Here is a 120,782-nt window from a genome sequence, read left to right on the forward strand (position 1 = left end):
TCACAAATGCAACCAATATTGCTAGATGTGATTTCTAGGTAAAATAAGAGAAAAACAAAACTTCTGGAAGCTACTGAGGTGAGATACATGTAATTTTTGTTACAATGGAGAAAGCTGTAAGCTTAATGGGAATTTTCACCCTTGCTTGGACATGAGAAGAAGCTTGTGCAGCAGGGCTCAACTTTAGACATGTACCAGTGACCTACACCTGAACATCATATGCACAATCCCCAACATCCCTAACTAATAGGTGCCTGTGGATCACAATTCGGCTGACCTCAGAAACTGTTTTAGGATGAGACAAAATGAATTCTTTCTTCTGTCCACTGACCACAAATGAGCCCCAGTGACTAGCTCCAACGTGGATGTTACGCCATTGTTTTTCATATTCAGTAAGAATGCTTGCCATGGCATTAATTTTAAGATTAGGTAATGCTTTTGTTTACAGACAATCAGTGCTATGTACAATTCACTAAACACTGTACTGCTGTAAGAACTGTGGATGGTGGCAGTCCTAAACTTTACTGCCACAAGAAGAAAGTCTACACTGCTGTCAGTAGTACCCCTGTTTCACAAGATGGCAGGTTTTGGTGTAATCATTCAAACTTATTGTTAATCACGAAGTACTCTTTTGAAACACTTACAGTCCTATTACCCAGAATCTCAAAGAGCCACTGTCTCCCACAGAGAGGGAGCTGCAGCAGGAGCTTTCAATAAGTTTAGGATAGGAGAAGATTCCTCTGGACACTAAATGTTAATAAAAATCACTACATGTGGCTTTTTTAATATGTAAGTCTACTTGGTCTACAGTTACTCTGCCCCAAGACATAGTCAGCTCTTTCATTTATGTGTGATTATTGAAGTCAATGAACTTGTACCTACATAGCACTGCTATTAATTAGGAAAGAATCAGCTCCAGTATTATTCAGTCTGCTGGTTATGCAAGAGGAAGCATCAAAATTATTATAGCAAAAATATTTCCCTCTGAAGCATTTACTATGCAAATACAATGCAGTGTTTGCATTAAACGTCTGTTTCTGTCCTCTCTGTAAAGCAATGATTTGGCTTAACCACCTACCAAGAGAAATCTCATAACAAAAAAAGAGGCTGTTTATTTTTTTTCCTAGAGTTAGTCATATCATAGTGTCATTATTAAAATGAAAACCCAGATGAAAATGATTATCCACTACACAAATAGCTGCTACAGCATGCCCTCTAGATTGTTTTATTCTTAGATACATAAATCAGATAGATCTGCAAGTCTGGTTTTTGTCCCTTACATACAGCATCACAGCAGAAACTTCTCCCTTCAGTAAGATTTTTCTCAGTCTGCATCAGTGGGGTGGTAGAGACCACCCCAGGGACCACCAGCCTCCAGCTCTCCAAACCAACACGGGGGAAGAGAGTAATCAACAGATCCTGCTGGAACAACAAAGGCAGCCCAGTGCTGGCATTCATTCTTCCTGGAGCAATGAATGACAATACATAGAGCTGGGATGAAATGTTCCTCAAGCAGCACTAGCAAGCCCCTAGCTGCCACACAAACAAGAAAACCCTGTCTGATAGTTCTGCCCATTGCCAGCATGCTGTAGGGAAAGGAAAGGTGTCCGTGAGCCAGATGGATTTGTCTTGAAATTGTGTGTTATTGCTGATTTCTAATTAACTAATCTTTCTTTATGTTGAATATGCATAGGACATAAAGGTGAGCCTTCGAATGGCAGTGAAGAATTCAAAGTGATCCAGAAAATCCTGCAATTGCACACTTAAAAGATAACTACTACCTTACACAACATCAAAGAAAACATTGCTCCCCCTGTACTAGAAAGTGTAGCTATAAATGGCGGAACTGGGCAAAATGATCATTTCCATTCCTGATCATGTGTGCAACTATAATACTGGGTTATAGGGATGTTTTCCCAAAACCTTTAGGTTAAGACACGATACTAAATGCTAGAGAAATGCAGTTTTATGCTTCAATCCCCCTGGCATCCAAGACAGCTGAGCTGCTGGTAAAGAACAAAGCTGTTTAGAGGTATGCCTTGTTATTCCTGTTTTGATTTTTACATAACAGTAGGGTGCACATCTCAAATCAGTGGATACTAAATTACCACCAAGAGTTCCAGGAGGTTTCAGCCCTTTTCCCCTCAAAATTTCCAGGCAGACACTTATCACTGTGCTGCTATTTTACTCTTGAATTTCAGCCTGTACTAAATTACAAGGAGACTCACTGGTTTGCCTGAAGTTAGCATGTTCATAATCATGGTCAAATTGGCAAGCAACTAATAGTGCAAAGCAAATTCTCTGCGTTCTTGTCTCTAAACTACTGTCATCTGCATGAATCTGGAAGACACCATCCGTAAGTCTGCTCTCAGTTATCAGACCTTGGATTTGCATAGTTTAAAACAAATACTACCAATAGCTCCTGTGAGTCCCACTGGCCCTTGTGAATACCATCCCAGGCTCAGGATCATGGATTTTCTGTCCACATTCTTATTATTCACTCCGAATCAGCAGCACGATGAGGGCAAGCCCGGATGCTGACTAGCAGTTTGGGTTTAAGACAATCCCCACTACCTGACGGCTGCTGCTTTCAGTCCTCCCGAGCCCTCCAGTTACAAGGTAACTGGTTACAAGTTCTCCATTCTCTTTCTCAAAAATCTGTCTCCTCCAGTTTTCTCAGACCTCACGCCACCAGACTTCATCCAGACTCCTTTGTTTGCAGACACCAGAACTATGTTTACTAGCTTTGCCTGCACAGCTACTTCAAATTTAACTGTGGTTAATGGTACTTTCAGACAGCTGAGCTGCTCTGGATAACACATGCTCTCCTCACACATGGTCAAGAAGCTGCAGAAAAATGAAGGGTGTAATTTTGTGTCATAACCAAGTTTTAGCCTTAAAAGTAACTTGCTTGTCAGTGTAATCAACTCCATGTAACAGAATTACATGCTGCACTGGCACCATGGATATATAAAAACCTGGATAACTGCAGGAAGAACCCGTACTAGCCTCTGTTTGAACTGAGATTTCGTATCTTTTGTATTTTTGTAAGTATTGCCTTAGTAAAAAAAATCAGTGCAAACTTTAGAAGAATAGACTAAACAGAGGACACGTAGTGCCTTGGATTGAGAGGCTGAACGATGCCCCCCTGTGTAGAGGCGTAGCAAAGCGCCCCTGCAGGAAAACATTGCCGGGTGTTATCTCGGATTACAACAGAAACACAGCAGCGAGTATGCAGCAGAAAGGGAAAATCCAGCACGTTTACAGCCCTTCGAGACAGCCCAGGAGGAGACACTGCCAGGGAATTCCTGGCTGGGAGCAGGGCTGCGGCCCCGCTCTCCCTCTGCGAAACCACCCTGACGGGAGCGCGCAACAAGGAAGCTCGCCCGCGCAGGCGGCTGCTACGCGGTCCAAGCTCCCTGAGACGCGCTTCCCCTGGGACAGCGGGGGGTACGCGATGCCTGCGGCCACGCCTGCCGCCGGGAACGACTTTACGGCCTGGGGCGCTGCCGGCGTCCGCCCTGCACCCCACAGGTCCCACTCCCCAGCTCTGCCCCCCCTTACCTCGGCCCGGCCCGGCCCGGCCCGGCCCTGCCCCGGCTCGGCACCGCCGCAGCGCCCTCCCGGGCAGCGGCGCCGCAGTGTTTTTTTTTCCCAGGGAAGGCGATTCGGGATCTCCTTCGGGATAAGAGGGGGCCTTTCCCATAGAGACACACCGGGGAGAACAGGGATCCGTTACTTCCTCGTTACCACCGCACCGACCTGTGCTTAGCGGAAAAATGGATTTAAACGGCGTTTGGCTTTGATTTGGAGATGAATGGCTTTTCCCAGCTGTCATTCCCCATGGCTGCCTCTCCCCGGTGTGAAACACTTTCCAGCCACTCCAGCCTCCCCGTTTTTGGTGAGGAGGGGGATCAGGCTAAGAAGAACCTTTTTCAGACCACAGGGCCAAAGCAAGGGCATAGAAAGAAATATCCCACAGAGTGTCCTGGCTGCTGTCTCTGGGTGTGATGAGCCCCATGCCCTCACAACAGGAGGGAAAAAAATATAAATAAGAAAAAAACCCAAGCCAAACCAGGGTCTTTATATGCCAGATACAGCTTACATTAAACATCACTGAATACTGAAGACAGCCTTTACAGGCAAGATCTAGAGGGAATATGGCCAGATGGAGTCTATGTTGTTGCACAGAACATCCGTGTTGTTTCAGATGGAGCAGCCATCTGAGTTATGGTGCAGATTTGGATCAGCACTATTGTGGCCAGCAGGACAGGGCAGTTCTCAGCACTGGAGAGGCCACATCTTGAACCCTGTGTTCAGTTCTGGGCCCCTCACTACAAGACATTGAGGTGCTGGAGTGGGTCCAGAGAATGGCAATGGAGCTGGTGAAGGGCCTGGAGCAGAAGTGTGATGAAGAACGGCTGAGGGAACTGTGGGGGGTTAGTGCAGAGAAGAGATGGCTCGGGAGGACCTTATAACTCTCTACAGCTACCTGAAAGGAGGATGGAGTGAGGTGGGGATTAGTCTCCTGAATAACAAGGGATAGGAAAAGAGGAAATAATCTCAAACTGCACCAAGAGAGATTTACATTGGAGATTATGAAAACTTGCTTCACCAAAGCACTAGCATAGGCTGCCCAGGGAAGTGGTAGAGTCACCATCCCTGGAGGTATTTAAAACCCATGTAGATGTGACACTTAGGGATGTGGTTTAGTGGTGGACCTGGCAGTGTTAGGTTAAGAATTAGACTCGATGACCTTAAAGGTCTTCTCTAACCTAATCTCTGTGATTCAGTGAGATGAATTTACTGTCAGAGAAATCTTCTGAGCAATAAGCTTCAGGCAGAGAAGCTTCCTGGGAATAAATCTAAAACCAGCATACCCCTGTTATTTAGTACCTGTTACCTGCTGGTTGGCAAATATGTTAGTGCAGCATGTTTCTCATGGTTGAAGGGAGGGAGGTTCTAACAGACGCGTGGTTTGTGTATTTGAAGGCAATGGTGGAATGTAGCATGTTAAAGTTTTTGGCTGGAGCAGGCCATCTTGGTGTTCAAGTTTTCAGCTTCTACTGGACTGGACTCCCCATCTTCTTCAGTACACATAAGCTGATGGCATGACATAGAAAAGAAGATCTGAATTAAAAAGAACAAGGGAACCCTTTGTCTTTCTCCTGATGGCAAACTTTTTCCCAGCTATGCAAGAGGCGTCTGCTCCACTGGACACTCTGTGGCCATTCTGTTGTCTGCAAGAGCATCCAGAGAAATCCTGGTGCCTCAGTATAACCAATAAAGTGGAAACCTTCAGCATAAATGTTGCCTAAGCAGCACTTTTCACAGACAGTAAAGCCTTCACAAAGATAAAAAGTTGGCTAGTCGAATGGAAACAAATACATGCAGAAATACATACAGAAGTGAAAACATTCGATGAGTGTTCAGAGACTGTCTAAGCATTTTGGCAGTGAAAAAGGTCTAAGACTGAGTCTGCAACTTATAGGAAATGAAATATTTTTGTTGGTAGTTATCATTCAACATCTTCAATAAAAAGCAATCTTCATGTGCCAAAGCAGTGCTGTAATGCATGGAGCTGGATGCTCTACTTTCTTTTAAGGAAGCAGTGGTAGGAATTAGTTGCTTTCAAATTAGATCCCAAATCCATTTTCTACCTTTCACATTCTTGCCTTGTTTTTTTTCCATACGCTCTATAGAACAGACACATTCTTAATTGTCATGGCTGTCTTCCTGTTTATTTTTTTTATTTTGCAGTCTTCCTGTTAATTTCAGAGAATCATAGAACAGTTAGGGTTCAAAAGGACCTTAAGATCATCTAGTTACAACCCCCTCGCCATGGGCAGGGACACCTCACACTAGACCATGTAACCCAAGGCTCTGTCCAACCTGGCCTTGAACACTGCCAGGGATGGAACATTTGCAACTTCCTTGGGCAAACCATTCCAGTGCCTCACCAGCCTCACAGTAAAGAACTTCTTCCTTATATCCAATCTAAACTTCCCATGCTTAAGTTTGAACCCATTACCCCTTGTCCTATCACTACAGTCCCTAATGAAGAGTCCCTCCCCAGCATTCTTGTAGGCCCCCTTCAGATACTGGAAGGCTGCTAGGAGGTCTCCACGCAGCCTTCTCTTCTCCAGGCTGAACAGCCACAACTTTCTCAGCCTATCTTCATAAGGGAGGTGCTCCAGTCCCCTGATCATCCTCATGGCCCTTCTCTGGACTTGTTCCAACAGTTCCATGTCCTTTTTATCTTGAGGACACCAGAACTGCACACAATACTCCAGGTGAGGTCTCACAAGAGCAGAGTAGAGGGGCAGGATCACCTCCTTCGACCCGCTGGTCACACTCCTTTTGATGCAGCCCAGGATACGGTTGGCTTTCTGGGCTGTAAGTGCACACTGAAGCTGGCTCATGTTCATTTTCTCATCAACCAACACCCCCAAGTCAGGGCTGCTCTGAATCTCTTCTCTGCCCAACCTGTAGCTGTGCCTGGGATTGCTCCGACCCAGGTGTAGGACCTTGCACTTGGCATGGTCAAACTTCATAAGGTTGGCATCAGCCCACCTCACAAGTGTGTCAAGGTCCCTCTGGATGGCATTCCTTCCCTCCAGGGTATCAACTGAACCACACAGCTTGATGTCATCAGCAATCTTTCTGAGGGTGCACTCAATCCCACTGTCCAGGTCAGCAACAAAGATGTTAAACAAGACCAGTCCCAACACCGATCCCTGAGGGACACCACTCGTTACTGGCCTCCAGCTGGACATTGAGCCATTGACCACAACTCTCTGTGTGCGGCCATCCAGCCAGTTCTTTATCCACTGAGTGGTCCATCCATCAAATTGATGTCTCTCCAATTTAGAGACAAGGATGTTGTGTGGGACAGCGTCGAACTCTTTGCACAAGTCCAGGTAGATGACATCAACAGCTCTACTCCTCTCCATCAGGTCTGTAGCCCCATCATAGAAGGCCAATAAGGCCTAAAGAAATCATTTGTTTGGTTTCTTTAAATAACTAATATATATCACCCCCTCCATACAAATACATTATTTGAAATGAGGAGCTTGAACATTCTAAATTATATTCAAGGTGTGATAGATTGGATGTCTGGCAGACAAATTAACTTCATATATATTGTTTAGGAAATATATGCTGTTTACAAATTGCTTTATTTACTTATTCCATAGTTTTAGTTACTCTCTGTTAAAGAAAAAGGAAAAAGGAATTTTAAAGGAGTACAAACGTTAGTCCTTGTGTCAATCAGTAATCTGCAAGTAGTAGCTCATAGGAAAGGGCTGTGCTGAATGTAGATTGTTGCTTGAGCAGCCATGGTTTTTAGTTTCCTGACTCTTACGCTGTTGGCTTTGCAACCTGTTACGTAAAAGCTAGGTTTCTCAAGTATTTTTGCTTTTTTGTTTTCTTTTAGAACCAGTGCACGTTAATATGTGCACGTAATTATGCTATTAGTTGCATATTGGCTGAAAGAAAATATTTATATTACATACATTTATAATTCACTTATTTTTGCTAATTAAAGGGAAAATCAAGAGAATCAATTTGTTTCAAGTACAGAGAAATCACATTGTGTCTAAATATATTTAGGGGTTATTGATGAGTGAAATCTGTTATTAACATGAATTAGGTATATAAGCATGCTTACAATTCCCCATCAAACTATAAAAAAGAAACAGAAACAATTTTGTTTAGACCTTAGGAAAGGAAGCTGTACATATATAGGACAAGGAGTAATGACCTTAAACTAGAAGAGGGTAGATTTAGATGAGATCTTAGGAAGAAGTTCTTCCCTGTGAGAATGATGAGGTGCTAGCACAGATTGCCCAGAGAAGCTGTGTCTGCCCCATCCCTGGCAGTGTTCAAGGCCAGATTGGATGGGGCATGGAGCAGCCTGGTCTAGTGGAAGGTGTCCCTGCCTGTGGCAGGGGATTGAAGTGATTTTTAAGGTCCTTTCCAACCCAAACCATTCCATGACTCTATATACCAACAATGGAGAATTTTTCCAAGCCAAAAGGGGAGCATTTTGAAGTATTATAACAAGAATAAGGAGGGCGTGAAAACTGAAATGGTCACAAATCTCATTTGGTAACAGCAGCACTCTGAAGACTGGGTCTCTATTTTTATAAGGAGCATTACATAACACACAAATGGAAAAGTATCCTGTCCAAGTGGAAATAAAAACAAACTGCCTTCAAGATGACGTAACTCAGCTAAACATGAACCATTAGTGTTGTGCTTGTATTTGCAGCATATCTATAAAAGAAAGAATTTTAAGAGAGGTATGCCAGAAGTGCTATATAATGAAAATCTGGACCTTATTGATTTTACAGTATATTTACATGCCTTTTTGCTGCCACAACATCATTTTGCTGGGTCCTGTAGCACAAGATTTATTTGTTGATATCGTTTGGGCTTTACTCTGATTCTATCATTCATATGGGGTGTTATGTGGGGGGTTATGCAGTGGGTTTCCATGTGAATACTGGTCTATACAGTAATAAAAGTCAAGGTTGGCAGCAATTAGTAGGTAAAAGGCATTGTAAAATTTAAAGTCACAGGCTAAAATGCAAAGAGCATAAGAAGCAGAACATTATTAGGAAGAACTCTAATGTTTGTCCAATAGATTTGTTATCCTGACATTACAGTAAAAGGCTATGAACTAGAGAATATTCTCAGTGCAGTCAGACATACCAACGGCAATGATGTTTTCCTGGCCCTTTGAGTGTCAGCTCTGCATGCCTGCTGAGGAGGCATAAGCAGCTACATTTAGCAAGCTCAAGATGCCTTTGTGGCAGGACAGACTGAAATATAGCTTAGAAATGTAGAGAAATTAATATTAAATTCAGTAAGTCTATGTAAGTAAATAAATACCATGCAGCCTGCAGACAGTTTTGGAACCAGAAACAATGGAAAAGGATTAGGATAGGTGTTATAAATCAATATATAGGTAGCACAGGGGGATGCCTGACTTTCTGAAAACCCTAATTGCCACAGAAATAGAAATGTTGCAAATAAGTTTCTAAGGTAAAGGGGCACAGGGTGAACTTCAGTTCATTTTGATGTACGTGGTCAGATTTATTCATCTGCACTAGTATTAGGAAAAATACTTGAGCGTGCTTTCCCTCTTGTTCATTCACTCTGTTTTTCCTAGGGTTACTCTTCTGAAATGAGAGGATATGCAAGATACTAGTGAAAATGAGAAACCTAACAGCATCCTGACTCGTGCTGACCTGTTTATGAACTAGCTTGTGTTTTATTGTGTTTCTGTTAGAATCCAGAGTTAATAAGTAGAAAGAAAGAAAAACTTTGTAAGAAAGCATCAAAACTTGGAAATAATTTGCAAGACATTTGACATAGGCACTCATATTACTCTGAATTTTCATGCAAATCTCAGTTAGATCACATGGAATTAGACAGAAATTAATATCCATTAAAAAAGGACAAAGCCCGCTATTAAGAAAAGTTGATTGCTCTTGATTAACCAAAGAGCTGTCAACACAGAAAGTGTATGGGAAATAATTCTTTATCATTACCCAGGTAATGGCATAAGAAGATCTTAGATAAATTTAAGTGAAAAAGCAGAGAACCTAAGGCCTACTGAATTAATTGTCTCAGACCTAGCACTAAGCTGAAAATCTTGGTCACATTATTTTTGAGAAGAGGTAATAAATAGACAGAATAAAAAACATCTTGCAGTTTGGACAGCCTGTCCATAGTAAAGTCTCTGTTATTTGCATGAAACCTAATTTATGTTGGTAACTCTTGTTGCAGTAGAAATGTTTGCAGTGTGGAGAAAGTATGGAAAATACAGGGCAAGTACATTGCTTTTTTTGGTCATCATGCACTTTCCAATACCTAGCACTGGATAATGAATCTCTCCCTAAGCCAACCTTCTCCAAGGGCTTTCTTCCCCCCTCGCAAAGAAAGTTCAGACACAAACACTTACTACTACATAGGCAGTTTCTAAGTACTTCAGACAGTTATACGTACAGCCTGATGAAGGTTGTCATCTGAGAAAATATAATACACCTGGCATTGTGTTTTCTTATGAAAGAATGTTAATGGCATGTTGGAGACCATCAGAAATACCTCCCTAAGGTAAGGCAGGTTTCAAGGACGAACAACTACAAGCCATGAATGACTCTGTCCAAGCCACATCATTAAGAAGGTAATGATTATGGAGACCATATGTTTTTCTTGTTACAGAATTAGTCATTAAATTCTGTCTTTTCCAGTTGTAAACTGATCCTGTAGGCAGGATGACAACTTTATGAAGAAAATAAAATAAGCACAGCTATAGTCTTTTTATATGTATATATTCTAATAAAAGCTTTATAAAAAAAGCTTTTTATTGGGGTATTTTTGCCAGTTTCACATACTTCAGGAATGAAATATGGACCCACAAGTTGGTCAATTTTTGCTAACGGCTTGCCAAAAAAATTAAAGTAACAGAAAATAAATTCCCCCATGGGCTGTAAGTAAAAAAACTTTTTAAAAGACAGAAAAAAACCCAGATACTGAATTTACAGGTTTACTTCAGGAATAATGGCCATCAAATACATTTGACTCAACAGCACTTCAGTGTTAGCTGAAAAATTCTTTACCAATTACAAAAGTGATACATGAGCAAGAAGCTGGTAAAGTAACATGAAGCCCATCTAAATAAACTGCTGCACCAGCAGCAACAGAAGCACCCCATAAAATTTCCCCCCAAAATTCACATTTTCTAGATAAGATTATAACCATAGTAATTATAACCAGAGAAAGCTTATGCTTTCTCTGTAGTTCACCAGATTGTTTCTATTGAATAGCACAAGTGCATTTCTTGCTTCTGAGGTATACTTCTTGGCAACCTGCATGTAAGCACATGACAACTTACAAGAGCAACAAATTCAGATAATTCATACACCCAGCTTGAGGCACACAGGGTTTTTGGAAGGCTTACCATGTTTTTGAAAGATTCCCTTGACTTCTCTGTTTCTCGGTGTGGTTCTGGTTAGGTCAACCTGAGACACTTTGGAAGCTGCAATTTAGAATGCCACAATTTACCACCACCATCATGAACTCCTAGCCATTGACTTCTCACAAGGCCAGCACTTGCCTTCCCCAAGCTTTTATTTGCTCTGTATTCATACTCGAACCCTCTTCTTCTCCATGTGTGTATCAGTAGATGTGAGAACATGCACAGCAGAGCACTGCCTTCAAAAGTAAGCTACCTGGAGAGGAGTGGAGATGTGTCTCTTTAATGCCTTGCTTTGACTCTTGATGAATTAAATTGCAGGCTGAGTTGCAAAGAAAACTTAAGTATTAAGTAAGCTTTCTCTGACTCTTCCAGCTGCATTACTTATTCTTTTCTTTTTCTTTTTCCAGAAAACACTGTCATCTCCTCTTCAGTATCATCAACTCTTTAATAAATTCAGATGTGTGTTTTGAAAATTTCCATAACACCACAAAAAAAGAAAAAAGACCATGTCAGCTGAATCTTAGTTTTAACTTTGATGCAATATTTAAATACAACAGGAGGAGCTATTGGGTCAGAATAGCTGCTACATTCACCCTTTTAAAGCTCTCTGGTTAAAAAAACCTTACTGAGTTTTTGACAATAAGAAAGCCTTTACTGTTTGAAATAGGCTGTATAAAACTAGAGGTTCTTCATCTTTTCTAATTAAATAAGTTTTATCAGCTAAAAAATTACAAGATTGCAGAGAGGATTGCAATGTAGTTTTAAAAGAACTATTTTGAATTTCAAACTTTAAACTGCTGGATATCACTAAACAGCCAGTTCTTGCAAATTTATAAAGGCCATTTAGCTTATCAGCTCTGACTCAACATCAATCCATTTAATGCATTCATTTGCTTTGGCCAGCCAAAATGGTGCAAATCCAATTCTGGTAGATTTAAGTGTCCTAAAAGAGTTTTGTATTGGCTTCCAAATTCACACAAGATGGTCCTTTTTTACTGACCAGGTGAACTTACACATAGACCATGCTCAGACGTATGCATATTCTTTTAAAAGAGAACATTTAAAGCCTCTTGTAGCCATTACGGAGCAGAATTATGATTTTGTTTCAATTCCAAAGATAAACAATGTTTATATTTTGCTGAAACCTAAATCAACAGAGTTATTTATCAATTTTTTAAAATAATCACATTTTATGTATGAAACATTAGTGTGGATTTTAAAGAACCATGGTTTTGTTTCATTAGATGACCAACTTAAATACAGCGGTATTGAGCAGAATGAATTACACTATATATCTCCATGGGTCATGTAATCTCCTGCTTTGGAAAGTAAGCCCTCTGCAAATATGTACTCTTTCGGTATGCCATGTATGTTGGGATAGTTTGAGCTTGACTGAAATTAGACTAGCCAAGCTGCTTAAAGTCGTGTTTCACACTACTACTGCCATTTTTCCATTAGGATTATGAATATTGCTGTCATGGCTAAAAACCCTTGCACCTCCTGATATTTTAGTTTCTTTACTGATGTTTACAATTCATGTTATAACCAATGTCTCTGAAAGTGAGCAGAGTCTAAAACGCCTTTTAAGAAGCATCTGGGCACAAATGGCATGACATCTTTGGCACCTACTTCTAAGCAGGCAAGACTCAGAGAGAAAGTTGAAACTGGATGCCAGTGAAACCCGCAGGTACTTCTAGAGCTTGGTCCATCCCAGAAATCCTGTATGGTCTGCTGTGATAGCAGACAGATAGGACTTGGTGACTCAGCTGGCCCCGTTTGGTAGTGTTGTTACAGCTAACCCTAGCGAGAAAGAAAGAATCACAAAGTAATGTTATTTTTTAAGAGCTAGAACCTTATATACCTTCTAACTTGGCAAGAGACTTGAACGTAACATTGAGTAATTACATCAAAGACAGTCAATAAAATGTTTCATTTTCTTTTTTCCAGGTAGATCTTTACAGACATTCGGGGTCTTAAGGTGCAAATTGACGCCTAAGGTATCCTGCTAGGAGCTACACCTCCCAGCTTCTGGTGAAAGCAAGCTGCCTGGATTGTCCAGCAGTTCTGTAAGCACATACCTTCACCAGACACTTCACAGTGCTTCAGCACTCTGGTCCCAGATGACTTATGTTGACCCAGTACACTGCGGAGTAACTTACCAACTGGATGGTTTGCAGACCAAAGTATCACTGAACTCAAAGAGGGTTAAGAAGATCAAACCTAAATTATGCATCATGCAGCCTTTCTTCCAGTGCCATGAGGTGGCTAAGTTTCTGAAAAAGGCTTACAAACTCAAATAAATCTTCCCTACAACTTTTTTTGTAACACTGCTTTTAATGAAACTTGCTTACCTCTTGTGTCTACACATTTTTATTTGTTCTTACTAAAAAGCAAATTATTTCATTTGGCAGGATCTACACACTCATAATTTTTTTTTTGCTGAAAAGACATATTACAACAGCATGGTTTAAATCAAGAGCATCCCAAGCAGAACAATAAAAGAAAAAAAATGTGGCCTTTAACATGGTTTTTAAATATTTATTAAAACAACATATGAACTTTTTTTCACCCAGTGATTCCCCCTGCAGTATCTGTAACCTAGTAGCCATATTACCCCAAATTGACAATTAAATAGCAAATTAAAAACCCAAACAGCCTTCCCCCTCCTACCCACTAGGCACTTTTGCTATTGTCTAGGAACAGAAATAATGTTATTAATAGCTTAGCTAGCAAAAGTACAAAGGCACCAACAAGATATGCCACTGTGCTAGTACAGACAAAACCTTTTTGTCTGCTTTAGAAACATGCTCTAAGAAACCTGGCTCTCATATTTGGGATCTGAAACTACAATCACTGTTAGGGCTCCTTCTTACTACAAAGACATGCATCAGCATTCTTGGGATCTGACATCAGCCTTTTTGGCTGGCTTTTGGGGTTGTGATAGCTTAAAGTCACAGATAAGCAAGCCTGGAAGAGTACAAATCCTGTCAGAATAGTTTCCATCTTTCAGAACACAAATAGAAATCACAGCTTTAAGTTATGTAAGAGAACAACGTTTAACGTGTGTAGGGTACATACCATTACAACAGATTAAGAAAATTAATAGCCAGAGGTTTCACCGCTAAGGAGAGTACAAAAACAAGTTAAGCATCATTAACGTGAGTTTGGGAGCGGCAGGCAAGCACCTCGCCTTATCCACATTTGCAGCAGGTGAGCTGCAGTAGAACAGGCGATACATAAACCAACGGCGGGGAATTGGAGACGAAAAAGCTCACTTTGCTTTGTAACCAAAGATGAAGGACATAACACAAGGCGATATTTTTAAATACGGGATATTAACTTAAACATACCTCTACCCTCCTGGCTTATAGGAAAGCGAGATTTGTTTAGGGAGTCAAACATAATAAATAAGTTCTTTTTCCGGGCCCGGCGGTGCTCCTGCCGGGCAGAGCCCGGTGCGGGAGGCTGGAGGCCGGCTGGGCGTCCGCCTCAGGCGCGGAGATAGTCGTTCTTGAGGCGGCTGAGGCGTGCGCCGTGGCTGCGGACGGTGAGGGCGAGGAGGTCGTGCTTGTCCCGCAGCCCGCTGGAGATGTGTCGGGTCTCCCGGAGCAGGGCGCGGGCGTGCAGCAGCAGCCCCAGGAAGCTGTCGCCCAGGCGAGCCTCCTCCCGAGCCCCCTGCTCCTGGCCCTGACGGAACTTGCCCTCCAGCTCGCTCAGCGACCGGTCTGAGCTAGAGTAGGCGTCGCTGATCTGAGCGGATTCTCGGCGCAGGTAGGTGCTGTAGCTCTCCTCACCGTCCAGGTCGTAGGAGATGCTCTTGCCGATGCCCTCCAGCACCCGGCCCGCGTCCTCCACCTGCCGGCCCAGCACCGTCAGCTCCTCCCGCAGGCTGAGCCCGCCGCCAGCCGCCGCCGCTGTGCCACACCGCCGCTGCTCGCTCACCCTGAACAGCAACTGGCACCGCTCGGGGTCGTCGTTCTCCTCGTAGTCCCCATCGGGGACGAAGTAGTGGTGCAGGGTCCCATTGGACATCTCGGGGTACAGCGGACCCTCAAAGTACCCGCGGCAGAAACTGCACAGGCACCACAGGAGCAGCAGGCGCAGCGCTGCCGGCATGCTGCGGCCGGCGCCGGGCAGCCTACGGCAGTGCCCCGCCACGCTGTCTCCGACTGACACCCATGGGGAGGTCCCCAGGCACAGCCGCTACCGCCCCGTGGGCACGGGGGCTCCGCGGCAGCCGAACTGGGTTGGGCCGGGTTGGAGTGGCCGCCGGACGGACCGCAGCTCAGAAGCCCGGCGGCGCTCTAAGGCCGGGAGCGGGCGCACCGCCTTTAAAAGCCGGGCAGCCGGCGCGAAAAGGAAACGGCCCCAGGGCCGGGCGGCTTCCACCCCCAGCCCGCCCCGGGCACCGGCTGCCGGCCCCGGTGGGCACCGCCCCTCGTCATCTCCCCCTCGGGGCTGTCCAGCGCTGGGGGCTGCTGGAAGACACGTACACCTTTATCCCCTTAATAAACAAAACCTCCAAACCTGGAACGGCTCGGCTTTCCTCACTTTCTTGCTAGAAACCACTAGTGCGCTCATTGCCTCATTTTCACCGCAGCTTCCCAGCAAACGCATGGGGACGCGGCAAAGCTGCAAACATGCTTAGTCCCTCACCGGTCAAAAAGGTGAGAAGGGAAAAGGTGTGGGTTCACAGAATCACAGAATGGTTTGGGTTGGAAAGGACCTTAAGATCATTCAGTTCCAATTCCCCTGCCATGGGCAGGGACACCTCCCACTAGACCAGGTTCAAGTATAAATTGCAATGCGACACACCTTGATACAGAAATGAAATATAAAATCTGATCTTCTAATGTCAGATATGATTGGGGAAAGTCTAAACACAGTTTGCCCTACAGGGCTGACCGTATAAAATTTTGAGCATTTCATGAAACATCATTCTGCATCAGTCTAGTAGCTGGATTATGTCAGAGATGAACCTTGCATGTAGCTCATATGAATCTATCTTTGCTATATTTTGAGTTGTTAAATCAAAGTGAGATAGCAAAAAGGAGGTCTGTAAAGTTACCAGCTCCTTTCACATTGTCATCTTCCCTCTTTCATGGATAATATCACCAGTGAGCAGAGATTATACCAGATCCTGTAGTCATCCAAAGTTAAAACTCCCACTGCTGTTGGTGAAGGCTTTGCATGCATGCATATTTATATTCCCTCCTTAATGTAAGTAACTATCATCCTGATACTTTCTGCATGTTGTAAATAATTACGATGCTTATGGTTACCTTTCTTGGAAAACAGGCCAGACACTTCTGTTGTACCTCTGCTTTTTTCATGCTGGGCACTGCAGACAAGATCTTCATGTGGCCTAGGAGACTTTGGCTCTACCATTTCTTACACTGCCATGACTCTGAACATCTAAGTTTTAAACAGTCTCAAGCCCCTTCCTTCACGGCATCTTCATTCTTTATAATCACAAGCCTATCCTGTCTCTGGGTGCATGTGTGAAGCTGTAGACTAGCTTCTCAAGTGTGCTGAGCTCCACAAGCTCCTCCTTTCCTTGCTTGCAGTTCCTCGAGAGGCTCGAGCGAGGTCCCTCTCTCGATGTAACCAGCTCTGGTGGCTGGCTTCTGACTCTGTTGCCCGGTGTCCCACTATCAATGGGTAAGTCAGGAGGTTCCTGGGAGCGCAGTGATGGGCTAACTACATGGCCATGCCCTTTAAGGTATGACACAGCAGCACTGAATGCAAGCTCTCACCTCAGTGTGGCCTTTAACACTTCACAACAAACTGTGATAATCAGCATTCCTGAGTATTGACTTTAGAGCCTACTGAAAAGCTTTACATAAGTGCTGAAGGTCAGAAAACTAACAAACACCAAGAAAAAAGAGCAAAAATTAGACCAGCCAGTCAGCCAACCAACAAAAACCTAACCCAGAGACAGCAAGGGTAGTAGCTGAACCCTTTACTTAATGAATCACTTTAAAGTAGTCTCCCCAGAATCAGTTAAGATCATGCATACGCACACCTCAGGATGAGCAACGTTTGCCGAGTTCAGACAACTTCTTGCACGCTGCTGAGAAGCCAGAACAGGCTAGCTATGCAAACAGAAACACTCCACACGTTTGGAAACATTTTTAATTCGTAATTAAGTTCAGCAAGCACTCATATAAATAGGTTGGACTAGGCTAAACTTTTGTGCTTCAGCTTTCTATAAAAGGCTTAAAGCTTATACAACTGAGCCTGCTTGGCATTTGTCCTCTGTCTGTGTTTGACAACAGGGGCTCTTTCAATCAGTTTTATTCCCAGGATGCTCTTGTTTCACCTAATATTTTAGTTGGTTCACAATTCTTTGCCAGCCATGGTACTTTATCTACAGAAGTTTCCACCCAGGTGGGCATTACTGCCAGTTGATGGTTTGGCTAATACTTGGGTTGTGATGGACTCCACTTCTGAGGTCTCTTCATGGAAATACCACACTGTAAATCACTCAACTCTAGCTTTGTCATAGAATCATAGAATCATAGAATAATTAGGGTTGGAAAGGACTTTAAGATCATCTAGTTCCACCCCCCCTGCCATGGGCAGGGACACCTCACGCTAAATCATATAACCCAAGGGCTCATCCAACCTGGTCTTGAATACTGCCAGGGATGGAGCATTCACAACCTCCCTGGGCAACATATTCCAGTGCCTCACCACCCTACCAGGAAAGAATTTCCTTCTTGTATCCAATCTAAACTTCCCATGCTTAAGTTTGAACCCATTACCCCTTGTCCTATCACTACAGTCCCTAACAAAGAGTCCCTCTCCAGCATCCTATAGGCCCCCTTCAGATACTGGAAGGCTGCTATGAGGTCTCCACGCAGCCTTCTCTTCTCCAGGCTGAACAGCCCCAACTTCCTCAGCCTGTCTTCACACAGGAGGTGCTCCAGTCCCCTGATCATCCTCGTGGCCCTTCTCTGGACTTGTTCCAACAGTTCCATGTTCTTTTTATCTTGAGGACACCAGAACTGCACCCAATACTCCAGGTGAGGTCTCACAAGAGCAGAGTAGAGGGGCAGGATCACCTCCTTCGACCTGCTGGTCACACTCCTTTTGATGCAGCCCAGGATACGGTTGGCTTTCTGGGCTGCAAGTGCACACTGAAGCCGGCTCATGTTCATTTTCTCATCAACCAACACCCCCAAGTCCTTCTCTGCAGGGCTGCTCTGAATCTCTTCTCTGCCCAACCTGTAGCTGTGCCTGGGATTGCTCCGATCCAGGTGTAGGACTTTGCACTTGGCATGGTTCAACTTCATGAGGTTGGCATCAGCCCACCTCACAAGCATGTCAAGGTCCCTCTGGATGGCATTCCTTCCCTCCAGCGTATCAACCAAACCACACAGCTTGGTGTCATCAGCAATCTTTCTGAGGGCGCACTCGATCCCACTGTCCATGTCACCAACAAAGATGTTGAACAAGACCAGTCCCAAGACCGAACCCTGAGGGACACCACTCGTACTGGTCTCCAACCAGACATTGAGCCATTGACCGCAAAGAGTTGTGGTTGAGTTGTCAGAATGGTTATGCTTTCACCAGTGCCACAGGTAAAAATTTCAGGTGCAGTAAATACTTTTTCTCCCTGTCTTCATACGTTAAGAGATTAAGAGGTGTCTGTTGCTCCCTGCTGCAGCCACCAGCTCCCCTCCACTACTGTTTTTAATCCAATGTGCATTATCCAAGTTTTATTTAAATTTCGCTTCAAAATAGCCTCTTCCCAAGTAACCCACTTGGAATGTCTGCTTCTGAAGGAAGTCTGCAATAAGGGATCTGCAGCCTTGGCGTCTCAATGAACAAAGCTTTGGTAAAAGCTGGGACTTACTGAAAGATACACAACAGCCTGATCCAAGAAAATACCTATTAATGGTTCAGGATTACGACACAACAGATTCCTAAGTTTTAACTGAAAAGCATCAAACAATGGAAAAGATGGTTGCTCACATTGACAGAACAATAATGTGCATGAGTAGTCATTATTCTTTCCAAAATCACATCTAAGGAGACAAAAGTCTTAAGACTGCAGTGAGATAACCTCACATGGATACACTTAAACTGCTTATAAAACCACGTGGCTTCAAGCGTCGGACATTTTCATCACAGTTCATTGGAGGAGGAACATCAGAGCAATGGCTGAAATAACATTATAAATATCAGTGCCGGCCTAGAGTTCTCAAAGTAATTTCTGGCATTATGTGGAAGGCAGAAAGGGCAATCAAACTGAAAGAGGACAGAAGGGAATTTCTCAGGAATACCAGAAATGTGGGGTGGAGACAACCAGGGAAGAGAGCAAGGTGTTTTCTGATGAACATTCTGCTGGGAACCCATAGGGGTATATGTGTATGAGATCAGATATCTGGGGAGCTTTTGGGATGCATCCAAGAAATAGCTGCTTCTTGTGACATGCTCCCATGAAGGTTGTAATTGAAATCCTGCTATTGTCAAAATACCCCCTGATTTCAGGATGACAGTCTTTTACCTTCCATGCCTGCCCAAGAATAAAACATGGAAAAAGTCCTGGAAATGAAAAGAAAGCAGCATTCTGATACTGTTGTTTTACAAATACTTGGCATGATACACTGTTCTGTGGTGAAGCCATTGTTTTTCCACTGAACAGCATTAGGTTTATAGTACTATAAAGAACTGCAGAATTTACTCTGCATAACCACTTATCTGACAGCACCAAAGTCAGCCTCCAGCCCAGAAACTGCCTATAAACAGATGGCAAATATGCAGCTCAGCACTGGATTTCAGGTGACGTTTGCTTCATCTTTCATTCTTGGCTCACATGTGCTTGCTATTTCTGTGGCAGATCACCGTAAACTCTGCAGCATCAGAATGTTTTAGATATATAAGGCCATTAATTTGGAGTATATGCTATATGGTCCTAAAGGCCCCACAGGCTTTAGGGTTTAAATGTTGTTTTCTGGCTATTGGCTTCTGTTTTCCAGCTGTGAACTGTTCTCTGGCTTTACATAAAGATACCTTGTTTAAACATGAGACTAACAAACACGTGTGTGTAATTTCTAATTGTAGGGTGTAGCACTAAATGTTCAAATGGCAGCGAGGTGGGCATAAAATAGCCCATGAAAGAATAATGCCAGGGTTTAGGGTTTTCTGGTAGGAAAATTGACATAAAAATCTACCAGAAATTCTGCAGAATAAAGAAGGACTTGTAGAATGAAACTTGTATAACACATTTCATATTCATTAAGTATAATTTTCAAATGCAACAGAACTTTGGAATGAATATGCTGAAGCATGAACTGTGCTGAACGTTTCAGGACCAGCATGCTTATCTGTTGTTGTACTGAAATTTTTAATTTTTCAGAAAATGTGTTTAATTCAGAATTCAAACAGCTGAACAAGAGATTTCTCAAATACACATTTGTAGAGAAACCACCTTCACTGCTACGTGAAGTTTAAGGCTGACAGAATCTGATAAAACCCTTTTCTTCTTCAGAGACTTGAGCCTGAAACCATAGCTGGTTCTGGGCATAGAATCCTCTGAGCCCTTTAGCACTGGCCATTCCTGGATAAGCACTACAGAAAACTGAATTCAAAACCCACAAGTAGTTTTAGGAAGCAATGGGTATGAGGTTGAACGTGAATACAACTAATAGAAAGGGTATGTCAAGCTGGTTGTCTCAGAAGAATATGCAATTAGTATTGAATCTACTCCAACTTTAGCCAACACCAAAATGAGCTCAAAGTTGGCAGAAAACCCAGAAGTTTTACCACAGCCTGTCTTTGTAGTAGGTGCTGGTTTACTTTATGTAAACATATTCTTCAAGCAGAAAATTGAGGATGTGCTCAGGTTATTTTTGAAAAGAGAAGTGATGCATCTGGATGCCTCCTAAGAAGGGAAGAGGCTAAAGGACAGATGAAGCAAGCTGAGTATTTACTGGCGTTCTACTAGTGCAGTTTCTGCCTGTTGGTGAAAACCTTGAACCCCAAAAGGGATATCACTAGTATTTCTTCAGCAAGCTTCCTGATGTGAAAATAATAACACTTCCTCGGTGGAAATAAAAGCACTTAAAAAAGCATCATTGGCCAGCGCATGGGGAAATTCTCCCAGTACTGTAAATGTGGTTTGTTACAGAGACAGTGGATTGTGCTGTTAAAATGTTGATTTGATTTTCAGTCCTTTCTACGTTATTTTTGATGCTCTATGTGAATGTGAAAAGGATGCACGTGAAAATATACTTTGCAGTTGTTACAGATACATAGTTCAATAATTAGTTGTGATAATGCATTCTCCTTGCCTGTAACCTGTTAGGATTAAAATAGGATTTATTTTAGGATTTAATCTGCCCCCCCGCCCCCCAATTTTTCTCCTCTCTCTTTCATACAAAATAGAAGCAGCTTGCAATCTTGACATGTTCTGCTCAGCTGGGACTGGAAAAGAATTTGCATAAAAGCCTTGGAAGAAATCTAAGAGAGTCTGGTGGTGAAATACTGGTGTCATTTCCAATGGGATTAATGCACTGATACAATTGCTCAGGATTTGCAGCCCTGTGATTTTAGGTACTCATTTGAGACAGGATCTTAAAAACATCTACATTTTCTGAAAGCTGAATCTCACCAGGCCTATTCTCTAGGTCAGTCCACAGTATCACAGTATCACAGTATGCTAGAGATTGGAAGAGACCTCGAAAGATCATCTAGTCCAATCCCCCTGCCGGAGCAGGAACACCTAGATAATTCCCCAACAACTGAAGTAGATTTACACTGTATAATTTCCAGTTTTTGCACCTTTGTAAAGGTGGCATTTTCTGATTTACACACATAATCTTATGTATTAGGATTGGGGATGGATTCCTGACTAAACGTTAGATCCTGACACTTTTTACACTGGTTAGTCATCAAATTTCCTCTTCTCAACAATGCTTTAAAATCCCTGCTCATGAATTTAGAGTGGGAGCCTACCTGTTCAGGCTAAGCAACTGCACACAGTTTTATTAAACATGTCTCCACAACGGTTTATCCCTTCTATTCTCTGCTTCAGATAAACCTGAAGTATTTATAAAGTATCCTTTGTGCATACAAAGGTGAGAAAGAAGACAGAAAATGACCAAAAAAAAATTAAATCCTAGGAGTTAACTGGTTTAATCTCCTCTCACCCATACCTTTCCTAATGTAGCAAATAAGGAATAAACCAAAACATGCTTCTGTAGTAAAATTCACTTGTATTCCCAGATCTGGTTTTAAGGAGTTGGAAACATCCTTTTTGTATCCTAATACTTTCACTCAGATTTTTATTTAAGTGCTTTAACAGTGTATTAAATTTAAAACTAGGCTGACTATGTATTTAAGCAGCAGAAGTCCAAACATATGGTTTCAATTGAAATATACCAAAATCTCTCTGTTAAAAAAAAAAAAAAATCATTCCCTTTAACAAATATTCTTATAAAATTCTACTTGAAGAAGCAGGTGAAGGGGTACTATTTACCTTCAGCTCTATTTATTTTCGTGCAGTCGTGGTTGACTGTTCCACAGGTTTTTAATGACTCGGTGCACACAGAGCACTCATTCAGCAGTTCTAACACTGCGTTATTCTCCCATGCCTGAGGTTGGTGCAGAATATCGATTGGGAATTTATACCTCCTGCTACAATTTACGACTGTTATTCAGAATGGCACAGCTTAGGAACCAGCATTTGAGATGACTGGCTTGTGGCTCTGCAGGCCTTTAGAACCAAAGTGCATGGGGTGCTCTGCAGAGCTGCAGGAACACTACCTGCCTGTTTTCACATTTACAGTCAAGAAGCAAAGATATATGATCAGCTTTAATGGAAAGAAGCTGGACTGAATAAAGTTTGCAGGATAATTTAGGTTTAGGAAATATTACAGCTCTTCCAGGTTGGTTGCCTTGGATGAGAAAGCCCCAACCTTGCTGCTGGCATTCAGGGCCTCTGAACACCATGTTTGTTCTCACAAATCAGTCCATTATGGTACATTAATCCCACTGGATTTTATGCTCCCAGAGCCTGTGCCAGTTAATCAACCTGATTTTCCCTACAGACTTTCTTGCTGGGGCACTGGAAAACCTGAGACAACAGTACTGCAGTGACTTGGCAGACCTGGAAGGGTTTCCTCCAGGGTTAGACAGGGGATGTACGAGCATCAACTTGCTGAAGGGTTTCAGTGCCCAAACCTACGGAAGCACAAAGAAGAGCATCTTCCCTCTTGTAGCAGAATAAATGCTTCCATTTCACAGTGAGAAGTTTTGGGGGCATTTAGAGTACTTTAATATTCAGATCCCTAAGGAGGTTCAATCAAACCAAAGCAAAGCTGTGTCAACTCTTTGACATGAAAATTAAGAGGGCACATTCAAGTCTTGAAGGCAGGGTAGGACAACCCATCCTCTATACAAGAGTAACCCACAGTCAGGACAACTCCCCGTGGGTTAAATGGCTGCAACGTACACTGCTTATTCAGTGCCAGCAGCCTTCGGAGCGGAGGGAGCCTGTCCACAACTACAGGGTTGCCTCTGCATCCTCTCCCAGTCTTCTCCCAAGGAAGGTCCTATGCAATTAAGTTTCCAGTGTTAAATCTGTAGGTGGCAGCAACAATGAACTAGAAAGGAATAGTGGGAGTGTGTGGCCTCTTTCACCCCATTTACCAAATAGCTTAAGGCAGGCACATTCAGAGCCACAAATATTGCTGTGAAACAAACAAACAAAAGGCAGTGAATATTCCCCTTTTTGTCTCCCCTGTTGCACAGTGTGATGGCCTAGCAATAACCTCTGGATAAAAGGTGGCCCCTGGCACCGTGCCGCACATTTGGTAGGAGGTGGGATTTCACCTTTGGTTTCAAACCTGTTAAGTCACTGCTTATTCTGTCATTTTACCATATATTTTGCAGGTTATGCTCCTGGAGTGGTATGGTACTGGACTTTAAAATCACTAATTTTTTATACATCTGCACATAGGATGATGGCAAGAGGTGGCATATCCTGTGTTTTGTTAACCTCTTATTGCACTGGAGTCATTTGAATGCAAATTTGATGAAGGAGTAGTTTACCAGAGATGAAAATGCTTGGAATAGCAGCAAAGATTTCTTTGAGAATTGAACCACACAGGTTCTTTCATTTTCTACTTAACCTTCACACTTGCCTCCCAAAGCACCTTGTGCAGAGTGTGATTTTGAGGTGTACTTGACCTTTGCTGCCCCAGGAAACTGCACTTTCAGAAGGGCTATGGGGTTGGGCTGCCATCCAGGATTTGTCAACCACACTGCAAGTAAGCGACATTGCCATTGCAATTACTGACATATTTTTATGTATTTATCTTCAAAGAAACATGTTTTGCTCATCTTCTCCTACTACTGACACATTTGAACCAATCCACCCTGCAAAGCATCAGGTCAAGCTCTATAACATTAATTTCTGACAAACAAAACCCAAACCCCCACCATAGACAGAAGCGTGTAATCTTTTGATTAACTTGTAACACTGAAGAATTTGAACTAACAAGGAGGTCTGGTTGCTGAGAAGGATGCACTTATCAAAACACACTTAGACATCTCTTAAAAATCACCTACCTTTCTTTCAAAGTAATCCAGCTGGGATCGTGGATAAATGAGCTGCAAACTCAAGCTTGTTTTATGGTGGTTTCTTGCGTTCCTGAAAATGTATGCATAGGCTTTTCAGAAGGGTTAAATTGAGCAATGAGCATTATACTACAGTATTTGAGAAGGCTTACAAGTTATATATCATAGCTAGGACCACTAGTTCTGGGGCAGTTATTTAAATAACATTATTTGCACATTATAAAATCTTTTGCTTGTCTTATTACATTTATCAGTATTCTTTCCCCTCTTTTTTTCTACAAAGGATCACTTGAGTCTTAATTCACTGCCTAGAATGTGAGCACACCTCTGAGAATGGTATCTGCATGTTTGCTGCTGTTGCTTCTGCTGCAGTGACAAAAGAGATCAGGAGACCAAAGCAGCTCAGTGTAAATGGAGAAAATAACTACCTTAGTAACTAAGATACTCAGACAATGAGGACTCCAAACAAGGTTTCTTTAACTCGTGTTGAAAGTGTTGGGAACTTTACCCGTGCCTTCGACAGTGCAAAGTCAAAGATGAACCTTGAAGACACTTTGCTCTATCACAATATCACAGTATCACAGTATGCTAGAGATTGGAAGGGACCTCGAAAGATCATCTAGTCCAATCCCCCTGCCGGAGCAGGAACACCTAGATAATCTTACACAGGAATGTACACATGTTACACATGTCCAGGTGGGTTTTGAATGTCTCCAGGGAAGGAGACTCCACAACCTCCCTGGGCAGCCTGTTCCAGTGTTCCGTCACCCTCACTGAGAAGAAGTTTCTTCTCAAGTTTAAGTGGAACCTCTTGTGTTCCAGTTTGTACCCATTACCCCTTGTCCTATCATTGTTTGCCACTGAGTAGAGCCTGGCTCCATCCTCGTGACACTCCCCCTTTATATATTTATAGACACTAATAAGGTCACCCCTCAGTCTCCTCCAAACTATAGAGACCCAGCTTCCTCAGTCTTTCCTCATAAGGGAGATGCTCCACTCCCTTAATCATCTTAGTTGCCCTGCGCTGGACTCTCTCCTGCAGCTCCCTGTCCTTCTTGAACTGAGGGGCCCAGAACTGGACACAATATTCCAGATGGGGTCTCACCAGGGCAGAGTAGAGGGGAAGGAGGACCTCTCTCGACGTACTAACCACCCCTCTTCTAATACACCCCAGGATGCCATTGGCCTTCTTAGCCACAAGGGCACATTGTTGGCTCATGGTCATCCTGTCGTCCACTAGGACCCCCAGGTCCCTCTCCCCTACACTGCTCTCTAACAGGTCGTTCCCCAACCTATACTGGAAGCTGGGGTTGTTCCTGCCCAGATGCAGGACTCTACACTTTCCCTTGTTATATTTCATCAAGTTATTCCCTGCCCAACTCTCCAGCCTGTCCAGGTCTCGCTGGATGGCAGCACAGCCTTCTGGCGTGTCAGCCACTCCTCCCAGCTTAGTGTCATCAGCAAACTTGCTGATAGTACACTCAATTCCCTCATCTAAATCGTTAATGAATAAATTAAATTAAATAATATTCTATATTGTAACTGGCTTGCTCACACTTGGCTTACTTGCAAATTACTTGCAGACAATAGCATTTTCTCTTCTCTATTTTTTTTTTAGTTTTTTGGGGGCTGCAAGTAGTCTGGGAACCAGCACAATGAATAATACAGGAACCATTAGCTGTTTCTGGAAACATAAGTTTCCACAAATGCTAGGCATTTCCAGATATGAGTTGCAATTCCTAAATTGTTCATTGTGTTAATTCCAGATGAATTACAAAAAAAGAATTTGCTATTGTTAATCAAATTAATACATTCTAACAGTTCTCATTGACCACCAGCTATTTGATATCATTATTGATATGTGATGGCTAGCCTGGGGACAAAGTTGTTGCATGAGAAAAAGCATCATGGCAAAGAATACTTCTGGTACAAATTTTCAGCAGTGTTATTTCTGCTGAGGTGCACAAAAGTGTTGGCTTTTACAAATGGTTTTGGTTATCGCACCTTTTCAGACAAATAGCTGTAGGATTTGATTAGGAACAGCTGAGTGATTAAAACTTTTCCTTGACTAATGCAAACAAAACAATCCATTGCCAGACATGATTAAAAAAATAAATCATATCCAATTTAGAGAATTTCTGTACTGTTGTTTTCCTACTTAAAATTCTATTTTAATCTTTTCATCAAATATATAAACCGTTTTGAACTCTAACTAACTGGATACATAGTCACACTGTGAGGGACTAACACAGTAACACAATAGCAATCCCCTGCAGACATCATAACTTTATTAAGTTGCTTCATCAGTTACCAAACATCTTTTTCTGTCCAACTGTTACAACAGTAAATATAGTGGAAGTGGAATGTATTAGCAAATAAAAATGTGTCTAATCTTCTCTGGAATGGCATGGAATATTCTCTTTCATCATATTGTCAATGTCTATTAGAAACAGAAGGGTTTGTAGGTGATGTAAGACTGTATGAAGAAAACCATATCCTGCTTGTTGAAGCTAATACATAACAGGTAATAAACAGCATATACCAATGCCCAGGTTGGACAAAGCCTTGGGTGATATAGTCTAGTGTGTTGTATCCCTGCCTGTGGCAGGGAGGTTGGAACTAGATGATCTTAGAGTCTTTTCCAACCCCAACCATTCTATGAGTCTATGATAATGTCTTGAATGTGGATATTATTTCTGACATCATAAGCAGACAGGACTTTAAGTGCTCAAAGTAATGCCTCCAAAAGCAGCAAAATTTTACCAGTCCTCAGTGGTTTGCACAAATTCACACTTCTGGGCACTACTACCATCAGCATTAACAACTGTAGGATCTGTGAGATCCTACAGGCACAGGCAGCATACCCTTCCAGTCATATCTCCATTCCCCTCTTGGAGCAGGTGTTGACAGGAGGCTCCAACATTGATGTCCAGGACTGTGGATCTTGAAGGTGACTCTTTGGAGAGAATTGGTTGGTTGGATATTTGAAAGCAGGCAGCCTTAGCCACCAGATCCTTTGAGAGCAGCCACTACATGTTTCTGTGATATTGTAACAAATATAAATGTTCCTCAGTACTTATCACCTGTAAATTGACCGTTGCAATGAAAACCAGCAAAAGACAGCTGGATGTCTAAAAATAAGAGTGTGGCAGAGACAAACCTGACAGGCAAGACAAGGGTGGAACTGTACCTTCTGAGTTTTTTGTTTTGTTTTTTTTTTCTGTACAAGAATAAGCAATGTCTATCCAAAGTACTAGAAATATTAAAGGTTAAACCTTGGCTGTGTGGACTCCAAAGCAGAAGCTTGAACTGACTTTGGAAAGGACAGTATTGTACCTATGCAGATTGCCTTGTAAAAAGACTCTTTCAGTGACCTCTTGGTGGCTCCTGCACTGACACGGACAAGCCCCAAGGGGCTCTTCTAAAGCTGTCATACTACCTTCCATTTGTTCTTTATGTATTTTATGTGCCTAATTAAAATTAAGTTGATCCCCACATACCATGAGGTGATGGAACATGCTCTGATGTAATTCCTGTAGATTCAAAAGAAGAAAAAAAATGGACTTGCTTCTCATAGAATCATTTAGGCTACAAAAGACCTTAAAGATCATCATGTTCAACCCTTAACCTGCCACTGCCCCAAGCCCACCACTAAACCATTCCTCTAAGTGTCACATCTACATGTCTTAAATAACCCCAGTAATGGTGATTCCACCACTGCCCTGGGAAGCCTGTGCCAATGCTTGGCAACCAGTTTGGTGAAGAATTTTTTCCTAATCTTTAATCTAAACCTTACCTGGCACAACTCGAGGCCATTTCTATTTGTGCTTTTGGAAATATTGAGGCTGAAGGCCACATTCCTCTCTGTATTTAACTGTGCTTATGTACACAGTCCTCAAACTGTACCAAATTCAGCAGGGTTAGTTATATTCAGAAAGAGAAGCATGTGCTGAGTCCTCGCAAGACTAAGGGTCTAAGGAAACGGTCATTTTCTGTATGGTCATCCTCACCAGCGGGTCATGCAGGTGAGCTGACAAGTTTCAAACACCGTAGGAGGAGGTCTGGAAAATGGCTTGACGACATCTCCCTTTCAGGAATCTCAGCACTTTCTCCTTTTCCCACTAATTGCTTTATGCTTCTAAACCTCTACGAGTCAGTTTAAGGGTAACCCACAAAATAATCATAGAAATTTTGTTTTACCACCATGTATTTTCAGTTTAAACTACATGTAATATGAGAAGCTGACCATATCAGAACAAAACATAAACAAGTATGAGCCAAAAAAAACTTTAAAGCAACATTTTCTCACAATGACTATGAGTAGAGACAGAGGTGCTTGCAAATCAGTAAAAATCAAAGAGAATATATGATAGAATCATAGCATAGTTTGTGTTGGAAGGGACTTTCAAAGGTCATCTCATCCAATCCCCCTGCAGTGAGCAGGGACATCCTGAAGACATCCAGCCTGGCCTTGAATGTCTCCAGGGATGGCAGGAAAGTGTATTTTTTCATTGATTTAATGGTATTAACTAAATATTTTCTTTAAGGAAAAAAAAAATCCATGTGAAAGATCAGCAGTTCAAATTGCTGAACAACATCAGAGGCTGACAGCTATTTAATATAATCAAAACATTGTTTTTCAGTAATGTAATTTACTAAAAGCCGAATATCCAGGGTTGCTGCTACTTGCATCCCTCAGACATAAAAAAGAAACTGTCAAATCTTTTCTGGAAACTTTGCTGGATCCCGAGGCATGCTTGGATACAAGCTTGGATGCTCCCACACTGTCATAGGTCTGAAATGCCAAGGCTTTGTTCAGCTGCTTGCCTGATTTGTTCTTGCTGAACTTGGGCCAACCATAATAACCTCATAAAAGCCTGTATAAGCATGCAGAGTTAAAAGTAGGTGTAGGTAGGAATAGTAACATCTCTTTTCTCTCTCTCCACACTTCTCATCACTGCTGCTGTGTCAGATCCCAGGCAGTGCTAGCCCTGAGGTAAGGAAAGAATGCAGGTTCTGCTCAGCACCCAGAGAGGTGGGGGGAAGGGCAAGCCTTGGCAGCCTGTGTCACTGGAGGGCATTTGAGCACTTGCTCTGGGTTTAAATCCAGGTTTTAAACAGTTTCTTTGATCAGACCAAGAGTGATTTCTACAATCTATTACACTCTGGAATCATCTTTCATTTGGCTCAATACCCAGACCTGTTGTGGTATGCTTTTGGGGATATTTAGCATAGAAATTTGGTTTGCCCTTAGTGAGTATGAGGCTAGTTACCTCCTTAAGAAAATATCACGACATCCAAGGAAGCACTGAAAGTAGCAGTTCATAGATCTGGGACTTTAAGATTAGCTTACAAGTAATCACTGATGCATTCCATCTTTTTAGGCTCATCCCCTTGTAGAACACAGATAACAGTACGTGTTTTACCTTCCTGGATTTTGCAAGGATTAGTTAGTGGGTCTTTTTACGTGTACACTTTGACTTCTGTGGACCATATTTAGCAATGTGATTGTGGCGCCGTAATTCCTTGTAACCACAGGGGAAGTAGGACTTTTGCACCAGTGGTGCATGGGTATATATGCTGCGTATTACAGCTCTGAAAGACAGACAGCTGTTCCCTGCAGCACACCACTTAGCAGCATAGCAGTAGCTGTACAGCTGAAATATTTTTTTACCCTTTCCATTAAGATTAAACCAGAAAAAAAAAAAAAAGGGACTTAACTTCCTGCCTTCACATCACTATGGAATATTTAAACATACATGACTCTCACTTTAAAGTCAAAGTCAACTTTCCCCTGATGTTTGAATGCAATCCCTTTTATTTTGCTAAACTATCTGAGGACAGGCAAATAAATGTTCAGACGGCAGTTGCTACTAATCTGTTCCTTGCAATTATTTTTAGCCATGTACACAGCTAGAAACACTCTACAGCAGAATCTCTTCTGTATATATAGGTGTGCGTATATACATTTTTCTACGCTTACAGTGCCAGGTAAGAGGCTGTCAACATGAGTGCCTTGTAGCTCAGTGGGTAGCTGTCCCAGACTTCCAGTTCACCAGACTTTCATATTTTAACCACATCTTTTTTTTTCCCCACCAGCAGACTCCCGTGCCCCTGTGCCAGCCTGGATGCTGCTCCTTATGAGCCTTGGGGCTGGCAGTGCTGCCTGGGTGCTCCTATGCTTGCCCTAAACCACCACTCCCACTGTGTGACCGCTGGGCTGGCACAGGAGGAAGCCTTCAGCAGTTCCATTGGCATTTGCAGCCCAAGCAGCTGTTCCTTGTCTCCTCCAGAAGGGCAGTGGGTCAGATCTGCCTGTGGTCAAGGCAGCTGACCTAAACCTCAAATCCCTTCATAGACCAGCCAAATTCTTAGCAGCCACATCCTGCTCTTAAACAGGACACAGAGGATGGGGAATGGTTGGAAACCTTTCGAGTTACTCTGTGGTTGATGTGTTTCAGCAGGGTGGGAGCTCAGAGGGCCTTTAAAGGTACACAGCACAGAGAGGAGCAGATTTGTTCTTATTGATACAAATTACAGTTGGCTTGTTCATTGCTTTGTTGAAGAAATTGAGGCCTGTATGAATAATCTTAGAGAGTGAGTTCCAGAGGTACTAAGAGTCCATTTTACAAAGAATGTAAACAAAACTAAACCTCAGCAGTAGTATGAATACTGTCACAGCAATAATCTGTGGCAAGGCGTGGAATGTGGCAAGGTCTGTAAAACTTAAATCATAATCAAAATATTCATTTTCCCAGATCTCCATCCATCTGCATAGAGGAGCCATTGAAGCACTCCACACGTAGCTCTGGGACCTCTCTAGGGGAAGGTCTGGGAGGGCAGAGAAATCCCCCCAAGCAGCACCTGCTGTGCAGACCCCAGGTACTAGTTGCATGCCTCAGCACGCAGAGTAACAGGTCAGGTGGGAAACCTACCTGTCCCAGCAGCTGCCCTGAGCCCTTCTGCCTGCAGAACTGACCAAACTGCGCACAGAGAATGACCGGTGTTCAGCAGAAACTGTTCCAACACATGGTTCACATAGGACAGTCTTTTGTACATAGCTGATAGTTAGGAGGTGCTTAGTCCACAGTTTAAGGTGACAGAAATAGAGCATGTGCTTGCCAGAGTAGTCCCATGAGACCTCAACCCAGCTGTATGTATGTGTGCAGGAGAACAATAGCCTGGAGAGTCTCACCTGATCCAGCTGAAGATGCTATTGCAAGGGCCATTGCAGTGGAGGCTCCCACCACCATTTGCGGAACAGCCGGCCATCCTGTTGGAGAGGTTTATTTTCCCACACCAGTGTCATCTGTGAAAGAGATCCCAATGAGTCAGGAGGTTTTTGTTCCAGCAAATGCTCTTTCTACAAGTACCAGAAATCTAGGGCTGAGAGTTCAGGCTGAGAACTGAGAGTCCAAAGTTTCAGAACAGAGCGTTAGGCACTCAAATGCAGCCTAGAAAGCACTTTCCTTCAAGTCTGTTCCATGGCAGGTGGAGTTCAGGGCTGCAATCCTTCTCAGCACTGCTACAGGCTATGAAGAAATAAGCTTAACAGTTTTTCTTTCCCCTTTCACTTTTGCATTTATCTAGGTAAAAACCTCACAGGGGCTTCCAGTCAAGAGTCAGATGAGATTCATTATTTTTACCATCTAATATTTTCTCCTCTGAATTGCTAGGTCCTTTTCTGCCTGTACTACATTTAGCACGCCTTAGTTTGCTGGATTTCCTCATTATTTAGGTGCAGCTCATTTCCTCATTATGTGCAGCTGTGTGCTGCGCATCAACCATGTGGGTCTTCTAAGATACAAGCTAACAAAGATCAAACTGCACTATTCTTGCTGTGTTTTTCTTGGACACTGGTTCTTCCTAAGCAGCAGTGAGAAGCTGTCTTGGAATTGCTTATATATCTGTAAATATGGTAAATTTCTCTAAGTGCTGCCTGAAATGAAACATGCAGTGAATTTTAAAACGATGGACACAGTGGAATAAATGCAGTGATTTCTGAGAACCTGAAGGGAGTCAGGGAAGAAATACATCAGTTTAAAGAAAAAAAAACCCACTGCTGTCAGAAGTTCAGCTAGCCATGCCCTTCTAATTTCATGATGAAGGTATAAATTCTAGTCCTCAGGAGAGTTATCAGAATGATAACCTTGGAGACCAAAAGCCATTAGTTGGTGAGTCAGAGGTATGGGCTGCTTGCTGGGGAAGTCTGTGGGATTACTGTCATCTTTCCCAGCAGTCATAACATACTGGGTTGCCATGTACAGGTGCGGCATTTAGACTTGTGTTATCTTGAGTACTGATAACAGCTGTTTGTGGCCAGATCAATGTGCAGATATTTACCTGACTTCACTCATGTCACTGCAGAATGCAGTGAGTTCTGGTCCACAGAGGTTATACTGCTAGCAAACAGTTACCAAGCTGGCTGGTTCACAGCTAGATCCTGCAGCTGCACCAGCTACCACAGCAATATTTATATTAATACATCTAGAGACACCTTTTCAAACTTAAAGCAAAGTTCTGTCCCGATATGGGGCAAGAAGTGTAAAGCTAGCCTGAAATTGGTGAAAGCATTCTCCCTGGAAGTACCCTGTGGGGATGATAACAAGGGCAAGGTTAAGCATTTTGTCTTCCATCTGTTACTATCTTTTTAATGACAGACGCTATGGAAGAAAAAAGATCTGAACAATTTGAATCACAACAGCACTGGTGGGGCAGAAGGACTTCAGTTTACATGGCGATTTCCTTCATTCAGCTGTTATCAGTGAACCAGGAGCAATGATGAGGTGATAAAATCCTAAGGCAGCCTTTATGGAGAGCACTGAGGAACCAGGTAGACTGAAGAAACCAGCTTGCCAAGTTTAAACTATAGGTGGTTTCCAAGGAACCCAGAAGAAAATTAAATCCCCACATAATTCACTGATCACGCTACTGAAAACCTGAAATCTCCCCCAAAACCTTTTTCAGTCAAACCCCCAGTTCTTTTGGCTTTTATGGTCTTTGAAACAAAATACCCAAGAGGAACAAGGCAATTGTTAATAACTCTAGCAGGTAACAACTGAAAAAAATTTCTCCCTGCTTCAAACCAGCTGAGACAGCTTCTAAAAAGAGGCATGTGTGCTTTTTCCAGTACAGAGAAGGCTGAACAGCACTATTCCTCTGATACTTTCCACTTGTAGATGTGTAGGGAAAATGAGAAAAGAATCATTAAGCGTTATATATGCAGTAGTTTAAGAGGTCTTCACTTTAGTGTAACCCTGTGTGTTGGAATAAGGTGACTCATTTACAGATTTGCTGGATTTGGAAAGAATAGTGTCCAGGAAACCCATAAATATAACTCACTAGGATTTATTTCTAGCAGGAAAAAGGCATTTCTGCTTTACCTATCCTGCTTGTCTTTTCCACCAAGCTTCTGATATTGCAGTCATCTACTAACTGGGTGTGCAATCCCCTCTCATCATGTGTATCGTGTTGGCATAACCATTGCCTTACCATCACCCAGCCCCAAAGAGAGCATGAAGTCCAAACACGTTTAAGCCATGTGTGCACTGAAGTGCTGGGAATGTGAAATGTGAGAAAACAGATGTACCGTTGGGCTGTTGCTTACAATTCTTACTATCTCCTTATGCCGTTTCTTATTTATTTGTCACCATCAAGCTCTGCTTATGAGTAATAACCTGCAGAAATAAGCTCTGGACAAACACCAAAATGACAATCTCTTCCCAAAAGAATGTATACACCAAATACTAAACAATAAAAGAACATTTTTTAACTAATGTGCTTGGTTTAATTAATTAATTAATTTATTTTGGGAAGCTACCACTTTCTCTAGCTTGTTTAACAGTTTAGTCTAAAACGTATTTCCTCAAGCAAGTCTTTCTTACATTTCTTGTCTCTAACCAATGTTTTGAATTTCTGCCCTGTGGCTTCAAGCTCATGTGACCAGGAAATAAAGCTGTAGAGCTCTGGCTGCAGAATATACTTCACTATAGGTTCACAAGCTTACTGCAAAAGTAGCATTTTCCTGCTACAGCCTAGTCTCCAACCTTTCTTGCAGTTACAGCCATACCTATATTTATCCAGCTCTGGGTAGCTGCTGGTAGTTTCACAGTTCCAGTGCTCCTGAGATAGGAAGTAGGGATAAACTGCAGGAATAAAGACTACACTATTTGCTGTACACTTCATAGCAGGGAGAAAAAACCTCTAGGCAACACAATCCTGTTGTAATTATAATTACAAAAATGGCATTAAAGCAAGATATTCTGGTCAACCAAGCATGAGGTCTGGTAGCTTTGTATTTAAAGCATCAGCTGGGAAGGACAGAGCTTCAGTAAACATCCAGCACAAAAAAAAAAAAAGAATGAAAAATATTAGGTTGAGTTCATATCGTTCTTCCCATAGCAATAAGTAATGCTCATGTTCAGTTTCCCCAGCACATTTTTCTGACTCAGTTGTGGCAGCTTTGATTAGTCAGGGATTGCAAAGCATTTCAGCTTTAAAGGTCAGCTGTTTCAGGGGCCTGAACTCAGTTTACCCTGAATTTTGGTATGCATTGTGTGGTATGCTGGGGGTAGGGCGAGTCTGTCCAACATCAGACATTTGGCTGAGAGAGCCTTCAAAGATATATATCCCCAAAGTCTTATTTTTTCTTAAGCTTGACAAATTATAGCAATTATGGTGTGTGCAGGCTCAGTGATCTTGTTCAGGCCACCAAAGAGCATCCCCACCTCCTGCAGAGCTCCTGCTCTCTGGGCAGGGCAGCACCGCTGCAACTGATAGCCACAAAAGGGCTTTGTAGATGTGAGTCTCAGAGCAAAACCTAGCATTATATGGTGTAACTGGGGAGAAAGGAGTCAAAAACCATTCTACTTCATCAATTCACTCCAGAATACTTGTCATCTTTATACAGCAAAGCATAAAATGGCTGCAGGCAAACACCAGGAACTCTGCATCTCAGCACAATTTTTATGCTTTGACATGTGCAGACGTACTATAAAATATGTCTTTTCATCAACAAGATGAACCCTGCTATTGTTACTTTGTACTCACTGCCCTATTTTGCAGGAAACTTTTGGTCTGTTTACATCTGTTTATGGAAAGAGAACAAGGGAAAGAGAAAAAAGAGCACCAAACTAGGAAAATGCTTTCTCTGTCAGCGCTACAATATTAATAGTGCTTGCCGTTTCATTCAGCAATAAATAACGAGCCATTCCCCTCTTAAAAAAAGGCAGCAAGAACACACCCTCAGCCAAAACTATCCCAAGCAGAAAGGCCAAGTTTCCATAAGTCAAGACTACATTCATTATATGTCTAAACAGTGCACAGGGTTTGCAGAAAGCAACTCATCTCTTCTAGAGCCACTACTGAATTGCATTTTCGGTGCTTGGCAGAGGTGACCAGGAGAACAATCACTGTTTCTAAGCAGGCCACTTTTTGTGGGGCTGAGAATTCTGAAGCATGGGGAGCAGGGCAGGTCCCAAGCACCCAGCTGTGGGGCAACCAAGGCAGGAGCTCAAGTTCATCGTCCTCTTAAATACAACAATTCTGCCTCTGCACTAATTCATAGAAAGAAGTTACATCATTTCTTGCTAGCTCATAGCTGTCAAATACTACTGTTCAAGCTTCCCATGGCTTCAGTTTCTTTTAAAATCCATATACAGTTACAGAATGCCTGTCTAGCAAACTTGCTGATCTAGCCTAGCTCTTTCCTTTGGAAAGTCTGACATGAAGTAGCTCTGCAAGAAGTTAAAGAGGCAGTATCAAATGTGTTTGCAAAAATGTATTTTTTTAGTATTTGTATTTACCTTCCAGCGGAATAGAATTTCAGGAGCCTGTAAATGATCTCTTCCTTTACAGATCTGGCCCATCCTTCAGGAAGTCAGTTACCTGAGGGCTTAAGCCTAAGGAAGTGCTCTAAGTTATGCACAAATGTCTTTATATTATGAAATGAAGAGCATTGCCATTATTTTTCATGTTTGATTGGTTTGGGTTGATTTTTTTTTTTTTGGATACTGCACTAGTATATAAATGTCTTTTGCAAAATAAGAAAATATTTTTTAATTTTGAATTTTTCTACTAAAGTGTAAGAAAAATTACCATGTGAGAATAATACCTGCTCGTGCAATCATGTCTGTGATGAAGATCATAACCTTTATTATACTCTTCATACAGGGCATAAGATTTGCTCTTGTTTGCCTCTGCCAGAAGGTAGTGATTACTCCCTTTTCAGACTGGAGCAATTAATCAGGGTAAGCAGCTTCTTCTGAAGTGAATTAAGTTTAATCACATGGTCCAAACTTAATTGCATTCATTGTATTTCTAACATGCCATGACTAACCTTTTTGCTTGATGAAAAAATCAGACAGAAAGAAAATACTGTCTTGAAGATGGCAATGGCTTTTAATAAGAGATTTTTGTGGCAGCTCTTCAAGTTGCAAAAGCACTGTCTGTGTCCCACTAGCCTTAGGCAGATGCGATCCAGAACACTTTTTACATCAACAAAAAGCCCAACAGCAGTTGATGGGATTTTATCAAAATATTATGCTAACTGCCATTAAAAACTGAAGTTACAGCGGCATTTTTATCTTTGCATTCACTGCTGCAGTGAATTGATATTGAAAGGGAAATAAAGCAGAGGTGGTATGGTTAAATCAAAATATGATATATCAATCATAATAAGATATGATAAGTCAAGACAAGATATATCACTATGAATGTGGTGAGGCGCTGGCACAGGTTGCCCAGAGAAGCTGTGGCTGCCCCATCCCTGGCAGTGTTCAAGGACAGGTTGGATGGGGCTTGGAGCAACCTGGTCTAGTGGAAGGTGTCCCTGCCCGTGGCAGGAGGTTGGAACTGGATGAGCTTTAAGGTCCCTTCATCCCAAACCAGTCTGGGATTCTATGTCCCTTCTCTAAACCTAGCAGATTCTGCAAACTGTTAACAGCAGTCCAAGACAGGTAAGAGGAGTGAGAAGTGAGCAAGGTACAATGTAACAGATGCAGTTTTTCTACTCAGGCTTTTTTTGGCAGTGTTGTTTTTAAATTAGTCCTAGATTAGATTACAGTGAAATATTACCCCAGATTAGAGCCATGTGCATCACTTTTCCCCCCTAGTTGCAAACAGATAACTTCTTCCTTATTTTAAGAATGAAAATCTTGCATTCACGCAGCTCTCTGTGACAGTGCACTGCCACCAATACCTACTGGTTTTGGTGCTGAAAGACTGCTCTTTTTCCCAGACTACCAAAATGTGCTGCATGGACAATCAGATGTTTATCTTCCTTGATACTTATATTAACTCATAATTTACTGAGTGGCTGTCTCCTTCGCTCAACTTTGCAAGAGGTTTGCAGATGGAGAACTTTGAGAGCCGGCTCTGCGTCATCAGGGCAAGTGGTGGAGACAGCATAAGATAGGAATCCTTCACTTTTCCTTAGCCTGACATCTTCCTGGCTCTGCCACTGATTTGCTCTATACCTGTGCACAAACCACTTAATTTTTTTTGTCCTATTTATATTTTGAGAGCTCATGGGTACTCCTTAGCACCTTATAGAACAAGTCTTTGAAGGAACAGAGCTTATCTCATACTCTTTGAATTCACAATCTAATATGAAAATTTAGGTTATAAGTGTCAAGGTATGAGGAGACTATGTGGGTCGAAATACATCTTGAGCCAATACTACAGGGATCTCACCTTATGGAGTCCAGTTTCTGGAACAGATACATTCTCCAGTGTTGTCTTATCTCAAGGACATAGTTGATTCTTCTGGATGCAACTGGAATACCCTATACTCGCCATAGGGTAATTCAGATGGAAATTCAAGCACAGATGTGAACATAGGGACAGAATCAGACAAAAATAAAAGACTGGGCCTGAAATGTTTGTTGGAGTGTCTCAGTTTCAGCACAGTTTGTGTGGCTCCCCAAAAGAGTGGTTTCCCAATCCTTCAGCAGTTAATTCCCAGCTGAGATGAAGACATTACAAACATTCCTCATCAGCAGCAAAACAGTATAAGAATGACTACTCCAGTGAGCAGCTGGAAGAGCTGCTCTGCTGAGAAAAGAATTGGATTTATTTTGATTTAGATCAAGCTAAACTTTGAGGAAAACGTAATTTCCTGCAGGCTTGAAACCTGGCTTCTCAGAATGCTCTAGAAGGGCATTTCGAATCCCTGAGGCTGGCTCCTGGCTGCTGGGGAGGCCAAGCCATGTGGTCCTTTCCATGACCTGACTGCATGACTTCTCTTTTGCAGCTGTCAAAGACTGACACCTTAATATGTCTTCTGAAGAATTTTACAGGAGATCAGATTTCATTGCATCATAATTCATATTAGGAAACCCATCTAAGCCTACCAAAAGACCACCCTTCAAAGGCAGCCCGTTTTTTTGTCAGTTCCCAGAATTCAAGGGACTCACATGCTGACTCTGCTCCTGCTGCCCAGGCCTCTCCCTGGGTACCCAAGGACTGAGCACAAATTACATGTCCATTTCAAAGACCAAAATGGCACTTGAGGTTTACCTAATGCTTCTGCTGGTCTTCTTTGCAAGGCAAAATTCATCCTAAGAATCCAACAGTCATAAAAAGAAATTGTTTCTTGAATATCATATTACACCCTACATATTAGTAAAAGCCTTTGAATTAGAGGCAATGGTATCTTAAGCTAACACAGTGTTAAGATTTGAGAAAGAACTAAATCTACATGCATCTCAGGTGCATTACTTTTTGATTTCTAATATTTCTAACTTGTGGAGAACTAGGCCTTGTTTAGGGTTTTTGTGATATTAGTTAAATCACAGAATAGCTTGGGTTGGAAGGGACCTTAAAGCTGATCCAATTCCAACCCTGTGCCACAGCCAGGGACACTTTGCCCTAGACAAGGTTGCTCCAAACCCTATCCCACCTGGCCTTGAACGCTGCCAGGGATGGAAAATTCCGCCTATGAAATTCTGATGGTTCCAATTGGGCCATTTTGCTCGTTAATTTTCTTCATATGTAAGAAAAAAAAAATAAATTGTGAGACAGCCCATCATCTTGCAAACAAGCAAAAATCTGAGCCAGATCAATTTACTCAACTACCAAGTGTTTTTACAACTCTGTGATGATTAGACTGCTACACTATATTTCATTCTTTGATTACAGCTGTTCTAACCATCACCTAGAACACTAAAAATGAGCTATAGAAATGATAACACAGAGATCTTGTGGCTGACAAATGTATCTTTTGGTGCCAATAATAATTTTTCCACAATCCCAAATGTGTTACAGTAATGGTTGCCGGTTTCATTCAATGCAACATACAGAAATCAGAAAACACTAGCTTGTATAGACATCTTTGAACTTCCACAGCACTTCCACATGCAAATTTTCAGCTAGTAGTAACTTGCCAGAAAACAAAATCTTAACCAAGATTTAAATGATGAATTGGAATGAAAAAGATTGCCAATGAGAGCTCAGCTTTTAGAAACAGACAGAATATGTAGCTCACATATTACTGTGTTCTTTGAAGGTAAAAGTATTATTTCAGATTTGAGCTGAGTCTTTATTGACCCATTTAGCTAGGCTGACACATTTTTAATACTTTAAAGTAAATTAATGATTTTCTGATAAAAAATGAACAACCTCATATTTTTTCTTGATTTATTCTTTGTCTATCAGGATAAAACGTCACTGATGTGCTTCATCCACTAAAAAGGCAGCCTACTCCTCCTCTCTTGTTAGATGATCCAGATCAGTTTGCTGTGACTACTTCATTTCAGTAAAAGGTAGAATGACTGCTAACTTATTAAATGTGTTAAGAGGACTTGTGTCAAAACTCTTCCCTTTTACTGTGCATTTTAGTGGACAACGAAAAGGGGAAAGGAGAAAATCCCATTTCCATTGGCAGGCAAGCAGCTGAAATTCTAATGTCTTCATTCTCCTTAAACTTTAAGCTAAATTGAAAGTTTTGATTGACCTGAAAACTGAGATTCCAACCAAATGAAATTACAGGAAGATTATCATTTTTCATGATCTGTGACAAACCTCTTACATGCACTAAACAGAGTTGGAAAACTGTAAAAGTTCTGATATTTGCCATGAAAAGTTTAAGTATTGCAGGCTCTAAAGAAACTTATGAGGATGGCAGATTTCAACTACAGCTAGCATTCTTGTTGATGACTGATGTTCCTTTTGGTTTGTTTATGTCTCCAGCATAGTCACCCTGTCTCAAATCTCTCAAAACCCCCACATTATATTGTTGGATTTTATAATTTTTTATTTTAAGGAAATGCTTATTTATTTTTTTAGTGTTAAAATCTTAACTCTAAAGTCATCAGCAACCCTTATATAACTCAAGGTAAGCCTCTCTTTCCAGAAATGCTTAAGTATTGCTAAGGCACAGTAGCAGGTACCTAAGTGCTTGTATTGTAATAAAATAAGAATATCTGACTTGAACAACATAAATTACCAAGTTCTTACAGAACTTTTCTTGGAACTAATATATTTAATATTTTCATTAGTGACTTTGGCACAAACCCCTAGAAAATATTAACAAAATATGATGGTGCCCTAAATCTGGGAGGCATAATCAATATGAGGAGGATAAAGAAAACCTTATAACTTGCACATAGAAATAGGATGTAGTTTGGCAAAAACATGTACTCTGGAACTGAAAGCAATAATTTATGCCTTGAGCTTGGAACTCTTCAAATTAAATAGCAGAAAAAGAGAAAAAGTTTTGGATATTAGTTGATCACAGGATAACTAAACCACTTATTAGTTGGATTGTATCTTGAAGTGAGTTAACAGAAATTTCCTATTAAAGCAAGATTATTTTAAATTAAAAAAATAAGCATAAGAACAGAAAAATCCACCTTATGACAGAGACTGGAAGACACTAGCTGCATTAAGCCTGCTAAAATGAAGCCTGAGAAGCAATATACTGCTTTCTGTAAATATATGATGATCTAAACATTAGGAACACATAAGAACTATTTAAGCTAGATGACCATATAAACACACATACATACTGCAGGTAGACATAAAGTGGATGGAAGTGAGCCATGAAGAAGAAAAGTTCTTGAACATCCTCCCAGTAAAAAAGCATGGGCCAAGGACTGAAACCATTCAGAAACTAAGGTTGAGCAACTCATTAAAAGAATTATATGCCATGGTTATCCTTTGTTATATGGAGCTGGTTTCTGTGAGCTGATGGAAAATGTGGACCAGGTTCTTACTGAGCTGACTCAGCTAATTTTGATGAGTGGAGGGAAAGCTCAGGAACTGACCAGCACAATGCAAAAATTCTGGGTGGCTCATGGTGGGTGATCTTCAGACTAACAATTGCATCCAGGGCACAAGATGAAACCAGCGTGGCACAGGATGAATGGCAACGGTGAATACTGCTGAATACCCTAATACTGCTGTGGGGAAGAGGGTCACACTGACTGGCACCTGCAGGGGGGACAGGAAGAAGATGGAAGGGGAAGTCAGTCACAGCTAGCCAGAAAACCATCTGGAAAATAACATCTGTCATTTCTTATGTACGCTTCTGATTTTCCACCTACGTGACTTGAAAGCCTCGACTTCATCTTGAAAATATATGCACATAAAAAAGCCCCAGATCTAAGTTTTCTCACACTGAGCACTTCAAGATCTTCCATAAGTTGGGTTCTTCATACTTCAACTGAGTAAGACTTAATACTCAGTAAATACTCAGTAAGCACTCAGTGTCTTTTACGAGAAACCCTCTCGGAAATGCTTTATTTCCAGTTGAACAAACATTTCATTTAAGGATGCATTAACAACCCAAACACTAAAGCTTCACAACATTTGAAATATTTTTCCAGTAAAACAGTTCCTGTACCCTTAAGTATATTTTTTCCTAGGCTGACTTCGCAGGAAACTATACTGAGCCTCAGCATCCATTATCACAGCTGAAGTATCTATACCACAAATATACAATGTCTAATTTAACTGATGGTAGTGATGGTTTGTTACTCTTACTGTTATGGTCATTATTGTGAGATAAGTCACTGTTTTTCAGAAAAACTGCATCTATTATTATTATTAAATTATTATTAATACTGTTTTCTATTATTATTATTATTAATAATAATATATAAAAATACTGGAGGAGTCTGTTTCTCTGCCACCATCTGAAAGACCATGTCATCCCTTGTATATACATACCTCCTTCACTCTTCTGCTTTCTTTCCTCCTATGTTCATTTGCCACCCAAGACAGGCATTACTGTAGTTCTCTTCCAGACATTAGGTCAAAATTTGCTACATGTGCTATGACGGCTATAATACCTCTCAATTAAAAATGTAGCTTTAGTCTAGACATGTAAACAATTTCGTATTTATATTTGTGGAGGCCAGATTAGCCAGAAACTGGCCAAAAAGAGCTTGTCAAAAGCCATATTTTAAGCTGAAAGAAATTATTTTTCAGGTAGCATGGTGTTTTTAGAAAGCTGAACGTGTACCTGAGGAAGATTTTGTGTTTGAGGAGCAACAGGAGCCAACTCCAGGGCTAGGCAGAGTCTGCGTCAACTTGATTCAAGCCAGATCCATTGTCTCAGATTCGGTGTGCACTATGAACTGCCAGCACCAGGAGGATGTTGCTGAAAGGCAAAAGGAGCATGAATACAAAGAGTTTATATCATATAAATGATATGATATATATGATTACATATGATTACAAAGATATTATATCCTATAGCATAAGAAACCTAAAGCACAACATCATTAACTGTTAAAATATTTTGAAGACTTGCTATCAATACTTTCTTCTGATCTGAACTGAACAGCAGTCTTTAGAAAGCTGATGAAGAGAGTAAACAAAGGCCAATCCCTGCCCCACTCAACAGGAGCCACACACAGCAGTCAGAGCAAGGGGGTTAGGGGGGTTGCAACCAGTAAAACAGATAAAGATGATGTTAGCCTGGCAGGCATAAGAAAACTACTTACAAGTATGCTACTAAGGTAACTACTTATTATTATTAATCCCAGCCCCCCAGGTTTAGAAGATGTTGTAGGTAAGCAGGTGAGTGTTGTCCCCCTTGCCGGATGCTGGGTCCTTAAGGAGGAGGGACTGGCAGAGGTGGCTCGAAGGGGCTCCACCAGGAAGGGCAGAAGAGACACAGCCGAAATGTGCTGCCTGGAAAGGAATGAAGCGACCAGGGAAGCTTTGAGGAGATATGGCAGTGGCTAACATCACTGTTGGTGGCAAGAGCTGAGACCATGAAGGAAGGCATGAGTGTAAACACATGAATTCTTCAATGTACCTGCTGTGCTTAGCATGCTGTAGCATAAACATGGGGAGATGTCTTGACCCAGAAGGAAGCAAAGAGATGGTACTGGGAAAAGTTGTTATAATCTTCCTAAATAGCTGCCTTGTGCTGGCTAATGCTGGCACAGCTCCCATCTGCATCATGCTGGCCACTGTCCAAGACATTTCAGCCTTGCTGTTCCATACGTGGTTCTTTGACAATGTCCAAATACAAGGCAGTTTCTGGCTGTCCATGTGAGTCTTTTCCTAAGCAGGCACAGAGCACAGAATTTTTGAGCAGATTTGGGAGTCCTCACTGTCCTCCCTATACTCTGTGCGCTGTTTGAACAGCTTTTTCCCTTGGGAATGTCTTTAGACCCCTTGATTTCTCCACTTAGGACTGAGCTCCAAAATAGCACTTATGAGCTGACTCTCTGTAGTGGGCATGGACATTGCACAACCTCGCAGACTCTATCCACAACCACCAAAAGGAGCACAGCTAAGAAAGTTTAACTCCAAATAACATATCAAGGATTTATATGTAACATAGAATATATAAACCCCATCTTACTATCAGATCTCCAGTTTTTCCTGCCTTCCACAAATGACTTTAGCTCCATACACAGTTCCCTATAGTTTCCAAGAATGACAGAACAATCCTGCATTACTCCTTTCCCACCCTAACTTTGTCTTTCCAGCAAAAAAAGCCTGTGTTCTGGCCTAAAACTATTAAATAAATTATTTTCATTTGGCCTTGTATAATAAATAAGAATTTGGATTCTTGTTTGATTAAGCTTGTTTGCAGCTATGAAAATGTAAGACTAAAAATTTATACTTGATTGCAAGCTCATTTCTGTAATAAAATGCAGACTGGTTTTGTCTGTCTGGTTGGCTTAATCCACTGGTTACTCAACAAGCTGTACCTATAACTGCAATTACATATAAGCTTTACCAATTGAGCCAGCTGGCTAAAATCCTTTGATTGTTCCCTGTTTGAACATCTACTTAACATAACTGGTTACAAAATTCTCAATGGGTACTTGTGCAGATGTGGGTTTAGGCAATTTCTAGATTGCATGATTGCATGAAGTAAATCTATGATGTCTAGACTTTCTTTCCCACATGACTCCAGTATAGAAGGTTTTGACCAGCACTGTCACAACCTGTGTAATTTATACATAGGTAGTGTATTTTCACTGTACACAGGCCAAGTTCCTGTGTACACTGATCTCTGCCAAAGAACTTTTCCAGTTGCTCTTTTTTTGATCAGCCAAGCCATGATTCTAACACCAATTCCCTTATTATTACAAAACAACGAGAACCAAACACCAATTTGCTGAACAATGTTTTGTTCATTGAAAGTATAACAAAATCATCTGGTATTTCTTTCCATTGTTCTTGTTTCTGCAAAGGAAAAGTTTTTAATTGCTTTATAAATTTGCAATGACATGTAATTTAATTGTCAAGCTATTTCTCAGTGCTAGGAGAACAGATCTTTTTCATTTCTTGGTAGTTCTTTACTTCCTTTAGATTTCTGATGAAGAGATTCCTGGCTGTTGAGATAATGTAATTACCCCTAAATATATGAAACATAAGCTGAATCTTTCATTCAGGCATTTCTGCACAGACAGTCTTAAAAGTACTCTCCAGAGTTACCAGGCTTAAAAAGAACTTACAAATACTATTTAAAAATAGTGATGATAATGACAGTCTAATTTTTAATGTCATCTCACCTGTGATTTTGCCCTCATTTGAAGAAAAAACAAACAATCAAACAAACCAACAAAACCTATGAAAATGTTTTATTCAGTATTAAACTGATTGGTATTGTGAAAAGGAACAGTAATACATAAATAAAATAGTATCTATAAATAAATATATATAAATATATATATTTAAAATAAATAGATATACATAAAGTAATATATAAATAAAATACAACTACCCCAGATTTGCTTTAGTTTGCAACTTCGTGTGCTTTGATTTCACCTTAGTTACTTTGGTTTCCTGGGTCTGCTTAAGCAGTGCAAGGAGGGGACAATACTTTAGGACCAAAATATAGAAAGGATTTTTTGCAAAAATCTAGCTGAAAAAGACAGCAAATTACTTTAGTCCTAAGGCTTGGTCTGAACATGCTTCTTAGCAGTTTGCTCAGATGGACATATTGATTTAATTGGCTGCGTTGAAAACTGTGAAAACAGGATATAACTCCTGTTGGTGTCTGTATTTATTTAGGATCCTCCTGTAGCTAGGACTCTTTGGAAAACAATGGTTCACACTGAAGTTCATTAGTGTGGGTTGTAACACATGTTATTGGAATAATCTGAACAACTAACCTGTTACTTGTGACTGCATGTTTCACCAGCAAGAAAAGAAAGGCAACTAACCCTCAAGATACTCACAATTTCCAGTACAGTTTTTGCAGACTCAGGAGGTCTGGGTCCCACTAGCTCGTTTTCGCTAACCTGAAAAAAGGACTGTGCCCTACCAACCTTCCAGCTCCCAAGGCAGCCCTCCTGCAGCACGTAAGACTCCATTCTGCTTACAGATATATATTTCCTACTTCATGATCCTCCTGACACCAATGCTGGCAGTGCCAAGTGCTCCTGGAATGGGCTTTTCCAGGAAAAACAGGATTGGTTTTGTTAGAAACCCTCTGGGCTTGTTTCGGTTTCAGAGTGACAGAATCCATGAAATCATATCTGTCACTAAGAAAGCTACTGAATCGTTGCTCTGGTTGTGGTTTAGACAACCTGATTCTTATGAATGTGTTTTTACTAACTGATTGTACAGCTGGTGTATTTTTCCAACCTCACAAAGCCTTCGTACCAGTCATCTCCTCCTCAAATCTGCTTGCCTTCAGGATATACATCCTGCTCTTGGGATTCAGAAAGAGCCACCTGCATCCTGCTGTTTGAGAATACTACATACAGATGTACACATATAAACGTATACATACACACACATTTATATATATAAAATAAAAAACACAATCTTTTTATTACCCCCTACCCAGAAAATATGCTAACAGTTTCCATTTTCTTTATTTTTTAAAACTAAAAACTGATGTAATTAAGTAGTTCATGTTTATAATCACAAAAATCTTGCTTCACAGCACAGTTACAAGCCACGTTATTCATGATATAATACACAAAGTATGAGCCATATGTCTGCAAAAAGAGGCACACAAGTCATTATGTAGAAGCTGTATCTTTAATTTCAAACATAATTCGCAAGAACTTTTGGTTACTTAATCATTTCTACCTCTTTCCTATTTGGAAGCAAAACACACTGGGGTCAGATTCAGTTACAGCCCAAGATAATGTAACTCAGATTAGCTCACTGTGATTACATTGGTGTGAATGCTTTTCAAAATCTCAAGAGAAAAGCTTCTACTACAGATTGTTTCAACTCAATCCCTCCATTTGGCACGCAGGAACACTTTGCTCTTCCTCCACCACTGCAGCCACCCACCCTCCAGCATCTTTTCCCTCCCTAGAGACATCTATGGCAGTTTCCCTTAGGATGAAAGCTTATCCCTCCAGGCTAGACATAAAACCTTCGCCCCCTGAGGTAGCAAAGGTAGTTCGAAACAAAGGAATCCTTTATTTTCCTTAGTCTCAGTGACAACGTATTCCTTTGGTACAAGGAAGCAGCTTCCCCATGGCCCCTCTAGCACGCAGCTCATCCCTCCGTCTGCACACAGCAACAAAAGGAGATGTCTCCCCTCTAGCTGGAGCCCCAGCAAAACACAAGGGCTATGCCATTAGCAAAATTCTGTTTTCCACGGTTCATCTCTTAAGTCCTCCCTGGGGTCTTATCTAGAACTGGAGTTACCTTTTTTTTTTGTAGAAAAGATAAAAATTACATGCATAAAATTAACTGATGTGCATACAAACACAGACTTACAGATATCTTAGACTGTAAGAGAAACTGGAGTTCCTTCCTTTCTTGGACTGCCTTCAAACTTGAAGACAGTTTCCAGGAATAAGAAAGTTTCTGTTTATTCTACTAACTTGTAAGACACAGCCACCTAAGTAAAAAAAACCCAAATTCTCTTACAGAAAATACAATTTTGGGTGCTCTAGTTAAAGTTGCCAAGGATACTCTTTATTGTTAATTTATTTTGTCACCCTTTGGGAGCTTTTTATGGTGTCTATAAGGAACACTGAACTTGTTTTCACAGATCCCACTCACTTTGTCATATTTATTGCTCTCCTGAAATTAGTTAGAAGCTAGAATTTGGTGCAGTGTTTCCTCTCTGGTGTTCCTGTTTAGCTATGGTAATATGCTGGATAGTCTTTGCTTTATGTTCATGTAAAAAAAAACAACCCACAAAACCAACCCAAAATCCAAGCATCAGCACTATCTGCAATTTAAAGTTATCAGCCTTTATCAAAGAATAGTTAGAAAGCTAAACTTCTCTATATTGACATTTCTAAGTGGTGTCAGTTGTGATAGTTAGATGCAGAGGTAGGAGTGCAATATCAACTTGCTGGAGGTATTCTTTATGCAATTGTCATTTAATATTATATGCAAATTCAAATTCTTACCTAAAATAATGTATCTCAACCTAGAAGAGCTTTAGAAGATGACCATGGCTGGCAGTGAGAGCTATGACAGTTTCCATACTTTATAACAAACTGTGAAGGTTTTTATTTTTTGGTTTTGTTCCTCCGCATCAAGCTTCAATCTTAAGGGTTTGTTTCCTTCTGCTGCACAACTCTGCAATACTTGGAGATGATCAAGTACCCGGTATGAGGCGTGAATTGGGTAAAGCTACAGTCCAATTTAATACTTTGCTAAAAGTTTACTTGGACCTGGATCCTCAATTCCTTATAAATTAATCAAAATAATAGCATGTAGATATAGCATGATAAGGTTACAAAATCTTACCTTAGAAACACAATTGCAGACATATGCCTTGCTTTATACATGCAGTTACAGATTGAGAGCTGCATGTACAAAGCTCTGACAATTTGCCTTGGTTCCATAGCTTTTGGTATGAGGTTGATGAGTATTTGCTTTCCATTACAGCCAAACACAAGGGCAATTTAAAAACTGGTTCTAGTGTTTCTCTCCATTTTGAATACCGAAAGAAATATGCCAACAGGGCCCCAAGTTCACTGTTAGACCTTAGAGATTGTCTAATGGAACAACCTGGATGCACAGAAGTCTTAACTCCTGTTGCAAGTTTACCTTCCATCAAAATCAGCTTCACTTGTCACTTCTTGTTCTGAAGCAAGTTAATTACACTGGAAATGTTCAAAGTCACGACTCAAAGTAAAATGTAAGTGTTGAGTACCAAAATGCTTGTTCACCTTTCTAAATTACACTCAGAGTGACAGTGATCCAGTCTAGCAATCAGCCAGAAGCAGAGAAATGAGGCTTTATTCCTGGTTTCAGCCCACTGCTCTTCCCTGGACACATCAGTGCCAGGAAAGGAGCATCTGGCAGCCAAAGAGAAAATTGCCAGTGGGCTGACATGCAAACAATGTCAGCCCTGGACTCTAGGAAAGGGCTACCCCCTCTCCAGCTGTTTCCAGGGGAGGTGGAGAATCAGTCGTCCTTAAATCTGTCCCTTCCTTCTCTCAAGAAAGAAGGATACCAGAAGCAAGAAACATTGGCATGTTTCCACTGCAAACCTGCAATATACGATAACGTAGGAGAGAAGCCACTTGAGGTTACAAAACTAGTAGGTGTTTACAGAAATAGCTTCGCAAGCTTCTAGGAGTGCTTAGAGCTAAAATGTGTGCTCAGACCCAAATTCTGTCTCCTGGAAAAGTAATGGAGAGTGAAACCTGTTGCTTTCACAAGTGACAGGACTCACAAAAGAGGGCATACATAAATGACAGTAGTAACAGAAGAAGCCACGTCCTGTTAATTCTCAGTCGCAAACTGCTAGCCATCCATTGGGATGGTAAAGGTGCAGAACAGATCGAAGCATATTAGTGATTTAAGCGTCAGGGTTGTGATAGCCTGACTGCAGTCTGAAATCCCAGGAGCGTCAACTCTCCCTTCTGGAAAGAGAAAAGGAGTATCATGCAGTTGGTCTTGCAGGCTTATTTCAGACAAGGTAGAGCTTTAAAAAAAAAAAAAGGGCATGATTATGTGTCTGATTCAAAAATATTTTCTTTAAAAGGGAGTGAGATTGCTTTTATTCTCTTTCCTCCTTGTTCTTCAAAATAATCCTAACAAGCAATTGAGAAATATGTAGTGATCCCCCAAATCATATATATGTATATGTATATACACATACATGTGCACACATATTATTGCATTAACACCCCATGAGAATAATGTATAATTCCTAATATTACATAGAATATATTGTGGTTTTAATACCCTTGCAGATTAGACAGTAATTAGCAATTAGTACTAACTTGGGGTTAGTTCTAATGGAAGGCATTGCAGGTATTGCATGTACCATGTTGCAATTCTGCGCAGGAGCTGGATCAAGCAGACACCTGGGTATTGCATGCTTCTCCCTGGGTACCAGCTGCACCCTCCATATTCCATTTGTCATCAATGAGTCCTTCAACAAGGTCCCAGACACAGCTCTTAGCTAAGCACAGGCTGAAGTGGGAGACGTCAGAAAGTCTGAGCTCAGTTTGGAGGGGCTTATCCATTTGGCAAACAGCCTCACTCCAGTGGTACGTCATCTTACACTTGGCCAGCAACCTCAAGGGCCAGATGCCAAAGAGTAGAGGATATTTCTCCAGCAGCAGCTAAGCTGATGACTGTACATCAACCTTATTTTGCCAGCATTTAAGTTGTTTCATGTCTAGTGAGAAGAGCTCCCACAGCTGCCTTGTCCTCCTAGATGCTAGATGCTTTTGACTGACAGTCCCTAATACTGCAAGAGAATTTACTACAGTTACCCAGTATGGAGTTGCTGCTGTTCAGCTCTTTAAATTGAAACACATCCTTATGTGCCATCTTTTCTTTTTATTTTATCTTTCAAGACAAAGTTGTACTGCCTGATGAGCCCTAAAGATCCTTTTCTTCTGAATGTACCCTTAAGATCTTACACAAGCAGCACTTCAACAAAGTCATTTAAGCTCTGTAAGATACAGCACTGTAAAGTTACTGACCTAACTGCTAGCTCCCCAGGAACATACAAAACATTATTGTACCACATAAGCAAAGGAGTTTTTAGTCTGCTGTTTATTCTCCTGCTTGCATATGAAAACTCACTTTTTCAGGGTTGCAAGGCAGAATTCAAAGGGCTGAAATTAATATCAGACCACTGTTTCTCCTTGATACTGTGATTATGTGTTATCCATAATGCATTGAACAGGTAGTGACATGAAATTTAATATCACTACAGGGCTTCTGTACATTATTCGTTGAAAGCTGAAGGTCCTGAATATAAGCATGTGCACTGCTTTCACCTTTCCTACTGTAACCATCCCCCCTGAAGCAAGCAAGGCAACTTCAAAGGGGTGAAATTTCATATATATCTGCAGTATCAGCTCCTAATTAATTGTACAGATTTCTAAGTTCATTAAAAACAGAGGATGGGAACTCCCAATGACATTTGGTAGACCATGGAGTGTGGTCAAGAGCTGTTGGTGTTATTTGGCTGTATTCATCCCAGATCTACTGCTGTGAAAGAGCCCTGGGTAGAGCAGATCTGCATAACTATCTTCGCCAAAGCTCTGCTGGGTCCTTTGCATGATAGGTCACATAGCTGCTGGCAGAATTTGCATTGTGTAGCCAGCCTACAACATCAGAGCTTTTATGGGGCAAATCAAACCTTTCATCTAATATCAGCAACTTCCCATCACCCCCTGCAAAAGTTGCCATGGACACTTGTGTTAAAGTAAATGACTGCTGAACCATGCCTTTGCTCTCTACATGATTTGGATGAGTTTGTTACACATGAAGGCATACTAAACAGTAAATATGGTGATAGTAATTAATTTTTGTGGTCTATTATCTTCTTTGAATATCACAGAATAATAATAATAATTAAAACAAAAATACAGTCACCTAAAAATACTAAAAAAAGACTTCCTACAAAAGCTTTCCATCTGTCAGTCTCTGTTATTAACAGCTGTTGTGACTGCCTGGGATGTTTCATAAAAGGCTATGCCCTAAAGCATCTCTCACTTGGCAGTAAACGCATTAATTAAAGATATTAAACCATGAAAATTTCACAGAAAATAGCCACCCTGGTACTCATGCGAGATTGTTTCAACATCAGATTGTGAGTAGCAAATAATTGAAAAAATGTGCTATCATCGCTAAACCAGTTCACCAACACTAATCTATTTAAACTCTCAAGCATAAACACATAGTGTTGATTGATGCGATTCCTGGAACAAATTCAGAAAACAATCACAAATGTGTCAGGCATGTACAAATGGTCCCATTCAACAGCAGGGAGACTGTTTGACTTTGTTTCCAGTTTCCAGAGCAACAAGTAAATCAAGATCTTCTACAGATCAGAGACACTATTCCCAGCAAAATGCACACAAATATGCATTCAAGGATTTTCACAGACTTGTAGAATCAACTAGGTTGGAAAAGACTTAAGATCATCAAGTTCACCACTAAACCATATCACTGAGGGCCTCACCTACATGGTTTTTGAGCATTTCCAGGGATGGTGACTCCATCACTGCCCTGGGCAGCCTGTTCCAATGCCTCAACACCATCTCTGTGAAGAAATTGTTCCTAATATCCAATTTTAGAGACATTTACAGCAACATGATGAGATGCAACAACAGTTCCCATGATGATCTTCAGTTGTACACACAGTTTGTTAATCTTACTATTTATGGTTGCCACTGCAGTAGTCAGTCAGACCCAAACAATATGGACAGTGGTCAAAAGGAGGCAGGCTCTGTCAAAGATGTCCCGTGGCCCAGAATGTCATGCTCCCAGCAAATCAGATGTGACAAAGACTATACAGAGGCAGGAGCTCAGCTGCTATTCTGCAAGGGAAAAACTAAAGATACAAGGGACTGTCTCAAAGCTCAGGGCAGACTCTGGAATTTTCTCCTTCTGCCTTGGACTTCAGCTTCAGGATTATGCTTTCAGTAATGATAGAATGAAGTCTGACAGGCTAAATCAGAATAATCCTGGCCCTGAGAATCACTTTCATAATTGAAAACAATTGAGAGTACAGCAGAGTGGCCTTTTTTTTTTTTTTTTTGCTTTTATTTACATTTTTTCCCAAATGACTTATTGCGTGCTTAAATAAAACATTGGCCCTACTCCAGCAGAAGGAAGCACATGGATGAGTTGCTGCCATTACATCTTGTCTAGGCAGCTGAGATGCTTTGGGAAAACACCTGTGATGCAAGTACACATCGTGGTAGTGAACTTTGCCAAAGTAAACCTTTAATCCATGCGAACACTGCACTGCTAAGTCCTTTCTTCTTTCCCCTCTTTTATTATGAGATCACTTCTCTGGTAATTATAGCATAAAAAGCAAAGATGCAGTTAACCTCAGTGCAGCCCCACAGGCAGGACTTGCTCACTCAGGAAAAGTAAATTAATAAAAAAGAGGAATAAACATCCTCATTTTTTTTTTTGACATTCAGCACAAATGTAAAGAGCCTGAGCACAGGCTGATGGCCAAGTGCCAGGACTGTGATATTCTGCAACTGGAAACACACACTTCTCAGTTTCTGACCTTGATGTCTCGTTAATGCTGTGTGGTGGCAACTCACTGGGCAACTCTTGGGCTTTTCAGAGCACACTGCTCTGGTTTGTCTGAGGCTGCTCCTGGGCAAAAAAATGCTTAAAAGTGAAGGCTCCAAAAGAAGACAAAGAGGTATCCTTACTCTCCCATGAAAGATGTTAAGGACTGTAAATTAAACATAGGAAGACTAGAGCACATTTTTTGTCCAGGAGACCATAGTACCACTTTGCACAAGGCATGCTGAGCAGGTGGCAATGCCTGATCCTGGTCTGTCTCTTTGGCACTGCAGTTGAAGCTCTTCTGGGTGTCAAGCGAACTCTTGGACCCAAAGCTAACTACTATGGTCCCAAAGACAGGGAATGCAAGGGGTAGGCTAGAGCCATGTGTGTCATGCTTACTGTAATGGCATAGGTGAGAAACCTACCAATGGTCTTGAGGACAAGAAATCAGTTGTTGGAAAATTATGAGTTTAAATTTGCATTTTTTTAAAGAGGAAATGTGATTTTGAGAGCATACATGAAGAAGTGGAGAGTAGCAGAGGTTTTTAGTCATTCCAGAATACATCTGGTTTCACCTGCTGTTATCTCTGTTCCAGCTAAATGACCCCTGGGAGTGAAATGCTGAATAAATATTCTGGGGACATATCTCCCATCATAATCAATACTTTTTCTTATTAGTTTCCTGTTAGACCCATGACATACTAAACATTTCTACCCTGAATGAAATTTAATTCCAGCCTCAAGATATTCAGTTTGCTTGTAAGCAATAGAAAATAAAAATAAATCATAGAAATTTAATTGGCCCCTTTCATTCGTGAAGAGTGCTGAATCAAGTAAAAAAGGGAGACAGAGTGCTTCTGCAATAAAAACCTTTTAATCTGTTTCTAAAGGGGATCCAATTAAACATCTTTCATGGTTTTATTTTCATTAGCATTTTAACTAGGAGAACAATGCAGGCCTTGACACATAAATTGCTGATGCTGTGGGTCTAAGGGCCTTTGCACTGACCACCTCACTCTGCTCATCTGTTGCACAGTATCACTTGCTAACACAGACATAGAGTATTTTATATAAACTTCACAGGTACATGCACTGAAGTGTAGTTTTAGAACAAATAATATAAATATCTGAAAAATCATCAAATTCCAAACCAGGTTACAGACTGGTTTGGGGTCTGGTGTTTTGCCTGCAAAATGAACTGCTTTTTTGTTACCAGAGTGAGCATTTCAAAGGATCTGCTCCTAATTTGCATTACCATTGCCACAGAACCTAATTCAAAGCTTTTTAAACTCACTAAAGGAATTCATTGGACTTCAGCCTCTTTCCTTTCAATTCATACTAATTTATACATTTGTATGGGAGGGAAGACAGGGGAGATTTAACCAACACTAATTCTTTAGTTCAGGAGGACAAAATCAAGTTCTGATGTAAATGAGCCAATGAATATCTGCTCCCCTCTCTGACACCAGCTAGATTTCTTTCAAATGACGCACGAAGTCATGAAAAATCAGGTTTTGGTTCCATATAGGCCCATTCCTATAAAACTCTGATCCCCCTGAATGCCCTTGGTACAAGTAGGAAGACTTACTTATGCTAATGTATGATGAAATCTTACCCTTTTCATTTAATTAAAAACACCCTGTGCTACATGTGGTGACATAATCTCATGAAAAAGGAATAGAGTATATTTTACCAAAGGAAAATAAAATGGATTTTTATATATTTTTGATTATCATTCACAAGCTTTGTAACAGTATGGCAAAATCCTCAGCTTGTAAAGCCATTTCAGTGTGAAAGAGCATGTGGAGTTTTATGCCTGAGGAATGGCTTATAACTGTGACCAATTTTCACATGTATAAGCAAATCTACAGGTGCAAGTATCCTCCTTCAGTTACACAATGTAATTTTTCTAATGACACAAAAAGGCTCACAGTCTTGGCAAAACATGATCCTGAGCTTTTCATGAGGAGTTTAAGACATTACCTTTGATTTTCAGTGTATTTCCTGAATGCACAGTATATTTATCATCCTACTCACTACAAAAAAGGCCTAAGCATGCAAAATGCCAACAAAAACTTAAATAAATGTCAAGTGGAAACTGAGCATTAAAAAAGTGGGTTTAAGTCATGGAAATGTACATGATTTGTTTTGCTTATGATGATGATAAAATTGAAATTTAAGAGGCTACTTTTGCAAATAATAACAATGACAAATGAATTGAGTACCAAGCATAAGTGTCAAAGAAAAAAGAGTAATATTCAAAAGAGGCAAATGCTTTAGGAAGAAAGGCAGCTGCTTGAAAGTATTGTGGGGTGTAGTGGCTGTAGAATGCATTTCAGTGAGCAAAGTCTTTCTGCCTACCTTTTCAGCTATACCTCTCTCCAAAAACACAACTGCATTTTAAGCACCTCACAAAGTCAGATGCATGTTTAATTTTACATAGGAGAGCACTCCCTCTGACACCCTGCTGACTAGGAATGAGCTTTTTTTCCTCCTTCCTCGTGCTGTGAATGTAAAAATAAGTGTTCAGTATTTCCTAAAGTGTGGAGCACTCCCTTTTGGAGAGGGATAGTCAGGGCAAAATGGATGCAAGACTGTGAGACTCTGTGGTGACGGATTATGCTTATTGCATAAGGAATAGATGGGGTCCAAGTGAAACAGTGGTTGAAATGGTTTTGGAAATAGGCATTGACATGTGCTAAAATACTTTGCTGAATTTGTGACTATAGCACTTGCAGGAAGTTGAGCCCAAAATCAACAAAACAGTTTTTCCTTAAAAAAAAACAAAACCCAACCTCAAAACCTAATAGTTCAAGTAAGTTCTAGAAAAAGGCTAGGGAATGTAATAAAAAACACCTCCTCCTGATGTCATCCAAGAGACTCCCAGAGTACAAAGACTTTCTATAGAAATGGCTTTAAAGTACCTATAGAAGGGATCCCATTGTCTCTCAAAACTCAGAGTTTTCGGAATATATATAAGCACACACACATCTATACACACACACATAATAGTATATATATAGATTAAATAATATGCCCCCATTTATTTCTCTAACAGGGTAATCAAGGATTACTGTTGGATCAAGTCCAGAGGATGGCCACAAGGATGATAAAGGGGGATGGAGCACCTCTCGTATGATGACAGGCTGAGAAAGTTGGGGCTGTTGAGCCTGGAGAAGAGAAGGCTGCGTGGAGACCTCCTAGCAGCCTTACAGTATCTGAAGGGGGCCTACAAGGACACGGGAGAGGGATTCTTCATCAGGGACTGTAGTGATAGGACAAGGGGTAATGGGTTTAAACTTAAACAGGGTAAATTCAGGTTGGATATGTGGAAGAAGTTCTTCCCTGTGAGGGTGGTGAGGCACTGCCCAGAGAAGCTGTGGCTGCCCCATCCCTGGCAGTGTTCAAGACCAGGTTGGACAGGGTTTGGAGCAGCCTGGTCTAGTGGAAGGTGTCCCTGACCATGGCAGGGGCTTGGGACTGGATGAGCTTCAGGGTCTCTTCCAACCCAAACCATTCCAGGATTATATGTATCCGCTATACAAGCACTCCAAGACAAGCAGTTTGCTGTGATGAGATGAATTTATACACCTGTATCAGTGAATGCTAAGCACCAGAAAAATGTAAGAAGACTTTATTCAGGGTAAAGTATCTGACCCATTTCCCCCTTTCCTGAGGATGAAGAAAGATAACTGCACAAGCAGATATTGGCTTATACAAATGAACGATACATAAAACAGAACTTGAACTCGTTGGATCAAATTCAAATGATCATGCATACCATTTCTGTATAGAAACTACAGATACTTCAGCATGTGCAAAAAAGATAAAAGCCTCAGAAAAGGGGATTAGTGTGTATGGGGAAAAGAACTTCAAAGTCTAGATGAAAAAGATGGTAGATTAACAACAGTATAACAGGGAACCCTCTTGCATACCCCAGCTGAGGAAGTATTTGGGGCTACAAAGGAATCTATTTCATTTAGAGCAGTGTATGTGAAAGCAAGCAGCGTCTCCATTTTCAGGCTGCATTTCCAGGGAAACTGAGGGCAATGAAGCTTGAACTTGTGCTCTGACCTCACACTTCACACTGATACGTCAACATTTTGATATAAAGCATAGTGACAGCTTCCTCCCTTCCTCCCCCTGATTCCCTCTCATTGTACTTAGGAGCAAGGGATGCAGTGAATGCATCTAGATCTTGTCTGCCTCTATTCTGGCTGCCACTGTTGTCCTTTCACTGCAGGCATAATCCAAAGCTGCTAACTTCATTTTCCTTCAAAAACACATGGCAGGCACCAAGATTTGAATCATCTCAGTCCCAAAACATCTCAGAGCAAACATAAATTTGGAAGGTATCAGCAAAAAACCCAAATAACAAACCTCCCAAACCCAAACCAAATTTTGTGTTCTTTCAAGTGGATTTTTTTTCCCCCAAACTGGAACTATTTTTAAATCTTTTTCTCAGTCTTAAAAATATAACTTGCCTAAAACATGGGAAAAAAAGAACAACTCATGGAAAAAAAAAGAATACCTCTCCTTCATGTCTAAAAATTAAAGTTGCTTCCTCTTTATTTGCACAGGACACTAAACCATTCCTAAGTTCTTTGTGTTGCAAAAGGTACAGCTCACACAAGAACAGTTATATCTGGATTACATCAAGTAATATTCACTCCAGTTCACAGACAGCAATTTCCTTGCCAAGTCTTATATTATTAATCCCTTGGTAAGCTGAAAGGAAAAATATCTGGTTCTAAACTCTTCATAAAATGAAGACGGGAAATCCATTCCTGGGGAAGGGGGCTGAAAATCTAACCCATGGAGTTTTAACCATATTTATGAATGTTATTTAAAGTAAAAGAAGAGAAAAAGCTCGAGTAAATTTCAGCTACTTATAAATACAACTAATCACTATATTGACTATAAGATTGATGTTTAGGACATTAAGATTACTCCAGTTTCACTTCAGTGTGTCTTAAAAAAAAAAATAATTTGTTCCAGATATTTTAGGTATTACCTTTCACCTACATATTGTAAAATTCATTACCTAAACTTCTCTGGCTGAATAAATGTAAAACTGAAATGAATGTATGTGGAAACAATTTGCCTTAGGTGAAGACGTTCCAGTACCGGCATGGAAAATCTTCTGAATGTTCACACTTACAATTTATGACAGAAGGTAACACTTGGCATGTCATTTAATTTGTATCTCTAATATAAAATGTGTTCATTTTTTTCCTTCTGGAAAACAAATGTAATCTTTAATTAGTACAGCCCACTGGGATAAATTGACTACTATCCAAAGGTCATTCCTCCTTAGCAATAGCATCTGTAAGGCTTTTTGGCTGGTGGGATTCTCAGGTGGAAACTGTGCCTAGGCATACACATGGGTATGCATGCAGTGCAGTGGGAGGCCAGGAGAACAACATCATACATGGCAGGAACAGTGTCAGTTATTGATTATCAAGATAGAACTGAGAAGATGAAAATATTTAGTTATTTCAGGTTAGAAAGTAATAAAAAGTTAAGAAGAAAGGCTATAATCTTTCAGGAGGCCCTGCAGCTGTCTCCCACCCACCAGTTGTGCTCAACCCAAGCAACCACGTGCCTGTTCTGGTGGATTTGGGAACAGCCAGACTAATCCCAGCTGCAGAATGCTGCGCAGGATGATGCAAGCCCAGAAGTGCTGCAACAAGTTAAAGTATCACCGAAGACCTCAAATCTATGGATATTTGCTATTGCTCCAGTTGGACCCTCTACCTCACTTCAGCTGCCTGGGGTAAGAGGATTTTGGGAACCTTGCAGTGCTGTGGGAGCTCCCCAAGCAGTGGAGCTCCTCTCCCTGCACCCCAGCCCCACCATGTGATGCTAGTGTGACAGCACTGTTGCCTGATTAGTCCCTGGGGAACTTAATGAGTTATTTAGATAAGAAAATTAATAGTATGGCAAACTCCACAGTGGAACTTGGAAGCAAACCAGAGTAAACACCCTGTTACGTGCATGACATTTCTGACATTGTACCCTCAGCACCCATTCTCTCACTCTGCAGATCTGCTCCTTATTTACCTCAGCAGCAATGGAAATGTATTTTAAACACACCATTTCAAAATCTAGGGGGGCAAAATTTGGGGTCCCAATTTGATTTAGCATATCTAAAATAATCATCTAGGAGAAAGAATTCACAAAGCTTCCATATGGACCAGTCATTTTTATAGCTCTTCAAATTTCAAAGGTATTTATGAAGCTCAGACACTGTTATGCAAGCACATAAGCAGAATGAATTATTCACGGTCTAACAACTAATTAAGTGACTGCCATGCAAGTCTCTGAGCAGTTTTCATACAGTCCTACAACTAACAGATTTAACTGTAAGGTAAACTTCTACTGAAGCTGTGGAAAAAAGTCTGTAATGATAAATATTCTGAATAATGATGCAAGCAGTTGTAAGAAAGTCAGTCTGAATGCTAAACTTAGATAAATAGGAAAAAGGAATAGATGTAGGTCTGCTATATCTCTTTTGTACATTATTTTCAGTTTTACACTTGATGTCAGCCATGCACACAAACAAACAAAAAAGTCGTAAAGACCTTCAGTATATTTTTGAAGAAGAAAAGTGCAAAAAGTAGGAGGGTTCAGCTGGTAGTCAAATAGGAATCTTCACTGTACTGCATGACTTTGCCTTAGACAAAAAGGAAGTGGACTGTTAGCACAGAAAATTAGTAAGACATTAATTTTGTTCTAAAGCACAGTTGCCAAAAGCTGAAGAGCTCTTCTACAGAAAAGACAAAACTTTAGCAGCATGTAAGCTGAGTGCTTACATTAAAGGACAGCATGCAAGTGCCACAAACTGGAAAAAATATCATTCTGAGAAAGCAAAGGAACTATGAAATGGGACACTTGTGCACAAAAGGCTACAAAATACCCACATAGACATGGTAAAGCCTTACAAGAGGAAGGAGAATACCTGGCAGCAGAAGGGTTCTTGACATCATAGTTACTGACTAGACATGGTGGAAAAAGGCAGTGATCCTCTCTATAAGCTACACAGGAAAGTAAATTTGTAGTAGAGACTGGAGAAGGGCTCAAGATGCTCAGATAAGCCACAAAATGAAGATGTGTGTGTTGCACAATAAGATATTATGAGAGACCCAAAGGAATCAGTAAATTAATTCTTCAACTTTTTGTTTACTTTTTTGTTTTTCTCTCAGCATCAACTAGTTCAACTGCTGAGAAAGAAAACTACGACTGACTCTGGTGTGTTGATGCAAATACCTTACAAAATTAGTTAGCATTTTCGTGGATTATGTGAGAGCTTATTTTGCTCCTAGAAGCAACGCTAGTGACTAATACTCATAGTATAGACTTCTTTAAAGTTATATTGGTATATGCTGGTACATATTTTTGACAGTTAATTTGAACCTCTGAAACCCATAGGCAAACCCAGAACAAACCTTCCAGAAGAAATCACATTATAATGACACTCAGAGAAAGAATCCCCCCCCCAAAAGTGACCAGCAATGTGAATTCTTAATCCCTGTGTTTCCAAGTAAAGGAGGCCACACTGAGAAATAGCTTACAACTATAATTCTACAGTTTCACAGTTTCCTTAATTCTGCCATCAAGACTTGAATATATAAAAATCTGCCCACATCTATATAAAGTCCTCCCAGACTTAGTGTGCACTGAATTGTGATGGTTGTATTTGTGTTTTTCAAAAAAACTTGTGTAGGGTTTACATATAAATATCTGACATTCATTATATGTTGCTTAAATCATAGAATCACAGACTGGTATTCCACAGTGAATCACAGTGGTGTTCCACTGGGTTGGAAGGGACCTTAAAGCTCATCCAGTCCCAACCTCCTGCCACGTGCAGGGACACCTTCCACTAGACCAGGTTGCTCCAGGCCCTGTCCAACCTGGCCTTGAACACTGCCAGGGGTGGGGCAGCCGCATCTTCTCTGGGCAACCTGTGCCAGTGCCTCAGTACCCTCACAGGGAAAAACTTCTGCCTAATGTCTGATTTAAATCTCCCCTCTTCCAGTTTAAAACCATTCCCCCTTGTCCTGTCACTACTTGCTCTTCTCAAGAGTACCTCCTCAGCTTTCTTGTAGGGCCCTACAAATCTTTCTGAAGACATTTTTAGGAGTAGTTTGAGTCCATGCTCTTTATACTGACTTTATAAACATATTTAAGCACAAACTATCAAATAAGTAATACTTTGGTAAAACCTTCTTTCATTATTGCTTACTTCACTGCAGTGCAACATAACCCAAGGTCTCTGAGGTCATTGCTACAGGGACAAGTTGTGCACCCCTGTCCCAACATGCTGGTGGGGAAATAGTATTTGGCACAGTCAAAGGCAAAAAATGTTTCACTTGGTGTTAACTGGCAGTCCAGCATGGATGCTCAAGCTGTACATAAGCCAAACCACCTATTCAGCTGCCTGGTGAGTTAGCTCTAGCCTGCTAAGTGAAAATGCAGGTTTAAACATTGAAATATAGCACTGTAATGTATAGGATTTCAAGAAGAGTTAATTTTTCCTGGCATTCACTTTTCTTCCATATGATCCCACCACCTTAGCAACTCTTTCAAATAGCCTTTGTTTGAACTATATGTCTACCAAAGTGTTACCAAGAAAACATATTTGCAATAAAAGTTACACCAGAATATTTAGGACCATCCCTTCAGTGTTTTCTTAGATGATGCTTAGTAACAATATTTAGACTAACACTGTTGAATAAATGTCCAGACAGAGCAGTTTCATCTGTGTCTCATTTGCTTCAACCCTCCTGCTCCCCTGTAGAAATAAACTTCTCTTTTTGATAAGTTAGTAAACCTCTTTTAACATGCTAAATGGCTTGTACCATGAGCAGATTTGTTGCTTGATGGGACACACGCCAAATCAATCTCTTCACAGAAAAATAAAAGTAAGCTCAGTCACTGTCCAGCCGTCAAAATCCCTAAGACTGAGCCACATTCTGAAACCTGACTTCATATCTCACTGCACACATACAATATCTTATTTTCGTTGTCACACCAGACTGCTAAAGCATACATTTCAATGAAAGATGAATTTTCCAGATTTCAAAACTCTGTGTGAACCCCTACAGAGACACATGCATATGGCAGCATCCCTATGGGACAGGTGATTAAACTGTCATACTGAAATAAATACTATGCAGACTCAAGACAGCAGAGGGGTATAGTGTAACTTGAGGAGGTTCCCAAGTGCCCTGAATTCCACATTATATCTCCTAATCCTGAAGAAAATACAATAAACTACTGTGTGGATTTTAGAGATGTATTCTTCTCCAGGCAGCCCTTTCTTTTAGCATACATCTTTTCCTTCATTTAAATGCTCTTAACAGAACATGTCCTTAATGATTACTAGGGCAATTTTTTGGGGGCTTTATCAGATCCCGGTAATGGAAAAGTTATTTCAGAAGACTGAAGCTAGTAGCATATAATACTTACTTATAAAAATAGTGTTCAACAATTAGAGAAAAAAAAAGACTAAATGAGAAAAAAAAAACAAACCACCTCTGTTATTTAGTCTGCTTGAGCTGATCATAAATTTTTATTTAAGTTGCTTTATCAAGATGCATGATTTAAGTCTATTTTACCTGGTTATGGGCAGCAAGTTTTGTATAGCTGAAGTAATGTTTTATGCTTGGGGTACTCCTCCTGTATCTTCTGATCTCTTTTCCATACTACATTGAGGGACTTGCTCTGTAAGGAATACCTGTTTTCCTCCACTGAGTAGATCTAAAGCAGAGGTCCTATTGCAGGTTTCATTTTATAAAACTTTTACATGGTGTTACCTTTATTCATGGATTCAAATGAAATATTCTAATGTAGTTCATTCATATTTGTAGAGCAGAGTACAGGGCTGTACAGAAAAGAAGACAATAGGAACCACAAACAGTGCAGCAAAGGTGAGAGGTTCTCATGCCTGGTGTGTTTCAGGAAGCACTGTATTCTTACATGAAAGTTAGCATTTACACTTTCTGACAGGCAGTTAAGCTCCCTGAATTTGGAAGATGTTTTGCTTTGCACACAGCATAAGTGCATGCCGTGCGACAAGGATAAGAAATCAGGTTCTTCGCTTCTACCAGGATGCCTCCCCTTGACTGAGACAGCTATTGCTTTGCTCACCTCTCACCTTTGCTTCCTTAATGAGTATAAAACATGGAAGATACAGAAAGAATGATGTAGGTATGGGTAATATTTGTATAATTCAGTACAATCCATTTTATAGCAAAGAAAAATTATTTCCAAGCTTCCTTTTTCACATGTTAAGTCCTTCCCTCACTTATCCAGATATTGGTTGCTTAGGCTGTAAATCAGCCCGAAGTCTGAAGCCATGTAAAATCTACCTTTCTTAGTTCCTGATTCCCTGGAGATTTAAAACTCTCATATGATTAAAATATGATCTTAAAATAGCTGTTACTGGACAGAAAAAAAAAACCAAAACCTAAACACCAAACCCAAACAAAACCCCACCCTACTGAAGTCCTAAACAATACATGCAGACTGTGTTAAGAGAGAACAGATGCATTCAATGCATAATATGTACATCCATATGGACACATGCACAAACATGTGAGGTCTCAGAATGGGACTAAAAGAGCTGCTTGGAAGAGTGAAAACATTATTGATCACCCAGACATACAAAAAGACTGTAATTGCATGTAGCAATATTTTTCCAAGCCATCTTTCAAAAGATGACATTAAATTGCTACCTGTTTACCTCTCTACAGGAATGGAAAAGGAGCATAAAATAAATGTTGAATTCCTCTGATTTCCTTTCAACCAGAATTACCAAACCCCACATGTTAACGTGGGTAATGTCTGAGCCTTAGGTCTGAGCACAGATGAGCTGTCTGGCTGCCTGGCTAACTGCTTCTGTGAGCACAGGTCAGAGCTCTCTGGCCATCATTCAAGAGTGGTGGTCAGATTTAAATCTGATAAAATTTATCAAATATAATAATTTTCAACTGAAATGAAATGCTAGCGAATTGATTAACATAGTCAAGTGGCAATAACTAGATTTGTGTTGTTTGAAGAACATAACTACAGCTCCTTATGCTTAATGCTGCTTTTTTATTAAATCAGATGCCCAGAAAAATAGAAAATATTCCTGGAATATTTTCCTTTTTGTTTACACTGCAGGCAAAGTCTAAAGCATCCAAAAGAAATAAAGAAAAAAATAAATTACAGTTGTCAGTAATCCCCTATTGTGCTTATAACATCTTTGAAAACCAGAACTTTATTATTTCTATTTCTCTTCAGCTTTCTTTTCCCTTTTACTTGATTTTTGGAAGCATATATGCTAAGCTGGCTATTAGAACCTTGACTTATACAAAGTAACTTTTTCTAAGTTCCCTTTCTTCTATTTACAAGTAGCATGTATTCTTCCATAGGTGGGAAAGTCATGCTTTGATCAACACTGAAACCCTATTGTCAAAATGTAAGATCTTTTTAAACAAGACACTAGCAGAGAGGGAATATGCATTTCTGAGATAAAACTGGATGCTGATTGCAAATCCAAGCTTCTTAAATATGCAAGGATATTCTATTATCTATAGTATTTATATGTACCCACATACATGGTAGGGGTGCCAAAAAAAAAAGAAGCAGAGATATATTATCAGAATCTAAGCTTTTTCAACCAAATGTGGCTACTTCAAATTCAAAAAATGACTTATCAAAAGTTGATTCCTTTATATGCACTGTAACTGTATTCAAACTTGAAGAAAAACTAACAATTGTACCAAATACATTACTTCTTTTTAACACATATTTTCACACTAACTTTGGTGGTTTTTCTTGGAGATGTGTATTTGCAAGTGTTGCATACAAGCTGCATGCAATAATTTGGTGCTTTACATGAATTATGGAATTAGTAGGTATAAACACTTAATGCTGTTTTATGCAGCTAAGTGTAAATATTTTTTGCATCTTTTTTTAATTTATTCCACAGTTATGATTGAAATTAAAAACCTGAGTTTTCCACCCAAGTATTTTAAAAAGGGGAATTATAATGATGCCTTGAATTACTGATAAGTTTAAAAGATGCTTTGAAAGCATTATATATGTATAAAAAACATATTCCAGCATTCTAGTTAGACATACAGGCATGTAAAATACAAGTCTGTATGAATTAATTTAAACATAGTTTTAACTTAGGAACTTCAGCTCAAGAAATGGGTTATTAAGAGAATGCTTAAGGTGTTAAAATTAGAATAATAAAGATACAATACTGTTATCGTCTCAACCAAGAAAAGTACAAAGATACTGACTCTATATTTAACCAACCCTTGAGCTATTTCCAAGTCTGGCCTATTACAAAACTGCACCAATGGAGAGTTAACCAGCATAAAGTTAAAGTCCAGGAAAATGTTTCCCCTCTGTGTGGATGTAGATCTCCAACCCAAGGAATCCTTATCCTCCTGCTCCTACTGTTTCACAAGGAACATCCTGTCCACCACAGCCCCCATCTTGGAAAGCCAGCAGAGAACAGAAGATGGGACCATATGCAAGCCACCATGTCCCCAACCAGCCAGTTGCCTCACCAAACCTCTCTTCAACATCTGGTGGTGGGACGAGACTGCAAAGAGTGGCCAGAGAAATTAGTCTCAACTTCTCCCAGCTGTGAGTTTTAGGGCACAGAAATGCTATTGCATAGAGAAACATTCACAGCTCCTCCAGTGAAAAAACGAAACACTAAGAAGCTATTGCAGGAAAGAGAGCTTGAGTTAACATTCAGTAAGCGGCGAGAGACACAGGGAATTCATTTGATCATTGTGTCCTCCACTGCCGATTTTCTAAGCAGCTGACAAATACTGGTTTTGCTCATATAAGAATAAAATGAGAATTTCTTATATTTCCCTCATTTGTATTCTTACTAAGGTTATTAGATTACAAAAGGTGAATTAGGGGAAAATAAGGTTTCCCTTGCCCAGCTTAATAATCTGTCTATACATGAAACAGGACCATTTGGGGAATGCATCTGTTAATTTGCTGCAGGTAGATCTGACTTTTTGTAGGCATTCCCAAAAAGAATGTGTTTGCAGCAATCATTAATTATTGATTTTGCATTGTCATGCTTTTAATTTTCCTGTTCTTTAGTATTTAAACTAGTCAAAATTAATTCTTGGGGTATTCTGTCTTGTCTTTGATCATTGTACTGCCTGAGGGATGGTTGAAAGAATTTACATAACTAAAATAGCCAGAATCACACACTTGGAAGAGCTTCAAAGGAAGACATTTTCCAACATCCTCATTTTCTTTGAGGATGGAATGTGATGCAATCAAGCAGTTACTTAAGAGGAAGAAAAATGTTCAGTCATTGCATACAATACAACTCTAAAAAGCAGGAAAGGGTGGGGAAAGTTTTCACTAGTGGTTTGTTTGCTTTTTTGTTGGGTTGTTTGGTTTCTTTGGTTTGCAGAAGTCTTATTTTGGTTTTTGTTTGTTTGGGTTTTTTTTCTAACAAGGTCAGGAACTTCTTCTTTTAGGCCTGACCTAACTTCCCAAGGGAGAGTGCTGCTATAAATTCAAAAGGAATAAGCTGAAGTTATAGACTGAATCTATAAGGAGGAGAAGTAGTGAGGTGTCCCTGCCCGTGGTAGGGGGGTTGGAACTGAATGAACTTGAGGTCCTTTCCTAACTATTCTGTGATTCTGTGATTCTGTGAAGATTTGAGAAAGGAAAGAAAATTTTGCATTCTTGTGACAACAGAAAGGCTTCCTGAGCATAACAATTTTCAGGATAAGTGAATGGGCTCAATAAGCAACTTTAGCAGAAGAAAACTTGGGCAGCAGTGTATTGCTGTCACAGGAACTTCACTGAGGGAAACCCCCCAAAGAATATTTAGTTTAATTTTTAATTTTTCTGTAGTGCATTTGTATAGAGTCTCTCTACTGATTTATTTTCTATTTCTTCAGCACAGATTTTAAAATAGGGCATAGATCTACCAGAACTTTGTCCACTCTAAAGAAGAATTTGCTTGTAGAATATTTGATGCTGGAAAATATGTGTCCCTGGATGAGAGACACCTACATATCCCACTCACGTATCCCATAAGATTCAGGAAACTAAACTGAATTTACAATGAAAGAGTACATTACATATTACTTGGCTAAACAAATTCTAAACAAGAATAACCTAGAGGAGGAATAGACTCTGAATACTTAGATGGACCATCTAACAAACAAATTTATCACCTAGAGCTGAGGCTGTATATTCCTTCTGATCTATTTGTATTTTTCATAGCTTAGATAAACACTTAAAATGATTAGCTAAAAATTAGATTTATTTGACAAATAAAATATCAATTCTTTTTTCAGTTCTCTCAAAATCATCATAATAAAGGTATCTTCACTTTAGTACTTTCATCCTCATTCTGTAAGAGCACACCCTCCCTTAATCCTGCCCACAGCTCACTAGAAATTACTCAAAGCCAGTACTGAACTAAACATAATCCTAGTCATACCCAGGAAGTTTTCACTTTTTGGAAATGAATGCTGTTTTATGTCAGGCAGAATGGCTTTCAGAGGTGAGAAAATAACTTGTGGGCTTTTGCTTTTATCTTGCAAGAATTAATGCAGAGAATAGCTAAGACTATTATGGGATTTCCAGATAAAAATCCACTTACCAGGCACAACAACAAAATCACTCATTTACTGAACCGAGAAAACCTACCTGTGAATTTTAGCATACATCCTGCTATGTGTAGCACCTTGGTAGCTGTGTTATTTATAGTCATCTGTACAGATGGCAGAGAGAAACAGTCATTTTCCCCTTTATTTACTTGCTTTTACTTGTACAGAAATTTTGCCAGGGATTTTCTTTTAATTTTCAGGAGAATATGTTCTTCATGAAGTAAATATTTTCTATAGGTTTTGTCTCTTACAAGATCAATGACAAATGTACTTTGCTCAGAAAGTCTCAAACATCAGTATAGAGGTGGACATCAAAAGCACAGCTAAATTACAACTCTGAGAAAACACTATGAAGCTCAATCAGACTTCTGGAAACCCAAGATTTTCAGCTTTCTGTTTACAAAAAACCATGGTGGTTCATCTTTTCTTTCTGACCAGGGATAACACCATGTCTCAGGAAAGAGAAATTCTGAATTTTGATCATCTGTGATCATGAGGATAAAAAGTTAAGAGATACTGAGCATTGAATCCAACCTAAAGAATCTCCTTGGGAGCGGCAGCACAACAGCAAATTATCAAGTAGATATGCTCTTCAAAATACTTACCTGAGTATTTAATCTGGGATGATGGACATTTATTTTAGCTTATTGATTAGTTCATGTGGAGAAACTTAGCTTCAATTTATTCCTTTTTAGTTAATCAGTGCTTGAGTGACTTCTGATCTCATGTGAAGAAGGCTGAGGCTAAATTCTAGTTTCCTTGCAGTTACAAAACTGTTTTTCCTCTCTTTACAGAAAGACGGAGAACAAATCACATCGTACGCTCAAAAAAAGTCATTGTGCATCAGAGGACTTTCCAAAACAAGTATATGGAAATTTCTTAATACAATATTTTTTTTTTTTTTTTTTTACATTTAGAAGAATACAAAAATCATATAAATAGAGAGATTTGGAGTGTTTGTTTTTTTTTTTTTAATTTTTGGAGAATATTTTTGGGAAAGCAATCTTAAAAGAAACAGGGATCACAAGTAAACCAGGAGCAAGCTGAAGTTTTCTTTTCCTTTTTTTTTTTTACCCTAACAGCTAAAGTGTATTAGTTATTTCCATCTCTGCTTCTTTTAAGAAACCTCCTGTATCTCCTTTCTAGCTTTTCAGGCTCTTTCACATATAATAGTTCTGCTGACTTTTTTGTAACACATCCCTTTTGACTGTTGGAAACAATCTGGGAGCAGCAGGAACATCTGCAAACTGAGGAAAAAGTCTCAATTACAGGACATATCTTGGCAAGTGTCAATGCAATGAACTGGTAAACACTGACTTAGCCAACTTAACTACTGATGTTGTGTTCAGACAATGTTATGGGTAGAAATCACTTGTTTTGAGGTGGCCTTTCAAGACTCAGTAATTTGAAGGTTATCTGAGGCTGAATATGTGAAAAATAAAGGTGTTATGCATGTTGAAAGAGTTTTTAACAGGAAACTGTAATTTTTTCCAAGATAGAAAACAGGCAAGTTTATATTTCCATTTTCAGTGGACATTACCTCTTTCTGAAGGAAGAAAGATTGATGATTTCCATTTAGGTTTAAAATGTGTTAAAAGTGTAATTACATATGCCAAATGTTCATCTTTGTCCCACAGTGTTAATATAAACTCACAGCGGGAATCAATGGAACAATCACTTGGGTTTTGAGCAATTACCAGAAAAGTAGCAAGGACATGAACATCAGCTGCTAATTTTGACTTTCTTCTGGAGCAAACGGAGTATTCTTAAACTCTTTGGAAGAATTAGAAAAATCAGTACAACAAATTATTACCACATGGATAAACCCAAGCTAGCTGAACAAGGCTATGACTTACAGTGTCATGTGGTGAGACAGACTTGAATATCAGAAACAGCACAGTGTCTGGGATAGGTTATCCTTCTAGAAAGGTTCAAAAGTTGTACACTCAATGGGTTGGGGTATATAAAATCTATAGATTCTGTTTGAAAAGCTTGATAGAGATCTTGCAGTTCCTTTCATGAAGAGATCCTTCATTAGCTTTGCACGAGCCAATAAGAAAATTGCTGAGATCATAGAACTGACTAGGTTGGAAATGACCTTTAAAAGAACCGCAGTATAACTGGCAGCTTTCAGGCTGCTAAATTTGAACCCCTGTACAAAAAGTGGATTTATGTTTCCAAAAGCATCCCTCCACTGCCCCTTTCCAGGTGCACCTGCATTGGTCCAGCAACTGGATTCCAATTGGACTCCAATTGGAGTTCAACCATTACCCCAACACTGCTAAGTTCACCACTAAACCATGTCCATAAGTGCCACATCTACACATCTTTTAAATACCACCGGGGTGCTAAATGCAACATCATGGTTTTCTGCCTGTTTTAAAAGAATCAGCCTGACAGAAACCTTCACCTGAAGATGAAAAATACATGGAGTTTCCTCATGTTGTCTCCTACACCTAGCAAAGTAACAATCCAGAATTTTATGGCATATTGAACTCATTAAGGATTATCTTTAAATGAATCCTGATTCATGTTTTATAACATTTAGTACTATAGGCTGAGCAACCAGTTTATTGTTACTTCCTGAAAGTGGAAAGAAAAGAACTGACGTCTTCCTGCTACGACAAAACCTCAGTGTACTGAAAGTAACTTGGGAGATAACAGAAAGCTTCGGGTTTTTATCCAGCTTCTTGTACTATGGTTTCACTTATTGTGGCATTTGTAATTTAATTTCAGCATAGTATTCCAATAGCATTCCATACTATAATTTATCTTGTCTTGAAGAGGTTTTATGGTAGCACCCTGGCATCATATCTCTGGTCAGAGCAGAAGACATCTCTGTATTAAAAGTAAGCCCTGAAGAAATTACTATTATATACATGAAATATAATTCATTCTGTATTTAGAGGTAAATATGTCCCTCTCCTTTTTGTAATCCTAGCCTCAGGGGCCCCTAACAAATTAAAAGCTGTGGCTGGGTGCCAGCAGACCCCAGGCGCCGCCTGGCCTTCCCTTATTCAAGTGCCTAAGGTGCACGTTCCACCATGCTGCAACATGCCCCCAGGCAAGGGCACAGAGCTAAGCCCTGTTTTCTTTGAGGTACCACTGGAATAGGTAAGAGAAACGACCTAGTCCCTGTCTCCATTGCTCTCGACATTTAATGATCAATTAAAACAGGCATTTTAAACTTAAAAAAAACCCCGTGTTGGCAACTAGACATTTTTATTACAAGTGCTGCGACACTCAGGTTTTGCTCTTAAGCCCTGGATACTGGAGCCCGTTTATGTTTCACTGCTCTCTTTACTGTGGAAATGGAAATTTAGAGATTTCTTTTTTTTAACATTTAAATATTTTAAAAGAAATTTAAAAATATTCAGTTTTTAAAAATAAGATCTTAGGATTTAGGAGACCCAACTTGTATGTTTAAGATATTAGTAATCTCAATCATAAAATGAAACAGTAGAGATCATTGTTCACTTAAGAAAAAAAAAATCTCCAGATGAACTTTTAGGGATTGGTGCATTCAACAACTGAGATGTAACTGCTAGGCTATATGTTCATCATCCTACCACGCAAAAACATATGGATGTAGTTATTAGTAATTTGAAACTGCTTTTAAATTATAGTAAATTAAATATTTTTGGATTGTTGAAATTTCAGGTCTTTCAGACATGTAAAACTAGGAGATATTATTTGAGTGTGTTTTAGTAGCATGAGTTACTTGTGATTTTCAAGCTATCTTGTAAACTAAAAATCTACCTGAGTCAATCCATTATAACAACAGGCAACTCAAAAGAGAAACAGTAAATATTAAACATAAGGATTTAGAAACTGCTCCTCATTCTTTTTTTTACACAGTCTTTTCTCAGAGAATTATTTTACAGCTACCAATGTGCATTTGCTTGAACAAAGACCTCTAATTTTGTTTACTGATAAAAGCAGAATCAAAGTGTAAACTAAAAAAACCTCAAACCATAACAAATATTTAACTAAGAGAAAAGGAGTTGCTACCACTTGCACAGAGCAATCAGCTACACCAAAGCAATGATCTTAAGGTCCTTTCCAACCCTAACTATTCCATGATTCTATGAATGTGACATAGGCAGCAATAAGCAGATGGTCTAAGTCCTGTCCCGCTGCTAGACAGAAAATCCCCCTGAATCATTCAGCCTGAACTGCTGTGCTGCAGGAGATGATGAAAGCTTTGGCAGGGCTGAGCCAGGCTGTGTTCCTCTCTCTAAACCATTAGTCATCTCCTGAGTCCTAAAACACCTTTGTTTGGATCAGCTGAGTAATCAGTTTGTACCAGGCATTGTCACAAAGACTGGGCAGCTCACTGGCCCTGCACCAAACCCCCAGCAGCCCTGAATGCCAGGCTGCTCTGAGGTTACGGTGTTAACTAAACAGTGTTGCTTTAGTGAGCACCCCAACACACCTGAAAGCCCCATAGCATAACTGGCAGCTTTTGGGCTGCTAAATTTGACCCCTGTACCAAAAGGATGATTTATGTCTCCAAAAGGATCCCTCCACTGACCCTTTCCAAGTGCACCTGCATTGGTCAAGCAAGCAGCTGTCACCCAGATGCTGACACATTCAGGAGCCTTACAATCTCCTGCAGCTGCTTTCCCCTAGCTAAGAAATCAAATAGTATCAAGGACATGCTCTGACATCACCAAAGAAGATGGATGTCATGCACTAGAGAGGTATGTTGAAGGGCTGAGATGCAAAGCTGAAGGGCACTGAACAGGATGAACACAGGGGCCCACTGTAGGAGAGGATCTGGTTTGAGACCATCTTAAAAACCTGAACATGCACAAGTCCATGGGACCTGGTGAAATCCATCTGTGGATCCTCAAGGAGCTGACGAATGAAGTTGCTAAGCCACTGGCCATCATATTTGGAAAATCATGGCAGTCAGGTGAAGTTCCTGATGACTAGAAAAAGGGAAATATAACCCCCATTTTCAAGAAGGAGAAAATGGATGACCCAGGGAACTACAGAGCAGTCAGTCTCACCTCTGTGCCTGGCAAAATCTTGGAGCAGATTCTCCTGGAAGGCATGCTAAGGCACATGAAAAGCAACAAGGTGCTTGGTGACAGCCAGCATGGCTTCACGAAGGGGAAATCCTGCCTGACCAATTTGGTGGCCTTCTATGATGGGGCTACAGAGCTGATGGACAGGGGTAGAGCAGCTGACGTCATCTATCTGGACTTGTGCAAAGCATTCAACACTGTCCCACACGACATCCTTGTCTCTAAATTGGAGAGACATCAATTTGATGGATGGACCACTCGGTGGATAATGACCTGGCTGGATGGCCGCACACAAAGGGTTGTGGTCAGTGGCTCAATGTCCGGCTGGAGACCAGTAACGAGTGGTGTCCCTCAGGGATCAGTGTTGGGACCGGTCTTGTTCAACATCTTTGTCGATGACATGGACAGTGGGATTGAGTGCGCCCTCAGCAAGTTTGCTGATGACACCAAGATGTGCGGTTTGGTTGATACGTTGAAGGGAAGGAATGCCATCCAGAGGGACCTTGACACATTGTGAGGTGGGCTGATGCCAACCTCATGAAGTTTAACCATGCCAAGTGCAAGGTCCTACACTTGGGCCGGAGTAATCCCAGGCACAGCTACAGGTTGGGCAGAGAAGAGATTCATTGAATTTCATTGAATGATTTATTTATTGTATCACTTGCACTTTTCATAATACACTTCAAAGGGATCCCTCCATCCTGTTTTGCCTGGGTAATTTCACTCTCCTTATGCACTCATATTCTCATCTTGGTATAGATTACAGCGCAATATTACTACACTGTTAAAAGGTTTTTTGCCTTTTTCTGCAAAGAGGATAGCTTCTCTTGAACTGTTTAACTACTTGGATATGAATTTTTATTTGCTCCCTCCAAATTATTATCTGTTCTTCTTTTTCTAGATTAAAATAATAGAATCATAGAATCACAGTATGAAGAGATTCAGAGCAGCCCTGTGGAGAAGGACTTGGGGGTGTTGGTTGATGAGAAAATGAACATGAGCCAGCAGTGTGCGCTCACAGCCCAGAAATCCAACCGTATCCTGGGCTGCATCAAAAGGAGCGTGACCAGCAGGTCGAAGGAGGTGATCCTGCCCCTCTACTCTGCTCTTGTGAGACCTCACCTGGAGTATTGTGTGCAGTTCTGGTGTCCTCAACATAAAAAGGACATGGAACTGTTGGAACAAGTCCAGAGGAGGGTCACGAGGATGATCAGGGGACTGGAGCACCTTCCATATGAAGATAAGCTGAGAAAGTTGCTGCTGTTCAGCCTGGAGAAGAGAAGGCTGCGTGGAGACCTCATAGCAGCCTTCCAGTATCTGAAGAGGGCCTATAGGGATGCTGAGGATGGACTCTTTATTAAGGACTGTAGTGATAGGACAAGGAGTAATGGGTTCAAATTTAAACAGGGGAAGTTTAGATTGGATATAAGGAGGAAATTCTTTACTGTGAAGCTGGTGGAGCACTAGAATGGGTTGCCCAGGGAGGTTGTGAATGCTCCATCGCTGGCAGTGTTCAAGGCTAGGCTGGACAGAGCCTTGGGTGGCATGGTTTAGTGTGAGGTGTCCCTGCCCATGGCGAGGGGGTTGTAACTAGATGATCTTAAGGTCCTTTCCAACCCTAACTATTCTATGATTCTATGATTCTATATGTGGGTCAGGGCAGCTTAGCCACATTTTCTGTTTGAAGACCTTGCCATTGAGAAATCCAGAATTTAGAAAACCCCTCTGCTACCTCCTTGGAGGAGCTAGTCACATCTAGGGCGGAAGCAATTTTTTATTGGTCTTTTTTCTTGTCTTTGATATGTACATGACTGCTTTAGAGGATGAAGTAGCTGAAGTATCTTGAAGGGGCCTACAAGGGTGCTGGAGAGTGTCTCTTCATCAGTGACTGTAGTGATAGGACAAGGAAGAATGCTTTCAAACTGAAATGGGAGGTTTAGGTTAGATATAAGGAAGAAGCTCTTCCTGTGAGTGTGGTGAGGAGCTGGCACAGGTTGCCCCAAGAAGCTGTGGCTGCCCTGTCCCTGGCAGTGTTCAAGGCCAGGCTGGATGGGGTTTTGAGTAACCTGGTCTAGTGGAAGGTTACTCTGCTTGTGGCAGGGGGTTTGAACTGGATGATCTTGAAAATCCTTTCCAATGCAAACCATTCTATGAATCTATGATTTGCCCTGTGCTTCCAAACATTCCCCATGAGAAAGAGAGAGGAGTAGAGAGAGCAAGAAGGGGTTATTCGGTAACTGCTGTCAGGGCAGCACTTGGTCAGAGCAACTTCCCTGCCAACATGATGACAGAAGAAATTTTTCCCACAGGATACTCCAGGCTGTATATGCCTTCTGAACACATTGCTATGGCTCATTCATGCCAATGATCATGAACAAGAAACAGAAAACAACTTGGCCAGTGATAGACGAAGGGGTAAGTGTCTGAAGATCTAATTTTTTGTGGATTTATCTTTTGAAACCCTTTCTAGTAAGTTGGCAGCAACAGACTGAAAAGGGACAAGAATCTGGAAGTGAAGTAATTGCTTATCTGTTTTATTCTAGTTACATTTCACTTGCAAAGATTTGGTAGATAGCACAATGTGTAGAATTTTCCCTTGTGTTAAAGTCAGTGTTACCCGTCAACTAAAAAATGCTACCTACTCTCTGCTAATGATCTCTTTTTCAATCCATACCAGTCTCCCAGCTATGCTATATTTAACCAAAAATATTTATTTCTGAATTAATTCCCTGTTGTATTTCAGCATAAATGACTTATTTTCTCTTTTTGGTGTAAACGACTACTCAAGTCAGAAAAAGCTCAGACTGCTCTAAAATGCCAAGGTAAACACAAGAAAATCACATGCGTCCACTTGCCCTCTCCAGCTGCTTCGTGGCTTCTCTGAACTGGTGTCCAAGCAGCCATGCTGGTGAGAGGATACGTACGTTGCACCATACGAGCTGAGGAAAGTGCAGCTTAACAGAACCTTTCAGATGGATCAGGAGAAAGCAAGATTATTCAAGGAATTAAAAATAAAACCAACTACGTAGATGAAAGTAGTTCTAACATTGGGAAAAAAACCGCCAAAACCACAAATGTTACATTTACATACATTTTAGAGGTTATGTACATACAGCTAAACTACAGAAGACTAGGAGAGAAAAATCTGCTTTTATTTACTGGAAGTTGCCTAACAAAGCTTTCAAAACTGGGCCTTTCACAAATGTGGAAATGAAATGTACACTTACATTTGTGTCACCAACATTTAATTTCAAATGACTCAGCTGTTAAAGACCCAATACTCCACTCACTGAACATTTCCACAGATGGACATCTACAGCCTCTCTGGGAAACCTGTGCCATCCAGTGTTTCACTACCCTCAACAACTGCTGTCTGTAACAGTGTGTCATATTTACTAATAAAACCATTTGTTTTCCAACTGCACAGAAGCAGAGAATGAGGTATCTATAGAGACCTACCCATGACATCTCAGCCAATGGAGGCTTCTCCCAAAGGGCCAGGGACAAGCAAAAATCCACTGGCAGAGTGAATAAATGCCAGTACAAACAGTAGCCATGCAAACAGCCTAGGTACAATCAGCCTTAAAAATGTTTTGAATTTTTTATATATATTTTTTTTTTTTTAATATTTTGACCTCACTAGGAAGAAATTCTGGTTTGTGATCAGCTCCAGTGAACTGTGAGGGATGTCATTCCCTCTTTCAGAGGACCACAGCCCAAAGGCTAAGTCTTGCATTCAATCATCTACTTGTTGGTTGCCATTATGACATTATAGGCAAGAGTTCAAATAAAAGCACTTATTCTATAAAAAGACTCATACAGCAGAACTGGAGTATGAAAACACATGCCATGCTGCCTTTACTTCCTAATGTAGCCTGAAACCAAATTTTGAACCCTAAAAAGCATTTGACAAACCCCTGCTAATGTGCTGAACTCACGAACTTCTTCCCATCTTGTGAAAAAAACTGTGGCTTCGAAACTAGAAATGAAAAATATTTCTGCAGCTCAAACTGTTTCTTCCATTTCACAGATGAAAAATAGTGAAGCTGGCTGCTGCTTTGCTAGACTGCAGGAGGAGTTTGAGAAATGGGTGCTCTGAGCCAGGAACATCAGGCTGGCAAGCTGTAAGATAAAAAGAAAACCTCCCAAAACCCAGTGCAAATGAGCATCTCAATAACGAGGGAGGAGGCACTGTGAGCATTTGACCGGCACTCCCTGGTGTTCAGGTTCAATATTCACATTACCTGTCCATTCTGAAGTGAACAACCACACATGCAAAACACCAGACCCTGGAGCTGCCATTCCCTTGACTAAGAGCTCTTACATAGCTTACTGAAGCAGTGGGGAGTGTTTTGATTGGTTGGGGTTTGGGTTTGTTTTTGCCAAGAAAGTGAAACAAATTACAGCATGAGAGAGCCTATGACTGTTTATCATACATTTATTTGCTGACTTGATAGAACAAGTGATGAGAAGCTCAATCTATCAAAAGCCCAGTACAGCAAGTAGAGAAATAGATGAGAAATGTTCCCAATTTTCTTATGAGTGGGCCTGAATCCTGACTTACATGCAACAACTTCAGTGTTGGGAAAATCACAGAGATCTTTGGACATGAAAGCATGGTGGTAACACCTGAAGCAAGAAAGGGCTTAGGGACAGCACTAGGAAACAGCAATGTTGATGCTTTCTCCTTTGTGGTCATCCACCACACCTCTCGACTTCCACTGCTTCCTTTCCTCCTGCACATGCACTGTCCTTTCCACCCTCAGGAGCAGAAAGAGTTCAGGACACATGGCTGCTGTCACTGGCAGCTCTCTATTACTCTTAATTAACTTGCCCTGGTGGTGGAAATTCAGATGTCATCTCCAGCACCAAGAATCTTTGAATCAGCTCTCATGTAGATTGACAGCATGAAACTACTCGGGCAACCTGCCTCAGTGAATAAGGCTCTTCCAGACAAATGCTTCACTAACTTGTTCTAGGTATGATCATATTTCCAAAAAATGCTTTAAAAGTGTTCTCATGTCTAATTGTGGAACTCCAACAAAATGCCAGAAACCTGTCCAACTGAAATGCTTTCTCTACTGTTAGGCAATTTAGGATAGTTTCTTCAACATTACAAATATATTCTTCACTATACTCATTAACTCTCGGTATGCTTTCAGGTTACTTTAGTCATCAACATCTCATTTGCCTGGAAACAGGATCCCAAGATTTTCCATCCAAAGCAGCAGGAAGTGGAAGGGGACACCCTCCCAGTCCCCACCACTTCATTTCCAAACACCACCATCAGTCTGAAATATTTCACATCCCACAACTGGGTTCCTTTTGTTTACCTCGGAAAAACCGATGTTGAGACACACTGGAAAGAGCTCCATCTGGCAACTTTCAAGAGAAATGGTTTTCCATTAGCTCTGTCAAAGGCTTTAGGAGCCTGCATCAAAGAGAAGACTAACTGTGATTTCTACAATGCACACTTAGCTGGGATACATTGTGCCTCCTTCAAGGATAATGCTGCTGTTTTGAGGAGTCTGTCAGGTGCATTCAGCTTTAGTTAATCACCGAAAAGGATTTATTTCTTGTGTTATTACCTGGCAACTGGTTAAGGTGCTGGGGATATAACCTTCAATGTGTAAGGGCACATTATGTATGTGAGTATCTTCTATCCATCTATAAATATGTAGATAGACGTATTTGGAATTTGACATTGCTTACTGTTTTTTGACAGAATTGCAGATCAGGACTAGCTGCTATATCATTATATTAAAAACATTTGTCCTTGATAATTTTTTATTTAAAGGACAAGCATTTAACTTCAATAAGCAAATATTTGCAGTATCAGGGCCCAGTGTTTTTATCAAATTCTTTCTTGTGCACAATAAGGATATTTTAGATCCCTTTCTGCTTTTCTTTCTGACATGCAGCTTACTGAATATTTTTAAACTTATATAAAGATATCTATATAATTTCTGTAGTTCTTCCCACTGGATGGAGAACTCAACTCCTCCACCTTCATTATATGTCTATATAGATGTATTTTCTTAACTTCAGTTCAGCCAAAGCAGATTACCGCTTTTATACCTTAACAAATCCTACAGGCTCCAGACTTATAATGCTGCACACTGAGCACATAAATAATCAATAATGTCCCATTTCACATCTCTCGCTGTCTAGGAAAAAGACAACAGGTAAATGCAAGGAACAGATGGGAAAACAAAAGGCAAGAATCAGAAAATCTGGAGGCAATCAATGATCACATCACATTATCTGCCCGTCCATAGCTGATTCTTCCCTTCCCTTCCCTTCCCTTCCCTTCCCTTCCCTTCCCTTCCCTTCCCTTCCCTTCCCTTCCCTTCCCTTCCCTTCCCTTCCCTTCCCTTCCCTTCCCTTCCCTTCCCTTCCCTTCCCTTCCCTTCCTCTTCCTCTTCCTCTTCCTCTTTCCCTTTTGACTGCCATAACAGAGATGGCTGTTGGACATGCAGTCTAATGGCCAAAAATTGACTTGCAAGTTCCTGTGAGACATTTCAGCCTCACACAGGAAATCGCATCTTTCCATCTTTTTGGCAAAACAACAGCAGCTGGTACCAGAGACACAGGACAGGTCTGAAGCAGTAGAGACAGGTACTTAGTATAAAATAGCTGATGGCATCCCCCTGTTCTTACCAGCAATATACAGCATGAGCCAGTACCTAAAGGGGGCCTGCAGGAAAGCCGAGGAGGGACTCTTGAGGAAAGCAAGTAGTATTAGGACAAGGGGGAATGGCTTTAACCTGACAGAGGGGAGATTGAGATGAGCTCTTTGGGCAGTAGTTCTTCCCTGTGAGGGTGGTGAGGCGCTAGCACAGGTTGCCAGGAGAAGCTGTGGCTGCCCCATTCCTGGCAGTGTTCAAGGCCAAGTTGGAGAGGGGTTGGAGCAACCTGGTCTAGGGGAAGGTGTCCCTGCATGTGGCAGGGGATTGGGACTAGATGAGCTTAATGGTCCCTTCCAACCCAAACCATTTTATAATTCCATGAAAACAGATCTTCCAGTAATATTTGGTAGAAGCATCAAAGAGGACCAGACCACCTTTCTGACATCTTTGAAGTTCAGAAGGAAGGAAAAAAGCATACAGGAGTACCAACTGTTTTTGAGGTGGAAGATTTTTAGAGCCTATGTTTTGTCATGGTCAATTTAGACCAACTTCTAGGTCTGGGGAAATATCTGAGACAAACTGAGATTTCAGCCTGAACAGAAGTCAGCCCCAAATCAGAGAGATAGTCTGGTAATGATCAATATAGAAATGCTAGCTAAAGTAGTGTGTAATTGGCTGCAGTCAGCAAGAATCAGGCAGTGAACAATAACAGCTGAAGGACAGAAGCAATTTCAGAAATGAAAAAAATATAATCTTGGAAATTAAAAATGAATCCCCATAGAATATTAAGTGGAAATATCTTTACATTTTGAACAAGCTCATCTCATAATCAGCTTATTCTGGCTTTAATACAGTTTACAATAAAATGAGCCAATTTTCAATAAGAATACCCTTTTTCCATGATTCTTGTGTGACTGCCAGCATAAAATCTCCAAGCAGTGAGACATTCCAAGTCAGCATTTAAGTACAGCTTGAATTATTTTCAAATTAGGACCAAATGTTGCCCAAGCCCCAGTGGTATTCCCTTGATCCAAGTCCATCGCACTATACATAGAATTGAAATCTGGGCTGGCTGCAAACAAGCTTGTAGGGAGTACTATACGTATGTTTAGTTTAGAGTGCTGCGCCACGGAGGCTCTAGTGTCCAAGTCTGCTATGGCAAGAAAAGTGCCTTATAAAAATCACGTTTGGCAATAATTCTGAAAGACTTCAAAGGAGATAAAGCCCTCTTTAGTTGAGGCCCCACAGAAGAATGGTGAAAACTGGACATCCGCATATCATTGAAATGGATACAAGAGAGAAGGTAGATTGGGAAATGAAACCAGCTCTCCAGCTTTCTTCAGCAAGTCAGCACCAGTGACACCTAATGACACAACTCTCTCTCCTGACAGAGCGACAAATACTGCTGGTCCATCTCTTCCTGCAATACATCATACCCCTCACAAAAGCCAGAGGAATGAAGTACTTCACAGTTTGTCTCAGAAAAGTATGGTGAATTTGTTCAGAGGCTATTCACAGACCTTGAAGCTGTCATTACTTTCTAAGCCATATATATGTAATTCTGCTGAAGTTGTTTGGAAAAGGATTTGAATGAAGCTGGTGGCATGAGAATATTCACAGCAGTTCACATTACCTTGATGTACGGCAGAGGCCATGGGATGATGAAGCAGACACGTTTCCCATTTGAATTTATATAATTAGTTATGATAGCACAAACCACAACTCGCACAGGGCTTATCTGGCTTCAAGCGGATGTTTGTGCCTGCAGTTATTCTTTCATTTAAAACAAGCTAGGAGAGTATACGTGTAGAACTTGTTCATGTTGAAAATTGAGAGCACAGAAAGATCTCCTCATGTTCTCATTACAATATGCTTTCTAATCTGAACTGATTTTCACAGCATCTTTGTCGTTAATGACTAATGAGTGCATTTCCAAGAAAATGGGGATGTCATCACCTAGGGTAGAACAAGAGACAGCTGTTGTTTAGTTCCATGTCACTGTCCCTAATCTGCTGTTCACACTACAGAAAGTCTCTCATGCTGAAATGTTATTGGACTTGTTTTGAAATGCAATATTAATTACCATAATTTTATATCATAGTATGTGCACCAATTCAAACAAAACAACACTAAACTTCTTCCTAAGGAACATTTTTCTTCTGCTACAATGTTACTACAACATATGTACTCTTCTGATTTGCCCTTAGTATTATTTCCATGCTTTTTATAAGATACAGATGTTAAATTGATGGCTTGAAGTGTTTCAAAATGGCCCTCCACTCCTCAGCAATTATTGAAAGATTGGTACCACATCTGGTACACTATCAGAATGTCCTGAAACTTCATAGGAATGGGGAAAGTTAGTTGGTTTACATTAGCTCCAAATTTTTCCCTCTCCATCTCCTTTCAAAATCCCATGAAGAACATGCTTGTAAACTTGCTGATTAACCAAGATTTGCCCCTCCCCTGATTTTTTTTTGAGGTTGTCCTGTCCAGACAGGAGCTGCTGCTAACCAGGAGCATTTCCACAGTGCCATAAAACATTTTTGCGGTGTACACAATGTCCCAGGTTTTAATTAAACCACCGCTGCTCAACTTCCTTTGCTTATTTAAAATGCTTTGATTTTAGTGCGTTGCTGTTTAGAAAACTTCAAACCAATTTAACCAGTAGAAATTATTAATTGGTGATTCTGCTGTCCCTTGTGAGCTGGGGCAGTGCTTTGTGCTTCTAAGAAGCACATACCTGTGGGTGCCCAGGGGAAGGCCAGCAAAATTACTCCTGGAATGAGATCAGGAGCTTGCAAGACATTAAAAACATAAACTCTTGTTACATCTTATAGGCTCAGTTATTTCTTTTGAGGAGAGGGAAAAAAGATTCCAATTTATTGTTTCAGTTTTAATAAAACTTGGACCGGGAAGATAAATGAGTTGAGTGGTATGTCTGTAACTAGCATTCACAGGACAAAATTATCTCCTGGTTGATCTATTTTGACAGAACCAGTTCTATAAATATGTTATGAACCTTCTTTATAGACACTATATTGCTTTTAACCCAGCATTCCTTCTAACCTGCAATAATTTAGAATAAATAAATCTGTGTTGCAACGTATCATCTGACATTTCCAAACCCTCTTGAGACAACAGAGTTTTGCTCCATATTCTCTTTTAAAAGAAAACAAAGGCTTTACTCAGGCTGCTTTAATGTGACAGCAGTCAAGAGAGGTTGTTCAGCAAGCTTTTGAACAAAGTCCAAGAATTTGGACTGAAGTTTAATGAAGTTTACCTTTTCTACATAAGGAAACTAAAATAAACCCTGTAGTCATCCTTGCATGTGCAGTCCAGTCTTCAACCCTTTTTTAAGACTCATGTAAGCAAGCAGGACCCCAAATTTCCACCCCAAGAAGATATCAATAAATCTCCATCAACCTTAAGAGGATTTACTTGTCTATTGCAGCAGGAGAATCAAAACCCGGGTGTGCAGGAAAAAATTATATTCCCAACTCTCATTTGCAGGACTTGGACAGACTGAGAACAGTAACACAAATAGCATGAGTATTGAAAAAATGATTCTGCCTTTGAACCTAAGACACACACATATCTGCATCAGTACGCATACACAGGGGTTTCATGTAATTGGAAAAATAGATTACACTATCCCTATGCTAAGATCTCCCAGTTCTGTGGTAATATTTTTTCCTGTTTCTTTTTATTTTCTACTTTCCAGATGAGGAGTGGAAGAATGGGAGTTGAAAAAAATTAAAAAGCCATTTAATAGACCACAGAAAAAATTAATGGAGAAGGAAAGATCATTTTTGTGTCTCTTCTCCTAACTAAATTAACATTAACTTTTTTTTTAAAGTCCCCACTGTTCCTGATTTACTGTTTTTCTTTCTACCTGATTTATTTTCCAGATGGAAGACTGTAAAATGCAGACAACTTTTCAGCATGGTTTCTTATTTCCTGCTGGGTTATTTTGTCTGCCTAAGGAGCTGTTAGAACAGAGGACAGAAAAGAGGCTGGATCAATGGGCTGTGGCCAACAGTATGAGGTTCAACAAGGCAAAGCGCTGGCTCCTGCATTTGGCCCACAACAACAGCATGCAGTGCTCCAGGCTTGGGGAAGAGTGGCTGGAAAACTGGTCAATGGAAAAGGACCCGGTGGTGCTGATTGATGGCTGCTGAACATGAGCCAGCTTGTGTCCAGGCAGCCAAAGAAGGGCAATGGCATTCTGGCCTCTATCAGCAATAGCGTGGCCAGCGAGACCAGGGCAGTGATCATCCCCCTGCACTGGGTACTCGTGAGGCCGCACCTCGAATCCTGTGTTCACTTCTGGACCCCTCATTGCAAGAAAGACATTGAGGTGCTGGAGTGGGTCCAGAGAAGGGCAGCAAAGTTGGTGCAGGGCCTGGAGCACAAGTGTGATGAGGAACAGCTGAGGGAACTGGGGGTGTTTAGTTTGGAGAAGAGAAGGATCAGGAGGACCTTATCACTCTTTACAGCTACCTGAAAGGAGAATGTAGAAAGGAGGTGGCTGGTCTCTTCTCCCGAATAACATGTGATAAGACACAAGGAAATAGCCTCAAGCTGCACCAGGGGAGGTTTAGGTTGCATAGTAGGAAAATTTTCTTCATCGAGAAGGTAATCAAGCATTGGAACAGGCTGCCCAGGGAAGTGGTGGAATCACCATCCCTGGAAGTGTTCACAAACTGTGTAGATGAGGCCCTCAGTGACATGGTTTAGTGGTGGTGTTGGCAGTCCTGGGGGAATAGTTGGACTTCATGATCTTGAAAGGTCTTTTCCAACCAGCTGATTCTATGATTCTATGATTTTATGATTCCAACAGGCCAAAATAACCAAACCAAGTGAAAACTCCGCAAGAAAAAGCAAATTGCTAACTCTGGCTGGTAATAAATATTATTTTGATTTACCTAAAGAAGACATATGCAGCCAGGGCCATCTGGAGCATGACAAATGATTTCTGCACTTTAAGGGACAGTGCTGCAAGGGCCTGAGCATTTTCTTCACATCATGAGAGAAAGCTCCCACCTTCTGTGGCACAATTTCTGTGTGTGTGTCAAAAGCTAGTTTCAGCCTGTTGCCAAGTTCCCTAAGATCTTCACTGTATTTCTGAGACTCCCTAGTTTCTGGTGCAAAAAGTGGAAGCATCGGGGAGTAGCTGCATGCAACGTTTGCTAAGATCTGCAAATTCTTTACTACAGCCATAGCAGAAATAATTTAAATATTGTAATGACGAAGATAAATATTGACAAAACAAGACCATCATCAACAGCTATGACCACCCAGTCAGATCTCCTGTGTGCGAATGCATCTTGTTAGAATTGGGATAGATCATAAGATGATAACCACTTTTGACAAAAAATTATGAGCACCTTAGAAGTCGAAGGACACATTGTTTCTACTAATTCTGAAGCTAACATTTGCAGTATGTTACCTTGCACACTGAAGCACAAAACCAAACCAAACCACAAAGATTAAGTTTGGACTTTTTTCAGTCAAGCAATTTACATGCAAGAAGTGTTAGAGTTCGGACTGCATTTAGTAAAGTCAAGAATTATGAACTGCTTAGACTAACATAGGGATTTGTATTTTTATATGATGTGTGTCTACATGGTACTACTAAAAATTCTCAGCTTCCAATAATTTTAGCCCAATGTTAATATTAATAATTAAAATAATGAACCCATTTCAGTAAGTGGCCTGCAAGTGAAGAATCCAACCCTGATATCTAAAAGATCAGCTTCCAACCATGATGTTTAGGTACATTCACCAAAGGCATTGAAAAATAGCAGATTTACATTCATATGCACTCCGTCAGAGTTCCTACAACCTTTAGTGTACGAATCCGACAGCCACAAACGTCTATGGCCTACAGAATAAAGGATACTCTGATGAAAGTGAAGTTTTACATGTCTGCCTCCAGCTGACAAACCAACAGCTGCCTGATTACTCAGGAAAGGCATCTGCCCAACACAATTTCTCTTCAAGTATTTTCTACATCTTGTATTTTTGTAGAGCGATAGGATCACAGATCATATCAACGACCTCCAACAACAACATGGGACATGCCTGTGATTAAATGCTCTTTATTTTCCATGTTCCTGCCAGTTGTTAACAACAGACAAACCTGTCATTTGGACCCAGTCCCTTCACTTGAAATGTGACTAACACAATCAGCTCATCCAGTTTGCTTTCCCTGGGCAATGGCTTTGTATCTGGAAATGGTTTGGAGAGATACGCATTAACACAGGTCCTGAGGCTTGCCCTAGTCACAGATAAACATTTTTTGAAAGCTCGCTGAAGATTTCTCAGGAGACTAATGTAAGAGCTTTGCAAGCGCATTAATAGCAGGTACTGCTTGCAGTAGTGTTTAACAAAGTTGTTCAATTTTGTCCCTCTGCCCCACCCCCCCTTTTTTTTTCTCTTTTAAATTATAAACCACCAAGTGCTCACCAAGCAACATTTTCCAGCCTCCCTGACAAAGCATTTTACACACACAGAGCACACTTTCCAGCATCCTTTATGAAAACCCTGACAACACCACCTGTAACACTCGGAGATTTAAAGAAACAGCAATGATATAAAATAATCCCAGAGAAAGGTACAGCAAGTAGCTTCATAAAGCACAGATCACAACTGTTCCTTTTATAGTGCCATTGCCTTAAAACTTTTTAACCTCACAAAAGAAAAACCACCTAGACCAAGACCCTATAAATTTGGTAAGAACCTCTACAGTCTTTTTTCCACACTCTACCCTGTATGGGATTTTAATCACAGCCCTTCAGGGATCTGCTCTTGCCTTGATTCACCTTCTGTTTTACCTTACAAATGGCTTCATGCAAGTGATACATATCTACAAAAATGGCATGTGCACTCTTACCATTACAAGGGAGAATTGTCAGTTTTCTGAGATTTTTCGCTAGTGATTAAATACTTCCACTGAAAGCATCAAACTGATCTCTAAGAGTGTTGTGTGTGTGTGGCTTTGGTCAGTTGGTTGCTTGCAGTTTGGGGGTATTTTTTGATGCTGCTGATGTTGGTTTTTAAACCCAAATACTTAAAACTAAGTCTGGACTTGAATATAACTATACAATTATAGTCAGCAATGAAGCCCTGCCTCTGTGAGAAATGACTCCTTTTCCCCAGAGAATTTATGACTTTCACAAAGGCAAAAATAAATAACTGTAGGCAAGTAGGAGAAACAGGAGACATGATGAAGCAGTGAAAGAATAAAAACAACATCATAAGGTGTAGGATATTCCTCATATGCCCCAAAGCCTTCTATTATGGTTTGATCCACGGATTTTCCTCATCAGCATGAGATTTAATACTGGAATTAAAAGTTCCTTCCACTGAAGGATTAAAACATACTGCAGCTTATGAAAAATACCAAGAATTAATAAAGAGCAGATGTGATATGTTTAAGTTGAGCACGAGAAAAGCAAGCATTCGTATTTCAGCTGCAAAATCATCCTCAAAGCATGGTAGGCACCACTGTCAACTTGCTGCTGTAGTGAGTGCCACTGGCTTTTTGGCAATACCTTTGGTAAAAATTGAGAGAAATATTCCACTTATAGTTTATTATGTACAGAGGACTGTGCAGTTAATTGAAATACCACTGTCTATGAATCAAAATAATGTGCCATCACATTTCTTGTTGAGTACTATAGTCTGTGCACCAGTCTATGGAATTAAAAAAGCAATTGCATAGTTTTTAAAATATTTCCTACTGATTTACAAAGGACTTAAATGAAAACAAAGTTTGAACTAAAACTGTGAAGAATTCTGAGCTTATGAGACTGGGTAGCAGTATCTTATTTTGAGGTACCTTGAGGATAACATGTTCCAAGATTTTCCAGACTGAGAAGGCATATAAATAAATAAATAAATATTTTTTTCCCCTCCAAATATTATCAACGTTTATCTTAGGAAATAATTTTTCTTTCATTTTGCATCATCATGTGGTAAATCCAGGCAGCTCATTCCCTGCCAGGAAAGCAATCTCCTAATAGATTCTGATTTCAGTCCAACAAAGGGGAGAAGAGCTGGGATATGGGGCATTGCCTGCCCTCTTCCTGGAAACTATACAGAAGAGCAATAAACACATAAAATCTTTCACTGAGCATCAAAAGCATTTTTTACCTTAGAGTTATCTTAGGAATGACTTTAATACTAGGATAACATCCTACAATCCATTCTTGCACAAAATTCTGATTATTGCTTACCAAGAACTAACTAATTTTGGCATCTGTATGTTAAATTCAAATAATTCCAGTCTAAGTCTTGACAAGTCTTTGATGGCTTTCTTTGCACGAGACTCAGACAGATGCAAGCCCTGTAAAAGCTAGCTTAGGGACCTGAGGTGCTGGACAGCAAAAATCATATTGGGTTGCTAGCATGACAGGCATCACTAAAATTATACTAACCGTCAAGAAGATGGTGAGTCTTTACAGAAGAAAGGGGTATTTCTTTAATACTGATTGATTCTGCTTAATACTGTGTGAAGCTGCTGGATTTGCTATGCAACATATCCCTACCTTGAATTATTCCAGACAACAGAAGAGCAGATATCAAAACTTGATAAGGTTTTGAGTTTAGTATTTTCTATTTAATATTATTTTGGAGATCATCTGAGCAAAATGTGGTCATGCTTGCCTCCTGAGATATTGAGGAACTAATCTAATGCTGATACAGAGCCAGATACCAGACTGGTATATGTCTGTACAGCTCCACTCACCTTTGTCCTTCTTATGTTATCAGAAGCTTGGTACTCTTATCTACCTTTCACCTCTGTGAGCCGGAGATGTGTCTGATATATCAGTGCTTAGGATGCAACACTCCTAATGTCACAAGTACTGATAAACACACTCAATGTCATTTACTACCTCATAGGCTGCAAATTTACTACCCCACAGGTATTTTATTGTGATTACTGTTGCATATAATATACTCTGCTTGCAGAGTTCCACTGCAGACTCCTAGGTGTCTATCAGTTGCATAAAAAAATGGAAGGCAAACTCAGCTGACCCTTTAATTTACGAAATAATTGTTAATACCTCTATGTAAAATGTGTGGTAATAAATATATTTTAACATTTAATATTGTTCTAAACTTGAATTTCTTTATTTATTCATTAAACTAAGTAAGAAGTATTTAGAAATCCACTGATTAACTTTCAATCACAATCAAATACATGCTGAATTTTGATGCTCCAAGGCATGACTGAAAAACCTATCACACGTCTCCTACCTTCTGCTTATGTTTAAAAAAACTAAATAAAATTCCAGACCTTGGTGAACACAGCACCAGAGAATTACAAAACCAGGTAGGTCATTATTCTTGCATGTGCAGAGGGCTGACCTTGATTTAAGGCTTTTGTGAGAGAAGGGACCCTCTGTCCAGCTGAACCCCCCTCTGCAGCTGAGCTGGACACATTTGCTCTAATACAAGTGCAACTCTTTCCTTACCTGCAGTCATTTTCCTCTATTTTCACCTATGTGGGAATCACATTAGACAAGAAATTAAGGCTTTTGGAGGCAGAGTCCCTGCCAAAGCATCTCTTATAAAATATTGTACCTTGAAGGTACTGAAAATAGAGAGAGAGATTGGCTGCGCCAAACAACTACAGGAATGAGTTTTGAGTTCCATCAACAGAAGAAACAGGAGCGAAGCCCCGTTATTTTAAGGCCATGATTTTACAGTCTTCTTGTCACCTTCCATAAAGGTTTATATTTTGTTCAGATAAAATGATCCTTTGTCTCCACTTCCTCATGTACAACATTCACCCTGAGACTGAATTTTAAGAAAGCCCTATCACAATAACACTTTTTGCAGCCAGTTCACCTTTTTCAAGGCTGTCTAAAGCCTGAAGTATTTGAAAGCATTGAAGACTGGTCACACTCAGTTTGAGGAGCAAGTGACAGCCTCCTTCTCCTCCGCATGCTTCTGATGCAACCGAGTATTAATTCTTAAACACAACTCTTTCTTCCCCCTATCCCTCTAAAAAGCACCCCACAGGATGACCAGCTGCACTTCAATTATTTGTACAGAAATATACTTGGGTTGTCCAAAGGAGTTACGTTAATCTATGAAATTAAAAATTATACTTTTTCCTAGCTTAAATTTTGCTATTTAAATAACAGGCTTCTTCAGTGTAAGAAGAGGAAGTTTTGTCTGCCTTCAGACAGTGTGTGGGCTCTGATTTAGGGGGAGGAAGAAAGCCTGACTGTATTGCTTTGCAAAAGAAATAAACAGGGAGTAGATACTAGACATTAAAACATGAGCTGGAGTGGTTCTTTCATCCATTAAAACCTGGAAACATCATGGGAATTCCTCTAAACTTGTATAAGCAGGTTTAGGTGCACCAAGGCTTCTGGTTTCTAGTCTAGTCCATCTACCTGATCATGATGCTGTAAGAGCCAAGAGCAAACCCTCTCCCTGCCCCAATTTTTTTTCTTGCCAAGACCTTCGGTTGGTTCCTCCCAGGCTTCATCTTGGAGCAACTACTCTGTCTGCAGTGTAATCCTTCAGGATATCACAGCTTTGTAGCAAAACACGAAGAAGGGAAAAACCCTAAACAATACAGAAGCAATCTCTTGTGCACAGTGGCAGCGCTGTGAGTAGAGGTGTGCATAGCCTGGCAGCTACATACATAAACTACTGGATATGGTATACAAACATGGCAAATTATACTAGTGCATGCCAGACAAATTTATACAGGCTGTTTATGAAGCATGCATGTACACACACACACAGAGTAGCCCTTTCTGATATTCCCCACACAATTCGCTCCTGGAAAACTACTGTCATAGCCCACAGATGTTAAAGATGTCAGGTTTAATTGTTGCTGACATTCAGTAAAAAGTTTGGGATAAAGCAAAACACAAATCAAACAGTGTTCAGGAAAAATACGACAGGGAAAAAAACCCCAAAACAAGCCAAAAGCAAAACAACAAACCAACAGTGCCAAGTTACAAATTTTAAGTACTTGGAATACATTTTACAATGGCTACACATCTCAATGCTGGCAATATTTATGTATATTAAGCACAAATGAGGAGCAGAACATACACATGCTTTTGATCATGTACAAACTCATTCATTACGTCAAGACTTAAAATAGGCTTCTCATTTCCATGAGCAATTAGAACTGCTAATTCATGACACAAAATCATTGCTTATGCAGGATGCTCACCTTCAGAATCAAACCATGCTCTTACACCGAAAATAAGGCTTGACACATAGAACCATGGCTTGCCTTTCAAAGATGTTGCTAACAGCTCAACGTCTTCCAATACTTTGCGTTGCTTTCAAGCAGTACCCACACAAAGCCCAGGAACTGGAACACAAAAACCAAAATGGCATTGATATAGATGTTTTGCCCCAGTTATGAAGGTCTTTACTCAATAAATTATATACAATTCTTATGTCCCTTTCCTTTAAATTAGCCAAATCCTAAGAAAGTTGGGATGTAAATATGAAAGCAAAGTGCAAGTCTTACCACAGCTCTTACTGCTACTCAGTTTTAAGCCAGATGCTTTGTCACACACGTTAAGTCTTCAGCAGATCAATAGGGAAGCAGATCAAACCCTGTCTTACAAATTTCATGCACAGTCCCAAGGGGGAAAAAATGACTTATTCCCAAAGATCTGTTTTAAACCAGTAGAAGTCCAAGCCTTGAATACAACTATATTCCAATTTCAGTATTATCATTTTCAAATTATTCTTATCTTGTTTCTCCTCCATAGACATCACTCACCAGCTGTTTCAGTGTTATGGAGCTGTGCCTAGATACTAAGCCTTCTGGAGAAATATGGTATGTAACTATGCACATTGTAAAATGAATTCACAAGTGTCTAACACACGTTGCAGTAGTCAAGAGGAAGAGTACTTCTGTGAATGCTCATTTGTATTAGCATAATTAAATTATCCTGTTAGATAACATTTTGAGAACAGTGTTCTACAGCTTGTCCTCCAGTTATAAATCAAAGACTTACAGCCTGTCAAGAGCATTCAGATTGTTAACTCCACATGTCTCTTGAAATCTACTGGTGGATCTGAGAAAAGGAGCATGGATACAGTGACACAGATATCTTTGCATTTCGAGTGGGCCCTGCACCCATCTGAAAGTGTTTCCCCATGCGGCATCACTAAATGCAATAACCTTTGGCTACCTGTTAAAAGGCTGGTTAGTCATGCCTTTTCCTGCATCACAAGTTAGGCATCTGGTCTTTCTCATTTTCCTTTCCTGTGGAAAAGGATAAGACTGAACTACTAATCCAGAGCCACACAGCCAGTTGGCAGGAGTGAGGCACTGGATCGGAAGTCCTGGTTCCAAGTCTTCACCCACAGACAAACCCTACTTAAATAATAAACCCAAAAAAGCTGCCTCTCTTTTGTTTTTCCTTTCACCCCTCCAAATAGAAAGCAATAGAGAGTTACTGTTCCACAGATGTTACAGGGCAAAACAACACTGAAAATTAAAGAGCAACGTTAATAAAAAAAAACCAAAGCAAAAGATCCCCAAACCAGAACAATCAAACTTTGAAATAAGCAGGGAAAAACCCAAATGTCAGTAGTAAACAATCCAAAAAGTCTGCAAACTGCTACTCAGTTCTGTGTGCAGAAGCATCGAGGTGAGTTGCAAAAAGCAAAAGCTGGAAACCAATTCTTGTCATCCCCACATTCAAAAATTCTTTGGCAGTGAAGTGATCAGTTTCCCAAGAGAGTCTCCCTGAATTTTTCAGTTATCTGTCACAGATTCAAGAGGAACATAAAATAGAAGCAAAGTAATGGATCTATTCTCAAACATGCAGTAGACAGGCAAGATTAATTTGAATTTTTCAGATGCAATAAAGAGAAGCCCTGTTTTCATTTACATAAAAGTAGATAAAGGATTTTTTATTTATTTTTAAAGGATACATCCTTTCCAACCCTGACTATTCTATGTGTCATGTGAGGAAAAAACCATCATCTCTCCTAAACAATGGGCCTGCATTTAAAACTGCAGCTTTTCCATCATAGGCCTACATATATAGCAAACAAGTAGATCCAGAATTTATTGCCAAACCTAAGTTTATTTCCAATGTTCTCAGCTTTAATGTCTAAATTACTATCATTCATAGACCACATTCTACTATCATATTTTTCATTTCCCTGCTTAACTTCAGAGGTTAGCTTTCCAAAACTGTTCAACATGTGTGCTCAGAATCAAATTTTTGAATGGGTAAATGACTTAGACTGAATAAAAATAACATTCAGCTCCCTGCAGCTTACACTGAGAACCACTCAATCACTCAAAAGTATTTTGATGTGCAAGAAAGAAGAAAAAAAAACAATCCAAAGCCAAAAAATCACCCAAAAGGAAGCTAACATGATGAATGGGAGAAACACACACAAAACCTCTGAGGCCTCTCTGATTCACAAAGATATATAGATGCTTTATATATATATATGTGCACACATGTGCGCACACAATGGCATCAAATGAAAGGAGGGAAACTAGGTAGCTATAGGACAATCACATTTTATATAAGACATGGGCACAGTCAAACACAATACGATATTTGGGACATTTGCCAGCATAAAACATATTTATTGCCAATAAATGATGAAACAAAACTTACATGATTTAAGCTGCTACCCGGGCATGAACACTATTTGTCTGAGAAAAGCTTCAGCAGGCAGCAAGCAAGGATGTTAGTAGCAGGATAGAGCCCTAATTTTTCTATAACTGGCTTTAATTTATATTAGGATTTTTTTTCACACATAAAGTGTGGTCCTAGCCCAAGCCCTCAGCAGTAGGATTTGTTGATCCTAAACCAAACCCCTGCTGACACCATACCCATAAGTTGGGTGAATGCCAATGGGCTATAGGCACAGCACTGCTACCCTGTAAAAGCTTATCCTGGGTATCAGGAAGATGCTCAGTTTAGAGCAGGGAGCTGTTACTTAGATAGAATCATAGAATGATTTGGGTTGGAAGGAATCTTAAAGCTCATCTTGTAAAAAGGGCTGTTGATATATGCCTCCAGATGAGGTTTCATTTCCTTCACCATGGCTCATGATAGTTGGGGTGACCGAGAGATATTTCTTAAGCTTATCCTGCCAAGATCACCAGGTACTGCTGTGAGCTGGAGTCCTTGTGATACCCATTCAGATATGCTCGCTGAAGTCTACAGTCTGCTCTCTGAAGGTGCAATCTGCTTCCCCTTTCTGCATCCTCTACTCCCAGATAAGCAGGGCCCAAGTTTCCTTAAGTTATCACCAAATTAGATCTCTGGTTTCCCAAAACGAGTGAAACAAAAGTGCCCCTTCGATATTGGAGTCAACAGTACATAAAAGCTGAGCAAAGTATCAAAAAAAACCAACATCTGTATGAGTAATTGTTTGCATGAGCAAATTCCAAAGACTTTTTTTTTTACAGCTATTCATGCTGTTATGACGTCTCTTTGCCTGATTCCAAAGCAATTACTGTGGCAGCATATCACAAGTCTGGCTTCACATGAGGTGCAGAGCATACGCTTAGCTCTTACGAAAACAGGCTAACGTGGCAGTGCCTGTGAGCTCCCCTAATATCTCCTGGCTGGAGGCAAAGTCTGTTTTCCATCAAGCCAAATACGTTTTCTCCAACTCCTAATGCTCGCTTTATGTCACATTATTTTTTGGTACCCTTCAGAAGTTTTCCCCTCTCTTTCTCTCTCTCTCTCTGCTTTCTGCTCTTCAGGGAAGGATAAGAAGAGATGCTTTCTGCAGCCCCTAAGATGGCCCCAGTCTGCACAAAAGCTCATATAACTGAATCTAAAATAATCCTGAGATTTTAGTAAAGCAGTAAGAGCATTGGGCTCTCGGATGCAAGGCAGCGGAGAATATCTGCCAGGGCAAAGACCCACAGAGAAGCCATAGCCCAGCTCTTTTCCTCCTCATCTCATACCCTATTGCATGCATGTCAGAGACAAGAACAAGCCAGTTCTTCCACTCAACTCTTCAAAGGGAAATGCATTATATATTCACAGGAAAGTTTCTAGTTATTTATTTTATTGCTGGACTACTTTAACTATGACAAACCCTTTATCTTTGATTATTTTAATTATTTTGATTATTAGAAAGGGACTGGAGCACCTCCCATATGAGGACAGGCTGAGAAAGTTGGGGCTGTTCAGCCTGGAGGAGAAAAGCTGCATGGAGACCTTATAGCAGCCTTCCGGTATCTGAAGTGGGCCCACAAGGATGCTGGAGAGGGACTCTTCATCAGGGACTGTAGTGATAGGACAAGGGGTAATGGGTTTAAACTTGAGCATGTGAAGTTCAGGTTGGATAGAAGGAAGAAGTTCCTTACAGTGAGGGTAGTGAGGCACTGGAACAGGTTGCCCAAAGAAGAGGTAAATGCTCCATTCCTGGCAGTGCTCAAGGCCAGGCTGAACAGAGTCTTGGGTGACATGGTCTAGTGTGAGGCATCCCTGCCTGTGGCAGGCAGTTAAAACTGGATGAGCTTAAGGTCCTTTCCAGCCCAAATCATAGAATCATACAATCATAGAATCATACAATCATAGAATGGTTGTAAAGGACCTTTAGATCATCAAGTTCCAACCCCCCCTGCCGTGGGCAGGGACACCTCACGCTAAATCATATCACCCAAGGCCTCCTCCGACCTGGTCTTGAACACTGCCAGGGATGGAGCATTCACAACTTCCCTGGGCAACCCATTCCAGTGCCTCACCACCCTAACAGGAAAGAATTTCCTCCTCATATCCAATCTAAACTTCCCTTGTTTAAGTTTTAACCCATTACCCCTTGTCCTATCACTACAGTCCCTAATGAAGAGTCCCTCTCCAGCATCCCTATAGGCCCCCTTCAGATACTGGAAGGCTGCTATGAGGTCTCCACGCAGCCTTCTCTTCTCCAGGCTGAACAGCCCCAACTTCCTCAGCCTGTCTTCACACGAGAGGTGCTCCAGTCCCCTGATCATCCTCGTGACCCTCCTCTGGACTTGTTCCAACAGTTCCATGTCCTTTTTATGTTGAGGACACCAGAACTGCACACAATACTCCAGGTGAGGTCTCACAAGAGCAGAGTAGAGGGGCAGGATCACCTCCTTCGACCTGCTGGTCACGCTCCTTTTGATGCAGCCCAGGATACGGTTGGCTTTCTGGGCTGCGAGCACACACTGAAGCCAACTCATGTTCATTTTCTCATCAACCAACACCCCCAAGTCCTTCTCCACAGGGCTGCTCTGAATCTCTTCATACTGTGATTCTATGATTCTATTATTTTAATCTAGAAAAAGAAGAACAGATAATAATTTGGAGGGAGCAAATAAAAATTCATATCCAAGTAGTTAAACAGTTCAAGAGAAGCTATCCTCTTTGCAGAAAAAGGCAAAAAACCTTTTAACAGTGTAGTAATATTGCGCTGTAATCTATACCAAGATGAGAATATGAGTGCATAAGGAGAGTGAAATTACCCAGGCAAAACAGGATGGAGAGATCCCTTTGAAGTGTATTATGAAAAGTGCAAGTGATACAATAAATAAATCATTCAATGAAAAAGAATTATTAAAGATGATCTCCAAGTCCTACTAAAAGAGGTTTTCCTTTGATTTGTGTTTCCAATAGTATAAAAAAAGGTTCCTTTTGTAATACAAGTTCATTGGAGTGCATGAAACTTGGGTGAAGACACCAGGCCAATTTGGTGTTAAAGAGCTTCATTCTTCAGAGAGTGCCTGAATTTCCCCTTTCCTTTTTTAGTAGGAAAAGTAGCAGGGTAGGGTTTTAGTAGTAGGGTTTTTTAGTAGGGTAGCGTGTGTCAAGGGTTGTGATCCTCAGCTTTATCCTAAGTAGGGGTGTTCATAAGGTGTTCATAAAAGCTGACCATGAAGAGCAACGGCAATGGTACAGACCATTTACAAAAATCCTGCTGTGAAACTCCTTCCAAATGCTTGTTGCAGTGTTGAGGTGGTATTTCTACTGCTATTAACAGCTGAAGGCCAACAGAGATGACTTTGATTTCTAGAGCTTTTAACAGTACAGAAACAATGAAGCACACATGACATTTCCGTCCTTTTAAAGTGCACTCTGTGCTTCTTTACCCTTAAATCACCTGCAATGAAACCTCATCTCCCTATTTCCTTCGTAACTGCTACATACTTCTTGAAGTACTTTTTGATCAGTATTGCAGATGTGTTGCTTTTGTTGTACTTTATTCTTATTTTGAATCAAACTGCAATGTAACACTGCTATTTTCTTCAGTCCTTGACTGTTGCCTGTGGCTGAGATATGCAGGGATCCTTCTCAGGCTGCAAGTTTTACTGCCTGTTAACTTGTTCAGCTAATGAATCAAAGCCCCCAATTAACTGCCTTAGCTTGCAAAGCTAGTTTAACATTAACAAAATGAAGTTATGCTTTTTCGTGCTATTAAAACCACACTCTTCCCTGCAAGAATCTGAAGTAGCCAATTGCCCTGCATTCCCTTGGTCTATCTCCTTTCCTTCTCTCTGCCATGCTCGCTCTCCTGTGTGCTCCCTCTGTTGCACATAAACACTTCCATTGACAAAATCAGGGTAAATAAAAGAAAATTATTGTGGAAGATTTCCCTGATAACGCGGGGACTTGCAGCAGTGGCTGGACATCAGAATGGACAAGTATGAGACATGTCACACGTAAAAGCATCCTGAAGTGATAAGTGAGGATTGCTTCAAAATAGAATGGGACCTTCCCCAGTCCCACCTTTTAAGGGGTATTTACACAGTGTCTAAGAAGAAAATAGAGATGCTCCAAAGGACAGTCTTATCTCCTTGGTGTCTACACTCAAAGTACAGCAGCCTTTCTGACTTGTTCTGTGTTGCAACCAGGTCAGCACCAGCCATATTGACACCTCCAGCCAGCTCCTGCCTGTTACAGGAGCCATTGCATGGGCTATACAGCTAACAGTCTTGACTGTAATACCTGATCATTTATTTTGATTGATATTTGGATAAAAACATCTTTCTGATCATGTCTGTATCATTCCTGGAAAATTAATCATTACCCTGGGTGGATAAGTAGCAAACTACTTTGCTACATGCTCTTTTCCTTCTACTAAAAAAAAGGGAACTGAGGGTGCAAAGCAAGCCTGTTGTCCCATGTGGCAGGTGCCTCTTGTGGCTGTGAAGGTGGAAGGAGCTGCAAAGATGGCTCAGGTCCTTGAGAAACTGTGACCATACAGTAGAGAGGGACTCTCATCCACAGCACTACAAGTTAGAAGAGGTTAATAATAACTAACATGATTTTAACCTTTTTTTTTTTTTTGAAGTCCAGTGTTTCAGAATAGCACTTTTTTCTCCATGCAGCTCCCCAGCTGACTGTCCTTGCAGGAGAGAATCCAATTCTCAGTGCCAACCCTATGCACTTTTCTCCTTAGAGGAAAGTATGCAATAAAAATCCACCTCTGTACAGCCCAAACGGCCATGTTTACAACATGTGCGACCAGGTCTGCAAGTGACTCTGCAAACTTTGTGCTCCAAGATGCAAAATAAAGTAGATGGGAGCTAATGGATGGGATGAGGACTCACCACCAGCCCCAAGCCCTGCTGGGTGCCCTGATGTGACCCAGTGCTGCCAGGGAAGAGCGATCTCGCAGGAAGGACCCTGCGTCCCCAGGTAATAATCTATTTGGAAAGTATAAGCAACACCACCAGCTCCCCACACTACTGTGTTATAATGATCTTTGTATAGATAAATGAGCATGTCTTTCTGAAGAAAGAGTAATCATTAAAGAGAAGCCTCTTCAGAAAAGACAAAGTCCACCATCAAAGAAAGATAATAACCCTTAAGTTTAACAGGGACTTCTGAATGATACACCTTTGATTTTTAGTGTATTTTGTGCTCCAGAAATTTAATTTCCCTCAATAAAATAGTTACTATTTCTTTTGCAGCCACCTAAATGCGACTTAAGTCCTCTGGTGCCTATTTCTATGAATTTTTCACAACTCTATATTAAAAAATTTAAGAAGGAAGCTGAAAAACAATTCAATCATGTGTCAGGGTACAGCAAACCACTTGTCTACTGTATAACAAACTCTTTGCAGACTTGATTCTGTTATCTTCTTTCTTAGGAGAGAAAATATCTTTCTAACACTTCAGTACTGCACGGGTATTTATTTACCTGACAGCTGCAGTTTAAATGCTTTTTAGTGAAAACCAGCATACACTAAATAGAGGAACTTTCTGATTTAGGTGTTAGAAAAAAATTGCTTAGAGAAATAAATGCAATATTTATTTTTTATAATGTTATTAAGAGAGGCTATTGCCCTTTATAAATACTATGCAAAGTATGCACTCATACAGAGATGCTAGTTTCGTATTTTATATGTATAGATCTAAACAACTGGAACAGCACCAACAAATTGATATCCAATTTTACATGTGATTTGTTATAATCTTCCAAAATAACTCTTGCGTTTATAATAATGGACAAATCTCAGACACAAATATTCAACTTAAGCAGCACAAAGTATGTGCAGAAGCTACAAAATTTCTAAGCCATTTAGGAACTCAACACTCATTTTTACCTCTTGTCAGTACTAATGATCAGTCAGTCTGTGATCAAAGGTCAGCTCCTGGATCTGTTACTCATGGAAAAAAATATTCAACAGACTAACTCAACTGAAGCCAGGGAAAATACTCGTGGTCTAATCATCGAGCATCAGACTACATGACGCTAGTCTGCCCTCACAAAGGGATGACTTCTGTCATCCGAAACTCAAATTTACTCCAAAAAGGAAAACTCTCATATAAAGAAAAAATGTACAGTTATATGCCAACATTATTTCTTCCAGAACACTGCAGCATGCAAGTACAGCTACAAATATTTAAACGTGAAAAGCAGAAATTTAGGAGCTGCAACAGAAATAACAATCATACTAAAGACTAATAACACCACTGAGAAATATACTCCAAATACTGATATAGCAGATTACGTATGTGCGCCAGCCTGTGTACATACTGGAAGACACTGTCTGACTTGATCATCAAGTGAGCTGTATACATCATTTAGGATAAAAAGGCACAAAATGTGTAAAATAAATTTGTTAAATAAGTGTTTCATATTCACATTTAAAAAGAGGATGTTAATCTCCCTATGTGTTCTCCTCATATACCTGGTTGCTTTTGTAAGCTTGCATTTCATTTTCTCAATGAAACTCATTAATGCTTTTGATTTCTGGGCTATAAGTGAAGCATCTTTCCCCCTCATTACTTCACACAAAATCTTTTTCAGTTTTTTCATTATCACTAATAAATAGACACAAGTTGATTGTACCTTATAGAAAGGAATTCATAAATATTGATCAATTCCCTATTGAATCATCTGCTGGATAGGTCAAAAGGTGGTGTTTGCTTTTGGCAGTGCATGCCTGCAGCCCTAAGAGAGGGCAGTGTCCTTGTGAAGAAGGTTTTTACCATTGCTATGCACAGTGTGCCTGTTCAAAAAGCAGCTGGTTTATCTCAAGATTGAAACTCTTCAATGCTACATGCAGGATTTTCATACAAGCAAATGAATGTACCCTCATGATCCAGAATTTCTATCATAAGGGAGAACCAGATACCAGAAACTTGGGATACAGTTTTCTGCTTTACCTTTAGAGATGTAAGGAATAGTTTTCTTCTTTTTTTTGTGGGTGCATTCTCTATGACAAAGTCAGTTCAGTACACCAATGTTTCAGGGAGGAATTCACATTTTGCTGTTTGTGTTTGGTTCTAGATATCGGTAGAAAAGTTTCATTATGGCTCTCCCTAATGCTATTAAGTGGGGGAGGCTGCTCAAAGGATGGACCATCCTGCCACACTTTACAACGCAACCGCAGTTCCTCTACCTAATTCTGGTCCCATTAACCCAGGTCCTGTCAGGTGCCTTGGAACACTGACCACACAGGTATTCTCATTTTGCTGTTTATCCTGTGTTAGCTCAATGCAGATGCACACACCATTTTTCTGAGGGTTATTCCAATCCTTTCACTTCTCAACCAGCCCATGTGAGATCAGTTTCACCATTCTTCACCCTCTCTCATCACACATAATGATGTTGCTGCCCATTATTAAGTCACAATAGACACTACCTAAAAGAATATTGATTTCCATTTGGGATTTCCAGGGTTTGGTGTTTTTTGTTTCTTTTTTTTGTTTGTTTGTGTTTTTTTTTTATGTGGAAGACTGGGATAAAACAGGCCAGAAGAACTTGTGAAGACTGTTTAAGTAAGCCCTTTGTACCAGTGTGTTTTCACAGGACATGAAGAGTTATTTTGTCAGAAAAATCTTTGTGCATTGTTTAAATCAGAGAGAGATTTTCCCTATATACTACTTCAGGCCCCCGCAGATGTGTGAAATGCAGGCTCTGGGTAGAAAAGGTGGCTGTGGCAGGGGAGGCAGGGGTGGCTTCAGCATTGCTACCTCTCTCCTAAGGCACTGCTTAACAAATATGCAAAGCATGGTACATAAACCATCACTTTTTGGGAGTGTAAGACTGAAAAGATGCAAGTGGCCTATACCCATTCATTTGAAAGATACTGAGATGTCCTCTCCCCGTTAAAGGGCTGTTACGTTCCCCAAAATCAGGGGCAAACGTACAGCCGGTCATGGGCAAAATCATCTGTGGCAGGATTTCCTGCCCGACTTTGGGAAGCCACACTGTGGCTAACTGGAAACACCCTTGTTATCTTTGCTATCTCAAGCACCCGCTTCAGATGCCAAAACGAGCCTGAAACAGGCCCTCAGATGCAAACAGTCTCAAGTGCAAAATCCAAACACTCTGGTTAGATTTCTTGTCAGATTCTTGGTTCACACTCAGATAGTGAAAGAGGTAGTGAAGCTTCGAGAAAACAAGATTCTCCCTTGGGTTAGCCTGGCTAAAACTTTATTTCATAGGAGTTTTCACAAAATAAATATAAAACTCTTTATTATTTCAGGGACATAAAAATTTCAGTTATTCCCAGCTAAGGAATATGATCATGACAGAATAACAAGTGTTTTCATACTATTTTATGAAACTATTTATTCTTCAGAATTGTACTTCTGAGGTATATTTTCTTTTTCCTATATGAGATTTAGCCAAAATGGTTATTCTGAACACCACCATGAAGCTATGCTGAAAATGTATCAGAGGGCTACAGCACCATAAGTAGACATTTACATTTTTAACTCTACTTCCAGTTCATTATTCTGCTAGCTTTTTTTCTACTTTATGCTTAAAACATGTGCTGCATTCATATCAGGTTAAATTAGCCTGGGTTGATGGTTGACCCTGGCTGTTGTAATGGCACCACATTTCTTAATCCGACTTTGGAGGTATGACTTAAAATCTGCAGAAAATATTCATGTCCTTACAGTTGTAAGGAGAGAGAAGAAAACAAGAAATCCCAAAAGCAGAAGAATGCCTGGCAAGTGAAAGTTGCTGTTTTTCTTAAGAGTGGACACCCCTTGAGATTTTTGTTCTGTACAAAAGAGAAATATTAACTAGAGATGAGGATATACTTAGGCGAACAAAATACTGTGCGGTGGTTATATGAGAATTCACAGAGCATTACCTATGCTGTCTCACTTTGACTTATCTGCAGCGAGGCAAAATGGTTTACTGCTCTCTCACCTGCATCACACCTTCATCACACTGCCCATAAGTGATTCGGAGAAAACTACAGCTATGGCAGCTTTAACTGCTAGCCCAGCTCTCAAAAAGTGCTGATCATACCTCACAAGCGCGCACTTCACACAATTTTAACTCCTGGGGACTAAAAGTATTTCAGCTGTAAATTAAGCAGTGCCTTTTAAGAAGTAACTTTGCATTTTTGTTAGTTTATTTTAATTCACATTCTGCAGCAGAAATAGGCGTTTCAGCTCCCCTTTTTACACTCTGTCTCACTGAAATCAACCACAAAAATTGCACAGTCCCTCTGCACATGCAGGCAGAAGTCATTTCTAGCCACAGGCTGTCCTGGATTTTCTCTGACTCTGTGCTAAGCACGGAAGGTTGCTGTACGTGTACTCCTCTTTTTCCTAAGCAGATGGATGGGAACAGGCAAGGCCTCAGGTCCTTACACCCATTAATTTGCAAGGTACATTTGATTCAGTAAAATCATCTCTGTTTACTGATGATTTAAGGAGAAGTGAGGATCCATCCCCAGCCGAGACAAGGCTGAAGAGGCCTTTTGCTATTAAAGGCTACACCAAGATACTGTATCTTTTTCTGAATTGTCTCCAAAATGAACCCCAACTCTCACCTTAGGGCTGCAACTACACATTACGTCTTTGAACAAGTTAACCCTTCAGGATGACAAGTCATTGACTGCTGCTTTGGAAAATTTAGTCATGGCATAGATAGGGATAAAATAAATATCCACTTACTAAAAAACAAAACCAAGCACAACACAACCAAAGCCACACAAGGGACATGCAGTTAATTGAATTGAACAAATTACACTGAAGACATAGTTAAATAAAAACACTGCTATTGTCCAATCTTCTCTTTGTCCCTCTCCTCCTGCAGGTCTGACCAAGTTGTAAATGGATAAATAAAACAAGCCACCTCCCACACGAACCCATACAAGTTGCAGGTAAAATTGGTGGTGGTGGTGGTCAGTGAAAAATCAGTTTCTAACTGAAAGTTATCCTCAAACAGTGGAGCTCAAACTGCATTTCTGCTTATGTGGAACTGCCCTGGGCTCACAAAGACCCCAAGGCTTGGCTACAGAGCATGAGGGGAAAGCACCATGGTCACTTCTGAGAATTAAAGGCTCCAGTTCTTTAAGGCAGCCTTGACTTCCAGAGGGTCTACACCAAAGAGCACACTTCAAATGCAGAAGGACAATTCTGAACCCTATCGCTGATGTTCAAGTTTAGTTTAACCACATGAGGGAATTGCTCCTCTAAAAGCAAACTTACCAGTGAGGTTGCAGTTCTGTACATGGACCTTTCCTTCAATTTGCTCTCCTTTATTTATTTCTTTATTGCTCGATTTTCTTATTTAAAAATGCTGAGAGGTTAGAAAAGAGTCAGATCAAGCCAATGTGTCAGGCTAATGTTTAACCATAAATTAACACCTCACAGATAAAAAGGGAGCATACTACAGATTTCACAGCTGAATCTGCTGCCCCAGCCTGACAGAAGCATCAGTAGCACTAGGGTCTAAGTGCATTCAGCACCTTCCTAACTCATTCCTAGCTACGTTTTTCTTCCTCCTTAGGAGTGAACTGGGAAAAAAAAAAATTAGTCTCCTAGCTGAATAGTCTTGCTGCTTATGATTTTTCATTGATGAGCTACAGATAAGCTTCAACTTTGCTGCCAAGTGAGTTCATCTGTTCAGAACAACAGCTGCAGAAAACCAGACTCCTCAACGTCAGAGAATTGTTCAACTGCTGCTATGTCAAACTTTGTAGCTCCAGAAGTCAAAAAATTTGTGGCTTGGGACTATGTTGTTTTTGCAGGGCTGTTTTTAGTCTGTGCTAGCATTGGAGTCTTTTTTGCAGTTAAAGAGAGAAAAAAGAAAACTTCAAAGGAATTTTTGGTAGGTGGTAGGCAGATGACATGTGGACCAATAGCCTTCTCTCTCACATCAAGCTTCATGTCAGCAGTGACTGTTCTGGGGACACCCTCTGAAGTCTATCGCTATGGGGCATCCTTTGTGCTGTTCTTTCTTTCATATGCACTTGTCATCATTTTTACTGCAGAACTCTTTCTACCTGTATTTTACAGATCTGGCATTACAAGCACTTATGAGGTAAGTAAAAATAAATTAAAAAGGCACTATTCTAATATAAAAGTCAGTGTCATGCATATAAATATTCATAGAGAAAAAGCTCTGACAGAAGATTTTTTGCAGTGTTTTACAGAACAAGTATATCAGTGCACTAATTCTTTTTCAAACCAGGTGGCATTACTCAAACTGGTTATTCATATTGCAATAAGTTGAAAGCACAAATTAAGGGTCAGAGCTCCTGTCATGCATATACAGCAAAGACAGGAGACAGGATTACACACCAGCAGCAAAGGAAGTTATAGCTGAAAAATATTTTAAGTGTATCCAACTGCTTCTGGTCTTATAAGCAACTATTCTGCTTTATATATATATATATATATATATACATACACACACACACACCTGCTTTTGCAGAGTAGGTATTAAAGACAGACATTAAGAACAAAATTCAATAGGATCCAACTCAAACTTGGTCTAGAGCTGCAATTTGGTCCAATTTATTAGCAAAGTGTACTATTTGAGATCTAAAAAAAATAGTCAAGTAGATATTTGATAACCATTGTGATGCAAGGAAGGAATAAAGAGGAAGATGGCTGCAGGTCTCTCAAAATCAAACAAAACCAAACCAAACCAGCTCAGGGCTGGGGAATGAATTCAGGTATTCTCTAGGAAATGAAATTAAATGAACAACCTCTGAATTTTCTAGAGGTTTTGCTTGGCATTCCTCCTGGAACACCTTATTCTCTTCATATGACAGTTCAGTAGTTGAGAAAAATCAAAATACACAGCCAACCTTGTGATGTTACTGCTAAGAGCACAGTGTGCAGCCCTAACCACTGGGAGTAGCCTTTTAGTCACTTTAATCAACAGGCTCAAATTTGGCCTCTCCTGTTGTTGAGCAGTTTGAACCAAGCAAGAATTGGATGAAGAAAGCTGAGTGAGTTCATGAGGAGTAACAGGAAGACTTCTCATGTTCTCTAAGCCCAAACCCTAGGAGCAGCTTTGGTCAAACAGCTCTGCTTAGGTATTTGGATGCAAGTCAGTTCCAGGTTGGAAAAAAGTAAAATTGACCATCTGCTGCCACTGCCACTGCCGCAAGTAACCAAATTTTTTGGCTGGTTTTGGTGCAAGATCAGAGAATGAATTACTCTTCTCATTTGAGCCACCAAAGCTGTCATTGCCCCCAGAGTGTGCCCTCAAAATGACTCTGCTGGCTTGAGGAATTATTTTTAGAAACAAGTTACATAAATTAGCTATTTATCTGTATGGCAGACTGTGGGGCTTATTATGCAAGAAAAATGAGAAAGATGAAAATGAGCAAAATTAATAGAAAAAAAAAGCTGCTTTGGAGAACTATACCTAGAGGCTTGTAAAAGAGAGAAGGCTTGTACAGCCTGTGCCTGGAGTCTGCTGGGAGCGCACGGGACTACGGCCCAAGGAGAGACCCAGCCCACCCATGGTTAGAAGGGATGCTGCCACAGATGTAATTTTTTTTGGTCAGCTCTACCGAGAGGCTCCAAGTGGTGACTCAGGTTTAAAAGCTGGGCTTTTGGGGCTAGAGAGCTACTCATCTCTATAGTTATGTGGTAACTAGAGACACTTCCCTACATGTAGCTGTATGTCCTTAAGAACTCCACTTGCTGCTCTATGTTGATGATGTGCAGATTTGGGTTTAGACCGAGACAGGGCAAGAAAGAAAGCTAGTTTAGCTCAATCACCGTGGAACGCTCTTCTACGTTGCCTCTTCTCCATCTGTTCCACCACCACTTTGGTCATTACAGAAGTCAAACCACACTATTTCTCCTAGAGATGACCTCAAGTTTCCACTTCATACAGCTGGAATGTACTTTCATTTGAAGTTCAAATTTCTCTTCCCTTCAGTTATTCCCAATACAAAGAATACTGAATATTGCAACCCAACATATAACTTCAAGTACATGTTACTCATGAGAAGAGTTCTCACATATAATTATCACTATGTGTAATAATAGTCATGCTCTCCTGCTCATTACTTACAGCAGCAGTGCCAGCTGCCAGTAATTTTACTTGCATAGCAAAAAGGTTAATAGCTGTGTCACAGGTGCTGCATGTGCAATTTACTGAAATTCCTCTTTTTCCCTAGTATTTGGAGTTAAGATTTAACAAGATTGTCCGTCTTGCTGCAACACTGATCTACATCCTGCAGACGGTGAGAAGCCGTTGACTCTGTTTATGCCAATTTCACCCAACGTTTCTTTTGACAGGCTAATCTCAGACTGCACATTTTCTATAATGAGATGTTTTAATGAGTACTCTTTTGCCCTATATTTTTTTACTTGGACTGTGAATGTTAAAAAGAATGAATGGCTGCTTTCCTAACTTTCTAGCTTTCTTAACTTTTCATTGCTTAGGATTAAAAATGCCATTTTTGTTGTCTTTGAAACTTGCATGTTTTGCTGAACTCTCACATCTCGTCAAATTCTTGATCTCATGATGTTCCCTTGTCTCTCTTCCCAAGTGAGTGGATTCTGTCTTTCTTGAAAAGCTAAACAAGCTGTACTGGGTAGATTTAGTTAACCAATGACCATTTCCGATAGCGGGGTGAGTGTATCCCATTTGAAAGCTGTTGCATGTGGCATCTCCTGGGGGGATGCCCAGGTAGGACCAACCCAGTCCCAGGAGGTACCATCTCAAAAAGTCACATAGTTATGTATTTGATGGAAAGATGAATTTTATGGGATGTTTGAAAACATTTCTTTCTACATTAATTCCATTTCAGCATTCCAAAATCCTTAGCAACAGATTTGAATGCTTTCTTATATTCAGGCTTTGTTTCTCCCTCAGTTCTGCCCGAACATACACGTGACAGCATTGAGTCAGCTACTTTGAAAGGGTTTGAATAGAAAAATGGATGTTTAAATTCCAAGATCAATGCACCTTATTCCAAGATCAGTGCACCTTATTTCAGTATAACTGTTTGTGTTTTCCCAAGAGCTCCTTTCTGCTTGACTAAGGTAGTTTTGTCATCTAGTCATCTTTGCAACTGGTGAAATAAGTAATACCAAAGCAAATAATGGTCCTTTGATCAGAAAGGAATTAAACCAATGATTTTGTTTTGTAAAGGTTGAAATCCAGATACAGTTAAATGAACAGATATAAAGAAACCCCCAGATCTCGTATTTTGCTCTTCTAAATAGAAAATTATCTCTGAGCATTCACACACACATTTTTTTCATTAAGGTTGTTGTTTTTTTTTTTCATCTTTCTCCTCCAGATCCTTTACACAGGAATAGTGGTTTATGCTCCATCACTGGCACTCAACCAAGGTGAGTTCCCATGCTGCACTACACAGCTACCCCAACCAATCACACAACAAGGCAAACAGAATAAATGAAGTGAGGAAAACAAACAAAAAAAACCCACAAGACTTCTGTAAGAAGGTTTTTGCCTGCTCCTCAGAGCTCTGCATTTCCCTTGCCTCACATCTCCCTCACACCAGTACATTAGCAGGAGCCTCACATTTGCTGCTCTGCTCTGCTTTGCACTCAGTAACCACCTGAAGAAGTTAGCAATGAACAATTTCTCAACATCCTTACAAAGTTCACAGTACAAGCTGATGATCCAAGGCCGTACTCTGTACTTTGATTCCCCTCTTCCCTGTCTCCCGTGTTCAGGTTCCCATGGGCATTAGGGCATTACTCCATTCCCTCTAGCTGGAGCCAAATACCATGCTGCTGTCTGTCTGTACACTTCAATTAACCCTTGCAAACTGGACATACAGCATCCATCATAACAGATGGGAGTAGTGATTTTACTGCCATAGGGCAAAAAGAATCGTGATGGCCTAACTCCTGATACCACCAAAATGGAGGCTCTCCTCATTGTTTGTCGTCTGAGTTGTGATCAGTTTGTCTGACCCCACCTTCACACAGCACAGAGCTTCCTTCCTCTGGAGCTCAAATGAATTTTATGTGACAATTTGCGTTTGTTGTTAGGCCACACTAACTCTGCTAATAAGAGAACCTTTACAAATAGATTTGCCCTCATAAACTATTCCCAGTGGGAGACTTCAGTATAGGCCAAACCAAAATTTCAGTATCTTTTGTAAAGTAACTTTATGAACTAAAATGAACAGGAAAACTGATTTTAATGCAGTATATTCTAGCATTAAACTGTTTCGGCTTGCAGGGAATGGAATTTAGTTTGGGTTGGGATTTATTGTTAGGGTTACTTGGAAATACCTGAAGAACCTGATTACTTAAGAGAAAATTCTGGACTAAGAACAGAAAGCATTGCTTACAAAGCTGTGTCCCATAGGAATGATGTCCTTGCTGTGTGCGATTCCTCTTACATGTTACTTTTGCAGACCTGAAAGTTAGTTAAATCCAATTTGCAAGAAAACAACAACAATGCAAACCAGTATCCAGAAGTATTAAGAAACCTGAACAATCCAGCAAAGCTCCTAATAGACACAAAAGACTAAAATTGATACTTACTCCTATCCTTCTAAAGCTAAAGGATCGTAGCTTTTCTGTTACCATCCAGATGGCCTACGTCCATTTCACTAACCATTTGGTTTTCTTTGGTTTCACAGTCACTGGATTTGATCTCTGGGGCTCTGTGATTGCAACAGGAATTGTCTGCACTTTCTATTGCACTCTGGTATGTGACAGGCATAACTGAACAGCTGGAACATACACTGTTAATTCAACCATGCTTTTTACTTGACAGGCTATTGCAGAAGGGTGGCTTCTACATACATTCCAATTGACTGAGGTTTAAAGTAGGAGAACATAGAGATAAATTTCTTTTAGACTCTGTGGGACAGCTAAGTCTATTTGGAGAAAAAATTATTTCCTCTCAAATCCTGTGCTGTATGTCTCAAGGTTTAAACCAGTTTGAAGCAGAGTCCAGATAAGGAGGTGATAACCTTCCTCTGCCACACTAAATCTTTTGAGAGTAGGTGATTCTTCTTATCTTCTGCAAGTTATAGACTGAAAAACACAGCAATGAAATATGTGCCTCTGGTGCCACCCCAGATCAAGAACAGAGTGATAAAACCTAGGAAGGCCAATCAACAGGTCATAGAGAGCTTTTCTTCTGAGTGGAAGCAACAGGAGACTCAGCATTACAAAAAAGATAAACACTGCAGTGTAAGCAGCAGAGGGCTCAAGACACAACCTCATTTCTGTTCTTATTACCACTAAGGAATTTGTTCACTATTCCAGTCCACCCTTGCTGAAAACACTTATTATGCTGCTCTAGTACAGATCTGATCAACTATGAAAGCAGCTGTGGAAAAAACTGAATCAAAAACTTTCTGGAGCTCTTTTTCCATGTCAGGCTAATTGTGTACGACTGGGCTCAGAGAATTGTAGAGCCTGCCATAGGAAGTACAAACAGACCAGCTTGTATTACCTAAGCTTTTAACTTAGGGGAAAAAGAAAAGCATTTAACTGGAAGTCAAACATTTGCATATGACTGTAGACAAAACTTTCAAAGCTGTGTCATTTTCTAGCCTGCAAAAATACAGCCTTCATGAGAGAATATGAAGTTTAAGAGCCCTGATTTGCTAGATGCTCTACATACAGTTTCTGAACTCCTGAAATAAGGGGTCTTTCTATCTTCTGCTGTATTTGAACAACAGGAAAGAAGATAAAAGCATACATAAAAACACTGTTTGTTTTAGGGTGGATTAAAAGCTGTTGTCTGGACAGATGCATTTCAAATGATTGTCATGGTGGTTGGCTTCACGACAGTTTTGATTCGAGGAACGACTCTGAATGGTGGATCAACCAAGGTCTGGGAGGTTGCCTATGAAGGATCACGATTAAACATATTTGAGTAAGAAAAACACAGTGCAAACCTTTTCTTTTTTTTGTATATTTAACGTTTAGAAACTATACCCTCATGAAGTCAGAAAGAGTCAGACTTGTTACTGGATTATCAGTGAACAACCTCAGTAATTGAGAAAAGTCCATTCCCTACTTCTTTGATTCTTGGAAATGCAGTTGACCATCCGGAGAACTTAACTCCTCTTTCTGTTACCCTCTTTGAAGAAATCAAAGCCCTCCTGAACTGAAAAGGAGCTTTGTCATTTTTCTGTGTGTAGCTACAAATGCAGCCCAATTATTCCTTCCAATTATATATGTCTTTCAATTTCTATTCATGAATCTGGCACTTTGTGTTAAGTACGCTCACCACAGCAGCTGGCAATGGTGCACCACTGCACTGGGATAGAAAATTGACCTTCCTTTAGCTATTTGTGGCATTGACTGAAAAGTTCATTGCTCAAGGCAAGTCACTGACAGAACATAGCAGCAAGGTCAAATGTTATCTGCTATATCTATTAAGATTAGCAGAACTGCAAAGATGACAGATGCAAGATGTACTTATACTGCTTAGAATTACTGAGTAATGAAATTTCACTGTTGATAAAAAATAGATAACACTGCAGCTGCAGCAATTTCTCGTAAAGAAAATGACACACCATGGTGATTTAACTAGGAATTTGGAGGACTTAATCCGGTTTAGCAAGTGGCTTTGTTCCTTGCAGAGGACAGGGTCCCAGGCAGGATGGCTTGCAGGTGTGTTGCTCCAATATGACACAGATCTGAAATCTGAGCATAAGCAGCCTTATAAATGTGATTTATGTCAATCAATTTATCCTCTGCACGATATATGTTTATCTTGACTTGACAGCAGTATGTTCCTATATAAGAGTAAAACAGCTTCCAAACCTAACCACAGTAGACATTTTCTGAGTTGGATACATACTACCGATGCAGTACTCCCAATTCAGAGGGTAGGACATAGTGGATAGTTCTGAAAAATCACCTGCCTCTTGCTAAAGAAATGTGTGTTTATGTAAGTGAACTGAGTTGCTTTTTTCTCTCTTTTAGCTTTGATGTCGATCCCTTGAGACGACATACCTTCTGGACAATTGTTATTGGGGGAACATTTACATGGCTAGGCCTCTATGGAGTTAATCAGTCCACAATCCAGAGATGCATTTCTTGCAAATCAGAAAAGCATGCTAAACTGTAAGTTACCTGCCATTAACCTGTTCTAGCAATCAAACATACTGATGTGGAATTCTAAGCTTGTCAGGTTTGTCAAAAAATAGCTAATTTTGCTCTGACAGTCTCACTCCCTCTGGCCCTGAATGACATAAGTAAATGCAGAAACAAAACCAGGTAGCCATTAACCGCTTGCAGTTTACTACTTTGGGGTCAGGCTGCCAAATTAATCCTTGGAAGCAGAGTACGGAAAAATGCCAACACAGAAGCTGTGCTGTCTGCAACTTCATTGGTAAAATGTATTTATTGGCACTGTGGCTTTGTTGTATTGTATTAAAAGTGGTTAATGATTTAATAGAGCACTACAGTACAAGGCATTATCTAAATAAACCAGTAAGTTATTAATATTCTAGAGCATAAGAATAATTAGAATCAACGGTAAAGAGCCAAGTGAAACTTCAAATTATAGACACACAGGTTTTCCTCAAAATCAGCATTAGTATATGCATAGCTAGATACCAAACCACCAGACTTTTTTTTTTACATGCCTAGTGCTAGTTGCTCGCCCAGTTGGCTAAAGCATAAAGACTGGGAGGTTGGCTTTTGTGCTAGCTGCAATCATACTCATTTTTCTTAAGGTCATGCTGGATTATATGACTTTATCCTGTAGAAAATTTAGTCTTTGAAAAATATTTGGAAATCACAGCAGTGAGAGCATCACTAGCAACAAGTTCTGAAAGACCTTCAGGTCTCAGAGGCACAGCTGTGAATTGGCCCTAACAAGAGACCTTGCATAAGGTCATGCCCAAATATGATGCAGGTTATATAAAACCTGTCAGCTCTTGGGAGCTACAGGATTACTGAACCACAGCCACACAGCCTCCCCAGTGGATGCTGTCACTCACACCCATTCCATGGACTAGTGAAAAACAACCAAATGTGTTACTTTGCATGGCAACTTTGCAATCATGACAGAATGCATACAATGTCTTAAAAGGAGATGTTCAGGGTTTTGAGTCCAGCTGGCAACTAAACATCGCTCAGTCACTTGCTCACTACTCAATTCTCCTTCTCCCCGGTGGGATGTGGAGGAGAAGTGAAAGGGAAAAAAGGTAAAACCTTTCGGGTTGCCATAAAAACAGTTTAATAATTAAAATTAGGTAAGATTTTATAATAAGGAAATGGAGAGGAATGAAACAAACCAACCAATCCAAATGATGCACAACACAACAGCTCATCACCAGCTGACTGATACCCAGCCCGACCCCAAGCACCAAGATAGGAGAAAGCCAACAACTCCCAACAGACAAAAATCTGTTCTTACAGGGGACAGGAGGGGCAGACCCAGTGCTTGGTGCTGCCCACTGTGTGTCCAAGTTACTGGTCTCTTCCAGCTGTATACCGTGAACCTTCATCCTTGCCCTATAGCAAGGCTGTATGTTTCCACATTTTTTAAATCAGTATTCCATACAATTTCTTATCCTGCTGATGCCTTTAAGAAAAAAATTAGCTAGCTTTGAATTATACAGCTAGCTGTGATTAAGGTGTCTCCCTAAAAAGTTAGAAAAAACCTAGCTTGTAACAACATTTCTGTATGCATTTTGTATGAAACAGAATTTCTCTGCTTTGTTCTAGGGCACTTTACCTCAACTTACTGGGACTGTGGACAGTCCTGGTGTGTGCAGTGTTTTGTGGCTTGGTGATGTACTCTCATTACAAGAGCTGTGACCCTTGGACTGCTGAGTTCATTTCAGCACCTGATCAGGTACAGATACCCATTATTATAACAGAGTTGCTTAGGACCCAGATGTAGCACACATGAAGACAGTTAAGATTTCCTGGGATGCTTTATGTCCTGTCAGCACTCAGGCACTAAGGTGGCTGGTGAATCAGGGCTAGAATAGATCTTTTCTGGTTCTCCTCGTTCTCTTTTCTGGTTCTCCTGTGCTACTCTGACTGAGCACTTCCCCAAATGACATCCTCTTAAATTCTGACACCTCATTAGTTGGAATAAACCCAGAATTTAGCAACATGCTCTACAGCAACTACTTCTTTTCCATTACCCAGGAAAATCTTAACTAACTGCTTGTGTTCCTCTTGTGCTTCTACCTCAGCTCATGCCGTATTTTGTTATGGACATTTTTTCCTCGATGCCAGGAGTCCCAGGACTGTTTGTTGCCTGTGCATTCAGTGGAACGCTAAGGTCTGTGATCCTGAAGTGACAGTTTAGCTTGTACAATTGATTTCTTGAGGACACAGAATGAGGTCAAGATGTGAAACCCAAAGAAAAGCCCAGATGTTTTACCCAGAACACTCTAAGAAGCAGCAGCAGTGATTTGCTGATTTGCATTATATTTATGCCAAAGTCTACCTCGACTTTGCCATCATCTTTTTATCCCAAGTATATTTTAGAATAACCTTTCCAATACAGACAAAAGAATAGAAAACCTAAGCTCGCTTCCTGAGATACCTTTGGAGCTGCTCCTGGTGAAATTGCCTTTACTGAACCTGACTGCCACCATATCCCAGATAGGGATAGAATGCTTTTCAGTAAGTCTATCTGTACATAAAGCAGAGTTAGACTAGGAAAAAGGGATGTCTGCATGGAGAACTTTTAAAACTTCTTTAGAACTTCAGAATCTACAGGAGTGCTGCATCTTATTGTAGTTTTTACCCTCTACAGGCCAAACACCAGTACTTCATAGGGCATTTGAGAGAGAGGAGTCAAGCTCACAGTGACTGTGGCATGTAAATAATGTCAACCTCCAACAGACTTTTTCTAAAAACTCTTATGTGTAGAAAAAGCAAGACAGAGCTATCAAAACAGGGGAAGGGAAAAAATGCCACCAAAAATCCCTGTGTAAAAGGCACTGGCTTCTCCTGGCAGGAGACTAAGAACAGAGTCAAGGGCACAAAGTACCAGATACCATGCTGTAGGTATGGACCTTGCCATGTTATCACAACAAATTCACAGAGACTGTATTCACCAAATATGTGTTCATTCACCTACCTAAAAGAACCAGCCTATATTTTTCAGTTCTGAGAGAAAACACCCTGTTCCTCCACAAAATGCCTGTTATTACTAGTTGTCACTGCACATCCTTTGATTTGTAAGGGAGTAGAACTTTTATTCTGGAGCATGCTTGTATTTTGAAGGACTTGCAGATTGGTAGGGTCAGTCAGGATGAGTTTTCATCTTCTGTGCCAGCATGAATCAGAGTCCCTTGCAATCCCAGAAGGGACAGAAACTTCACCAACATCAGTAGCATTTGTGAAAAATACTGTAAGATGTACAGTTCTTGAAGAGTATTAGTGCTGAACAAGAGGAAGCAATTTATAAATATATAGTGTTTCTTATTTACTTAGCATTCTTCTCATTTTCTACAGCACGGTAGCTGCCAGCATCAATGCTTTAGCAACTGTTACCTTTGAAGACTTGGTCAAGAAAGGTTTCCCAAATCTCTCCGAGAAGATGAGCACGTGGATCAGCAAAGGCTTATGTAGGTACTCTAGATGGGATCCATTTCTTTAATACCAAAAGCATCCATACCCACAGCTGCTACTATTGCAGGAGAAAATAGGGCAGGATTTTATATACTTTGAGCCTTGAGAGTCCCTGACTCTCAGTGTAATGAAAGGCACTGTCTAGAGACTCCTCTTCAGAAACACACTTCTGATTTAGAAACCTCCACAGTGTAACCCTTTATAAACTCTCAGGATGAACATCAGCCTGGTGCTTCAATACAATTATGCATTGGCACTATATGGTACAGAAACATAGACTAGCATCCACAACTGTTCCTGAAAACCGCTGCAAAACTTGTTTCTACTGAAAATATTGGGGAACACTCTGGGATCTTCTTTACAACACAAGAACAATATCAGTGTAGTTTTTTATCACATTAATCTATAGTAGCGTTATGAAATATTATTTTTAGTAGGCAAATAAGACATTTCTATTCAGTGTTGCGTAAGCAGGTTGTTCAATTAAAATTTATAAGAAAATGAAAAACAGATCATTAACATCAAAGTGGTTTGAATTTTAAGATACTTGTAAGAATTATTGCAGTAATATTACAACCCTTTCATAAGTACTGTAAGAATATTATAACCATTTATTGATGTTAGTAAAGATCAGATAGGAGCCAAACCAATACAATTTCTGTTTCTGTAAATGTCTCTAAATTTCACTATTCCTGCTTTTCCTCTTATTACTTAGCTTTCACTCTCAGGACCTAGAAAGACAATGTTTGTATCTGAAGCCAAAGTGTGCTAGCACATTAGACAAGTTTTGGTTGGCTTTACTCAAGATTGCTATATACAGAGTTTTGTCTCCCACAAAATTAAAACTGGTGTCAAGGAAATAAAGCTGTGTTGTTTATCATTGCTCAATTCATTCATTAGGTTATTCTAAAAGTGTTATTTAAAAGCAACAGAAACATTTCTACATGAGGCATAACTTCTAACTTAATTTCATCACTAATTGCTGCTTCATCAGAAAAAAACAACTAATGAAAAACACAACAAAACTTCATGCAAAACACCACTGTGTTCTTAATCGTCCACTTCAAATGTCAAAGCCCAAAGTGCAAGTTTCTGCACACTGCCAGGTCACTTCAGACACTAGATGAATTATAAATCATCCACTATTAACCAGCACTGACAACCTCACTGCTTTGTCTTTTTCAGGTGTATTATATGGTGTCCTGTGCACTTCGATGGCGGCAGCAGCGTCTCTGCTAGGAGGAGTTGTGCAGGTATCTCTTGCCTCAGAAACACCATGAGATGAACATGAACGAACAGAAAGGCAACAAACTGACCAAATAATGCTGACAGCCCTGGGGACTCCTGGATTATCTGAACAATTTCTGTGTACACTCTGCTGAGAGGAATAACTAGGGGAAAAAAACTAACATAAATCCCCCGATTCCTTCACTGTTTATCCACTCCTGGGAAATGATAGTGTGATGCCATCCTTAACTATGCACTGAAATCACTGCTGGTGTCTTCAGCCCCGCCATTTCCCAGACCAAAACCAGAACTGCTCATGCTCCCTCCAGATGTTGCACTAAGCTCCTCTCTCTTCTCTGCATCACCAGGCTTCCCTCTCCATCCACGGGATGTGCGGTGGGCCCATGCTGGGATTATTTACCCTGGGAATTGTGTTTCCTTATGCTAACTGGAAGGTAAGGAAAAAAAGTTCTTCTCTAAAGAAAACCTCTTGGTGTTGTTTGCTTAAAGCTCCATCTTGAAAATTGTTTGGGTTATTTAGATTTAGTCTTTGGGCTGCTTTTCACATTTAGAGCCTAAGGAGTTCAAGATGTGTTTAAAGGTCCCTTTTCACTGCTGAACTTATCCCAGTTGAATTTAACTATACCCAACTGTGGAGTAATTGGTGATTAGATCCACATGAGGGTTGGGTTTTTTTGTTTGTTTTCTAATTATTTTTCTATTTCTGAGTTTCTTCTCTTTCATTCAGAAGACAAAGATAGTCAATACTTGCCCCAGCCTATATTCACCTTGGGATGCACCGAACAATTTCAATTGCTCTGCCTTTGCTAACTGAAGGAATACACAATTATGAGCTCACTTCACATTGCCCCTTGAGCAGCCCAATCACATTTACCCAGCAGCAAAACTAAACTCTGAGTTGCAGTTTTGATCATAAGTTTTGCTTGAACTTCTATTACTAGAGCGCAATAAATCACTCTGGTTTATACCTTGGTTGAGAGAATGGAACTGATTTACACTGACAGAGATCAGTGATCACCTACTCCTCCTTAATACATGTTCACAGAGAAGCCTTTCCCATGCGTCACTTTTAACACTATCTTTCTATACCTTCCGAGGGTGCTATGGGAGGCCTCTTAGCTGGGATTACTGTAGCTTTTTGGACTGGTACTGGCGCTTTCATTTACCCTGCCCCGCCGACAAAGTCCATTCCTCTGCAACTGTTGACTCTCAACTGCACATTAGCTAACAGCACCGAGGCACCGATGACAACGGCAGCTCCCACAGCAGCTTTAGACAGGTATTTTCCCTATAATTACAACCTAAACCTGTGTTTTAGCACAGCACGCAGCCTGAGCCTGCGGTGCACAGCCAGTAAACACCAAATGGGATGGGAGAACACTGCCAGATCATATACCAGCTGCAGTGTTAGCTGTATTTTTCTGCCATATTTGAGACAGCTTAAATGTACTCACTGGTCATCACTAGTTGCTTTTGTCACCTCTTCACAGACCTTTGCTGGCAGACACCTGGTACTCCCTCTCCTACCTGTACTTCAGTGCCATAGGCTGCCTAGGCTGTGCCATCACAGGGCTGCTGATAAGCTTTATAACAGGTTGGTATTTAATATATATATATGCATATATAAATGCTTTTACACAATAATCTGACTCAGCTGTTACGAGAGTTTTAAAAAAGCCCAGCAAGCAGCCTGGGAGAGACTCAGGAGAGGGCAGTGGGCTCCAGTCCTGATCCACCCCACCTCATGGTCTGGGATACCCAGCTATCCATACATTTATGTATAGTTCTTTTCTCTTTTCAGGACCCAACAAAGGAGAAGATATCCCACCAGTGTTAATCCAACCAGTTTGCAACCTGTTTTGCTTTTGGTCCGACAGACTCAAAGCTCTGCTCTGGTGTGGTGTGCGGCACCACAGCCAGGAGGTGAGTACCTGAGCCCACAGCTCAGCCCTGCCATGGCACTGGTGCCACAGGTGTACATGAGGTATGCACCACACGAAGAGCATGCCAGCCTCCATCAACCCCCCTGTAAAGTTATGTAAGGGATGCTGCATAGGACCACAGACTGGAAATGAGATCAGCCAACCCCTGAACAGTGCTGGGCAGCAATAAGTTACCGATCTCCCCTGTCTACACAGCGCATGAGCTGCGGAGACAAACAGCCCTTGGGACAGCCAGCAGCCCATGAAATGGTGGCTGAACTCCTGCTCCCTGCCTGTCTTGCTGTACCAGCCAAGCAGGGACAACACTGCACTTTGCACCCTGAGATCAGTTCACTGAGCTCTTGCCCCCTCCCACCGAGCCAGAGAATAAAACTTGAGCAGTCACATGTCCATAGAGCTCTCCTGCTGATACTGCCATTGCCACCTCCAGACCCGGCAGGGCTTCTTCCCTTCAGGGCAGCACTGCTGGCCCATCAGCTGCAACCACCAGCACCTGAGGAGCTGTGGCTCACTACCTCCACAGACACAGGGCCAACTCTTCCACAGGTGTCTCTGGGCTTCACGAGCCATGCAGCATGAGCACCTCCTCCTCAAGTGCTGCTGTAACAGTTTGCAGAATCTGCTAGGTGTACAGAAGGGGCAGAGTCCCAGAATGGTTTGGGCTGAAGGGACCTTAAAGCTCATCCACTTCCAATCCCCTGCCATGGGCAGCGACACCTTCCACTAGTCTAGGTTGCTCCAAGCCCCATCCAACCTGGCCTTGAACACTGCCAGGGATGGGGCAGCCACAGCTTCTCTGGGCACCCTGTGCCAGTGCCTCACCACCCTCACAGGGAAGAACTTTTGCCTAAGAGCTCATCTCAACCTTCCCTCTGTCACTTTAAAGCCTTGTCCTATCGCTACAGAAAGCAATATGAATGTTTTCAACTCCTTCAGAATACCCTTTAAATCCTGAAAGTAACCTTTCAGCTGCAAGGCTCACATAGAAACGATCCTTCCAGGCAGCTTAAGTTTGGCATTAAAGCTGATGGCTTCATTTGGACAGCAGCTGTGATGCCTCTAGATTTGCCTCAGCTGTTTCACTTGGCTTTTAGGTGCTCAACATAACTTCATCTAGAACTTTCCTGAAGCAAAAGCGTCTCAGTAAAAGCAAAATCACATATGCATTTATTGGCTTGTATTTGCTTAAAATGTAGAATAACATTAATCAAGTATTTACAGTGTGAAACCACTGAGGCAAGTGTAGGCCAATCCACTAAAATGCACATAAAAATGCAAATGACAATCTAAATTTAAGTACTCAGGAATGCACTGAGGGCGCATTTAAAGACTTTCATATGAACAGAGTTGTTACGAGAATTGGTTTTGTGGCTTTTGCCAAAGACTTTCCATGGGGAAATGAGAAAATCAATGGTTACATATGGAGGACACACACACTGAAAAGTGCCTATTTGTGGGTACGAGACTCATTTTATGTAGTGAAGTAACTCCTCAGATTTGTAAGAAAGGATGTCAGAATTTCAAACTGCAACAAGATAGCCTTTAGCCAAAGGAAAAAAGCCATGAATCCAGGCTTCAAACTACTGAGGTATTGTTTTTGCTTTGTTTTGTTTTTTTCAGGGGGACTTGGAAAAAAATCTGCCTAAAGATACTGCAAACCAAACTGGAACCGATGACACCTTCAAGAATAGCACCAACAAAGAAAACAAATGCCAGTTCCCTGCTTACAGTCCCAAGGAAAAATCCTATACTAATATGAGCAGAGAATCTCGCCTCTAGAAGCTGAGAGACAAGGGACATTTAATCAAACTCTATGTCTTCAGCTTCAGAAATGAAGGGGTTTGAGGTTTTCTTATCACATTTACCAGCTTGCAGATGACCAAGAGGGATGAATTGCTCTCTATAGCAATTAAGGCTAGATTTTTATTTATGAATTTCATGACAGACCTGGGAAATCATCGGACAGTGGGGTTTTGGAGGCCCTGCTACTTCAGAAGAAATGCTTCGTGAATCTTGTTGTGGAAGCTCCTCCTTGGAAGTAGCTGCAATACATCTGTATCCCACGCTCTGTTCAGTAACCAGTCATCGAAGGGAAACTTGCAAAGGGGAACTTGAGATAAATTAAGACTTTAAAGTAGCTTCTGAGGTCTCTCACTAAGGTGAGACTGTGAACTGCCCTCTGATGGAGGGGAAAGAAGGGAGGTCAGGCTGAGATAGTATCTGCCTATTTCTAGGTGTCACAAAAGGCCTCCTCACAGGGATGTTGTATAGACCAGACTGGTCTTTCAGTGACTGAGCTGCGTTTACTTCCCCTGTAGAACTCAGATTTCTTTGAAACGTCTTACTGTAAAAGCTATAGGAGAGAGTAACAAATTTGACTTCAAATGCGGGATAGTTCTTTATTCATGTTAGTCTTGGAAAAACATCCTTTCAGCTCAGAAAGTTCCCTACACTACCTTTATGCAAGAAAGAAAATAAAATGACAGTTGATGATGATGCCTCCTGATTGAAAGTACTGAATTTTGAAAAAAATACACACAATTA

The 120,782-nt window shown here is 40.5% G+C and overlaps 2 protein-coding genes and 1 long non-coding RNA gene across 3 annotated transcripts; 1 reads left to right on the forward strand and 2 right to left on the reverse strand.

Annotated features, from left to right (window-relative positions):
• Window positions 1-14,373: 14,373 nt before the first annotated feature.
• On the reverse strand, window positions 14,374-15,432 carry FIBIN (fin bud initiation factor homolog). Its single transcript, XM_057414431.1, is given in 2 exon segments — window positions 14,374-15,360; window positions 15,363-15,432. Coding segments are annotated over 2 exon segments (954 nt in total). The 3' UTR covers window positions 14,374-14,476.
• Window positions 15,433-38,267: 22,835 nt separating this feature from the next.
• LOC130601980 (uncharacterized) lies at window positions 38,268-103,790 on the reverse strand. Its single transcript, XR_008972785.1, has 3 exons — window positions 103,732-103,790; window positions 43,041-43,178; window positions 38,268-38,366 (listed from the first exon to the last, which is right to left on the reverse strand). It is a non-coding gene; the product is annotated as an uncharacterized LOC130601980 (long non-coding RNA).
• A 140-nt stretch (window positions 103,791-103,930) lies between these two features.
• Window positions 103,931-120,529, forward strand: SLC5A12 (solute carrier family 5 member 12). Its single transcript, XM_057414429.1, has 15 exons — window positions 103,931-104,566; window positions 106,668-106,733; window positions 107,799-107,850; window positions 109,119-109,186; window positions 110,214-110,368; window positions 111,427-111,567; window positions 113,179-113,308; window positions 113,658-113,746; window positions 114,931-115,043; window positions 116,233-116,300; window positions 116,643-116,729; window positions 117,393-117,574; window positions 117,786-117,889; window positions 118,097-118,218; window positions 119,859-120,529. Exons 1-15 carry the CDS (start codon window positions 104,210-104,212, stop codon window positions 120,015-120,017), a joined length of 1,893 nt encoding a protein of 630 aa, XP_057270412.1. The 5' UTR covers window positions 103,931-104,209; the 3' UTR covers window positions 120,018-120,529.
• The last annotated feature ends 253 nt before the right edge of the window (window positions 120,530-120,782 follow it).

This window comes from Pezoporus wallicus, unplaced genomic scaffold, assembly GCF_028554395.1.
Source record: "Pezoporus wallicus isolate ANWC-B61680 ecotype Strahan unplaced genomic scaffold, APGP_CSIRO_Pwel_v1 contig_5967, whole genome shotgun sequence".
Classification (NCBI taxonomy): Eukaryota; Metazoa; Chordata; class Aves; order Psittaciformes; family Psittacidae; genus Pezoporus; species Pezoporus wallicus.

Coding starts and splice junctions, on each gene's coding strand:
- SLC5A12 (XM_057414429.1), top strand. CDS start 104,210: ATGTCAAACTTTGTAGCTCCAGAAGTCAAAAAATTTGTGGCTTGGGAC. Junction 116,730..117,392: donor TTCCTTATGCTAACTGGAAG/GTAAGGAAAAAA, acceptor ATACCTTCCGAG/GGTGCTATGGGAGGCCTCTT. Junction 117,890..118,096: donor GCTGATAAGCTTTATAACAG/GTTGGTATTTAA, acceptor TTCTCTTTTCAG/GACCCAACAAAGGAGAAGAT.